Source organism: Heteronotia binoei, chromosome 21 (assembly GCF_032191835.1).
Source record: "Heteronotia binoei isolate CCM8104 ecotype False Entrance Well chromosome 21, APGP_CSIRO_Hbin_v1, whole genome shotgun sequence".
NCBI classification, from domain to species: Eukaryota; Metazoa; Chordata; class Lepidosauria; order Squamata; family Gekkonidae; genus Heteronotia; species Heteronotia binoei.
This window is the reverse complement of record NC_083243.1, coordinates 181235000-181379178: the sequence shown is the minus strand read 5'-3', so window position 1 is coordinate 181379178 and position 144179 is coordinate 181235000.

Sequence of the window (144179 nt, the reverse complement as noted above, 5' to 3'; positions counted from 1 at the left end):
CTGATGACTACCATCTGGAGAAGAGTTGTGATTCTGAGTGATCTCCAGCCCTCACCGGGAGATAGGCAACAGTGGTTCCCCAGGAGGAAATGGCTGGCTTGGAGTGTGGTGTCTATGGCATTGTACCTATCCGAGGTCCTACCCCTTCTCAAACCCCATCCACTCCAGCCTCCACCCCTCAAATCTCCAGGAATTTGCCAACCTGGAGTTGGCAACTGCTAAGTCACAATGACAGTCATAGTGGGGCTGCTGCTGAACAAGAGCAAGCAGCCAGGCCTAGTTAAGTCATGCCAGTCAGAATAATAATTAGGGGGAGTGCAGAGGAGCATGATGACAGTCACACAGACACTGAAGCTCAGCATTCCTTTTTGTTTGCAGTGCATTGTTGCTGCCTTTTCCTGTCATATTCAGCCTTGTGGCATGATCTGTTTTGTTTTGTTTTTGTTAGGCCTGAACTGGTTGTGTTATGATATACCATAGAGTAGGGGAATTGATTTTACTTCAGATTTTTATCTCCTCCCTGCCTGCAGCCTCTACCTAGGAAAAGTACAGTATTTCTCTACAGTGGGGGCCAAAGCAGGAACTCTCCATATGACAGACGCCAGCTCCCCTGAAGGTGGGGGGGGAGTGAATGCCTTCAGTTGAGTCAGTGGGAAGACAGCAAGGAAGCAACCTTGGCAGGGTATAATAACACAGAGTTCACTCTGTCTCCAGGGAAGCTGATCTCTGCAATCTGGAGAGCAGTGGTAATTCTGAGTGATCTCCAGCCCTCACCTGGAGATTGGCAACAATAGTTCCCCAGGAGGAAATGTCTGGCTTGGAGAGTGATGTCAATGGCATTGTACCTGTCCGAGGTCCCATCCCTCCTCAAACTCACCCTCTCCATCCCTCCATCCCTCAAATCTCCAGGAATTTGTCAACCTGGAGTTGGTAACTGCTAAGTCACAGTGACTGTCATAGTAGGGCTGCTGCTGAATAAGAGCAAGCTGCCAGGCCTAGCTAAGTCATGGTAGCAAGGTGGCATCAAGTCACCTAGAGGGTGCTGCTGGGCCTACGGTAGTCAACCTCCAGGTAGAGCCAGAAGATCTCCTGGGAACACAACTGAACTCCAGACAACAAATCTCTCTCCCCATCCTGGAGAAAATAACTGCTTTGGAGGGTGGACTGTATCCCATTCTATTCACCTGAGACCTCTCTCTTTACTGTTGCCTAGCATCAGCCTCTGGCTAGGGGCAAGGCTGAGGGGAGGAGGGAGAGAGGGAGTTACAGGAAAGGCGGCAGCCATGTCTCTGAGGAAACATTCCCAGCATGGCCAGGCCTTGCCACCTAGTCACATTATGGCAGCAGCAGCTCCCTGGCTATTTCTATGGCCTTTGGAGTCTGTGTGTGCTGGGGGGCCATCTAGGGTTGCCAAGTCCAATTAAAGAAAAATCTGGGGGCTTTGGGGGTGGAGCCAGGAGACATTGGGGGTGGAGCCAAGAACAAGGATGTGACAAGCATAATTGAACTCCAAGGGAGTTCTTGCCATCACATTTAAAGAGACAGCACACCTTTTAAAATGCCTTTCTTCCATAGGAAATAATTAAGGATGGGGCACCATATTTTGGGGCTCATAGAATTGGACCCCCTGGTCCAATCGTTTTGAAACTTGGGGGGGGGGGGTATTTTGGGGAGAGGCACTAGATGCTATACTAAAAATTTGGTGCCTCTACCTCAAAAAATAGCCCCCCCAGAGCCCCCAATACCCACGGATCAATTTCCTATTATTCCCTATGGGAATCGTTCTCCATAGGGAATAATAGAGTGCCTAGTAGACATTTCCCTCCCCCCCATGCTTTCTAAAGGGGGGGGAGGGCCTCCAAACTAGGGAATCCCCTGCCCCCTCCCTCTCACACACACACACTTACCAGATCTTCCTCGGACAACTACTTCCTGTGAAAACGAAAGCAAAAGAAAGGGAGGGGCCGTTCTCAGAAGCCCTTTCTGCTTCCTGCCCAGCCTTAAAGGGGCAGACATTTTGCAAACGGCTCAGGAACTCTACAACATGAAGCCTAAAGGTATGTTCTCCCCCCCCTCCACCCCCCACCCCCGCTTCCAGAGTTTTGAAGAGCGGGAGATGAGGCTGCAAACCCAGAAGTCTCCCGCCAGAGCGGGAGGTTTGGGAAGCCTAGGGCCATCTGTGTGGGCCATTGGTGGGGCAACAGAGGTCTATTGCTGGTAACACCTTTCATGAGGCCGGTTGACAGAGAGGACACAGAGAAGAGTTGGAGATGTGGCTGTCTCTGTGGTAAGACTGTTTTGATGGTTTGTTCAACATTCCTGGGGCTGCAGTAGGCAGGGGCAAGGGAGACAGCCAATGGGAGTCCAGAGACACTGAGTATTATGGACCGATAGCTTGTGGAGTAGAATGCACCCCTAAGCCTATGGGAGAGCTCTATTTGGCCAACACCACTAGCAAATTACATATATAAGATAGTTGTGACTTATCTGGGGTAGAATTCTCCAGAACAAGGCTATCTTCACAGTGACTATCATCTGGGATCTGTAGCTCAGATTTCCCTTCCAGGATCCATGTCACTATTTGTGGACGAGTGCCATGGTATCCTGCATGAGAAGAATGCGATCTCCAGCTTTTTTTGCCTATCTGGACTCAAAACAGAGGCATTAAGGCTTAGAAACCTATGTCACTGCTATCCTATTACTTCTCTAATAATATGGAAGCTCTGCAATGAGAAACAGTAACAGAATCCATTGACCCCATGCTTGTGCATCAGCAGGGAGTGAAACAGGGCCATTTGCAGACTCTGCAAACGGGGTTCTGCAGACTCACTGGATTCCATAGTTATGTAAGGAAAAATATCATATAAGAAAAGAATAACATCCATCCCCAACAAAAGTAACAACCTGAAGGCAAGCAATCATGCTCACTGTTTTCCAGGAAGCCTGGAATTGTGAGAGTGGAAAAAAGAGACAGGCTGTCTAGGAGTAAACAAATAAATACTGCAATAAAAGGGAAGTTGTACCCTGTGCTACCTCATAAGTCTCCAATTTATAATAATGTCATATTTATACAAAATATTTAAAGCTTCCAAAGTGCTTCATATGCACAGTCTTGGCAATCCAACCGCGTAAGAAAGGTCAGCATTACCATGCCCACATTACAGAAAGAAATAAAGGAGAATACTTCATTTGAAAAACATATTCTAACTTCACGGTCAGGGTAACATTCGAAATAAGAGATTCGCCAGTACAACATACCCTCCCACTTGCTTAGCTAATACAACTTAATAGCCCGCCCTTTTGCTTTTATGGGTTTTACTTATTATTATGTTACAGGCATATGTTTTAAAGACACCTATACAAGGGGAAAGTAGGACATAAATATTGCAAATAAATCTCATTTGTGTTTTCAGCAAGCCCATACCTCGAATAAACGTTTGTTGGTCTTAAAGGTGCCACTGGATGCAAGCTTTGTTCTACTGCTTCAGACCAGCATGACTGCCCACTTGGATTTATTTTTATCATTGCCAACAATCTTTATTTTACTGACTGCACAGCTGAAGATGACAGAAAGGGATATCTGCTTCATTGTAATGTACTGAGAACCGAGACGGTTTGAAGGCAACATAGTTTATTCCGTAGCACATTACAAGAGAGAGAGCACGCGGGCCGGGCCCCGCTTATATACATTACCCGGAACTGCCCCCTCATCTGACCAGGCCAATCCTGGTCAGTCAAGCTTCCCGCCACAGATCTTGATGGGTGGGGCATCTGGCGAGCTACATCCGGGGACCCAGGGGTCGCCTTCAGTCGCTATCGCCATGCTGCATAACCTCTTATGTTCAATACATAACATTCACTTTGTTCCAATCAGCTTACTCCCTTTTGTAGAAAGGACCTCAAATAATGTTGTTGGAGAGCAGCCAAAATGAAGGAAGAGAGAACCAAACCCAAGAACTGTCTGCTGCTCAATACATTTGCTGCACTGGGCCCCAGCCCATAAAAGCTTTTAGGGGGGTAGCAGTGTTGGTCTGAAGCAGCAGGACAAAGTTTTAATCCAGTGACACCTTTAAGACTAACAAAGCTTTATTCTTTTAGCTGCTCCGTTATAGCTTTGCAGAAAAAAGATGGGGATGTGACACAAGCGGTGATCAAGCGATGGCTCCTCTGAGGGACCACAAGCAGGGGTGGGGGGAAGAGGCCCCTAAAGTGATGAGGTACAGGTGATATATCCCCCCATTTGGTAGGTAGCAACACATGCCCCTAAGTTCTGCCCCAGCCTAGCATACTTTGCCCTGACCAGGTGCTTCATAGGCTGGGTGTGAGAGTGGCTAGTGTAGCGGGGCAGCTCCAAGAGAAGGAAGTGCCCCTTTGGATCCTCAATACCCCTGCTTTGGAGCCCTAATCAGTGGACTCATCCACCTCCTTGCTACCAGCAGCCCCAGGAGCAGGGGAAGATCTGGTAGCAAACTCTGGCAGTAGGCCTGGTCACCCTCTCAGCTCTCCCCCTCCCCTCCTTGCTGCCTGAGCTCGCCTGACTCCTTGCTGCTGCTGGCTCTGGGAGAAGAGGCAGTGGCGATCTTCACCACTCAGAAGAAAGCAAGGCAGATAAAGCAAGGATTCCCAGCCTTCTGCCCTCTCTGTCTGAGGCAGGCAGAACAAAGGTATACTTTGGAGGAACCACAGAACCATCCCTCCCAGGCGCACAGTCTCAGAGCCTGCTAGAGGAGGCAACAGCACTGATATAGGGCCTTCTCACACTTACCGGTGGAAACCAGAAGGGAGTCGGTATTGTGCCGCCTTGCAGTAATCCGAGACAGGGATGGGAGTTTTCAGACACATGTTTTTTTTTTCCCCCGGTAGGGTTTCGTGATTGAAGCAAGCCATTTCACACTGTTCCGCTTTTATCTCGCTTCCACCAGCACTAGCCGTTTTTGCCTGCCAGCTCACGATCTCCAGCTTATTATTTTTTTTGGAACGTCGGGCAAAGATCGCTATAGCGCTATAGCGACATATCACAACAGCACCACCATAGAGATGGCTAGGCTCCATTGAGATAAGTTACCAGGTTTCAGCGGCGGCAATCTCTGGCATCTTAATGGAACCCAGGCATCCCTATGGTGATGCTGTTCAGATACGTCGCTATAGCGCTATACCAATCTTAGCCCAACATCCCCCCCCCAAAAAAAAAAAAGCTGGAGATCACGCGCCGGAGGGTGAAAAAGGGCATGAAAACTGCTCCCGGATTAGATACTGGACATTTCACACAGCGCCCCATACCGATTTCAACCCGGAAGGAGGGGTTGAAAACTGGAAGAAGCTGCTCTTTGTTAGTAACGCCTCAGGCATGCCTCACTACCGGGACAGCCGCGGGACTGTGTGAAAAGGTGACAGTATTCCGGTAGCAGCCAGTTACTGAGTCGGGTCTGTCTGAAATGCCAGCAGAAACCCGTTACTGTTCAGTAACTGACCAGCTTCCATACCAGAACACATAAGCTGTGTGAAAAAGTTCATAATGTCCCTGTTTCATGTTCAGCAAATAAGTCCAAAGTGGCATCGGTGGGGATGTATTAAAAGGAATGACAGGATTGCCGATAAAAAACAATGGGAGAGGCTTGAAGGCCCATTGGAAATAATGGGGGTCAGGAATGCCAATTGACTTGCAAGGGCTCTATTGAAATACATCATTGCACAAGAAGAGTTGGAAAGAAAATGGAAGGAAGGAAGGAAGGAAGGAAGGAAGGAAGGAAGGAAGGAAGGAAGGAAGGAAGGAAGGAAGGAAGGAAGGAAGGAAGGAAGGAAGGAAGGAAGGAAGCCGCCCAGCCTCCTCCCACCCCAGCTTGTTGGCTGACATAGGGGAGGGAAGGGGAAGGGAAGGGAAAGTGGAGATCCCTGATGGCCCTGTTGCACTGCTACCACCACAGGTATTGTGAGAAGTTAATGAAATGCACTTGGGGAACCACATTTCAAACAGCCTCTCTTTGAATCAGTTGAAGTGTAAGGTTAAGCGGGAAACATAGTGCTGTGGATTAAGTGGAAAGTGCATTAAGTGACTGAGAAGGGGGGGGGCGCTCTGCGACGTCTAAGATGGTGGACGTGTGATAGCTCGGTTCCTGTCCTCTCTTCCCCCATCTAGCGCTATATAGAACTTTATTTGGCATTTTGGTTTTTTATACTATGAGCAAATCGTATGCCACTCGCTCAGGATTGCAAAAAAGAAAAAAGAAAAGAAAAAGATCTTTAAAGCTTGCTCCTATGCCAGTTCCCTCTTACTTTTTGTCTTACGATACTTTGCAAGCTCCAGGCCACAGGCCGTCTGAAGAGGAGTGGGAAATGGCACCTAATAATACTGATGCACCTCTCTGCAAGAAAGATCTTATAGCCCTGAAAGAAGACTTTCGAATACTTCTTGCAGAGGAAATGGCCCATCAACTCAGACCAATTGCCTCCCAGATCGCGGAGCTTCAGGTTTCTCAGAAAGACATTGCTGACGCTGCTGAAACAGCTTACCAACTCGGATTAACCCTCCAGGAAGAAAACAAAACTCTACAACTCGAGCACGACTTTACTTTAAACCATTCGATGGATGCAGAAAATAAAATTCGTTATAATTAACTTGAAGCTATGCGGTTTTGGAGAGCCAGTTTGGTGAAGTGGTTAAGTGTGCGGACTCTTATCTGGGAGAACCGGGTTTGATTCCCCACTCCTCCACATGCACCTGCTGGAATGGCTTTGGGTCAGCCATAGCCCTGGCAGAGGTTGTCCTTGAAAGGGCAGCTGCTGTGAGAGCCCTCTCCAGCCCCACCCACCTCACAGGGTGTTTGTTGTGGGGGAGGAAGGTAAAGGAGATTGTGAGCCGCTCTGAGACTCTTCGGAGTGGAGGGCGGGATATAAATCCAATATCTTCTTCTTCTTTTGAAGAATCAGTGGAAGGGTCTTCAGATCTCCTGACTTTTGTTTCTGCGTGGCTAGCCGACATTTTGAATTTGGAAGACTGCATTGCTCCTGTCCTCCTCCAAGCTTATCGCCTGGGGCTTCTCCCCTCAAAGCGTCTGAAATTTCCTCGTGACATCATCATTCAGTTTCAGCATCCTCACTCTAAAGATCGTATCCTGAAGGAAGCTAGATCTAAAGGCTTTCTCTCCTACAATTCTACATAAATCTTTGTATTTCCAGATCTTTCCCCCGCTGCTCTGCAGAAACGTCTTGACCTCAAGTTTGTTACAGAACACCTTATTAAAAACAATGTACATTACCACTGGTCACAAGCATCTAACCTCCTCATGAAGAGGGACCCCTGAATAATTAATGAATACCCCTATAATAATAATAATAATAAATGAAAATATGCTCTTGCCTTTAAAGGCAAAAAGGATGTCTGATGTAATGTTTGAAGAAGTTGCAATATGTTAAAAACAGACAGGCTTTAAGGGTGTGAAGACACAGATGTGGGTTGATAACAGACAGGCGTCTCTGAAGGAGCTTCTTGCTGAAGCTGATAGCAAAGTCACAGTGGAAAAGTACTGGAAAGAAGAGCAAAAGGGGTGGGGGGAAGTTGAATCAGATAATTTGTAAGCACCAGCCTGCAAGCTTGGCTTTGTGCTTAAAAGACGGATGGAGGACCGGAGAAGGGGGGTTCAGTATTTTTGGAGCATTGCTGCTCAAACTGGACCCTGCTACTGGTACCAATAGTAAAATACTCGTTTCATACCAGAAATGTGCGGCCTCATTATTTTCCTGCTACACTCATATATCACAATGGCTCCTTGCTCCAGGCTTCAGACATCGACAGCAGCATGCCTCTTTTGAAATCTCTAAATCTCACCATCACACCTGAGGATCTTCTTAAGCTGAAGGAAGCTGCCGCCAAATGATTTACCTGCCCTGACTCCTGGAAAGTTGCCTGAACTATTAATTCTTCTTGATTCACACTACTTTGGCTGACTGTAATGTATTTACTCAGTTATTATTTTGCCCATTGCATCATTTAAAAAAAAAGCCTCAATATCTCACTCTCTTTGTATGATGGGGGAAGGGGGTTGTCGGGTTCTCTTCCCCACGTTTTGTTTTTTTCCTTCTCAGACAGAGGGGTCTTCTTGCTATCCACTCTCCTTGGGACCCAGTTAGTTCCAAATTCTGAGTTTGGACAAGTGTTCCTAATGTTTGCTATATTATGGTTGTCTACCTTTATTTTTTGTTTTGATTGTTTAATTCTGGATGGCCCTGCACCTGGTGCTAATTCTTCAACTTATTGCTTCTTTACTCACTCTTTCTCCCAATCTACTCTTTCTCATTGGCTTCCTCTTTTACTGACCTTCTACTTTGCTTTAAATTTTCCTATCTTTTTTTTTCTGTCACTCTGCCTGCAATCTTTAATGCTCTTCTCTATCTACTGCTTTTACCCATTGACTTTACACAGTTTCTGCTCTCTTCCTGGTTGTTTCCCTTACTCACTCTGCTCCTATCTACCCTTTCACTCTTGGTTTATTTTTGTGCTCCGTATTTCACTTTGGTAATTTGCCTCCCATTGCCAACTGTTAATAGGACCTTTTGGTGCCCTCTCCTGGTTAAGCGATTATTTATCTATCTATCTATCTATCTATCTATCTATCTATCTATCTATCTATCTATCTATCTATCTATCATCTATCATCTATCTATCTATCTATCTATCTATCTATCTATCTATCTATCTATCTATCTATCATCTATCTATCTATCTATCTATCTATCTATCTATCTATCATCTATCTATCTATCTATCTATCTATCTATCATCTATCTATCTATCTATCTATCTATCTATCTATCTATCTATCATCTATCTATCTATCTATCTATCTATCTATCTATCTATCTATCTATCTATCTATCATCTATCTATCTATCTATCTATCTATCTATCTATCTATCTATCTATCTATCTATCTGAGATTTATATCCCGCCCTTCCCACTAGGTGGCTCAGGGCGGCTTACAACATGTAAAACTAACATAAAATATAAAATTAAGCATTAAATTAACATTTCATAATTTATAGTTAAAAATCTAAACAATAATTATATACATAAACATTAAAATCGTACAGCGGTCTTAAAGCTACACTCGATTCAAATTCGATTTCAAATTCAGTATTTCGGTGTTCAGTGTTCGATGTTCGATGCCGGTTAGCTGTGGGCCATTCTGTATTCATACTTCATCTATGTTTTTAACTTCAAGGTTTATCATTTACATCTTTTTAATCTTAACAGGATCTGATTTAAAGTTCTCATTAATGCATTTGCAATTTTGCACTTGCATTTCGTTGCGTATAAATACGGTTGGTATTTTCTGCATTTTTACTTTAGATGTGTTAAGATTCAGGGCTGTGGTTTTCCAAACTCTTGCTGTTTTCAATAGTTCATTGTTGTTTTGCACTGCTGATAAGACCTTCCTTGGGACCTATTGTACGGTTTTGCCACTGGTTTTATGATCCCCCTTTTGCTGGCTACTGTGTTTGACTTAAACATGATGCAAAGCTCCCTTTGCATGTTTTTAGCCTTAATAGCTGTTGCCTTTGCTCTTCATGAGAGGCTTTTTGCACTTAACTGCTTTGCATTATTTATGACAGTTGGTGCTTTTTTCCTGATGCCTTGCTTGCAGGTATGGCTTCTGCACTGTTTTATAAGGATATACTGGATATTGGTCTCAGATCCCAGTAAGATTGCTGGAGAGCCAGTTTGGTGTAGTGGTGAAGTGTGCGGACTCTTATCTGGGAGAACCGGGTTTGATTCCCCACTCCTCCACTTGCACCTGCTGGAATGGGCTTGGGTCAGCCATAGCCCTGGCAGAGGTTGTCCTTGAAAGGGCAGCTGCTGTGAGAGCCCTCTCCAGCCCCACCCACCTCACAGGGTGTCTGTTGTGGGGGAGGAAGGTAAAGGAGATTGTGAGCTGCTCTGAGACTCTGTCCTTGAAAGGGCAGCTGCTGTGAGAGCCCTCTCCAGCCCCACCCACCTCACAGGGTGTCTGTTGTGGGGGAGGAAGAGAGCCAGTTTGGTGTAGTGGTGAAGTCTGAGGACTCTTATCTGGGAGAACCAGGTTTGATGCCCCACTCTTCCACTTGCACCTGCTGGAATGGCCTTGGGTCAGCCATAGCTCTGGCAGAGGTTGTCCTTGAAAGGGCAGCTGCTGTGAGAGCCCTCTCCAGCCCCACCCACCTCACAGGGTGTCTGTTGTGGGGGAGGAAGGTAAAGGAGATTGTGAGCCACTCTGAGACTCTTCGGAGTGGGAGGGCGGGATATAAATCCAATATCTTCATCTACCTCACAGGGTGTCTGTTGTGGGGGAGGAAGAGAGCCAGTTTGGTGTAGTGGTTAAGTGCACGGACTCTTATCTGGGAGAACCGGGTTTGATTCCCCACTCCTCCACTTGCACCTGCTGGAATGGCCTTGGGTCAGCCATAGCTCTGGCAGAGGTTGTCCTTGAAAGGGCAGCTGCTGTGAGAGCCCTCTCCAGCCCCACCCACCTCACAGGGTGTCTGTTGTGGGGGAGGAAGGGAAAGGAGATTGTGAGCCGCTCTGAGACTCTTTGGAGTGGGAGGGCGGGATATAAATCCAATATCTTCATCTACCTCACAGGGTGTCTGTTGTGGGGGAGGAAGGTAAAGGAGATTGTGAGCCGCTCTGAGACTCTTTGGAGTGGAGGGCGGGATATAAATCCAATATCTTCATCTACCTCACAGGGTGTCTGTTGTGGGGGAGGAAGGGAAAGGAGATTGTGAGCCGCTCTGAGACTCTTTGGAGTGGAGGGCGGGATATAAATCCAATATCTTCTTCTTATTATTATTATTATTGCTTTTAACGGTTTTGATTTCTAGTCTGCTACCTGCCTGTATTTGCTTTGCCAACGTAATGCATGGAGGTTCTCCATCACTTACCAGAAAAGCTTTGCTACTCCCTTTACAGGCTGTGATTGTTAATAAGGTGTTGGACCTGGTATTTTTAATTTTGTTATCTTGAAACCAATACAATTCAGCGTAATTTACTTTTTTCTTAAACAATGCTCATGGCATAAAACACCTAAAACACTGAGGACGCTTTCTTGGAAAGTCAGACAAAAAGTCTCCTCCAACTTTATCGGTCTTATTAAAACCTCTAAAGGCTCCATTACCTCTGATTTGCAAGAAATCCTATCTGCTTTCACTAGTTTTTATTCAGACCTTTATAGCTCATAGACACCAACTTCTGTTTTAATTCACTCTTTTCTTGACTCAGTTCCTACCCTTTGAAAACTCAAACCTGAACACAGAGACATCATGGAAGCCTCAGTCACTCCTCAAGAAATCAGTAATACTATTAAATCTCTCAAATCAGGTAAAATTCCTGGAAATGATGAGCTTCCAGCAGAATTCTATAACCACTTCCTTCCTGCACTAGTTGAACCTCTCACCTCAACCTGTAATCATATTCTATCCTATGGTAACATTCCTCATTCCTGGCTTGAAACTAATATTACTGTTATACCTAAAAAACACAAGGATCCCACTCTCCCCAGTTTCTATTGTCCTATCTCACTCATCAATTAGGATGCAAAAATCTTTACTGCCACTATCGCTAAACGTCTCAACACTTTCATCACCCACTATATCCACAGTGATCAAACAGGTTTTATGCCTTTCCGAGACATATCAGATAACATTTGTAAAACCCTAAACCTTATTCATTACTCTAAGCTACACAAAATAGAATCTCTTATCCTCAGTCTTGATGCAGAAAAAGCTTTTGATTGCTTGTAACCTAACTATCTCTACAACCTGCTAGAACATATGGGCTTTGGCCCTCTCTTTCTTCACATGATTAGGACTCTTTATTCCCACCCTAAAGCTTGTGTTCTTGCCAATGGCCTTTGCTCTTTTCCTCTTGCTCTTTCCTGGGGTACAAGGCAGGCTTGCCCCCTGTCGCCCCTTCTATTCACTATCTCTATAGAACCCCTTGCAGAATTCATACGCCAAAACCCAACTATTAAGGGTCTTATAGTCAATAATCGCACTTTCAAGATCAGTCTATTTGCAGATGACATGGCTCTCTATTTATCTGATCCTGCTTCCTCTCTTCATCATCTTAACATGGTTTTGTTTTCATTTGGGTCAGTCTCAGCTCTTCGAATTAATTTCTCTAAATCAGAAATGTATCCAATTTTTTTATCCTCTTCCTTAACTACCATTTTTAAAAAACTCTTTTTTGTATAGGTAGGTGGACAAATCTTGGAAATACCTAGGGATTAACATTCCCCTCAATCTCTCTGACCTTAAAGCTCTTAATCACTCCTAGCTGGCACACAAGCTTTCCTTCCTTCTTAGAGATCTCAACTCTATATCTCTCTCATGGTGTGAAAGACTTAGCAGACTTAAATCTATTATTTTACTGCAATTTATCTTCCTCTTTCATATGTTGTCCATTACAATCTCCCCCAAGGAGTTGTGGCTGATTTCACACTGTACTGTTATCATGGATCATAATTAGCTTATATACTAAATCATCAATTTCTTTCCAATAACATACCAAAGAATCTTCAATGTAATAATGAAGTTTTACTTTTCTTTCTATTGTGCCCAAGCACACACTTATCGCTTTAAAAAGGAAGAAATTTCAATTCAAGCATTTTGTAATATTCCACCAAAGGCAGTGATGTTAATCAAATTGACAACCAATAATTTTATTCCCCTCAACCTGAATAGCAACAGGCAAAACCAGTTTAATGTCCTGTTTTCCACATCAGCTTTTTCTGGCTCCTGTTAAAATAGATTATGAAACATCAAATTACTTTATTACAATTACACCAGGCACCTGAGAACCCCGTGTTCAAACAAATTCTCCTATAAATTCTTGCCTCTTATTCTCAATCACTTTTTTTAAACAATACTTTATCTTTCATTTTTTGAATTTTGCAAAGAATAACCATATAAAAATAAACAAAAACAAAAAACAAATCTGAGAACTTGAACAGGAATAATATCTGCATGGACAGACACACCAGGTAAGACACAAGCTTACAAGTAATGCAGGTGAAGTCAAAATTTAACAGAGTAAAAAAAAAATTACAGGATTTTGCTAGCGTTAGCATTAAAAGATCAAAACGCAGAATCTTTATAAATAAACTCTAAGAGCAGCTCCCACACAGTATAAAACACAGAGTCAAAATGAGGGTTTGGAATACAATGAATACGATCAGCAAGCCTTTCCATTACAAAAGAATCCCATACAACCTTAAACCAGTTAGAGAGCTTAGGAAATTCTGGAGTCTTCCAAATGCGGGCTATAGTGAGTTTGACTGCAGTTAAAAAGAAAAAAATTAAGTTCTTCCGGCAGGAAGGGATTCTATCATCAGGCCAGTAAAAAAGTAAAATAGTTTCAGATTTGAGTGGGACCACATAGCCTGACATCTTATGAATAAAAGAGACAACTTTCTTCCAGAAATTGTGAATAATAGAGCACCCCCACCAGCAGTGGAAGTAAGAGCCATGGGATCCACATAATTTCCAGCATAATGATGTTGAATCCAGGTGAATGTAAGACAGTTGTTGGGGGGTGGTGTACCAATGAGCTAAAACTTTGAACGAAAGGAATTGGATATTTATACACTTGGAAGTATAATGACTAGCTTTCCAAATGGAGTCCCACGTGGCAGGAGGTAAATCTAAACCAAGGTCCTTATGCCATTTATTTTGATATGAAACAGGGTGATCTAGATCCAGAGATAAGATGAGAGAATAAAGTAGAGAGAGAAGACCTTTATGTTGTAGATGAGTTTGATTAAGCAATACTTCAAAAGGGGTAAGAGATCTATTTAATTTAGAAGACAGTGAAAGCGAGTTGATAAGATGTTTATCCTGGAGATTCTCAAACCATGGGATGATAATATCAGAATTTTGTTGGAGATGTGCTTTATCGAGCAATGAACCATGCTGAGTGACATCAGAGATCCTAGTTTTGTGAAGTAGTCTCCAGAGCTTGAAAGAGTTAGAATCCCAACCTGGGAGGAACCAAGGATTTCCCACCAACTGCTCCGAGTAACCAAGTAGAGTCGCGGCTTTTGCGTCGCTAACGTAAACTGGTTTTTAGCGGTTTCCATTTGCGACGCAAAAGGTAGGGAACTTCCTGGTTCCTCAGAACAGTTGGTGCGAAATCCGCACAGACGCTGCGCGGTGAAGAGGGACGTCGCTCCGGGGTAAGCCCTGTGCGAAAACGCCCTTAGAAGGTTTTTTGTATACCACAGGACTCCTCATCTGAAAGTATGGCTGTGCACACCAGCACTTAGAGCATGTCTAAACAGAAAGTAATGCTCTTCTGAATAACTCTTTAAAAGGTAAAGGTAGTCCCATGTGCAAGCAGCAGTCATTTCTGATTCTGGGGTGACATTGCATCACGTTGTTCTCATGGCAGACTTTTTTATGGGGTGGTTTGCCATTGCCTTCCCCAGTCATCTACATTCTTCCCCCGCCCTCCCCACAGCAAGCTGGGTACTCATTTTACCGACCTTGGAAGGATGAAAGGCTACCTGAACCCAGCTTCTGCCGGAATCAAACTCAGGCTGTAAGCAGCGCTCGGGCTGCAGTACTCCAGTTTATCACGCTGCTCCATGGGGCTCCTTGTATAACTCTTAGAAGTATCTAATTCTGCTGCTTATGTCTCAACACCATTCTTAGCAAGAAAATAATTCAGGAGCCTCCTCTCTATAAATGATAGCGCAGAGTACCTTGCCATATAGCTTTTAGGGAACCAAAAACCTGGAAAACAATCCTGTTGTCCCGCACAGGTCTCAGCATTAATAATCCGCACACAGAGCAGGACAGAAGTCCTCTGTGATGAGATGGAAGGCTGTCATTGTCCCTCTAAGTCTAAGCCTAACCAAGACATGCATACTTGAACATCTAAAATCTTTTGCAGAAGGCACAAGCCCAGCCTGGATGCTGTACACCCGTTCTGCTGCTCTGCACAGTAGAGTTAAAGCAAAGGAAACGCTCTTTCAATTATTTCTGTACTATCTGTGAAAACGTACAGCAGAGAATAACGAATTGGACTAGTCATGGATCAGAGCAGCAAGCCCTGCTCCACAGGGGGTCCTACAGCCCAGAAAAACTCTGTTACCTGAACTGCAGAAGTCGCTACAGCCATTTTCCGGAGACACACTGATGATCATAGACTGTAAACAGATTTGAATGGAGGGGAGATAAATAGGTAGAAGGGGAGATCAAAACCATACTGTGAGACTCCAGGCAGCAGAAGTTAACAGAATTTTGCACCGACCTATGACTGAAAAAAAAAAATCAAACCACAAAAACGGGAAATGTGGGCAAACACACACATAATTATGCTCTGTCCTCTCCATTACAGAGTCCTGTTTTTTCTTAAAAGAAGTGGGGGGGGGGGGTGAATCCTCTGCAAGCTGGCTATCTAGGAGCATTGCTCTCCCGGCCACTTCCCTTCAGTTTTTAATAGCAGAAATGAAATGTGTAAAGAGGACAGAAAACAGCAAACGAATAAAAATAAATGCACTCTCGAAACAAAGCTTTCTGCTGTGGGTTGCACCTGTTGAATAACAAAAGCTCAAGGGAATCAGCTGCGCGTGAGCTCCATTTACAGACTGCTGGGACCCAGTTTACTCTGTGCTGGGCTCAGGGTTGGCTCTAGGGCGAAGAGCACCCTAGGCAGGTGGCCCCCTCAAGCGCCCCCTCCCGGTGCAGCACCCCACCCACCCCAGCACAGCGACCCGTCTGCCCCTGTGCTCTGCTTGCCTGCCCACCACCGCTAAAAGTGGCAGCACTCTGCTCGCTCCCTTTCCCCTGCTCGCCATCGCTGCTAAAAGTAAGTTCAGCCAGCTTCACAGCCCGCGGCTGCATGTTTTGTTAAGAGTCAAAACGTGCAGTGGTGGCAAGCAGGGGAAAGGGAGCAAGTGGAGTGCCACCGCTTTTAGCAGCAGGCGAACGGAGTGGGGGGGCGGCGGGGGGCGGTGCTGGGGGCAGTGGGGGCCCAGAGGGGGATATCGGCAGCCACAGCAGCTGCGGGGGGGAGGCAGGCAAGCTAAGCGCTTGCCTGGGGCACTGGAGGAGGGGTGAGAGCCCAATTTGCCGCCCCCCGCCTCTCGATGCCCTAGGCAACCACCTAGTTTGCCTAGTGGGTGAGCCAGCCCTGGCTGGGCTCAACAGACAAAGCAGGGTCTGGTATTGCCAGCTGTTTCATTTTCTAGTGACAGCTTACCTCTCCAAGAGTGCTAAAATGGCACTGTTCATTTCATTTCTGTTAAATCCACTAACTATCTGAGAACAGTCCTATTCAAACTTTTCAGTCCTATCCAAACTGATAGCCAGTTTGGTGTAATGTTTAAGTGTGGCGACTCTTATCTGGGAGGACTGGGTATGATTCTCCATTCCTCTACTTGTACCCACTGGAATGGCCTTGGATCAGCCGTAGCTTTTGTAGGAGTTAAGTTTTTGAGCCAGCGTGAAACAGTAGTGGTTAAGAGTGGCAGACTCTAATCTGGAGAAATGGGTTTGATTCTTCACTCCTCCACAGGAAGCCTGTGGGTTGGCCTCGGAGTAGCCACAGTTCACACAGAACTCTTCTCAGCCCCATCTACTTCACAAGGTGCCTGTTGTGGGGAGAGAGAAGGAAGGCTGTTGCAAGCCACTTTGAGACTACAGAAGGTAAAGGAAAGCAGGGTATAAAAAACAACTCTTCTTTGCCATTACTTGTTTCTATGCAAGTTAATTTTATACCATGTAATGATGGTAGCTGAATTCATTTCTTATCCAGTGGCTTTCTATACTGGTTCCAGCGTTTAATTAAACGGAGCTTTTTTAAAAGCAATAATGCACTTGCCAGGAAACTAGAGACAAGTCAAGACTAGATTTTAACTGTTTGTTGTGGCGATAACAACCCGGGATACTCCTATATTCAGTTATGTACTTACAGCTTTAATAAAAGTTCAAGGCACTGTGGAGATATTAGAATTAGATTTTGTAGCAATAATTGGAAATGTGATCATTAGAATATGAAACCCTGAAGGCTGAAAAATGAGTCTGACTCCTAAACCCAAATAAAATTTGTCAAGGACCATTTATTTATTTATTTAGTGGACTTATATCCCGCCCTTCTCACCGAAGTGTCTCAGGGCGGGATATAAGTCTCAGAAACAATTATATGGTACTAAAAACAATTATATACATACCTATTGCAATTTTGCTCCAAAAATAAGCAAGATTTCCAACTCCAAAAATTTCCCCCCCAAAAAGCTGTCTCCTCCATAGCAAGGGACTTTTCTCTGTCTATATCCCATTAAGCACCAGCGCTAAAGGGCAACAGTCCAGAGAATAAATGTTTTGGATCATCAAAATACCAGTAGTGCTAAAAGACAACATGAGGGAAAGTCTTGGCCCTTTTGCCCCATGTTGTGGTCCTCCAAGGCAACTGAGAAATGGCTAAATGAAAATGAATACTCTAACCCTAATCAAGTTTTACATAGGCTAAAGTCAGACGAATAGCTTGATCCAATGTCCTTGCTGTTCACTTTTGGATTTAAAGTGCATGATCAGACAGCAACATTTGCCTCCCATTCCCTAATTGCTGACACCCCGTTCTGATCTGTCTTCCAATTGGAGTTATTTGACACTGGGAAAAGTCTGGTCTTTATGGATGTTGGTGCTTTCACCCCACATTTCTGGATGTCTGAACTCCCCTGTTGCAAAGTAATGGCATTTGGGATGCCTTTCATTTTTGCCTCTCTCTCTTTTGTTCAATTAGTTATGTGTGCATAAGCAGATCTTTGCTCCAGAGTTTTGAATCATTGCTTGTGTATTTCTGCACCGAAACATTCTATCAGGATCAGAAGCCCATAGGGGAGTTGTTTTTAAGCAATAAATCCTCCCCCCGCCCGCCCCAAAAAAGAAAAAAACTCCTAACCGTCCCCTGTTTCTTGGGATTGGAAAGCCATGAAAATAGTCCCTAGTTAGGCTCCCGTATTTTTTTTCAGCTTCAGAGTTGCTGTTTGAGAGTTTTTTTGTGATTGACATGAGTAAATATACTAAAGTCAATGGGGTGACTCGATCTGTATGATACCTACACTCCCCCCCCCCCTTTTCTGAGGAAGAGAGGCACAGCAAAGGAGGCTGAGAGGGGACACAGTACTTGGTGGAGGGATCGTGGAGCTGTCAAAAAAGAGCTGGCGCTTTGGCTATGTACTTATTCACGTGTCTGAAAGACAAACCAAAAAAAGGATGCTGTCCACCAGTCCACTCCATGGTTATTGCGCAACAATAATTTGAATGGTTAACCATGGAGTGAGAGTGCAGTGAGGCAGGTTAAGGGTGGTATGTTTGGACTAACCTTCTCCAGAACAAATAGCACCGGCAGCAATAGGCTAGTCCGGTAGTCCTTAACCTTTAATCCATATCTGCTCATCAAATACACAACATCACCAGCTGCTCCTCGAGCTCTAAGAAAAAAACCCAGGACACATCTATGATACATGCATTATTATAATACAGATTTCAGGCATGCATTCACAGCGGGACCGCTGGGCTTGATGGTTACCAGCCACCGCTTCAACGTTGGGCTTGATACCAATCTACCGTGAGACACTAAATGGTGATGGTGGGAAGCAACATAAAGTCACAACTGACTTATGGCACTTCGTGGGGTTTTCAAGGCAAGAGCTGAACAGAAATGATTTGTCGTTGCCTGCCTCTGCATAACAACCGTAGACTTCTTTGGCATTCTCCTGTCAACATACTAACCAGGGTTGACCCTGTTTTGTTCCCAAGATGTGATGAGATGGGCTAGCCTGGGCCATCCCGATCAGAGCCTGACTCTTTTTAGATCGGAGATTGTTTCATCAGGGTTTGTTGGGAGAGCCAGTTTGGTGTAGTGGTGAAGTGTGCGGACTCTTATCTGGGAGAACCGGGTTTGATTTCCCACTCCTCCACCTGCACCTGCTGGAATGGCCTTGGGTCAGCCATAGCTCTGGCAGAGGTTGTCCTTGAAAGGGCAGCTGCTGTGAGAGCCCTCTCCAGCCCCACCCACCTCACAGGGTGTCTGTTGTGGGGGAGGAAGGGAAAGGAGATTGTGAGCCGCTCTGAGACTCTTCGGAGTGGAGGGCGGGATATAAATCCAATATCTTCTTCTTCTTATAAAACAACTCTATTGTTGATTGTTAGAAATGCCCCATTTGCTCCTAAACATTCCGAATGCCCACCAAAATGTGTCCATCAAACCCCAAGGTCACATGAATTTACTGAGACTTTTTTGGGGGGGTAAGTACCGTAGTTTAAATTAATAATAATTCCTGGATCCCATAATTCTGTTCTTGCAGAATTCTGTTCTTGCAGAATTCTGTTCTTGCAATTCTGTTCTTGCAACATAATTCTGTTCTTGCAACATCTGGATGTTCCCATCTGACCTACCTCGTCTTCTTTCAGTAAGCTGAACAATTATTTCAATAATTATCAGAATTTAGGAGCACTATGAACTCATTCAGTCAACAGATCTCGTCAGCGTTGGGTATATAGACTTTTTTTTTATTGCATGGCCTAATGTAATATATGAAAACTGATCTGTAATTTTTCAACCTGAAAAATGACAAGAGACTTTTCTTATGGACCACTTCTATATATAAACCATTTGTTGCTTCAGTCACAGCCCTTTCCAAAGGAAACTTAAAGCATAAATGGCTTTTGAATCTCAGAACAGCAGAGCTGGTTACAGTGACAGCAGTTTTTGCTGGTCTTCAACTGTAATAAATAATTCATTGATTAAATGACAGCAGAGTAAAGGATCATCTGAAGTTTTTATTTTACATACACAGAAAATAATTTTTCTTTCATTGCAAATACTACTTTTTAAATCTTAAAAGTCTTTGAAACCAATCAAGAAAACTGTACAATGAGGATTTCTTCTGTTCTAAGTGCAGTGGTAGTAACGGTAATCCAAAAAGTTCAAATTCAGCTTCACAATAACAGCTAACAAGCAGAACTAGTATACAGTGTCTCATTTCACTGATGCATTTTCCAAGCTTTACAAAGATCAGAAAATTAATTCATAATCAGGACTATTCCTGATCCTGATTGTGAATTGATGGTGGGATGGACAAAGCCGCTTATTCATTTTGAAAGGATATGGATTTCATCCCGATGCCTCTTTGAAAAAGGACTGAAAGAAATGGTTCCAAAGGTTGACAGTTTGCCCACCAAGGTCGGAATAACGAGTCGGACACGATGCATTGGATTTAAATTGGGCCACTTTATTAACTTACAACATGAACAGCAAGGGAACCCCACCAGCGGCCTGGCCAGGGCTAGGGGTCACCGCGACCGCTCCCCTGCCATTAACGGGCGAGGACCCAGCCCCCCTTCCGGAGCTGAGCTGCTCAGCTCCCTCCAGGCAGGCCCAGCAGGGAGGCCCGCACCAGAGGGCCCAAACCCAGACGCACGTCTCGACGGAAAGGCACCCTCTAGCCGAGCCTCCTGGACAGTCTGCATTCTCCAACCCGGGTCTCCGAACCCCAAGGCCGATCATGCCAGACCCCAAAATTTCCCCCAAAGTGGGGGATGCTTCACAGTCCTCCCCTAGCCGCATAGTGTCCTAAACCCCTAAAACCTGCCAACTAAAGTGACCACCTATTTAAAGGCACCTTCCCAGAGCCAATTCCACAATCCACTGCACTGCTATGCAGGGTAGGCGAAAAACACACCCCAGCACCGGCCAATCAGCTGGGGCGTAAAAAATTCCTACCCGGCTCCCCGAATGAGGCAACCAGCAATGCCCACATAGCATACAGGGCGGGTGGGAGGGCCGATCGTCGAGGGACTGGAGAGGGGGACGGGGAGCTAGCCGTTGGCACGGCTAAACCCCGCCCCCTGTAAAGCGCGCTCAAACAGCGCGCGGACCAACTCTCCCGCCCTGGAGGGCAAACAAATCAAAGCAGCCTAGCAGCTACGCTGCAGGCTGCAAGATTACGATTGCCCACCAAGGTCGGAATAACGAGTCGGACACGATGCATTGGATTTAAATTGGGCCACTTTATTAACTTACAACATGAACAGCAAGGGAACCCCACCAGCGGCCTGGCCAGGGCTAGGGGTCACCGCGACCGCTCCCCTGCCATTAACGGGCGAGGACCCAGCCCCCCTTCCGGAGCTGAGCTGCTCAGCTCCCTCCAGGCAGGCCCAGCAGGGAGGCCCGCACCAGAGGGCCCAAACCCAGACGCACGTCTCGACGGAAAGGCACCCTCTAGCCGAGCCTCCTGGACAGTCTGCATTCTCCAACCCGGGTCTCCGAACCCCAAGGCCGATCATGCCAGACCCCAAAATTTCCCCCAAAGTGGGGGATGCTTCACAGTCCTCCCCTAGCCGCATAGTGTCCTAAACCCCTAAAACCTGCCACTAATAAGGCCAAGTCTCTACTTAGGGCTTAGTACCCACCGGGAGGCCCAAAGCCACCCGCAACCCTTGCTGCAAATCTCTCAGAAAAAGCACGTTACCCTTTTCCGAGAGATGCACCCCATCCCCTCTGTAGAGGTCAGGACATCTCGCTGAAATATCCGGATGGGATAAATAGTGGCCCAAACCCTTTTCGAGTAATTTTTTAATTTCTTTATTGGCTTTATACCTAGCTCTTTCTAAGGCTGCAGGGTCCACAGCATGACGCCACACTTGGCGGGGCAGCATGGCTGACCAAACTATCGTGGTCTCCGGCCATCGCTCCCTGATGCGCTGGAAGTCATCCCGGGCTTGCCACACCAAGGCCTTACCCTTCAATAACCCCAGATCATTACCTCCCAGGTGAACCATTAAGACCTGTGGAGGAGGACCCGCTCTATCTTTGAATAACAACGGCAGCAAGCCTGGCCACTGGAGGCCCCGGCGCCCCTGCCATTCGATAACCGCATGCTGGCTGAGTCCCAGCTGAGAGCCGACCGCAGTTCTCCGTGCTTGAAGACCAGCCCAAAAGACGTAGCTATGGCCGCAGATGAGAACTCGGCACCGGCTCCTCTGGCCAGGAACAGCAGCATCTAAAAAGAGAAAAACCGTTAACCACAAACGGAACCAACTCATGCACACAATCCAATGCGCTCATAGCCCATAAAAGGGGCGGATGTATGTCTTATAGGTTGAGGAACGCCAACGCCCCAGCCTCTGAATAGAGGTGGAAGGCAACCCCATAGCAGCCGCTGTCGAGGCCGCCCCAATTCTAAAGGAGTGGGTACCAAACCGCACCCCTGATAACCCTAACTCACCCAGCGCCCTAGACGTAACCGCCCAGAACTGGTGCTTCGTTAACGGCTTACCATCCATGTGTATAAACAAAAATCCGTCCTTGGGCCCGCGCACTGCCAAATAAGCAGCCAACGCATTAACTGGACACAACTCAAGCTCGGAACAACTACCCAGCTCAAGCACAGTACCCCGCTGCATCTGATCCGTCTTCGAGCGACGGACAGTAACAACCGCCTTAGGCCCCAACAACCTCAGGTCCCTGAGCTGCAAAGCCCTACCAGAAACATCGTTCCTAGACTGAGCAACCAGCTCACTCACCCTAAGCGCCCCAAAAAAGGCCAACAAGGACGCGGCATGAAATAAACATGCCTCAAAAGGCGAGGCACACACCACGCCCCATACTCTCTTCAACCCCTGCAGAATCGACGGAGACACCGGATTCCGCGTATCAGCCCTGGGCCCGGCTTCTCTAGCCCACCCCTCCAGCATCTTTCGAAGACGAAAATCTGCTGTATCTTCCCTATAACCGAGTGCCTTACTTGCAAAAGCCAATGCAGAAAGGCGCCCCCTAATAGATCGCACGGCCAACCCCTTACCTCGCAAAGACACACAGTAATGGAGCAATTCCTCCACCGGGAGGGGCCAAACCCTGCGATACCCTACCTCAGCCCGAAAGTCTTCAAACTGCCGCACGGCCCGCTCATAAGACTTCCGAGTGCTGGGTGCAATGGCTAGGCCTATCGCTCTGCAGGCTTCGGCTCTCCAATCTGCCATAGCTCCTGGGGCATTGGCACCGGCTCTCCGTCTGCCTCCGGGGCCAGCTGACGAAACCTCTCCATCTGTTTACGAGATAGAGCATCAGCCACCCCGTTGCTCACCCCGGGAACATGCCTGGCTAAAAACAATATGTTAAGCCGCAAGCAGCGCAGAGTAAAGGCCCTCACCAACCTCATTACCCTCTGCGATTTGGATGAAAGGGAATTAATGACGTGGACTACTGCCATGTTATCACACCAAAAATGGACAGTGTGATTGGCCATATCCTTCCCCCACAGCCAAACCGCAACTAAAATGGGAAAAAACTCGAGAAACGTAAGATCTCGGTTCACCCCTACCTGGGTCCAGGAATCAGGCCAAACATCCGCGCACCAATGTCCGCGAAAGTAAACGCCAAAGCCTAAAGATCCTGCAGCATCAGACATGACCTGTAGTTCAGCCTCAAGCATCAAGTCGTCCCTCCAAAAGGAGACCCCGTTAAACGACTCCAAAAATTCCAGCCAAACCCTCAGATCATCCCTCATGCTGCAGGTAACCATAGTTCTATGCTGGGGCAAGCGTAACCCTGCCATAGCATCACACAGTCTCCTGAGAAAAGCCCTTCCCGGAGCAACTACTTTGCAAGCAAAGTTGAGGTGCCCCACCAACTGCTGCAATTCCAGCAGAGTGACCTTCCTCCTATGAAGAAATGCCTTAATCCTATCCCTCAACTCCCCCAATTTCTGCAAAGGCACCCTAGACAACTGATCAATTGTGTCAATCTCAATTCCCAGGAAGATCAACCTCTGGGTTGGACCTTCCGTTTTTTCCGGTGCCAAGGGTACCCCAAGTTCAGTAGTGAGCTCAGCAAAACCAGCCAGCAGCTGGCCACACTGCCCAGTCCCTACGGGCCCCACAAACAGGTAGTCGTCCAAATAATGAACAACGTCCTGCAACCCCACTTTCTTTCGCACAGCCCATTCTAAAAATGTGCTAAAACGCTCGAAAGCGGAACATGACACAGAGCAGCCCATTGGCAATGCTCTATCCATGTAAAATTGGCCCTCAAAAGAAAATCCTAAGAGATCAAAGTCACCGGGGTGGACGGGCAAAAGGCGGAACGCAGACTTAATATCGCATTTCGCCAACTCAGCCCCCACCCCGCAATGCCTCACCACGGCAATAGCCTGGTCGAAGCTGGTATACCTCACAGAGCATAAATGCTCTGGGATCCCATCATTCACTGACTGCCCCTTAGGAAAAGACAAATGGTGAATCAAACGAAATTCACCAGGCGTCTTTTTGGGCACCACACCTAACGGCGAGACCCTCAAAGTAGGCACTGGAGGCTGTGAGAAAGGACCAAGAATCCTTCCCTCTGCCAACTCCTTAGCGATCTTGTCTCTAACAACCTGTTCCAAACCTTTAACAGACTTAAGATTTCTAGACATAAACGCAACTCGAGGCCCCTGAAAAGGGATCCTAAATCCAAACTTAAAGCCCTCCAACAGGTACAAAGCGTCCGCCCTCCTAGGATACCTAGCCAGCCATCGCTTAAGCGGTCCCACCCTTATCGGGCTGGGGCCCTTTCTTGGCTGGAAAAGCTCCGCCCCCCCCGCCGGGCTTCTTTTGATTCCTGCGCCCCCGGGCTCTAGGGCAGCTGTCAAAGGCGTGGGGTCCACCACACAAGGGGCAGGCGTGCTTGAACTGGCACGCCTTTCTATTACACACCCCCAGGGATCCAAAGTCCCAGCAGAGCAAGCGGGGTTGAACCGCCTGCCCCGCTGTGCCGCGGGGAGAGCTCGACGACGCGGATGAGGAAGCCCTACTCACTAAGTGACCACTATCTGATCGGTCACCCAGGTTAGGCCTAGCCGGAGACATAACCTGCAGCCAAAGCTGCTGGTGAATCCGATCCCACTGGATGGACGGATATAGGGCAGCCCGCATTCTAAATTCCTGGTCGTACTGTAACCAGGCTGATCCACTAAAGGCAGTATAACCTTTATAAATAATGTCCAAATACTGGAATAATGAAGCCGCCCGCCACGGCTGCGCCCTGGCAATTACCCCAGCATAAATGCAGAACCCAGGCAACCAATTAGCCCAAGTTCTGTCAACCTTTCTCTTCCGCAGCTTCTCCTTTTCCTTTTCATCTAATTCTTCCTTGTCTTTCTTTTCCATTTCTCGATACAGAAGGGAAAATATGTCCACATACTCTCCCTTCAAAATCTTCTCCCTTGTAGCAGGAAGCAAATGGTCCCCGAGTGGCAAAGCAACCTCCCCAAAAGGCAAGTCTGTAAAAGGCACCATCCCATACTGCGATGGTGCGCCCAAAATGGGACTAGACCAACTCATCTGCCCTGTACCCGGATGAACACAAGGTGTGCCCTGCCCCCCTGGCCAAGCCCAGTTCTGCACCAGCCCAGCCCCAAAAGGAGTAGGCACACCTAAGCCTGTCCCTGGGGTGCCAAGCCCGGCTACTGTAGCAGGTCCCCATGTTCCCCATGGCCACACCTGCCCAGACCCAACTTGCGAACCATCACCGGACCTACCTCCAAGTCCAGCCGGCACCACCGGCAAACCGAAGCCCGACGTCCGCGCCTCCTCCACCGCACCTGCATCAGGGGCACTGGAACCAGCATCCTTGCCAAGCACGACTCCACCAGACCTGCCCTCAAGAATGGACAACCTGGTGAGAATGTTAGCCTGTCTTGCCTTTTTGGATTGCCTAACCTCGCTCCCTTTACTCAAGGAAGGAACACCCGCCGCCTGCTCTAAGGCCTGCAGTCTACTTAGAATACTATAATCCACCGTCCCTTCACCCTCCTCATCCGAAGAGGATGACGGAGGAGGTGGCCTCCTAGCAGGAGCTTTAGATGGTCTGGGTGCAGGCTTCTTGCCCTTAGACTTGCCTGAACCTTTACCCCCAGACATTTTGTCCACCTGCTTTATAAAAGGGGGACCTAAAATGGCAGCCCAACAGTCTTACCACCCCTTTCTCAAAGAACCTAAAATGGCCGCACAAACTGCCTGGCAACAGCCCCAGCTATCAGCACCTCAAAATGGCCGCCCAACTGTCTTTCTGCCCCTCTCTCAAGGAACCCACAAAATGGCCGCCCAAACTGCCTGGCAACAGCCCCAGCTACCACGGCCTAATGCTACCCCACTATAACCAAGGGTGGTGCGGGGTTTTCGACGGACTCCACCTCCCGTGAAGGCCAATGCAACCTAAAGCCCCTAACCTGGCCCAAGCTTCCACCCAGATCTAACTCCAAATTTTTTGAGTAGCCAAACTGCACACTGCAGCTTTAATATTCTGGGCCACCAAGCCCCTGCAACATACAACTATTGAACAAAAAATGCAGGAGCAAGGCACCCCGCCGACCAACCAAACTCCCCAGGCCAGGCTAACACGTTAAACTCAGTAACTCAGCCTGCTGGGGTCGGCAGCCCCACAATGAAGCCAGGAGCAAGGAACCCAAGCAACCACCCCAACTCCACCAGGATGGGCCAACCCAAATAGACCCACAACTCCACAGGGCTGGGCTAACCCCAATGCCAAGCTGAGCTAACCCCAGTTCCAACCAGGGCCAACCCCTGCCTAACTACTGAGATCTGCCAGGACCAAGCTATCCTGCGCTACCCAATTCAGGGCCCTTGAACCACCCAGCCCCCCAGAACAACTCAGCCTGCCGAGGTCGATCCGCTCCAGAACTCAGCCGCCGCCGCCGCGCCTCCCGAGGAGCACCAAAAGCCGGCTCGCTCGCTCTCTCCCAGCTCAGCCGCCGCCGCGCCACACAAGGAACTCCCGAAGCCGACTAGCCCCTCTCCAGCGACCCACAAAAGCCGCCAACACGACTGCCGACGGAAACGGCCTCCCGAAAAGGCTCCCGCAACACAGAGCCTCCTTAACGCGTTCCCGATCGTCGAGGGACTGGAGAGGGGGACGGGGAGCTAGCCGTTGGCACGGCTAAACCCCGCCCCCTGTAAAGCGCGCTCAAACAGCGCGCGGACCAACTCTCCCGCCCTGGAGGGCAAACAAATCAAAGCAGCCTAGCAGCTACGCTGCAGGCTGCAAGATTACGATTCTGTCAGAGGCTAAGGATCAGTGACTGCATCCATACCACCATCCATGAATTATAAAGATACTAGTGTGAGACCAAGACCCCTAACCCAGTGTTATTAACAGTGTTAAATATCACCTGAGTGCCAGACTTTGTGCAGTGCCCAAAAAGACTTTGTGCCGTTACCTTGAAGTCGTTATATGTCAAGAAACACTCCAAGAAACACACAGGCACCAGGCACACCTTGGAAACAAGTACTCTCAACCGCCATCACATACACAGACTCTGCTGCAGTCATGAGCCACAGACTCTGCTGCAGTCATGACTCATGAGCTGTCCAAAGGCCCCACTTCAATACAGTTTGCCCCGATGGAAACCATCATTCTCCAGCACTGTTGCTGGGCTTCTTCCTGTGTTCATAGGCGCCATGGAAGTGAAGCAAGAACACCACATACACTGGGTGTGACTAAGATGCGCTGAATGAGTTATCAATGTTATCTGAAGACAAATCCAGCCAGCCATTGAGAATGAGAGTTAAGACAAAGACTGTGCCAGACCAGCTGAATGGATCATCCGGAGCTGTGAGCAACACAGTACCTGTCACCTTTGTGTTGTTCTGGGTGTCACTTTAGATAACAATTCGGCCCTAAAGTATCCTTTCAGATAGCATTATTTAGATATCTTAAGACCATCTACACCCTTAATCCTTTTTACACGTCACCATGGAGCCTCCCTCTCTGAGGTCATAGCCCACCAGACCCAGTGTCATAGGTCATCTGACCTCATCCCCTGAGGGTACAGGATCATCCTTAAAAGGCCTGACACATGGTTCCCCAGGTAGGCATCTGACAGTACCCCTTGCTGTTTAGATCCATCTCCAAAACCTGATCAGTTTAGGGTCCATATAGTGAGACACGCTGGCCATGCCTTGCTCCCCTTTCCCCTTTTTGTCACTATTGGACATTTTGCCAGAAGACTATGAGAAGGTAAAGTATCACCTGTCTGCGTTTTACCCTTGTGTTACCCCGATCAATTTCATTCTGTTTTTCCTAGGAAGTGTATGATTGATGAATGTATTGTTCTTATCTTGTGTGCTGAGTGAATTTTCTTAATAAAATATACTTGCAGTTTAACAACAATCTCATTATTTTAAGGGAAATTCTGAGAAGACTGCCTTCTGTATACACAGGTTTTTGATCCTTCTTCAGTTGGTCATCTTTGCCCACCAAACTAATTCCCCTGAACCTCTTTTAAGGGCAATTTGGCTTACACTAGGAATTATAAAGATACTAGGAATAAGGCCCATTGTGAAGAAAAATACAATCGGCTCCAGAAAGAGGCTCTGGGCAACTGCCCACCCACTCTTGCTGTCTTTCCATCCATCCACCCAAGTGAAGGCATTCACTCCCTCCCACCCTTGGTGCCTTCCCACCCATTCCCCATCCCCTCCAACTACCCTCCAACCACTTCTTCCTCTCAACTAACCCCACACCCTTGGCAATCCACTACTCCCCCCACCTTGACATTCACTCACACTCCATCCTTCTTGTCTTCCCCTCACACACCCCAACCCTTGGCCTTCACACACCTCCACCCTTGCTGTCTCCCCATGCATCCCAACCCTTGGCATTCACTCCCTCCCACACTCACTGTCTTCCCACCCACCTGCAACTGAAATGGATGTTAGCCTCCCACTCCCCCCCATATGTGAGTGGGTGTGTCCCCATGTCTGTGGTGGTTCACAGCCTTGAAACAGGCCCAGAATGGAGATAAGGAAGAATAATTGGGGGATGGGCATGCTCATAATCCCTTTTGTTTGCAGTGCATTGTTGCCATCTTTTCATTCATAAGAACATAAGAGAAGCCATGTTGGATCAGACCAATGGCCCATCCAGCCCAACACCCTGTGTCACACAGTGGCCAAAAAAACCAGATGCCATCAGGAGATCCATCAGTGGAGTCAGAACACTAGAAGCCCTCCCAATGTTTTCCCCACCACCACTAAGCACCAAGAATACAGAGAACCACTGCCCCAGACATAGAGTTCCATCAATATGCTGTGGCTAACTTGGACGATTCACTTAGTAGCTGCTGCTGGGCCAAGTTGTGCAGTAGTAAGTCTGCTCCATGTTTATTCAATCCCCTCTTGAAGATGTCTATGCTTGTAGCCACCACCACCTCCTGTGGCAGTGAATTCCATGTGATAATCACCCTTTGGGTGAAGAAGTACTTCCTTTTATCCTAACCTGACTGCTGAGCAATTTCATTGAGTGTCCACGAGTTCTTGTATTGTGAGAAAGGAAGAAAAGTACTTCTTTCTCTACCTTCTCTATCCTGTGCATAATCTTGTAAACCTCTATCATGTCACCCCTCAGTTGACATTTCTCTAAGCTAAAGAGCCCCAAGCGTTTTAACCTTTCTTCATAGGGAAAGTGTTTCAACCCTTTAATCACTTTAGTTGCCCTTTTTTGGACTTTGCCAATGCTATAAATAATGTCATATTCAGCCTTGTGGCATGTAGCATTAATGTGAGCTTGTGGCATGATCTGTGTTTCTGACCTGGCATGGTTGTGTTATGGTATACTATAGAGTATGTGCCTCAAGACAGCCATTTTCTGTAGGGGAATTGATCTGACTTCAGCCTTCCATCTTCTCCCCCCTCCCTGCAAGCTCTACCTAGGAAAAGGACAGTCTTTCTCCACAGTGGGGACCAAAGCAGCTTACATCATTCTCCTCTCCCTGTTTTGATCTGCACAACAACCCTGTGAGGTAGGTTAGGCTGAAAATCTGTAACTGGTCCAAAATCACGCAGTCAGCTTTCATAGCAAGAACTTGGGTCTGGCAGACCCTGGTATGTCACACTGGCTGTCATGGGGGAAGAGGATGCTGCTGAACAGTAGCAAGCAGCCAGACCTATGGTAGCCACCCTCAAGATGGAGCCTGAAGATCTCCTGTTATCACAACTGAACTCCAGACAACAGATCTGTCTCCCCCTGGAGAAAATAACTGCCTTGGAGGGTGGACTCTGTGGCAATATATTCAGCTGAGGCCTCTCCTCCCCATACTCTGGCTTCCTTAGACTCCACCACAAAATCTCCAGGAATTTCCCACCAACATGGAGCTGGCAACTGTAGTCAGGATTGGGCCCAATGAGTTCTCCCTCAAAGGCCAAAAGAGGTCTGGAAAGGGCCTCCTCCCCCTCCCCTCCATATGTTACTGACAGAACTAGGTTTGGTTGACTTTTACTGGCAAAAGCATGCTTGGTTGCACAGCAACAGTCACTGTCTAACAGCTTCCCCAGTGGCCCAGCAGGTGGGAGAGATGAGCAGACTCAACCAATGGGAGGTAAGTACAGTTGAGTGACGGTTGATCTGAATGGCTGATGTGGTATGCTTCACAAGCCAATAGGAGAACCAGAAGTTGCCAGGATATTAGACTTTTATACATATAAGTTAAGAGACTTTTCAAGCACCTTAATGGAACACAGGATCAGCACAAGCGTTTTTTCCCACTGTTATGAGTTGTTGGGAAGGTTATTGGATTTTGACAATAAGCGTGGGCTTCCTTAATGTGGATATTTAATATGTGCATGGAACTGCTCTATGAATGTGGATTATGAGTTATTGAGGAAAAAATGAAACCTGGTGAGACATGCTGTAGTTAATAATTCACAGTGATTATTATTATTGGTTCAACCTTATTTCCATGGATCTCTTTGGCTTTATACCACCTGGAGACGGGCAACTGTAGGTATCACAAAACTAAGTTTTTCGTTTCTCAGAACTATTCATCAGGCTGCATATTTAGTACAAAAAAGCAAAGCAGTCAAGTCATCTTACAGTGTGTTATAAAAAAAGAACTTCTTTGAAATAATACTGGGAAAAAACCTTTACAGAATGGGGTTATATGTCAAATTGCACCTGAACAATAATTTACAGAATATTTGAAGTTTCCTAACAATAGAGAACAATTTTTAATTATCATCGTTTCTCTCTGAGTCTTTGCCCTTCCACAACTAGAAGCGAGTGGTTATACTTTTATAATTAAAAAAGAAATAGAACAGCCTGCCTGGGTTCATGAGAGAGCTCTCACACCGGGGGGATGAAAATGACTGCTCGATATTGAGTAACAAAAAGATTTCCCAGTAAGAAAAAGGCAGCAACCCCTTTAGAGATGACATTTGCTCACAACCCCCACCAGATCCTTTTGACTGAAGTCTTAGCAATAAACTCCAGTGAGTCAGCAGCATAAAGTGTAGATAGTAGTGGTTAGAATGTTGGACTGGTATCTGGAAGACCCAGGTTTGAATCTCTGCTCCGCTATGGAAACTGGCTGGGTGATGTTGGGTCATTTACACCATCTCAGCCTGAACTACCACACAGGGTTGTGTGGTAAAATGGAGAAGAGGAAGAGGAAGTCAGCTGCTTTGGGTCCCACTGGGAGAAAAATGGAGTATAAATGAAGTAAATAAATAAATTAAAGATTAAATGGGAATCACTTCTGAGTAATAGCCGGTTTGGTGTAGTGGTTAAGTGTGCGGACTCTTATCTGGGAGAACCGGGTTTGATTCCCCACTCCTCCACTTGCACCTGCTAGCATGGCCTTGGGTCAGCCATAACTCTGGCAGAGGTTGTCCTTGAAAGGGCAGCTGCTGTGAGAGCCCTCTCCAGCCCCACCCACCTCACAGGGTGTCTGTTGTGGGGGAGGAAGGGAAAGAAGATTGTGAGCTTCTCTGAGACTCTTCGGAGTGGAGGGCAGGATAAATCCAATATCATCATCTTCTTCTTCTAATAGGGATTTTCCCCCTAATGTTTGGAAGACTGGTAGTTGCTGATTTTTTTTTTGTTGTTGTTAATGGTTATTTCTCTTCTGTATCATGCTGTGTGAGGGCATCTTGTTAGTTTGCATCCATGGTAACTCTTTCCATTCTTTGACACCCTACATTTAAGTTGGCTACAAGGGGACTATTTCAAATCATCCATACATCTGATCAACCCACACATATGGGATTCAAAGGCTGATTTTTTATTTATTTTTTACCGTTCAATTCATTCACTGAGTTGACTATTGCCACAGGCCAGTCATTAACAAAAAAGAGCATGTCTCTTGGAGATGGCACTTCATCGTGGCTGCAATGCAAACTATAGGGAAACAATTAAACACATGTACATCTATAAAACTCTTGTTTATAATCTTTTTTTTTTGCTTGTTTTGCATTTTGGACTACCTCTATCCACAGCAGAGCAACAGTTGAGGAGGATTAATGCTCTTAATTTAAACATGCAGTTCAAAAGTCTGGGCCATGGCTTGATTCCTTCACCCCTGGTCCTGGTTTGGCTTTCTAGTCTTGGAGTTCACAGACTTTCCAGGAGGAGAAAGGTCTGCATAGACTCTCTGTCATACCACTCTTCAGACTTTATAGTACAGAACAGACCTCCTTGAACAGTGAGCGTTAAACTCAGCATCTGAAGTTTTCCATCATTCCCCGAGATCTATGTTCTGCCCACGCTAAATTCTTTATTCACGTTCCTAATCCTTGCTTCATTAGTCAATCAATCTGTTTAATATGGTCATCCTTGCTTCATTAAAAATAGGAGGGAATTTATCCTTTTTCAGAGTTTCTCCTTTGACCTTTTCCCTGTGATATCTATTAACTAATCAGGTTGCAGGAGCTCAGCAAATACTTTTTTTTTCTTTCCTGGAAACACTTTTAACTGTGCTGCAGCAATCCTTAAACACCCCATCATAATAGTCAATTGACCTTCAAAGTAAACTGTGTTTTGCATATGGCTGAGAGACTCTTTTAAAAAAAGGTAAAGGTAGTCCCCTGGGTAAGTACCGGTCATTTCCAACTCTGGGGTGATGTTGCATCATTTGCCATTGCCTTTCCCAGTCATCTACACACTTTCCCTCCAGCAAGCAGGGTACTCATTTTTACCAACCTTGGAAGGATGGAAAGCTGAGTCAACCTTGAGCCGGCTACCTGAACCCAGCTTCTGCCGGGATTGAACTCAGGTTGTAAACAGAGCATGGACTGCAGTACTGTAGCTTACCACTCTGCCCCACAGGGCTCCTCAAGATACTCTTATAGCCCCCTAATCCTGTTAGGAACATACATGACCATTTTTAAAGAACTGGATGGTTCAAAGCACAGACAATAAGGGGCTGCAGTTAACTTCATGAGCAATTTTATTTACATCAACGGCAGCAGAACTAATCTGAAACTGGCATTTCTTCATTGACTAGACCCGATTTCTTTGCTAAGGCTGTTAGTCTATTCACCTTCAAGAAATCAATTCACCTTTGGTCTAGCCCTCTGTGTTATTAACACCACAATAATACAGAATATAGATTTCCCATCTGAGTGAAATGTTGATGTCTCTTTTAGTGCCAGGGTTAATGTCACCCAAATAAAAAGAAATACCAGTTTTACTGAGGAACCCATGTAGCTTTTTTAAAAAACAAAACAAAACCCTAGGTTACTCATGTTGAAAGTTCTTCATAGTCAGAAATGTGTTTGTCAACATATATCACTTCTAGCATGTTGGCTTCTTTACAGTTCTTAACCTCGTTCATTCCTTTAAGATAAGCCCTTAGTAGCCACATTTTGTGCATGCAGAACTGAGGGTAATGGTAGCATTCCCCCCGCTGCCACCCAGTTCATCCATTGAATCTGTTTCTCTGATGAACTCATTCTCATACACATAATAGGCATCATGTTTCAACAGACCTCAGATTCAGTGGGAGCTCACAGGAGCACAGCTCCTGCACCTTTCTGAGAGTTCCACCTCCTTGTCCATTGAATAGCAGGTGCAGCTGCATAACAATCCCTGGATGAGCTCCACCACCTATTTTTCTACAAAATGACCGCTGTGTTTCAGGCATATAGAGGTTTCCTAGCCTAAGGGAGCGGGTGTATAAAACGGCAAGGCAGGAACGGACATGAGAGCCCCTATAGAAAACATTAACCAGCCACAGAAAATATATCATCTGACTTCCTTCCCCCATTTTGTATCAATGCTCTACCTTGCAAGAGGTCTCATGATTTTCTTCATTTATCAAAGAACATGATATCCTCACTCTAGGATCAGGCTGCCAGATCTAGATTGGGAAACTTCTGGAGATTTGGGGATGAAACCTGGGGAGGACAAGAACCTTCCTTAGTGGGTTATAATGTCATAAAATCCACCCTCCAAAGCATCCATTTTCTTTAGTATGAATATGAATATGAACTTTTTATTACGGTCATAGACCAATATAAAAATTATAACACATCATGTAAAACCCCGCCTAAAATACATAAAATACAGTAAAATACTTAAAACTTTTCCGCACCTACACAGGTCGGGGATAACTAAAATATAATTTAACCAATTTTAAAATCCAGAATCAGTTCAAATTAATATAAAATCCTTTAAATCCGATTTTCTTTAGTAGAACTGATCTCTGTAGTCTGGATATGAGCTGTAATCCCAGGGGATACCCAGATCCCACCTGGGGACTGGCTAGGGTTACCTCTAGCTCTAGTCTTGCTATGCCCAAAAGACCAAGGGGAATGTACCACATGCTGAATTTCTAACACAATTTTGTGCAGAGTTACTCCAGCCTGGACCTATTGGATTTCAGTAAGCTTAGACTGAAGCAACTCTGTTTAGGATTGCAGTGTAAGGAATCTCTTTAAAGAACTGAGGCACGTATAGGCCATTTCTTGTCACAGCATGTTCACCCTTCGGTTCCCCTAAACACTTTGTTTGCAGGATATGCCTCATATACAACTCGTATTCTTTGCTATTAGAAGCAATGCCATAAACCTAATTTCCTTCACAGCATTTTGTGCCTGCTATCTTATTTCTGCGCTCCATCTCCTGTTGCTGGTTTTCTTCCCTCTTACGTGCCACTCTGCTTTCTACTGCAGCACACCAACCACTGTTTCCTTTCCATTGTGAAGGGGAAAGGGAGTGTTCAGAAATATATATCTCCCTACTGAGGATTTGTCTCAGACTGGATAACAACGGTGTTCTTTACCCTGCAGGAATCAAGACTAGGGTTCTCGTAGTAACTAGACAAATTATAACTGAAGAAGGTGAATCCAAAGCCTTCAAGTTTGCCATTGATCACTCATTCTCCCTTCACATCAGCCCACACTTGTTTTGAATGCTATTAATTACTATCATTTAGATGGCACTGTCACTGTACATTGGAGAGTAAAATAAACAGAAAAAGGTAGATCCCCACCCCAAGGAAGCTTGTACACTGGAGAGTAACTTAAACAGAAAAAGGTAGATCCCTACCCCAAGGAAGCAATGTACACTGTACATTGGAGAGTAACATAAACAGGAAAAGGTAGATCCCCTACCCCAAGGAAGCAATGTACACTGTACACTGGAGAGTAACATAAACAGGAAAAGGTAGATCCCCTACCCCAAGGAAGCAATGTACACTGTACACTGGAGAGTAACATAAACAGGAAAAGGTAGATCCCCTACCCCAAGGAAGCAATGTACACTGTACACTGGAGAGTAACATAAACAGGAAAAGGTAGATCCCCTACCCCAAGGAAGCAATGTACACTGTACACTGGAGAGTAACATAAACAGGAAAAGGTAGATCCCCTACCCCAAGGAAGCAATGTACACTGTACACTGGAGAGTAACATAAACAGAAAAAGGTAGATCCCTACCCCCAAGGAAGCAATGTACACTGTACATTGGAGAGTAACATAAACAGGAAAAGGTAGATCCCCTACCCCAAGGAAGCAATGTACACTGTACACTGGAGAGTAACATAAACAGAAAAAGGTAGATCCCTACCCCAAGGAAGCAATGTACACTGTACACTGGAGAGTAACATAAACAGGAAAAGGTAGATCCCCTACCCCAAGGAAGCAATGTACACTGTACACTGGAGAGTAACATAAACAGGAAAAGGTAGATCCCCTACCCCAAGGAAGCAATGTACACTGTACACTGGAGAGTAACATAAACAGGAAAAGGTAGATCCCCTACCCCAAGGAAGCAATGTACACTGTACACTGGAGAGTAACATAAACAGGAAAAGGTAGATCCCTACCCCCAAGGAAGCAATGTACACTGTACATTGGAGAGTAACATAAACAGGAAAAGGTAGATCCCCTACCCCAAGGAAGCAATGTACACTGTACACTGGAGAGTAACATAAACAGGAAAAGGTAGATCCCCTACCCCAAGGAAGCAATGTACACTGTACACTGGAGAGTAACATAAACAGAAAAAGGTAGATCCCTACCCCCAAGGAAGCAATGTACACTGTACATTGGAGAGTAACATAAACAGGAAAAGGTAGATCCCCTACCCCAAGGAAGCAATGTACACTGTACACTGGAGAGTAACATAAACAGGAAAAGGTAGATCCCCTACCCCAAGGAAGCAATGTACACTGTACACTGGAGAGTAACATAAACAGAAAAAGGTAGATCCCTACCCCCAAGGAAGCAATGTACACTGTACATTGGAGAGTAACATAAACAGGAAAAGGTAGATCCCCTACCCCAAGGAAGCTTGCAATCTAAACTTTGCCAGTGGGGAAGACAACAAAAGAAGAAAGGGATGATGGATATAAGCAAATAGCTGTGTATATTTAGATTTCAGTTGCAGCTGTAGATGAAGGTGGGCTGGGGATATAAAGCCAGAGGCTTCACAGGAGATATGAGCTTCAAAGAATGGTAATATATAAGTAAATCAGATGGTGACTTTGGGTAGTACCTGTGTCAGGAAAACTTACAAAAGAAATCCGACACCTGGACTTTAAAAAGTGTTATGAACTAACATGACATGTCTGTGTAATTATAACTAGAGTGGCATAAGGACAGAAGAGGGGGGAAATGGAGGCAAAGTCAAACCAGCATTTCTTCTTTATTGGACTCCTGCAGCCTGCATGGATAGGCTTTTGTCTCCCTGGAGGGAAGAGACGGCGGTGGCCCGTTTGGGCCGCATTTCAGGGGGCGGGGCCAGGCCATCGATCGGCCCTCCCGCATGCCCTGCTTGCTATGTGAGCGTTTGTTGGTTGCCTCATTTTGGGGGGCCGGGTAGGAATTTTTTACTCCCCACTGATTGGCAGTTGCTAGGGTGTGTTTTTCGCCTACCCTACATAGCAGAGCAGTGGGTTGTGGATTTGGCTATGGGGAGGTGCTGTTAAATAGGTGGTCACTTTAGTTGGCAGGTTTTTAGGGGTTTAGGGTACTATGCGGCTAGGGGAGGACCATGAAGCATCCCCCTTTTGGGGAATTAGGGGTCTGGCATGATCAACCTTGGGGTTTGGTGACCCGGGGTGGGGAGAATGCAGACCGTCCTGGAGGCTCGACTAGAGGGGGCCTTCCATTGAGACGTGCGTCTGGTGGTTGGACCGTCTGGGGCGTGCCTCCCTGCTGGGTCGACCTGGCGGGAGCTGTTTCACACAGCTCTGGCTGGGGGGCTGGGTCTCTCGCTTGTGAATGGCAGGGGAGCGGTCTGTGAGACCCCTAGCCCTGACCAGGCCGCAGTTTGGGTGCTCTTGCCATTTGCTATAATGATTAATAAAGTGGCCCAGTATTTATGCCAATGCTTGGTGTCCGTCTCTTTATTCTGACTTGGGGGCAATAATTTGTGAAGTCTTTAGTGCCGGTAATCCCCTGAGACACATGCAGATTTCTTCAACAGAGTGTTTTAGGTTGGGAAAATGATGAGATTTTGTGCCCCTTGATTTCAGTCTAGATTAGGCACTGAAAACCAAGAAGAACCTGTAACTTATACCTAACTATTACAAAGAGTAGAGACCTTCAGACCCAATCTGTACGCTTCATTTTATGGACCTTGAATATACCACAAGAGATATTGCCTGTATTTTATTCCTTCCTGAGTCTGCCCCACCCCTGGCTGCTGAAGCAAATAGACTTCATGTTTACCTCACAACAAAAGTGTGGAATGGTGATCTACAGAGTTCCAGGAAAGAAGAGGACGGGAGGGACAGTGACATCTGTAGCACTGGGCACTGCTTCCAACCGGCATCCTATATCATGTGCCGTGCAGATCAAAGACCATTTAGCATATGATAAAAGCTCACACTCACTCATACGCCATAAATACACACACATTTGACACAGAAATCTTCTGTGGTATTTTAGTTCTATTTTCTTGTAATCATTTTGGTCATGGAAAACTGCAGTACGGAGGCCAGGGGAAAAAAAACAGGAGGGGAAAGGATGTGCTAAATTACGTACACTATGAGGGATAAAGCTGTTGAGAGGACATCTCAAATGATCCATGTTAATGTTGACTTTAACAGACGAATTAAAGTTCCTGGTGCATCAAGTCTGTTCATGGGGGAGGGGGGAGATTCTTTATCCTTTACGGAAGCATCCAAAAGGAATTGTTTTCTGTGCTGTCCAATTATATTATAATTAAACTGAATTCATATCAGCAAGAGAAGAATTAGGCAGCAAACCATTGAGCAAACCACAGGACATCTTTCTTCAGCCTGAAAAACTGACCCTGGAAGACTGGGAAAGTCTTTGGAAAGCAAAGAATATAATGGATGATGAAGAAGAAGATATTGGATTTATATCCCGCCGTCCCCTCCAAAGAGTCTCAGAGCGGCTCACAATCTTCTTTCCCTTCCTCCCCCACAACAGACACCCTGTGAGGTGGGTGGGGCTGGAGAGGGCTCTCACAGCAGCTGCCCTTTCAAGGACGGAGACTCAGAACAGCTCACAATCTCTTTTCCCTTCCTCCCCCACAACAGACACCCTGTGAGGTGGGTGGGGCTGGAGAGGGCTCTCACAGCAGCTGCCCTTTCAAGGACAACCTCTGCCAGAGCTATGGCTGACCCAAGGCCATGCTAGCAGGTGCAAGTGGAGGAGTGGGGAATCAAACCCGGTTCTCCCAGATAAGAGTCCGCACACTTAACCACTACGCCAAACTGGCTCTCACCAAACCTACCAGCTTCAGAAGTATAGAATATGGTCTGTTTCTTTTCCATCTTTAATTCCCAAAACCTGCTTTGGTAAAGTGATGGTTAAAATAGATGCCAATGAAGAGAAGTCAGCTGGTTAGCCCTTGGGTTCTCCTCACTCATCATATTATACTTATCACATTCCTGACTGGTGAAGTTGGTAAAGTTGTGGTACTTGTAACGTGTGTCGATTGCTCTAGATGATAGCGTACATTATGCAGTGTAAAGGGATGGATTTTTTTAAAAAAAGTTTTCATTGCAAGGTACCCCACCTCCATAGCTCTGAAAGTTTCATAACTCAAGAGTCATTGGTAACTTTCAAATGGGAATATAACAAAGGGTCACACCAATAGGAGCAAAGACATGAAGGAAAAAATAGTGCAGCGGTGGTGGGGGGGGGGAATCCTTTTTCCAAATATCAATACCCCCATGTGTTTCATGACAAACTTCCTCAGGGGTTCTGTGAATGTAAACAAAGCAGTCCTCCTACTAAACCATCAGCGAAAATTTTCTAATGGAACGTGTAGAAACTTTATCCAAAGCCAGTATGGTGAAAGAAAACCTCTCTCACACACACAAGCTAGGAAGTGTCCATTCTTTGAGGCGGTTTGCAAGCAATACACAGTGGTGGGGGAGATATGTCATGCTGCTGAAAACGCAGATTCAAAATGCCATCACATCACATCAGCACAGGCTTCTTGAAACGGATTCCTGAGACTGCAAGCTACCAACTCAGCATGCCAAACTCACATGGAAACATTTACAAATGGACAAATACGTCACATGAAAACGAAGCGGCAAGTGTAGTGCCTCCCTGGGCTTTTCATTGTCCCTTCTATGCCATTCTAGTACACTTTCTTGGTGATCAGCTTCTCAGTCAATCAGGAAAAGGTGATTAGCTATAGAAGCACGTAAAGAGATTCACAGTCCCCTTGCCTGGGGCTGTGATATTTCTACCTATAAGAGCAGTTGGAGGGGACAAACATAATATCATTTGCCTTTGCCTAATCTCTGTGCTGCTAACTGTGGTGGTGTAGTGGTTGAGAGCAGCAGACTCTAATCTGGAGAACTGGGTTTGATCCCACACTCCACCACATGAAGCCAGCTGGGTGCTCTTGGGTCAGTCACAGTTCTCTCAGAACTCCTTCAGCCCCATTTACCTCACAGGGTGTCTGTTGTGGGGAGAGGAAGGGGAGGAGTTTGTAAACTGCTCTGAGACTCCTTTGTGTAGTAAAGAGTGGGGTATAAAACAAGTTCTTCTCCTCCTCCTCCTTCACCAGGGCCTTTCTTTTCTGGTGTACTGCTGCCCGCCTCATCCTTTCATTACCAAAAGCCAGCCACTCCCAAGCACTGTACCTCTGCCTGCTTTCTTGAAGTGCTAAATGCCTCCATCGGCCAAATTGTCATGTTGTTTTTCTTCTGGCAGGGGTGGATGTCAAATTACTGGAGGAGTCAAAAAGCTCGCTGTTCCCATTCTAATGCTGTCTGTGTTCTGTGTGCAAAATGCCTCTGCCCACTCTGGTATAACAGAATCTACTTGGGAGAACACAATTATTTCTGCACATTGCATGGTAACATGATAAGGTTTTATAGGTAACACAGCTTTTTTGTGTGTTGTTAAGATGTACAAGCCTTGGTTTTAATTGTCTTTTAAAGCAGAGACCCTTTCTTCAACCTGTCTTAAATTTGGCAGAGACAATTGCTTGGGTGAGATTTACAGTCTTTGAAAATAGCATCTATATTAAACGCAAAGCAAAGATGTTTTAGGCAGAAATGGGTTTGGATTTGGGTTTGGAGAGGGTGAAATGAAATTGAACACAGACAAATATGAACATAATAACAAAACGGAGCATTTGTCACATTCACACTTAATATTTTTACTAATTGTTTGAAGTAAACAAATAAATATCAATATAAATATGAATATACAACTAATTAATCTTATGGGGAGAAGTTAAAACAAGCACAAATACTTACATACATGTAATAAAATATCATGGAAGGAGTTTAAACTATATAGATGCAACCAGACCCGTTGACCATTTAAAAAGGTTTATCTTTCAATGGAGACAGGTCAAGATTTATACAAAATTAAAATTAAAGCAATGTTTCTGTATCAAGATACAGTCAATCAAAATAAACCTATGTAACTATAAAAGAAGAAAATATTTATAAGGCATTGATATAAGTGTATAACTTCCTAAATATAGTCTATGCTGTCATGAGCCCTGACGAGGAGGAGCTGGAAGGGTTAACAGACCTGGAAGAGTTGCCAGCCAGTTCCTCAGCTGAAAAAACAGCAACTGGCCCATCAATCACTCTCCAGGCACCAGTGTCAGCTGTTGACGATCAGTCTCCTCCAAGCTCTCCTCCTCCCATCTCAAGAGTTTGAGGCAGGCTCCAGAAAGAACTTTCAGAGTGAAGACATGAGGCACGCCGATGCTTCAGCTCTCTCAGCCCTGAGTTCTAGCACAGTCACTGCCACCCAGGGAGCAGGCTAATTGAGACTCCCATATAGCTCCCACCCAGGACCTGGTAACCTTGTGGAAGCAACAGGTCTATTCTCTGGCTTGCATCCACGCTCCTTCCTGATTCTGACCTGCTTGATTTCCTTGGCACCCTGACTTTTTGGCTGTTGGACATTGACTTCTGATTCTGGCTTGTGATTCTGCATTGATGACTTGGCTCCTGCTTGACTTCCTGGACTTTGACCTTGGACTGGCTTTGGACTCCTGCCTGCACCCTGAGAACGTGACATATACGGACTATACAGATTATTCCAAAGTTAATATTAGGTAATTAGTATTAGGTGTGAACCACGACTAGCACAGTAAAAGAAACAAAGGTTAAAAAAAATAAAAATAAAAAGAATGTAATTTGTTATAATAAACAATAAAAGGAAAGCATTTCTCTGTGAATTTTGAGTGTTCATTTTCTGAGTTTGTATGCTGGATATAATCTGTAATTTTTTCTATAATGAGAATGTCCCAGACCTTGGATAGCCAGCTGGAGATTGATGGAACTTGAGGTCATTTCCATTTTGAAGCAATTAGGATTTTTGCTGCTACCAACATGCTTGATATTAGTTCTTGCTAAACTGAGGTACCGTTGGGTCTTGCCAAATGTCCAGGAAAATCAATTGAGGAAGAATAGGAATTTCATATCCCATTATAATTTTGATTTGTTTCAAAATCTCATGCCAGAATGAAGCAATGCTGGGACATCTCCACCAGCAATGCGCAAAGTCATCTACTTCCCCACAATTCTTCCAGCATAACGGAGAGTGTTAAGAAAATATTAAAGATAGCTTTTTAGATGTAAGGTGCCATTGAGCTATTATTTTGTAGGATAGTCATTTTGAGCTGATCCGGTTAGTGAAAAACAGGTTAGATGACCAGATCCAGTTCCATTGATCATCATTGAAAGCTATCCCACAATCATGTTGCCATTTAGATAGGCATGGTGAACGTTGAACACTTTCTAAGGAAATCAATATAACATAGGATTTAGAAATTATGCCTTCAAGATTGATTGTTTAGGAAGTAGTTCAAAATCAGAGTGAGAAGAAGACATAACTTTTTTCGAATTGAAAGTAGAAAAGGTATGCTGAAGCTGTAGATAAAAGAACCAGGGGATCTGTTGTTGCAACTTCCGTTCCAATATATTTTTAGGCAGGAGACCAGAACTATTAGCTATGTCTACTAGTCTTGTTAGACCTGCTTGTCTCCAGATTTCCACAACTTTTATATCATTGCCTGGAGGAAACCAACTCTGAAATAAAAATGATGAGAATCTAGAAATAGTTGGAAGTAGTCATTTCCTGAGGGTGTCCCATACACCAAGTATGGGTTTTAGAAAGGTCCTATGACTTACTGAGGGAGGACGTGATTTTGATGCTGACCAAATAGTTTCATTAATAGAGGCTGGAGATGTATACATTGACAATGAGGTATTCCTGTTCTGTTTTCCGAAGAAGCTTAATTATTGTTGCTAGTATTATAGATTTATAGTATGTAGACAAGTCTGGTAAATGTAAGCCTCCTTGAGAAGTCTGTCTTTTAAGAATCTTAAAGCTAGTTCTTGGTTTTCTACAACACCATAAAAAATTCATTTAGTGTTTTTTGCCAAGATTTAAGTAGAGTAGCAGGTAAATGGACTGGAAGTATACGAAATAAGAAGAGCCATTTTGGAAAGTGAAAAGATTTAGCAAGCTGCAGTCTATCAGAGAAAGATGTATTAAGTTTGTTCCATTTGCTTACAGTTTGATGGATCTCTTGGGAAATGTGTAAGTGGCTGAATTTAAGTATATTGTTGCATTTACAAGGAATCTGAACTCCAAGATAAGTAAGTGATTTTGATGACCATTGATATCTGTAGTGTTGGCAAATATACAGTTCTGTATCTGAGGTAAGTTGAAATGGTAGAATAGATTATCTAGACTGGTTAATGCATAAGTCAGAGATAATGCTAAAATGCTTGAGAGTAAATTCCAGATTCTGCAATGATATTTTAGGATTAAATATGACAGCATATCATCTGCAAATTAAACTAATTTTGGATGTGTGAGAGCCAAGTTCTACTCCATAATCTCAGGGTCATTACATATTGCTGATGCCAGTGGTTCCAAAGCCAAAGCGAAAAGGGCTGGAGAAAGAGGACAGCCTTTGGGAGGGACGGTGGCTCAGTGGTAGAACATCTGCTTGGGAAGCAGAAGGTCTCAGGTTCAATCCCTGGCATCTCCAAAAATGGCAAATAGGTGTGACAAACCTCAGCTTGAGACCCTGGAGAGCCGCTGCCAGTCTGAGAAGACAATACTGAATTTGATGGACCAAAGGTCTGATTCAGTATAAGGCAGCTTCATATGTTCATAAAAATCATATATGTTCATATGTTCCTGGTACCATAATATAACTTGAATGTTTCTGATGCAAAACCATTTCTGTGGACTTGTGCTGAAGGTGTGGAATAAATAGTTTTAATAGTTCTCAAAAAACTCTCACCAAAGTTCATGTGTTGGAGAAGCTTCAAAAGGTACATTGTTTCGAGAGAATCAAAGGCCTTTTCTACATGGACAGTAGAAGAACTTCCAAACATTAATGATTACAGGTAGAAATAACATTTAAGATTTTATGTATATCAGTTGTTAAATCTCTTCCCGGCATAAAATCCGCTTGGTCAGGGTGAATATGTTGTGTAACAAAGGAATTAAGTCTCTTGGCAATTACAGCTGTAAAAATTTTATAGTCTTGATTTAAAAGGGAGATTGGTCAACAAGAAGCCGGGTTAGTTGAGTCTTTACCTTGTTTGGGAAGAACGATAATTAAGGCAGAGTTCCAGGATGGTGGTAGTTTGCCTTTGAAGAGGATTTCATTGCAAGCTTTGGTAAGTAGTGAGACTAGTAAGTGTGCAAATTTCTTATAAAACTCCTCTGACGGAAAACCATCTTGTCCAGCAGATTTGTTGGTTTTTTTAAAATTTTTGATGGCAGCAATGACTTTTTGAGGGTTAGATTGTTGTACCATAATTGAGCAATGTTGCTCCTCAAGTTTCTTGATGTCAGGATGTGATTTGAGATAGTTGTTGATGGCATCAGTTGAAGGATTTTTTGAAGAATAGAGATTATGGTAGAATTGAGTAAGTATTTTGCTGATTGTTCTAGAGTTGTGATGAAGAGTTCCAGTTTGGTCTCGATCAAATCAATTTTCTTTCATTGACTTTCCAGGAGAGAAGCTTCAAGGTTTTTGGAGATTTTACCCAATATTTCTGTTTGACAAATAGAAGTTTCTTCCTAATGTGAGAGCTTTCAATAGTTTCCAGCAACTTCAATTCAGAAACAAGTTCTTTATATTTGAGAGGGCATCCAGTCTTTGTGTAATTTTTCAAGAGAAGCAATTCTGTTCTTCAGCTCTAGACAAAAAGCTTCCCTTTACATTTGAGTTGTGTTGTCAGAGAGGTGATTTGTCCTCAAAGGATGGCTTTGAGAGTGTTCCAAGTATTTGAAGCTGAAACATCCTCAGTACAATTTGTTTCCAAATATTATTTAATATCTGACTCAGTTTCTGTAATACAGTCATAATTTTAAAGGATTGATTTATTTAGAGTCCAGTGAAATTGTGTAGGACAGTCAGAAGAAGGTATCAAAGTGCAACTCACCCAGAAATGATCAGACCACAAGGCAGGACCAATATCAGCAGAAGTCACTGGGGACAACAAGGGCTTGGATAAAAGTATAAAATCAATTCTTGTATGGATGTTGTGTTTTGGAGAAAAATATGTGTAGTCCTTTTCCTCCCTATGTGTGGTTCTCCAGACATCGACGTTGTGAGTCCTCAAATAATGAGGATAATCTTGTAGGGCCATAGTTTTTCTTAGAAGATTTGGAGGGATTATAAAAGCGACCAAGGTCAAAGTTAGCAATGTGATTTAGATCACCTCTTAAAATTACATCATCTTCATGGAAATCTCTTGGAATGTGTAATTTCCTCCAGAAATATTAGTTGGTTTTCATTAGGCGAGTAGATAGATCCAATTGTAACTAGTTTTTCATCAAGGAGACCCGTAATGAAGATGTAAAGGCATTTGGGGTCAATTTTTGATTAATGATGCTGGAATCTGATGTTTTTAGATAATAAAATCGAGACCCCTCAGGACCTGGAATTTCAATTTGCATGAAACTGGTGTTGAATCCAGGGAGTTCTGAGAATAGGTTGTGAAGGAGAATGTAGATGAGTTTCTTGTAGTAGAGCAATGTCAGTCTGAAGCTTTTTAAAGTTTGTTAAAATGTATTTCCTCTTAACAACATTGTTAAGAGCATGGACATTCAGAGATATTACTTTCCAGATGGGAGGCATTACAAAAAGATGTGTGATTATATAGAATTTAACTATATAAATAAAAGAAACTAAGAGAAAAAGAGAAAAAAAGGTGATTGAGAAAAAGAGAGAGAAAAACACTGTGCTAATCATGGTCTTACCTTTATTGAAGATGTTGTTGTTACGTATCTGCACTAAAATGGCAATGGCAGTTGAGCACCAATTTAAAAGGAGTATTACTCTTAACTGTAGATAAAAATATAAAGAGTGACTAATTAATAATATTGATAATACAATATTGCAGCTAATGGTAAAGCGGTTGATGTCACTTAGGTTAAAATGTTAATTATTAGAAGCAAATATGAAAATAATAAATAGATAAATTTAAATAATTAATTTAAAGCTAAATTAAAATAATCTCAATGAAGATAAGGAATTAATTACAATAATAGATGTTATAAAAAGATAATCAGTGAATAATAATTGATTGACACTATAAATAGTTAAAATGTCTTATAATATGATGTATAATTTATCTTATGTACAATCAAGAGTTAAACTAATTTACTGAACTCCCCCCTCCACCAACCCTCTATTAATTATTAAACAAATAAGAAAATCAATATTATTGTGATTGGGTAAACAAAAAAAGTTAATTGATTCTTTAAGTAAATAACTATAGCAACAGATATCTACTATTTCAAGAATATATATGAAAGTCGAGATCAATTAATTCAGAATATTAAGTAGATGAGTAACAATTAATTATTTTAACCACTCCCCCCCTTTTACTCTTAAACAGTTAAAGTTACTTAAGTGTCTGAACAGTGTAATAGTCTCCCTTAACTGCACCATAGGAAACTAGATGCAGTCAATGGAGAATTCTCCAATACTAAAAGACTGTAAACAGAGACAAGGCTAAGAGAAATCCCCCTCCCCCCTGCCCCCAACTCATCAATTAAGCATAAACAAAGTGTGCTATATTAAGCACAAACCAGCCATTATATAATGCTTTTTGAGAATATGAAACTCATATAACTGAATTTGAAACAGCAGGCAAAGACATTAGAATATTGGAGTCATCTAATGTTCAGTTTGGGGTCTTTCACCGGCGATGATGGCAATTTCCGTTTGTGTGAGGGCTTAGAGGAATCCGACGATACTGAAACATGAATTGAATGAAGTAGTGCATAACTAGTTTCTAAACTCTCAGCATAGTATAGTCTGTCTTTATAGGTGACTTTATAGCTTGTTATAATGAAGCCATTTATAACAAATTTTAGCCATGCAGAGGGCTTCTGTAATGGGTTTCATCTTGTGTCTCCAGATCAATACATCCTGAGGTAAATCCAGATATACTTGAAAAGAGTCATTTTTATAAGAGAGGCCACCTCGACTCCTTGCCAGATGAAGACCCTCTTATCTGAGATGGTTGCTAATATGTCTCTTGAGCCCCTTTGTGCTACTTGGGAGGGAAAACCGAGATGGTAGGTGGCAGAAATGTACGGAGCAATATCGTCTTCCAGATCTAATTCACTCGCTAGCCATTCAGCAATAAAGTTTGGGAGATCTTTTGTATTATTTGAGTCCTCTTTAAAACCTCTAAATTTCAGGTTAGAACACGAGAGGAGAATTCTAGGGAGAGCACTTTCTCTTTAAGAATGATATTTTCAGCCTTCAGGGTTTTAACGTCCTCTTGTAAAGCCAGCTCGATTTCCCTTGCACTTCCCGTGGTTTTGCTTACATTTTCAAGCATGATTTGAAAAGTAGCAAATTGATCAGACAAAGGTTTGATTATCGCTGACATATTATCTGTTATTTTCTTTTCAAAATTGTTAAACATTTCTAGGGCTGCCTCATTAGGAGTGGGGGAGGGAGGGAAAGCAGTTGCCCCTTCAGTCACCATTTCATCTTTGCTTGTCAGGTTCATGTTCTGAGATGACATTGGAAGTTTTGGTGTAAAGAAGTCTTTGATTATTTGATCCCATTAGAATTTGTAGGGGCTGATGTGGATTTCCCTATTGATGTTTTGCCCATATTTGTATGTGTTAAAAACACTGGTTTGTGTAGACTAGATGAGTCGAGGAAGAAGGAAGGATCAGAGTAAGAACTCTAGGCATCCATATTGGAAGGCTCCTATGCCATGCCCCCCCAACTGAGCATTTGTAATGACAAATACAATAAAAGAAAGCTTTTAATGAAAATGGGAGAAACTGCGCATTCTTATGACTGATCTGAATATCATTTGCTCTAGGGAACTTCTATTTGTATTAGCTCTTTGCAGCTCTTTAATATGGAGTTTGTTGATTCTACATCCAGATTTACTGGAATAGGAATAGGAACCTGACGTAGTTGATCCCAGCATACCTAATCCCAATGAGGAGATACTTGTATAGTAGTGGTCTGCTGTACTTTTAAGAGAGGCAGAAATATTTTTGACTGTATGGTAGGAGAACTGATCAGGAAAGGAAATGCAGGGTTTTGTTTTCAACATAAATGTAATTTCCAACAACTTGAGATTCTGATGAAGAATTGATATCTTCATAGCCCTTTCCATTCATGGAAGATAAAGTCTCATAATGCCATTAATGGTAACTAATTTCTTTTGCATCTGAAGTGTTAAAGTAACTTCATTTAGCTGACAAAGAGCAAGAGAGGAGTCCCAGGTCTGAACTGGCCTCTTCCCCTCATGCCCTCCATACCAGGCCTTTTAAATAAAAGGCTTTAAGCAAAAAGAATCTTTCTTCATGCCTTCTAGTTTTAGAGTTAGCCAAATAATTACCAGGTTTTTCTTTTACCTGATCACCCATTCATAAACACCTTGCAACAAAAACATCAAACTTGCCATATAATTAAATAGCAGAAGCTAAAGATGTGTTCCTTATTGGTTCACCCAAAGGAGTCTATACTGTTGACTGAGCTTTCTCCACACACAGAGGAGCCTTCTAGTTGTTAGATAACAAGGAAGCAGCAATGTCAATAATGTGAGACTAATCATGCTTCCCTTGGTCTACATATGCCTCCTCACTTCAGAATACAGCCAGCTTCTTGGTGGCTAGGCATACTGATGACTGAGTTCCCATCAACCTGCCATTTCTCTAAATCTGCATTTGCTTTGGTTTGTACCTTTTGCACGTTTCGAAGGGAAAAAAAACTGTTGTTTGTGCTGCCAAAACAATGTAAGAAAAGTTATAGCATTTTGTCTTTGATACCAACATGAGCATTTTGTTATTTGTATTAAATCTTGTCTCTAAAACATTTGCTGTCAATTTCATTTGAATTGCCTTGGCCCCAAAATGACACAGGATACAGCTTATGGGTCTAAAATGAACTGCAAAAGAGTTGATTAGCAAGTATGACTTGCTGATCATCACTTTTTCAGTTTACCTTAAGATCCGCAAACAACCTACTTTGAAATCTCAGTCCAAAAGGATCTCAGATGAAAATACTTTTTTTTTTACAGGCATAATTAAATATGCAATTGTTGTAACAGAACAATAAGACTTGGTAGTAGAGCATAGGCAGAAGGTCTCAAGTTCAACCCTCTGGGTCTCCAGTTAAAGGATCTTGGGTAGCGGAGGAAAGCAAAAGTCCTTTCTGTGTTTGAGACCTCAGAGGCCTCCTGCCAATCTGAGCAGAAAGAACTAACCTAGATGGCCCACTGATCTGACTTGATTTAAGGCCTCATTTAAATGGGATGCTATCTAGACAAAGTCACTCATGGGGCTTGGCACTGTCAAGCATGGGATTTCAAGATAACCAGTCCTTGGATTTTGAAACTAAGTTTGGTTTATTGATAATCCATGTGGCTCAGCCGAGCTAGGAATTGGAACTGATACATAGTAACAACAGACTACAAGCTTTAACGTGGCACATCAAAGACTCTAACAACAATTCTACATTCTCGTGTGAAATTCACACCCTAGAATCCTTATTTGAATTATGGCTAGTGCTTCCTGGGTCCAGGCCTGGCTGTGCCTGAGAACCAGTCCCAGGAGGTCTTATCTTCAAAGAGGACATTCCTGCATTTGTTAGTAAAAGTGAAAGAAGCAAGGGGGGGGGGGGTTTACTACTTTGATGTGTTTGAGGTTACTTTATGGTTAGTAACAATTCTATCGTCTAAATACTTCAATAGAAAATAAAGATACAATGCTTGACAGGCATTTGCACAGAATCTTGTTTCATCTGGACTGCTACCTATGCAAAGCACATACTTAATTACCATGCCAGAGGTCTGTAGCCTGGGTGGGCATTGTATTGGCATGCTAATTAAGTAGTGTAGCTGCTTTGCATAGATAGCAGTTCAGATTAAATAAGATTCTGTGCAAGTGCCAAGTCCCATGGGTAAGGGATTTTGCCTCACCAGCTTCCCATTTATATCAGACCTCAAGACAATAACATTTACAAACAGCTATTGAAATAATTAGTCCCCTCCTTTTGTGTGTGACATTCTTTTGCACACAATACTGATTTTTTTTTTTAAAAAAAAAGGAAGTAGTTACTCCAAATCAATAAGGAGCATAGAATCAGTTAACCCTTGCTACAGGAGAGAAAGTCAAAAAACTGTAAAAACTATTATGGGTTGTGAAACAGTATTCAGTAGAGATTGGTCTCAACTAAAGTTGAAGTTGTATAGAAGATGTGCTGCAAAAGATGTTGCCCAAGGTAGGTATTAGGGATGGGCAGGAGCTGGGAAATGCAATTAGTTTGTGGCTGAACCATGAACCCAACCCTAAACCAAACTGGGAGGTTCATATACAAACCAAACTGATTTGTGCAGCTGATGGCCCAGCAAACCTCATTGAAAGGGACTGTAAACCCCTTTCAACAGGGTTTACAGAAAGCTAAAAAAAAAACCAGCTCAGCTCTTTTCAGTCTGTCTTGTGCAGTCCCTTTAAACTTTAAAAGGATTGCAGAAGACAACCTAAAAAACAGCAGCTGGGAGAAAGGGAGGGGGGGATCTCCCGGGAAGGGACTTCCCTTCCAACTTTCTTGGAGAAAGGGGAGATCCCCCAGGAAAGGACTTCCTTTCCACCTTTCTCCTGGCCAGGGTGAGCCATGGCCAGCAGAAAGATTTCTCTTCCACCTTTCTCCTTGCTGTGGTGAGTTGTGGCCAGCAGAAAGGGGGGGAATCTCCTGGGAAGGGACCTCCCTTCTACCTTTCTATTGGCTGCAACTAGCCACAGTCAGCAGAAAGGTGGGGTGAAGTGGCCCCAGGAAGACACTTTACTCCCTCCATTTAAACCCTCCTTTCTGCTCCCCATGGATTTTCATGGTGTCTAGAAAGTAATTCCTAGTATCCAATGTCTAAGTATTTGTGTTGGTCATTCACATGTTCTAAGTGTTGTAAGAACTTGTACCCGTTAAAGTGTGCTTTGGCAGAAGCCAATTATCTCATTTTGTTCAAAGTTGATCAGTCTCACCTGTAACACATGACAATAGATCCTCAGGATCTAAGCTTTGACAGCTAGAAACCTAGAAGAAATTGCTGTGACAGCCTTAATTAGATCATGTACAGGATTGGCTACCTAATTAAGCTAGTTAGTACTAACACCCAGGATATAGCCAGGTCAAAGGCTATGCAAAAGAGATCCTTCATCATCCAGAGAAAGAGGTGAAGCTAGTTGAAGGTGTTTCTGACCAAGAGATATTCCAACGTGCAGAGACTCAGGGTGAGTGACGTTGTCTGTGGTGGAAGTATTTTGCTTCGCTTTTATCAGACTTTAATATTGCACCTGTGAGCTGGAAGGATGAGCAAGGGCTGGACACTTTGCTAAAGAACTCCAACAAGGCAACAAGTTGTGTTCCTTTAACAGAGGGTTTTGCAAAGTGTTTTTGCCCTCCCCAGTCGGAAGAAAGAGGCTGACACAGAATATTGGGAAATGGGCCACTTTATTGAAATAACAAAACCAGCACAGCAAGGGCTACCTGCAGTTGGACAAGCCCTGGGGTCATCCTCCGACCCCGCCTTGTCCAAGAATGGGCGAGCCACCCTGCCCCCAGCATGAGTCATATTAATATGGCTAATGCCAGGCCGGCTAGGCCAAAACGACCCTCCCCCACAACTCCAGCCCCGATCACCAGAAGGAGGCGAATTTTGGGGGAGGCATAAATACGTTCCGCATTAAGCAGCATTGAGCCATGAAGCCCATCTGCCATTCCTGCAGATCAACTGCACTAAACAGGTGCAGAGGCCTGGGTGCTCACCTGCAAGGTAGTAACCCCTTGCTCCTTCTGCCACCGCCAATGCCAAGCCTCTGCTTAGGCATTTGCGCCCCCAGGTGGCCTAGTGCCTCCCGAAGCCTTCCCACAGGTCACTCAAAAAGGCCCGATTACCTACGTCCGACAGATGGATTCCATCTGGCCGGTACAGCTCTCCCATAGCCACCCTAATTCCAGGGTGAGGAAGGACGGTGCCCAGACCCCCTTCTAAGGCCTTCTGCAGGGCCCAATTTGCCTTTTCTTCTGGCCCGCTCAATACCCGCTGGGTCCCAGGCAGCCCGCCAAACTCTTCGCAGTAGGATGGCAGACCAAATTAGGTGGACTCCGGGCCACCTCCTCATGATGGCATGAAGATCTGCCAATGCCTGCAAGGCCCGTGTCATTCCCACCAAGGTAGATGACGAGTATGTGAGACGGAGGAACAGCCCTTCCCGAAAACAATAGTGGCAGGAGCCCTGGCCACCTTAGCCCCCGGCGCCCCTGCCATTCGACAACAGCCCACTCGCTCAGTCCCAACTGGGAACCAAATGGAGATCTCCTGGCATAATGGGCGGCCCAGAATGCCATACCGTGCCCACAGATGAGGATCCGCAGCCTCTCCTGACGAGACACAGCACCTGGAAGGAGAAAACAGTCAACCACAACTGAACTTGCAAACTGGACACAACACTAACAAACATTGTATTTGTTTCCCTAGCCTCATCAGGGAAACACCAGTGGGTGCACATAGGCTTGGTAAGCTGCCGAATGCCAACGGCCCACCCATTAGATGGCCGGACCAGGATAGCCCATTGCTGCAGCTGTTGACATGGCACCAATCCGAAAGGAGTGGATACCAAACTTAAACCTCCCCAACCCCAACTTGTCTAGTGCCTGTGTCATAACAGCCCAAAACTGATACTTAGTAAGTGAGGACCACCCTTATGGCAGAATAGCGGCCCCTGGGCATTCCCCCTGACTGCCACGTACTGTTGCAAAGCTTGCACAGGACATAAACCGCCTTCCTCACAGGGTCCAAGTGTAACCATGGTGCCCTTGCACCCTTGGTCCATTTTGGACCGACGCACTTGCAACACCATGTGGTCACCCTCAAATTTGACATCGCTACTTTGCAATGCCCAATCAGATTGGTCCTTCCATGACAGCCACACCAGCTCACTGGCCCTTAAGGCCCCCAAAAATGCCATCAGTGCTGCTGCATGGAACAGTAATCCTAACTACACACCTCAGGCCAAACGCGGCCCAGCCCCCTAAGCATGGAAAAGGATATGGGTTGATGGGCATCTGCCTGCATCCCGCGTTCCCGTGACCATCCTTCGAGCATCTTTTTCAATCTGAAATCCCCAACAGCTGCAGGAAACCCCTGCGCCTTGCTAATAAAAGCTAAGGCTGCCAACTGTCCCCGAAAAGATTTAATCGTTAGCCCCCTAGCCTTCTAGTGCATGCAAAACTGCATCAGGTGGGGAACTGGGATAGGCCAGTTATCCCCCAATTCCGCTGTATTTCTAAATATCCTAAACTGTACAGCTGCTCGCTCATATGCTTTCCATGTACTCGGGGCCCATGCTAACAGAATTGCCCTACCGGCTTCATCTGGCCAAGCTGCCACAGATCCTGGGGCATCCGCACCGGCTGTGGATCAGCCTCTGGGGCCAACTGGCGAAAGCGCTCCATCTGTCGGCGAGACAGAGCATCTGCCACCCTGTTACTAACTCCAGGAATGTGCTTTGCTAAAAACAACATGTTTAATTGAAGGCAGCGTAGCGTAAAAGCCCTTACCAGGACAAGGAGTTGATGACGTGAACCACTGCCAAGTTGTAAACCAGGAACTGTGTGAGGCAAGCATCTTGAGACAACTAATACAGTAGAAAGTGTAGGAGTTCTTCAGTTCATGAACTCTGATTTGTGAACCCCAAAAACGCCAAAATCTGTCTCCATCCCTACTCAATATATTAGGATACTCCTGACCTGGAAGGTCCCAGCTAGCCTGATCTCATCAGATCTCAGAAGCTAAACAAGGTCAGCCATCATTAGTATTTGGATGGAATACCATAAGAACATAAGAGAACCCATTTTGGATCAGACCAATGGCCCATCTAGTCCAATACTCTGTGTCACACAGTAGCCAAAAAACTAGGTGCCATCAGGAGATCCATCAATGGAGCCAAGACACTAGAGGCCCTCCCAGTGCCCCCCCCCTTCAAGCATACAGAGAACTACTGCCCCAGACAGAGAGTTCCAACAATATGCTGTGGCTAATAGCCACTGATGGACCTCTACTTCATATGTTTATCCAATCCCCAGGGCCGGTGCTAAGGGTTCTGCCGCTAGAGGCAGACCCCCGCGCTGTGCCGCACCCCCCCCCCCAGCTCCTGATGTGCGTGTTCTTTTGTGCGCGCATAGCGCTTGTGCTACGATGACGTCACTAAAAGTGATGTCATCATGAGGGGGACTTGGAAACGACAGGCAGTGCACGAGGGTACTGCCGCTCCACCGCTTCCCCCCTGCACTACTCTCTTTGGAGGCTTCCAACGAAGCCTCCGAAGAGCATAGTTTCTAAAAGGCAGCCGGCAGCTTTTGGATTGAAAGCAGTCGGACGCCTTTAAAACACTGCGCTTTTCGGAGAGTGCTGTGTTTTAAAGACGCCCGACCGCCTTCAAGCCGAAAGCGGATGGACGCCTTTAAAACATTGAGCTCTCCGAAGAGTGCTGTGTTTTAGACACCCGACTGCCTTCAAGCGAAAGCAGATGGACGCCTTTAAAACATTGTGCTCTCCAAAGAGCGCTGTGTTTTAAAGATGCCCGACCGGCTTCAAGCCAAAAGCGGACGGGTGCCTTTAAAACATTGTGCTCTCTGAAGAGGTGGCAGGCAAATGCAGGGAGGCGACGGGCGAGCGCAGGAAGGCGGTGGGCAAGTGTGGGGAGGTGGCAGCAGGCATGAGGAGGCGATGGGCAAGCGCGGGGAGGCAGCGGGCAAGTGCGGGGAGGTGGCGGTGGGCACGAGGAGGCAGCGAGCACAGGGGGAGGGGGCACCTCATGGCAAACAATAGGCCGAGTGGTGCCCAAGGCAGCCGCCTACTTAGCCGACTCCCACGTGCTGGGCCTGCCAATCCCCTCTTGAAGCTGGCTATGCTTGTAGCTGCCACCACCTCCTGTGGCAGTGAATTCCATGTGTTAATCACCCTTTGAGTGAAGAAGTACTTCTTTTTATCTGTTATAAGCCAACTTCTTTTTATCTGTTCTAAGCCCAAAGGGTGATTAACATGTGGAATTCACTGCCACAGGAGGTGGCGGCGGCCACAAGTATGGCCACCTGCAAGAGGGGTTTAGATAGAAATATGGAGCAGAGGTCCATCGGTGGCTATTAGCCACAGTGTATGTGTGTATATAAAATTTTTTGCCACTGTGTGACACAGAGTGTTGGACTTGATGGGCCGTTGGCCTGATCCAACATGGCTTCTCTTATGTTCTCTTAACTGCTGAGCAATTTCATTGAGTGTCCAGGAGTTCTTGTTTTGTGAGAAAGGGAGAAGAGTACTTCTTTCTCTACCTCCTCTATCCCGTGCATAATCTTGTAACCCTGCTTCTCCAAGCTAATTTTAAAATTTCATGTGCAATAACATCCATGTAGTTTGGCCATGAGGCAGAAAGAAAACTGTAACTGTCGCGAGACCATGTACAAACCATGCATTTGCAAACTGTTGTACATCCAGAGTGACAGCCATTCGCATGGCTGACATAGGAACGTCAAATGGTAAACCGCAGATTTCCTCTCCAAAAAAATTTATTTCAATTTCTATATTAGTATATTCTTTTTCAAAAGCAGTTGCTAGAGGCAGGGGAAATGACTTCACAGATACATGTCACTTTTGCTATGGATGCACCAGAAGTTAGCCTTCCCTAGGTTCCAGATAGTCCAGGGCCAACCCCGTTTGCAGGTAATCTGAGTTATAGATTGACTGAGGAGCTTTATGACCACCACATGTGATTGTGATGCAAGCTCAAAAAGGCATGAAAATACCAAACCTATGTTTAGATATACAGACACATCTGTACATTGGGGACGGACGGTGGCTCAGAGGTAGAACATCTGCTTGGGAAGCAGAAGGTCCCAGGTTCAATCCCTGGCATCTCCAAAAATGGCAAATAGGTGTGAAAAACCTCCGCTTGAGACCCTGGAGAGCCGCTGCCAGTCTGAGAAGACAATACTGACTTTGATGGACCAAAGGTCTGATTCAGTATAAGGCAGCTTCATATGTTCATACGTTCATGCAATTTCATTTAGTGTGGTATATTTTGAATGCGCACAGAAGTGTTGCAAAGAACTGCAGCTTCATCGCAATCCGCTGACACTTGGAAGTGTGTCCGAAAATGTTGTAACGTACCGTTAGCGCTTCTTGCCATTGCAGCATTCCTAACTGTTGTTAATTGCCTGGCATAATGTTACAGATTATGAGGAAGCCAGGAAGCCCAGGCTTCCCAGATCCAGAGGTTTCCCAGAGGGGTGGTAGTTTGATTATGCAGGAGTCTCCCATCAGGTTCCGCATTTCTATACATCAGCGTGTTACAGCAGATGCCAACTCTGCAGTAGCTGATGGGAGGCATAAATTGTCATGTCAGGCTGCATATTCAACCCTATCACCCTTTCCACATCCCAGATGCAGCTTTTTCTTACTTCCCCCAACAGAGAAGAAATGAAAAATCCCTGAAGAAAATTGCCATCAGGGTTTACAGATGTAGTTTCATTTCCGCAAATCATCCCCCACCTCCTTCCAGCTGCCAAAATGGGAAAAGCAATTCTGCATATCTCTTTCTGGCTCCTATCTAAGCTGACACCCACTGATATTATGTTGCTATGTCATCTCCTCTAAGGCAATAGTTTACAGATTTGTGCAAAAAAAAAAAAAAAGGCTGGGCTTCTGTCATCGTGCGTATTGCTATCACATTGTCATTTCTGCTTCATATAGTTATTAAAACATTTATTTAAAAAATTATATATTTTCTTGCGGCCAAAGGCAGTTTACAATAACAGTTAAAACATTTTCCAGTTAAAAACAAAAATATAACAGCAAGCCCAAATATCTCCCCCTCTCTCTTTAAGAGATTACTGCTGTACAAACCCCCTCAAAAACCTTGTAGGCTCTTCTGAAGATCTCCAAGGAGGGGGCCTCTCACTTTTTTAGGGAGTCCATTCCTATATTTGCCAGCCCCCAGGTGGGGGTGGGAGATCCTTGCCTCCAATAGCCATCACCCAGCGTGACATCCACAGCACTATGATGTCATGCAGAAGTGACATCATCCTATCAGGGAAGTCACATGGGGATACCCGAAATACCATGGTGACGCCCCAAATACCAGAGCACCACCACATGATGTCCCTTGCATGATGACATCACTTCCTCATGATATCATTATGTTGGGGACATCGCACATAGTAATGTCATCCACGTCCTCTCACCCCTGGAAAGCTCCCTCCTCCTCCACCAGCAAGAGAGGATGACCTGGCAACCAAACCCATTCCACAGAGCTGAAGTTATGATGGAAAAGCCCTCGGCTCTGGCTGATGCCAGACAGGTCTCCCTAAGTGATAGAAGAGCCAACAGATGTCTACCTGTCTACTATAGCTGGTGCATAGGACATACGGGGAAAGACAGTCCTTCAAATATGTGGGTCTCAGGTTGTAAAGGACTTTAAAGATCATAATCAGTTCCTTGGACTGATCTCAGAAACAGACTGGCAGCCCATGAAGCTCTTTTAAAATGGGCAACAAATATTTCTGTTAGCCCAAATTGGGCTGCCGCATTCTGAACCAGTTGTAGTTTCTGTGTTGTCTTCAAGGGCAGCCCCATGTAGCACACTTCACAGTAATCCAGTATAGTAGGAGAACACACAGGGGTCTCCAGACTGTGAAGAAATGTCCTTTTTCCTGCTACTTGCCACCCTCCACTTGGCCTTTTTAAATTGTTTTTTTTTTTTCCTGTTCTCTGGGAAGGAGGAAGTCCATCAATGGCTCACCTTCATAGAAATGCTAATGGGACTAGCTAGTAGCAATGGACCGCTCAAATTCTCCCCTTCTCTCTCCCCTCCCACCCCCGCTTTCAGGCAGAGAGCAGAGGTTGGAGGTGTAAAACGCTAGATAGTCTTCAGGAAGCAGATTTCATACATGTATTCATGTATGTCTTACAGAAATCGAGTCATGGGAAGTTGAGCGGAATTATCCCTTTGGAAGGAGAATATGGTTCCGAAAGATGTTGGATATCCAGAATATACTTTATTACATCATTGGAATCCATACCATTCTGGAAGACCGTCTTCATTCAATTGTACTCAGGGCCAGCCCACCCACTAGGCATCTGCCTAGGGTGCCAGCAGGGCAGGAGCACCGAATTCAGCCCTTGACCCTACCCCGCCCCCAAGGCAGACCCCCGGGCTCTTTAAAGGCTGCCCCTCGCCCATCAGCTGATTGTGAGTACGCCTGAGGGCCGGCATAGGAGCCGCTGGCCTCTGTCATGGTTTTACCCGCCGATCAACTGATCTGTGGGGGGGTGGCCTTTAAAGAGCCTGGGGAGCGTGGCGCTTCATCGCGCATTTCCAGACACTAAAATTGTGAGGAAGAGAGGGAGGAGAAGAAGGTGCCACAGGGAGGGGGGGGGCGCGGCGGGCACTGAGGCTGCCTGCGGTACCATGGACCATAGGGCCGGCCCTGATTGTACCAATAGTAGTGGCTATTCAATAGTCCTTCATGATCACAGGTTTTTGCTTTGATTACTGATGTCTAAAAAGGACTATATTTTAATAGGAAGCTTTCATTGGTGCATTGGCTATTTGCCTTCTCCAATGATAGATTATCTTCAGTGGTGAAGTATTCCTTAAAACATAGCAGTCAGACTATCTGTCCAGATCTTTTTTTCAGACTGTTCCCCTCCTTTTTATAATCAAAGCCTCTTTCCCTTCCCTCCCCACAAATACTAATGACAGAATAAGCAAAATCACAGAAATGAAACATTTAAAAAGATATTCACACAGGCTGTTTTTTGTTTTGTTTTGTTTTGTTTTTTTTGGGGGGGGGGGGATTTGCCAGTCCAAAGAATATACTTTGAAAGAACTAATCATCTTTCTCTGTGGCTGGTCCCCATAATAAACTCAGGAGGGGCTCCCTTCTTCATATCTAATTGCCATTCAATTTTTCTTCTTTAATTATACTCTTTCAATGCACTGTTCGGTGCCATCAAATACTGGAACAAAAAGTTGGATTCTCTCCCAGCACATACTGGCTAAATCTAGACTTTCAGTTTTTATAAAGAAAGAAGGGAAGTAAACTCTACAATTTCAAAGCACTTTATTTTATTTTTTTTAATTCCTCATTTGCCAGTGAAGGTTTGCACAACAGGCAATTGCTTTATGGCATGTTGTGCGTGTCATGAGAACGGTTGTGAATCCTTAATATTTTGGATTGCTATGTAGACCATGCAAAAACTGGTTTACTATGCCTAAAAAGCTTTTTGATTGGTTTGGAATGGTAACAGTTTTAATTAGATTGCAATGAAAATTGTAACAATATTGGGGGGGGGGGGCGGGTTGCTGCCATGTTCCTTGGGCTGAAATAATGAGTGATAATAGTCCTGTGTAGCAAAGGGCTGTTGATTGTACAGAGGCATGGAATCACTGCCTGAAGTCAGAGTCCATGTTCTTTTTTGCCTGCATGGGGAATTCTGCCAGCCTACTGAAGGACAATCCTTGAGACACTGATGGATTCTTTGTGCTTAATATAGTGGTAGCAGTAGGGGAACAGGGTAGCATGATGAAATCGTGGTATTGGCAAGAAGTTGTCCATAGAGACCAACTAACAAGAAGGAAGACAGAGAAAGGAAGGCAGTTCATTGAGAAATGGATTGGGGCTTGCTGGGTACAAAAGAAAGGTTACGAGCCTCTTGAAAACATTGGCTGCCAATGCATATGTGAGCAGGAAGGATGGCTTTTTAGAGGGCCACAGAGTTAAGGTCTTCCTTCTTTCACACACGCCCCACTCCCCAGCTTTCGTTTTTGAAAATGCAGCCTGGCTATTTAATCCAAATTGTTTCTTCCTGTGCAGCCTCCCCTCACATTCTTCAGGTGCATTTTCTACTTCTTCTCTTCACATTTCTGGTCCATTTGTCTAATGGAACATTGATAGGGCTTAGAGGGGGGGGGGGAGTGAACTTTTTTAACACCTTGAATTCTGACTGGGCAAAGGTGAAAGTTGACTTTGTGAAGGATGGCCTATCTGTGCTGTGTACAGCTGCATTCTGAAAAGGGGCAGCTTTGCGGGGAACAAGAGATTTAGCTATATACGCTGAGGGTGGTCCTTACCTGAAAATGATGTGTGTAATAACTGACACAAGATCCAGCCAAACCACTCGGGGTGCGCATTCAGTAAAACAGAGCCAAACCCCTCCCCCCCAAAAAAATAATCTAATCAGTATTTTTCAGATGTTTTTTTCAACCAAATATAGAGCTTGGTATTTTTCCAGCTATCCAAAATGGGAAAGCCCAAAAAATCCAGACAGTAGCCAGGATTTTTCCGGACTGCCGAATACCTAAAGTTAAAGGGCTCTGCACAGCACAGCACCTCCTAGGTCTCACTTTCTCCCACAGCCTAGTTAAACCAGACGGCAGGAGAAAGCAAGCCAAGCTAGTATTTCCTGTGTTATTGTAATGTACTGAGAAGTGAGACGGTTCGAAGGCAACATGCTTTATTCAGTGGTACATTACAAGAGAGGGAACACGCGGGCCGGGTCCCGCTTATATACATTCCCCGGAACTGCCCCCTAGTCTGACCAGTCCAATCCCGACCAGTCAAACTTCCCGCCACAGATCTTGATGGGCGGGGCGTCTAGCGAGCTACATCCGGGGACCCGTGGGGTCGCCTCTGTAGCGATCGCCATGCGGTACATCGGCTTATGTTTCAATACATAACAGTTATACAGAGCAATGTGCTCTATGCAGCATGGTAGCTTCTGGGGTTCCCGTAGCCTGCAGCCTTGCTTAAACCAGACTGCAGGAGAAAGCAAGCCAAGCCAGTATTTCCTGTGCTGGACTGAGCAATGTGCTCTGCATGGCACAGCAGCTCCTGGGGCTCACTTTCTCCTACAGGCATCCAAAAGGATTGCAGTCCCTTCAAACACCCTCTTCAAGCAGCAAATTCACTCACTGCTTGGAGAAGTTGTCTAAAAGATTGCAGCCCCCTAAACACCCTCCCCAAGCATCAAGTTCACTTACCACTTGGAGAAATCTAAAAGGATTGCAGTCCCCTTAAACACCCTCCCCAAGCAACAAGTCTGCTTGCCACTGGGAGAAGATGTCCAAAAGGATTGCAGTCCCTCTAAATGCCTTATCCAGTCTGGATAAGACTCACCACCTGGAAATGGCATCTAAAAGGATTGTGGTCCCTTCAAAAACCTTCTCCAAGTGGTGAGTTCACTCACTATCTGGAGAAGGCATCCAAAGGGATTGCAGTCCCTCTAAACATCTTCTCCAAGTGGCAAGTGAACTCACCACCTAGAAAAGATTCCCGAAAGAATTGGTGTCCCTTCAGACATCCTCTCCAAGGTCGTTTTCGCACTCACCTTAATCAGCAGCGACGACCCTCTTCACCGCGCAGGATCTGCACGGATTTCGCACTAATTGCCGCGGAGCACCCAGAAGAGCCGGAAAGTCCCGGCGCTTTTGCGGCGCAAACGGAAACCGCCAAAAACCAGTTTCCGTTTGCGCCGCAAAAGCGCCGGGACCTTCCGGCTCTTCTGGGTGCTCCACGGCAATTAGTGCGAAATCCGCGCAGATCCTGCGCGGTGAAGAGGGTCGTCGCTGCTGATTAAGGTGAGTGCGAAAACGCCCCCAGTGATGAGTTCACTTACCACTTGGAGAAGGTGTCCAAAGGGAGCCATCTTTTTAAACACCTTTTTCCAATTGGCAAATTAACTTGCTGCCTGGAGAATGTGTCCAAGTAGCCAAAATATTTGGTAATCCTGATCATTTCCTGAATCCCAATACCATATGAATATTGGGTTCAGGGACATACCAATATTTTTGGGATTCAATATACCCAAACCCCAGAAATACTGATTTTTTTTTGTGCACACCCCAATTAACTATTCAAATCTTGCTGCTGTACAAAGTCCAACCCTGAGAAAAAGCCCATGTGTCACATTTGTAGTAAGCATAATTCTATAGCCAGCTCACTGCTAAAGCTGTGTATGCTTTTGTTTTCCCTAATGAAGGTTGGGCCTCATTAGAACGTGATTAGCAAAGAATTCAGATGCTCTTTAATTAGTCCATCGGGGATAAAAAAAAAATTTGGCTGCAATCCTGACTACTCTTTCCTAGGAATATCCTCATCAAATGGCATGGGCTTACTTCTGGGTTAACCTACTTAATACTACTCCCATAGACCCCAGCCATACCTTCTAGTTTGTTCCAGATCTAAAATGGATATATACTGTAAATAGAGCTGAAACAGATTTCATATCTTGGGTGTTTTCCCCCCAAAGAACAGCTGCTCAGTGCTTGCCAAAAGTTTTAATATTAGCAGTGATGGAACTTTTGTTTTAATATGACTTGCAAAAATATAGAGATAATGGGGAGAAAATGTGACGTTTCTCTGCTTTTAACCCTGGACCTATGCTTATCAAAGGAGGAACTGATAACTTCATTTCCTGCTGCTTATAAAAATTGGCATTTAAAGCAATTTCTGCCAAAAGGCTTAATTAAAAGATTCCCCCCCCCCCACAGAACATGAAATATTCTTTCTGACCTGTGAGATTACCATATTCTGGACTGATAAATTCCCTGTAAAATAATGGAATTTACAAACGAATCTAGGAAAGGAAAGGAATTCCTCATTCTTAATATCAGACTGTTCTGAATATCTAGGTATCAACAGGAATACCTTATATCTACAGAAGTCTGGCAAAAATTCTAGGTACTAGTTTTAACCTAAAAAGTATTTATGGTGAAGACAGATATAACATTTTAAGAGCAGTGGGATTGGTTTGAAAATTACCTTACCATGTTTGGTACATGCATAACATTGCCTACTCCAGACAAACTTAAGAAATCAGTGTAATTAAATATGAACTGGAAAAGAGCTAGGTGAAAGGATACCTATAGGTTTATGTTCATGGCACCTTTATAGATCCCGACCTTCCTAATTCTTGACCTAAACAAAAAATATAAAAGTACATGTGATGTTTTAAATATAGACACAGATGGATAGAAAGACAGACAGACAGACAGACAGACACCTTGAAAACCCTATGGGATTGCCATAAATCAGATGGGATGATGACAAAAAAAAATCCTTATGGAAGTCTAAGGAGGAATAGTATGACAGATGATCTGATCTATATGCATTATATGTGTACTGAATCATCTGAAAGTGGAAGACCCATTGTGATATTGTGATATCCACATTTAACTTTAAATGTGTCATGGCCAGCATACCAGGGGTCTCGAACTCATTTGTTATGAGGACTGGATCTGACATAAATGAGACCTTGTCAACCCGGACCAGGCTATGTTGGGCTGGGCCATGTTTGTACCTAGTTAAGATTAGGTAGCAGAGATATAAACTTTTTAAAGGACATGGACAAACACGACTATTTTTTAAAAAACAACAACCTTAAAACATGCTTAAAACATTAGCACATGTTGGTCTTAAAGGTGCTTTCTTTGTATTTCTCTCATGGGATCCAGGGAACTGGGCAAAGGAAGCTCTGGCTCTTTCCTTACTTCCTCAGGGGACCAGGAGGGGGAGGAGCCTCAGCCAATAGAAGGAAGAGAGGCTTGGATCAGTAGCTCTGCTGTGCAACTGTCAAGCATTGGATTCCAAAATAACCAGTCCTTGGATTTTGAAACAAAGTTTGGTTTATTGATAATCCATGTGGCTCAGCCGAGCTAGGTATTGGAACTGATACATTGTAATAACAGAGTACAGGCTTTAAGATGGCACATCAAAGGTTCTATAAACAATTCTACTTTCACGTGTGAAATTCACACACTAAACTTCTTTATCTTTATTGCGGCTGGCGTATCCTGGGTATAGGCCTGGCAAGGGAACAGGTCCCAGGAGGTCTTATCTTCAAAGAGGACATTCCTGCATTTGTTAGTAAAAGCGAAAGGAGCGAAGGAGAAGGGAGGAGGTCTACTACTTTGATGTGCCTGAATTCAGTTCATAGTTAGTAACAATTCTATAATCAGACAATTACAATAAAGAGTAAATATTCAATGCTTGACAGCAACTGAGAGAGCCTGGTAAAGCAAGTTCTCCCTCACCCTCCCCAAGAGAGGAGCCTCAATCAATGGAGCGATGTCTGCATAACAGGCACAAGTGAGATTGCCACTGACTACCCTATAGCTGTGGAGATGCGTTTCCCTGGAGACTTGTGGGCAGTTTTCGTGAGCAGGTTTTCTAACTCAGAATGTAATTATTTAGGCAGGGCTGTACTAGCGTTTAATGTACTATCCTTATGCCCCAAATACAACCTATTAAAGACCATGGTTTGTTTTCTCGGAGGAAATGTCTACAAAGTAGGTTACATACCATATTGAGAAGAAGTTGGCACAGTTATAACAAAGAGGGTGGTTCTGGAGAGTATTGGTTACAATCAGCAAGATCTGACCAGTGAGAAAAGCATTTTTTAAAAGACCTTCAATGTGCAGCAGACTTTATTGATAGTGACTATGTTTATTGGTCCAGAGAAAGAAAAGCTTTTAAAAGCCTTTAAAATCACAGTTTTCTTTGCACTCTACATAGTAAAGTCTAGACAAGGGGGAAAGAGTCCCACAGAGTAATTGGGAGCTTCCACTGTACAATTCTTTGTTTTTGTTCGCAGAGGATGATTTTACAGAACTTGTTTATATGTCTTATTGATTCTTCATTTGGACTTCAGAGTCCTTTAACTGGAATCTCCTTTCTGACTGTTCTGTAATTTTCAAAGGGTAGCTTAAAATGGAAGGTCTGGAAATGGCTTCTTTAGAAGGATTATCTATCTGAAGCTGGTGATAAAAGCGGCCTTTAATCCTCACCATCAGGGTACTGGCTGGCATACTCAAGTTATAGCTCTGTCTTTGTGCCTCTTCCATCCTTCTCCACTGAAAGGAAAGCTTCATGTGTTTTCTTCATCTCCATGTTTCCATTAACACACCTCTATCACAAAGTCCTTATTTCCTAGTACATTGTTTTCTTATCAGCATACTTCCTAAGCTTTGCACTTTTGACCCTGTTTGCTGACTGTGCCCATCTGTTTTTTCTGTTATGATTTTTGGCCAGCACATCGAAAACAACCTCTAAAAATAATTCCACACCAAGTTTGTTTGTATGTTGCCAGGTGTGCAGCATTTTAGATATTGCTTACTTTGCTGGGAACCGACTGAGGATCGATGAGCACAGTACAAGCAATGTTAGCATACCATGAATGTACCTTGCATGGACAAGTGCTGAGTTCCCTCTCCCTAGTAACAGTGGAGGAACCTCTATATTGCTATGTTGTATTCACATATATAGGTGTGGCCTGCAGAAACCACTGGGTAGCAGCCAGTCATGGTAGACATAGGAGAGGATTATAGAAGCAGACACTATTTGATAGAACTTTGGAATCTTTGAACAGAATGGTCTCATTCCTTAACAGCTATTACTTTGGAGCACCAGGAAGCTTAAGGCAATACGGGATCCCTGAGCAGGGGAGCAATGCATCTGAGTACAAACCATGCATCTCTGTTTCTTTATAGTGGCTGAGATGCCCCCCTCCCTTCAGCCATGATGTACAAACCTGCAATTTAAAAAGCTATTAATTAAAAAATTTAAAAGCAATTGGTACATTGGAAATCAGTGATTTATCTGGGTTGGGGCTGAGATAAGCCTGGTGATTATGGAAAGCCCAGAACTTCTTAGAGAATAGTACATTGCCCCCCCAGGCGGAATAAAGAGACATACACCAGATTGGATTGAAGGGCCACTTTATTAAACACAACGGCAAGGGGAAAACATGGGGAACAGGTAAAGCCAGGGGTCAACGGGACCACCTCCTAGACCTGGACCTGGGCGAGCCCCCTGAGCCCCGGGTATGAGCCAACTAAACGGCTCAGACCCGGCCGGCCCGGCAACATGGTCCCGCACCCGAGCTCCGCCATCCCCACAGCCTTGCAGCCTAGGATGCGAACGCTCACAGCGTGCCGGGATCCCAAGACCTCCTGGAGCAACCTTGGGCCGTACAGCTTGCAGTTCCCCAGGGAAGCCGTGCACCAAAACGGCGCGATGCAACGGGAGCTCACAAATCCCCAAAACATAACCCAACACAAACTGCCAGTGACCAACCTATACAGCTCCGCCATTCCAATTGCCAGCACCGGACATCAGCAGTACAAGGTAGGCAAAAACACCCCCAGACAAAGCCAATACGTCTGAGGGCGAAAAATTCCTACCCGGCCCCCTAAAACGAGCGACCAGCCTCTGCCTGTACTGCTTGACGGGTGGGCGGGCGGGCCGACAACCAAAAAGAACTGCGTGTTTGGGGGCGGGAGCAGCCTTATAAGGCCGCTCCTCGCCCCCACCTTTGGAACAAACCATTGCCTCTCCATCCGCACGGGGAGGCAATGGGCGGCCCCCAGCCTCAGCGGTCTATGGACCGCCCGGCAGGGAAAGGGCCGGATTACATGAAGCAAAGTCCAGAAACCACATCCCTTACCAGTACCAGGTCACTGTATATTTGGAGAGCCATGCTGGAGAGTATCATAAATTAGCAGTAGGATTGAGGGAGGGCCCAGTAGCTTTTCCAGCAAATATAGGGTTGATTCAACAATTATGCAATCCAAGTGGCAGACACGTGAAATGGAATTCCATGCTGGGCTAGAGGAGGAGGAGAAGATCGAGCAGTCTCCTTCCCTTCCTCTCCCTACAACAGACACCCTGTGATGTAGGTGGGGCTGAGAGAGCTGAGAGAACAGCTCTAAAGCTTACCCAAGGTCAAGGGGAATGAAACCTGGTTCACCTGGATTAGAGTCCCCGCTCTTAACCACTACACCAAACTGGCTTTACGAGTATGCAGGAGTCAAGTTTCATCTTCAAAGAATCATAGTCACCCCACAAGTTTCAAGTTTTTCAAGTTTATTTCAATTTATATCCCGCCCTTCCCACCGAAGTGGCTCAGGGCGGCTCACAGCACATAAAATCTAACATAAAATCATTGGATTTAAAACATCTTACACAGTTAAAACAGTAAAACATGGGATCTATCTAAGCATGGAGCTGACCCCTGCTTCAACAGTACATTCTTAGATGACAGCCTTGTTCCTCCTGGTTTGGTGGAGGGCACCTTTGTAGTAACAAGAATTGTTATATGATTGTTTCTTATGTTTTTGTAGAAACTAGCTACACCATTTGACCTCAAGGCCTCTCCTTTTTTCTTCTTATTGCCATGGGGTTGGCCTCTCTCATGTTTGGGTGTTTTCATGGATATATGCTATTAATTGAGTTCCATGGATTTGTTTTCCACAAGAGGCATAATCAGCATCAAGTAAATTGGTGACGGTGAGGTTGGGGGTAAAGAAGAGCTAAAGAGAAACATTTTTTTGAAGTGGTAGAGTTAATTAGATTATGTTTGTGCTGTAGTGAAGCCGGGAGATTCCACAAAAGCCTATAATAGAGGCTAATGAGAATTTTATCATGCTTGTTAAATGGGACGTTTAATTGTGCAAAGGGGGATGTTGAGTGTAATGTAAAAAAAAACGATTAATAAAAGGAAATCTTAATTGCATATTCAGCTCTGCAACATCTAAACTGTCCGGCGAACAGAAGAGCCTCAGGCCGCAGCAGTCAAACGCTTTCTTCATTTTGTGCTGGTGAACATGTAATGCGATTAGGACACTTAATTTCCTCTGGCAGGCATGAAAATTAATGCAGCATGGATGATTTACGCTGAGGGGATTTTGCAATTATTCCAGTTGATACTGGCGGAAGTTAATAGCTGTTGTTTTTGTTGGGAAGGTAACAATACAACCAGCCTGGTTCTCCCAGGTCATGGGCAGGACTCTCTCTCTCTCTCTCTCTCTCTCGGCTTGGCTTCGCGAACGAAGATTTAAGAAGGGTGCAATAGTCCACGTTTGCTGCAGGCTCGCTGGTGGCTGACAAGACCAACAGGCAGCTCCAAGAGAAGTGCAGGGAACAGAACAAGGCTCTGTATGTGACTTTTGGGCAGGACTACAGAAGACCAAAAATCACACGTGCATTTTAAACAGCAGCAAGGCTGTCGGCCTTCTTGCATAACCATTGATCAATTTAGAAACAATCTGGGATGGGCATATTTAAAAATGCTTTTCTTCTGGTTTTCATACTTGCGATACAAATAGTGGAAGAGGATCTGAAAAGGACTTTGCAGTGTGTTCCTAAGCAGATGTCCATCCTTAAGAACATAAGATCAGGGCCAGATCTTGCGGGGGGGCAGAGGGGGGTACTTGCCCTGGGCGCTGATGGAGAGGGGATGCCAAATTGGGTATGGAGTCCATTGTATTCTAGGGGACCATAAGACAGAATGGCCCATAAGGGGGCACATTTTTTTTAATTTTGCCCCCCCCTCAAAAAACATGTAGATCCGGTCCTGCATAAGAGAAGCCATCTTGAATCAGGCCAATGGCCCATCCAGTCCAACACTCTGCGTCACACAGTGGCAAACCAAAAAAAAAAGTGCCACCAGGAGGTTCACAAGTGGGTCTAGAAGCCCTTCTACTTTGCGCCCCCCCCCCCCCAGCACCAAGAATACAGAGCATCACTGCCCCAGACAGTTCCAGTAATACACTGTGGCTAATAGCCACTGATGGACCTCTGCTCCATATTTTTATCCAATCCCCTCTTGAAGCTGGCTATGCTTAAAGCCGCCACCACCTCCTGTGGCAGTGAATTCCACATGTTAATCACCCTGTGGGTGAAGAAATACTTCCTTTTAACTGTTTTAACCCGACTGCTCAGCGATTTCATTGAATGCCCATGACTTCTTGTATTGTGAGAAAGGGGAAAAAGCTTTATCTACTTTCTCTATCCCATGCATAATCTTGTAAACTTCTATCATGTCACCCCGCAGTCAACGTTTCTCGAAGCTAAAGAGCCCCAAGCGTTTTAACCTTTCTTCATAGGGAAAGTGTTCCAAACCTTTAATCATTCTAGTTACCCTTTTCTGCACTTTTTCCATTGCTATAATATCTTTTTTGAGGTGCAGTGACCAAAATTTTACACAGTATTCCAAATGAGACCACACCATCGATTTATACAGGGGCATTATGATACTGGCTGATTTGTTTTCAATTCCCTTCCTTTATAAAAAAGGCGTTGGCCTTTTTTATTGCAATCGCACACTGTCTTGACATTTTCAGAGAGTTATCTATCATGACCCCAAGATCTCTGTCTTGGTCAGTCTCTTCCGGTTCACACCCCATCATCTGCAAACTTGGCCACTTCACTGCTTACTCCCAACTCCAAATCATTAATGAACAAGTTAAAGAACATGGGACCCAGTACTGAGCCCTGTGGCACCCCACTGCTTACCATCCTCCACTGCGAAGACTGCCCATTTATACACACTCTCTGCTTCCTATTAATTAGCCAGTTTTTGATCCACAAGAGAACCTGTCCTTTTACTCCTTTTAATTTTTCTAAGCCCATTGGCCATAGCAGTCAGTGGATTTGGAAAAGTATAAGAAGAAGATGAAGTTATTGGATTTATATCCCGCCCTCCACTCCGAAGAGTCTCAGAGCGGCTCACAATCTCCTTTACCTTCCTCCCCCACAACAGACACCCCGTGAGGTGGGTGAGGCTGGAGAGGGCTTTCACAGCAGCTGACCTTTCAAGGACAACCTCTGCCAGAGCTATGGCTGACCCAAGGCCACGCTAGCAGTTGCAAGTGGAGGAGTGGGGAATCAAACCCGGTTCTCCCAGATAAGAGTCCACACACTTAAGCACTACTCCAAACTGGCTCTCTAACTTCTTAGCAATGAACTGGTAGAGGCCTTCATAGAGAACAGAGAGGCAGAGGCCTTGGGCGTGATTATGATGGCCAAGCCCTTGTGACTTGTTCTCATGATGCCATACAGATAAATTGCCTTTGAAGGTTATGCTTGCTAATCACTCTCAAAAAAATTTGTTGGATGTGGATCTGCCAAACTTGGGGCCATCTCCACTTGTTCTGTCAATGGTCCACAAGCTTAATTATGTGCTATTCCCACCTCCTTCTGTTTATACATTGCCTTCATAATTGCAAAAGATATACAAATATAAATACAAGTAGCATACAACCATGCATAGGCACTTAAAGGGTTTTGACTAATCAATCAAGGCAACCAAAGTAAATTATCAAGAAATTAAAATAAAAATAAAATATTATCATGTATTTTGAATCTATTATTATTATTACTGTAATTGTTGCTAATTATTTACTACATAAGTCCATGCTAATAGTATGCACTTCTGTTAATAAACTTTTATTAGCATAAAATGAGTGTTTCCTTCCCTAAGTTGCTTGGGGGTTGACAAAAGAGGAAAAGGAGGGAAAGGCATGAGAGAGAGAGATAGATAGATAGATAGATAGATAGATAGATAGATAGATAGATAGACAGACAGACAGACAGACAGACAGACAGACAGACAGACAGACAGACAGACTTGCATTTGATTACACAATTTCTCATTAAACTAATAAAATACTTCATATTTATTAATAATTAATATTTATGAATACTTCTACATAGTATCGAAAGCACTGGATACAAGTTATCTCTGCAATTCTCACAAAAACTGTACAAATTATGTCAACATTATTATCCCTATTCTGATGCTGTGAGAAAGAGGCTTGCCTAAAACCGGGGGGGGGGGGGTTCGTAGGTGGAACTCCTTTGCATATTAGGTTATACCACCCTGATATAGCCAATCCTCCAAGAGCTTACAGGTCTCTTCTTACAGATCCTACTGTAAGCTCTTAGAGGATTGGCTACATCAGGGGTATGTGGCCTAATATGCAAAGGAGTTCCTGCTACAAAAAAAGCCCTGCCTAAAATTATATATTAAGTTTATGGTGGAGATTAAATTTGAATATTGGGTGTAATTGGCGGGGGGGACCCAAGCCTTCTGTGACAAGGTGACTGTCTTATTAGTCACCTCTATAAAATGATCACCCTGTTGTCGCTTCAGTTTACCAAAATTCCCCTGCAGAAATGGCACTAGGTATGCTTAGAGATTTAAACAGTGTTTAGGTTTATTTTAACAAACTGGCAGGGAAAGGAATTAATATTTGCACAGTGTTTAGAATTTGGAATTGGTAGACAGAAAGTTACATATAATCACAGAAATGCATCTTCTGTTGCTGATTAAACAAGAGACATTTTTAGATTTAGGATTGTTTGGCTTTCACTGAAGGTATAACAGATGTTCTAGATTACCTTCTGAACTTCACACTGATTAATCACATAGTCTTAAGAATGTACTCAGTTTTATCCCTCTGTTTAAGATGAGGGTTTTTCAACTAGACCCTTTTCTCTGGCAAAACCATTATTACTTTCTCTTTAAGATCTATTACCTAGGCTTCCAGACTGACAGTTTTTTCCCACTGGATGTTAAGCTTAAAACTGGAAAACTGGTTTTCCTCTCAAGTTGTGTTACTTCGTTTCACAGAGAGAGACTGTTTATACTATTGGAACAGTCTCCCCCAGAGTCTATTCCTTGTCCAAAGCCACATCACACTGGCTCTGAAGCAGACTCTACTTTTGGACTGTTCTCACACGACAGAGTTTCTCAAAAAACCACTCTCTCTTCTTCATCCACTTTCCAATTCTCCAACTGCCTGTCACCCTCTTCCTGACAGTTAGGTGCAATTCTCCAATCAGAATGAGATCCATGGGCTGTCAATCAGATCAGCTAACTCACTCTCATCCAAGCAGCACTGCCAATAACATGCCTCTGCTTACTGTCTATTACACCTTCCGAAGTGTAAATCAGTGCTCCTGGTTTCTTCTGGCTTGGCTACCTGAGCATATACCAGATATGATCAGAGCAGACATTCCTCTATAATTATCTTCTTCTGGTCACATGTAGTCTTACAATTCTTTCCCACTAGCTACAGTCCAGGACATCCTCATGATTCATCACTTGATGGTTTGTATGCTTTTTTTAAAAATCAGCAAGAAGTAGCTGACACTACTCCAAATATATAACCATCTGTCTGAAGCTGGCAACTCATCAGCTCTGACTACTACTGTCGGAAAAGGTGATATCTGGTGTACAAAGAAGAAGAGAAGACCATGAAGGGGGCAGCCAGAAGACAGTTAGGATAGTGAGATCAGCACCTTCTCTCCTGTTGTGTCATTACTTATATGTCTCCAGATCAGGCCCGTAGCCACGGGGGTGAGGGGGCTGTGGGAGTCCTGCCCCTGACTTCCGGGCAGAGCCCTTGACTCCCAAAGGGCCCTCCAGGGTGCAGCCTGCTTCTAAGAACATAAGAACATAAGAGAAGCCATGTTGGATCAGGCCAACGGCCCATCAAGTCCAACACTCTGTGTCACATAAGAACATAAGAGAAGCCATGTTGGATCAGGCCAATGGCCCATCCAGTCCGACACTCTGTGTCACATAAGAACATAAGAGAAGCCATGTTGGATCAGGCCAATGGCCCATCCAGTCCGACACTCTGTGTCACATAAGAACATAAGAGAAGCCATGTTGGATCAGGCCAATGGCCCATCCAGTCCAACACTCTGTGTCACATAAGAACATAAGAGAAGCCATGTTGGATCAGGCCAACGGCCCATCAAGTCCAACACTCTGTGTCACACAGTGGCAAAAAATTTTATATACACACATACACTGTGGCTAATAGCCACTGATGGACCTGTGCTCCATATTTTTATCTAAACCCTTCTTGAAGGTGGCTATACTTGTGGCCGCCGCCACCTCCTGTGGCAGTGAATTCCACATGTCAATCACCCTTTGGGTGAAGAAGTACCTCCTTTTATCCGTTTTAACCTGTCTGCTCAGCAATTTCATCGAATGCCCACGAGTTCTTGTATGGTGAGAAAGGGAGAAAAGGACTTCTTTCTCTACTTTCTCCATCCCATGCATTATCTTGTAAACCTACTTCTACTTCTTCTTCTTGCCACGGCTGAGCCAGCAGAGCAGCAGCGGCAGGCCGAGCTGAAAAACCTGAGCAGGGCACAGAGCAGAAGTTCAGAAAATCTCAAATTGGATCTGAGAAATCAGAGGCTTTGAATATAAGTAACAGAAGTGAAAAAAAGAAAGAAAAAGTTCCTCTGTGGAAAGTGAGAGGACACATTATGAGGAATTATTCTAACACTAACCAGAGAAACTCCTATTCCAAGGAAAGATGGTGGAAATGGGCTGTGATCGAAGTTAAAGAGCAGCCCATAAAGAAATATTTTATATTATCACCAGGAGCACAAAAACGGTCCATTGGTACCAAAAATGGTACATTGACAGTGGCTGCACACAACGTATGTGCGTTCACAAAGATTTCTTTGAAACATTAGATGAGCAAAAGCAAAAGAAATTAAGTGTTGCAGGTGGATACCCCATAACGGCTGAAGGCATTGGTTCTGGGCAATAAAATGCAAGCTCCTAAATGGAGAACCCAAGAGGTCCTCGTTACAAATGATCTTTATATCCCAAAACTAGCAAAACTAGCAAATGATCTTATCTCTGTAAAAGCACTGGCAAATCAAGGAATGATAGAATCTTTTGGGGAAAGGTATTTTATCAGACAGAGAAGAATTAATTTGCAACTGGAATTGGGAATCAGGATTTGTACACTCTTGAAGCTTATACACAGGAAGCAAACCTTGTGAAGCAATTTTTTTTTTTAATTTATATCCCGCCCTACCCCACCGAAGCGGGCTCAGGGTGGCTTACAATACAAAGATTCTGACATAAAATTCAAATTTTAAATATAATAACAATATACATAATTAAAAAATTAAAAACATTAAAAAACATTAAAACAGCGCATCAGTCCAACAGCATACAATCTATACACTTCCTTCAATATTTTGGTAGTTTGGTGGTTTGATGCCGGTCAGTTATAGGCCAACCGGAAGAGGACTGTCTTACAGGCCCTGCGGAATTGTCCAATTCAAACACTAAGGCTGCTCCAGACTATGGCACAGGTGATTGGGACAAAGGGACAATTATTTAATTAGTCAACTTGAAAGCCAGAATTGAAGTCAAGGTGTGCAAATTAGCAGACATTCTTCTGAAGAGAAGTATGTGTACTGTGTGAGAGGGAGCTTTAACAAGCAGCATGGCAAGAACCAAACGCAGTGACCCCCTAGAACTGCTACAAGGTGATATTTGTGGGTCAATGAAAAACTCAAACCCCTAGTGGAAATAAATATGTGCTAACTTTTGTTGCCCTCTCATGGATTGCTGCCTTGACATGGCGAGAGGGATTGTGCAGCTCAGTGAGGCTGTGGGCTATGTCAGGCAGGGCCACCCATGATGGACAGGCCACAGCTGAGAACCCAGACAAAATGTGATCCACTGGAGAAGGAAACGGCAACCCACTCCAGTATCCTTGCCAAGAAAACCCAATGGACAGTAACAAAAGGCTAAAAGATATGGCACTGGAAGACAAGCCCCTCAGGTCAGAAGGTGCCCAATATGCTACTGGGGAAGAGCGGAGGGCAAGTACAAGTAACCACAAAAAAGAGTGAAGTGGCTGGGCCGAAGCCGAAAGGATGCTCAGCTGTGGATGTGTCTGATGGTGAAAGAACAGTCCGATGCTGCAAAGAACAATACTGCATTGGAACGTGGAATGTAAGATCTATGAATCAAGGTAAGCTGGATGTAGTCAAACAAGAGATGGCAAGACTGAACATTGACATCTTGGGAACCAGTGAACTAAAATGGATGGGAATGGGTGAATTTAACTCAGAGGATCACTACATCTATTATTGTGGCCAAGAGTCCCATAGAAGAAATGGTATGGCCTTTATAGTTAACAAGAGAGTGAGGAAGGCAGTAATGGGATACAATCTCAAAAATGATAGAATGATCTCGGTCCGTATCCAAGGCAAACCATTCAATATTACAGTAATCCAAGTCTATGCCCCAGCCACTGATGCAGAAGAGGCTGAAGTGGACCAGTTCTATGAAGACCTACAACACCTTCTAGAATTAACACAAAAAAAGATGTCTTCCTCATCATAGAGGACTGGAATGCCAAAGTAGGAAGCCAAAAGGTGACCAGAACAACTGACAAGTTTGGCCTTGGAGAACAAAATGAAGCCGGGCAAAGGCTAATAGAGTTTTGTCAAGAGAACACGCTGGTCATAGCGAACACCCTCTTCCGACAACCTAAAAGGAGACTCTACACATGGGCATCACCTGATGGGCAACACAGTCAGTCCTAAGGAAAATCAACCCAGACTGTTCCCTGGAAGGTCAGATGCTGACGCTGAAGCTCAAATACTTTGGCCACCAAATGAGAAGGGAGCCCTCACTGGAGAAGACTCTTGAGAGTCCCTTGGACTGCAAGAAGATCAAACCAGTCAGTCCTAAGGGAAATCAACCCAGACTGTTCCCTGGAAGGTCAGATGCTGATGCGGAAGCTCAAATACTTTGGCCACCAAATGAGAAGGGAGCACTCATGGAGAAGATCCTGATGCTGGGAAAGACAGAAGGCAAAAGAAGAAGGGAACGGCAAAAGATGAGATGGCTGGACAGCGTTACTGATGTGACAAACACGAATTTGAGCAGACTTGGGAGGATGGTGGAAGACAGGAGGGCCTGGCATGACTTTGTCCATGGGGTCGCAAAGAGTCGGACTTGGCTATGCGACTGAACAACAACAAAACTTTTGTTGATGACTACTCAAAATATGCTGTGACCTACCTAATTAAAGAGAAAAGTTAAGGGCTGAAAAAAAATTAAAGCAATGGTCAGTAACGGATTTCAAAGAAAGTCCCTAGCAATCCTCATGGATAATGGAGAGAAATATGGGGGACATGAGATGGGAAATTATTTGGCTGAACAAGGACTAGAGCATCAGCTTACAGTCTCATAAACTCCAGAGCAGAATGGTGTAATCAGAAAAGAAAAATTGGTCTCCAACAGAAATGTCTAGATGTATGCTCCTTGAGGCAGAGCTACCTGACAAATACTAGAGAGAAGTAATCAACACCTCTGCCTACCTACAAAACAGATTACCTACAAAAAGGTGCAAGTAGTACACCATTGGAACGATGGTATGAGCACAACCCCAACCTGAATAACCTAAAAGTGTTTAGCTTAAAGGCCTACGATTGCATTCCCAAAGAAAAGTGGACCATGATGGCTCTTCGAGAAGAAGGAATTTTTGTAGGCTATGCAATAGGGTGCAAAGAACCAGAAACAGTCAAGATCTGCAATGTGGTCTCAGTGGATATACACCAATAGTACAGGATACTGTACTAAATTAACATGACACGCAAGACAATTTTTACATTCTGAATCTCATGTTTTGAACTAGAAAAGTGGTAAAGTTGCCAGGACCCTGACAGAAGCAGGGGATCCCCCACCTTGGGTCTTGTTTCCTACCACTGCTGAACGGCAGTGGGAGAAAAAAAATTAAAATGGCTATAAGGCCAACAATATGATGTCTCTTCCAGGGAAAACATGGATGTGACACCAGTCTAATCTAGGAATTGCTGGAAACTCTGTGGTCTAACATAGAATGTCCAACAATCCCTACAGAAATGTGGCATGACATTTCCAGGATGTGATATCATACCATCACCAACAGCTCCCCATCTCCTTCTTGGTCTCCTGCCAGGCCATGCAGCCCTAGGAAGTAATTGAGGAAGTGGTCATTATTCTGCACTGCACTCTGAGGCGTTCCCCCCCTGCAATGCTCTTTGCAATTTGATACATTCTCGTAGCCATGGCTGCGATCAAGCCAATCAGTGCAAGCTGTTCCCAACTTCCAGGCTAACTGCCTGAGTCCATTACAAATATTAAAACCAGTAACAATAATAAATATAGAACACAACTTAAAGTCAATGATATAAAACTCCTATATAAAAACATAGCAGAATTCAACAACCTAACAGTACAATGATCCAGTGGAAACAAGAATTGTAAGACAATGACAAACTAAAGGCCAGCTGGCAGAGTTGTTTTGTAAGCCCTGCTGCAGTTAACAGGGGCCCACAAGGCATACGTATCCTTCTGACAGAGCATTCCACCAGGACGGGGCCACCACAGAGAAGGCCCTCGTCTTGGTGGAAGAGAAGCAAGCCACTCAAGGGCCAGGCACTACTGTGTGATGCATTGCATTTGTAGAACATAGGGCCATGTGCAGTGACACATAAGGCTGGCTGCATGTATGTGGATGTTAGTGGGTGGGGATAGTAGGTGTATTTCTGATCCACATTAGGTGCATAGAGGCATATACTATACATGCTTTTGATCATCGGCACATTCATGCAGCCACTGCATGTACAACAAACATGTACTGAACAAGTCCACTGGAAAGGACTAATGTTTTTTTTTTCCAGTCAAGAGGAGTAAGGTTGGACTGTCTTTTTGCAAAGTAGTAAGATGTAGCTTCCTTGGACACATGAAACTACAATGTGTGCATCAGCAATTAAAGTGAAGTTTCTGGATGATTGGCCATTATCCTCATTTCTGTGTATAAGGAAACAGAAGCACATGACTTTCCCTTGCCTCCTTTTATCTTTGCATTATATGTGATCTGGCATATGATCTCCTGGCATAGACAGTGCATATTAGCATAGACTGATGTGTTTGGGGGAAATGTGTCGTTTGGTGGTATTTAATTTAAACAGCTGAACAACAATCTTTGTTAACTGACAGGTGATGAATTGCCTGAAGAAATAACAGCAGCCCTGAATAGATTAAGGAAAAAGTGACATCAGGGCAAGGTGCTATAGTGACTGGATGTCAAAGGAGTGCTCCATTCAATCATGTCAGTTTATTAATCCACAAAGAGCTGGAGATCACTACAAATCAAATAAAGACAAAGGCATGAAAAATGTATCAATAAAGCTGTGGACACAGCTTGCCTTAATTATTTTTTAAACTTGCCTTAATTATTTTTTAAACTTGCCTTAATTATTTTTTAAAATATCAGCAGAATTGCCTCTACTTGCTCTGCTTTGCAAGCTTACAACACATCGTATCTGCTGGATACGCAACTAATGGTAGGTAGGTTGGAGGGGGTGGACTAATATGCAAATGAGTTCCCGCTGGACTTTTTCTACAGATAGTCGGAAATTTAGATGCATGGTTTGGGAACATAGCAAAACAAACGTCTCTTCCACTTAGGGTTGCCAAGTTCTCTTCAAGTCCCAGCCTATTGTACCATAGAGTTTTACCTCCCAAATGGCTAGAGTGTCCAAGAAAACCATAGAGTTTTCCCGGAAACGCCTAAAGCGGCCTGCGTGCGCACCGCCATTTTGATGACATCACTTCCAGGTGATGTCATCGTGCCAGCGACACAGGGGACGATTCCCCCCATCAGCCCAATGTGGGCCGGTGGGTTGGGAAGCTCCCAGGCGGGGGATTCCCCACCTGGACCGGGGGCTTGGCAGCCCTACTTCCACCCAACCCTGTAGCTAGCAAGGGACCTGCCTACCTAGCAGTTTTTATAGGCCCCCTCTGCAGCCTCAGTTCCCTCAGCCCCCTCTGCGCCCCTTATTTTTATCACCTGTTGGTGCTAAACAGACTGAATGCTGGATTAACTTGGACTGGGACAGGCTACAGGGAGGATGACAAATCAGGAAGAAGGAGGAGCAGAGCCTTAGTCCCTTACACACTGCCTCACACCTTCAAACAGGCAGTTTGCTCCTCCCTTTGTTCCTACTAACCGAAGTGCCCACTGATACTTTGTGTAAGGAGCCCACCCTTACCTATGTGAAAGAAACAAACATAGCGCAGAGAAGCATGCAGCTACAGAATTTGGGATCAGGCAAAGGAAACCAAACAAACCCTATTTTCTCTGGAAAGCAAAGGGCATTTAAAGGTTACTTGTTTGTTGTGCTTGAAACTTAAGTTCCCTCCTGGCTCTGCTCTCCATTTCTCAATGATCATTCTTAAAGGAAACAAGAATCAGAAACCCAGGCATTTTCCTGAGAACAGTGTGTGTGTGGGGGGGGGAGTTTGAGAAGTAGACGGGCTATGCTGGCTGGGAGAGGAAGATTCAGGGTAGGGCTCCGTTATAACAACCACTCATGATGAGGAAGGTGACCCCCCCTCCACCTATTTTCCTCCTGGATCTATCCCAGATAGATAGATAGATAGATAGATAGATAGATAGATAGATAGATAGATAGATAGATAGATAGATAGATAGATAATTTTATTTGTATCCCACCCTCCCCGCCAGAGCAGGCTCAGGGTGGCTAACAGCATCATTTAAATTCCAACTATACAAAGAAAGGCAAAGAAAACAAATTACATTTAAACATTAAAATTCTGATTAAGTTTAAAAATTAATTAATTAAATTAGTAAAAGTGCTAATGCTATTTGTTCTTTTATGATGGCGGTTATCATTAGCAATTTCTTTCTTCGTCAGCGAAAGCCAGTCGGAAGAGGAAGGTCTTGCAGGCCCTGCGGAATTGTTCAAGATCCCGCAGGGCCCGCATTTCCTCTGGAAGTTGGTTCCATAGGTTTGGGGCTACAGAGGAGAAGGCCCGGTTACGGGTGCATTGCAGCTTCACCTCTCTCGGTCCGGGAGTAGTCAACCAGTTTTTTCCGGCTGACCTCAGTGCTCTCTGGGGTTCATATGGGGAGAGACGGTCCCTAAGGTAGACAGGTCCTCGACCATATAGGGCTTTAAAGGTAATGACCAGCACTTTGTAACGAACCCGGTATATAACTGGCAGCCAGTGCAGCTCGCGCAGTCCAGGCTGTATGTGCTCCCATTTAGGAAGCCCCAGCAACAGTCTAGCCGCTGCATTCTGCACCAGCTGCAGCTTCCGGGTTCGGTACAGAGGCAGCCCCATGTAGAGGGCATTGCAGTAATCCAATCTCGAGGTGACCATTGCGTGAAGTACCGTTGCCAGATCTTGGTGCTCTAGGAAGGGAGGCAACTGCCTTGCCCGCCTTAGATGGAAAAATGCTGACTTGGCAGTGGCTGCAATCTGGGCCTCCATTGATAATGAAGGCTCCAGTGAAACTCCCAGACTCCTAACCCGGTGCGCCACTTTCAGCGGCGCCCCGTCGAAGACCGGAAGAGGTATTTCCCCTTCCCGAGCGCCCCGACCCAGACAAAGGACTTCTGTCTTTGCTGGATTCAGTTTCAGCCCGCTCCTCCTCAACCAAGTTGCCATATCCTGCAAGGCCCGGTCTAAGGACGCAGTCAGGCCGGCCGTCCATCAGCAGATAGAGTTGGGTGTCATCTGCATATTGATGGCACCCAAGTCCATATCTCCTGGCAATCTGGGCAAGAGGGTGCATATAGATATTGAATAACATTGGTGAGAGAACTGCCCCCAGGGGCACTCCACAATCCAGTGTGCGCCTCCAGGACCGCTCGCCCCCAATTGCCACCCTTTGTCCCCGATCCTCGAGGAAGGAGGAGAGCCATTGTAAGGCAGACCCCCTCACCCCTATATCGGCGAGGCGGCGGGTCAGTAGCCGATGGTCGACCGTGTTGGTGTAAAGTGCTGTCATAGTGCATCAGGCTCTCAATTGGGCAGTTATAAGAGTAGGCGGGCTCTTCACAACACCACTAGTTACAAACATTTTACTAGCAGTAGTGAGAGCATTGCAGCCTGGTTGAGCCTCTCTTATTCACCGGCAGTAGAGCCTGTTCCACATTTTCAGTGCTCCTATTCTTCTGTGTGCAGCCTGCAGTAAGCCTCTGTGGACTCCAGGTAAGAGTGTGAGAGCAGGGGGTGGGGGTGTCTTGTGGAAGTTGTTGTGGAGGTCACTATAGTTGTCTGGGCTTGTGGTGGGGCTTGCTGCTGTCTGGCCTGGTTCTTGTTTGCTTCTGGCAGGCACCATATTGGCACATTTTATGATGTTATGCTCCCCCCCCCCCTTTTATTGTTGGGGTTGGTGAGTGTAGTAGCCTGGTGATCTGCTGTTGGCTGCTGCCTACCCCAGTCTAGACCATTCCCAGTTCTACTCCTGGTTTAGTGTGTTGCCTGGCCTATTTCCTATTTCTCCTCTGGGCCACCTGCATCAGGACTTGGAAGGAGAAAGGACATTAAGGCCCTGTGTTTCTGGGACGGATGGGATGATTTTTTACTGATCCCCGCCCCCCCTCCCCCCCCCGCGCTTGTGTTTCACTGTGGTCTGGGCCTTGTGGGGCCTATATGGCATGATTCCTGCCTCAGCTCTGGGTCATCTGCGGCAAGACTTGGAAGCAGAAAGGACGTAAAGGCCATGTGCTTTTTGAAGAGATGGAATGGGATTTTTCTGACTGATCCTCCCTCCTTCTGCTTATATGCAGTGGTGGATATCACAAAAATTATGCATGGACCTTTTTTAGCTCAACATCAGCTATTGTTAGTGTTTGTGTATTTTATGTGCAGCCCAGGACAATTCTTCTTCTAATGTGGCCCAGGGAAGCCAGAAGGTTGGACACCCCTGTTCTACAATTAAGGTTTAAATCTAGATCTGGAAAAAGGTTGGGGCCAAAACAAGTTTTGAGAACAGCGGGGCAAAAGCAAGTTGGAAGTGGTGTTGCCCAAGGCAAATGTAGATGCTAGAAGAAACTGTGAGGCAAGACATTGCCTGAAGGTGGCAGGTAAGGTAGAAGGTGGCTTTGAAATGTGCACAAAGAGAGGATCAAAAGGTTAATGTAGAAAGGGCCTCTTTCTCCCTTGTTCTCTTTTTAGTTTCCCCCATGCCAGGTTCCAGGCCAGTTTGCTTTAATGCCAACCAATCTTCCCAAAAGGCATCCTCAGTTAAACACTAAGAAGTGAACAATACATGTAGGATCCTTTGCTACTGTATATAATGCAGTTCTGGAAACACGTTTAAGAAGAAGAAGAAGATATTGGATTTATATCCCGCCCTCCACTCCGAAGAGTCTCAGAGCGGCTCACAATCTCCTTTACCTTCCTCCCCACAACAGACACCCTGTGAGGTGGGTGGGGCTGGAGAGGGCTCTCACAGCAGCTGCCCTTTCAAGGACAACCCCTGCCAGAGCTATGGCGGACCCAAGGCGATTCCAGCAGGTGCAAGTGGAGGAGTGGGGAATCAAGCCCGGTTCTCCCAGATAAGAGTCCGCACACTTAACCACTACACCAAACTGGCTCTAATGGGGGCATAAAGTGAGCCTCTGCCTGTGTGAGTTCTATGAGGCTAAATGAGGAACAAAACTTGCAAGACAATGTTCACTGAATCAGTTTTTTTTAATGTCCAAACCCTCCAAGAGACAGAACAATAAATCAAGGTTTTTATAACTATCTAAACACATGTGTAACTGAGAACAGAAACTTGTCTGTTAATTAGTTAAGCAACTGGTTCTTGCTTGCAACACCATTGTGGAGAGCCAAGTCTAATCTACCTTCTAAGGTTGTTGTGAGGATAAAATGGAGGAGAGGGAAACAATGTAATCCAATTTGAACATCCACTGGAAAGGTGGAGTATAAAGAAAGTAAAATAAAATACATCTGACTTTTTCAGGCCATCTAATGCCATTAGGGTTGCCAAGTCCAATTCAAGAAATATCTGGGGATTTTGGGGGTGGAGACAGGAGACTTTGGGGGTGGAGCCAGGAGCAAGAGTGTGACAAGCATAATTGAACTCCAAGGAAGTTTTGGCCATCGTATTTAAAGGGACAACAAATCTTTTAAAATGCCTTTCTTCCATAGGAAATAATGAAGAATAGGGGCACCTTCTTTTGGGGCTCATAGAATTGGACCCCCTGGTCCAATCGTTTTGAAACTTGGGGGGGGGGGGTACTTTGGGGAGAAACACTAGATGCTATACTGAAAATTTTGTGCCTCTAACTCAAAAAAACAGCTCCCCAAGAGCCCCCGATACCCGCAGATCAAAATTATTATTATTAAAATTATTATTAGATCAATTTCCCATTATTCCCTATGGGAATCGTTCATCATAGGGAATAATTGCCCAGTAGACATTTCCCTCCCTCGCCCACCACTTTCTGATGATCCTAAAGGTGGGGGAGGGCCTCCAAACCTGGGGATTGGCAACCCTCTCTCTCTCACACACACACACACACACTTACTGGGCCTGGTTCCTCCACAACAACATCTGAAAAGAACAGGGGCTATACTGCTCTCTCTCTCTCTCACATACATACACACACACACACACACACTGAAACGAAAGCAAAACAAACAGAGGGACTGTGTTGCTGACCCTTCCCATGAAGTACTTCCTGCTCAGCTTTAAAGGCACACACACACACATTTTGAAACGGACCTGTTTGCAGGTTTCTAAACCTCCCCAAGATCTAGAGCTGCATGGTAGCTGTGGGGGTGGGGCTTCCCCTGCCAGCCAGCTGGCTGAGGGAAGCCTGTAACACCGGGGGATTCTCCCACTGGGACCTGGGGATTGGGAAGCCTAAGTGCCATCGTCTTTCGGTGCAAAAAGGGACTGGTCATCACAAAAACTAGGCTACAGTCGGCAACTTGAAAAAACAATATGATTCCAGTAATGCCAATCATACTACTTAGCAATAAACGCACATATTTTTCAGTTACCTGGTAACCTCCATTCACTGAGTCTGTCCCTCCCAGGCTAAGCCAAGTAGTTGCCTGAGGTTACCTTAGCAGAGCCGCAGAGTTCCCTCAACTCAGGCTGAGGGCATGGTGTTGATGGCAATAGACAGATGAACATATGAAGCTGCCTTATACTGAATCAGACCCTTGGTCCATCAAAGTCAGTATTGTCTACTCAGACTGGCAGTGGCTCTCCAGGGTCTCAAGCGGAGGTTTTTCACACCTATTTGCCTGGACCCTTTTTTGGAGATGCCGGGGATTGAACCTGGGATCTTCTGCTTCCCAAGCAGATGCTCTACCACTGAGCCACCGTCATTATTGTCACTATGACTCATATCTAAGCTTGAGAGCAACTGAGGCAGTGGCGGGCTGAGTCCAAAAATATCGGTTGCCAGGAGACCTAGGGGGCCCACCCACAACTATAAGGCTATCATTTAATTTGTATAAGGAATAAATTTAAATTTCCAAAAATATGTAAGTGGGAAAAAAGATACAATTAAAACTTTTGCAAAATAAATGTGTGTGTGTGTGTGTGTGTGTATATATATATATATATATTAGTAATTACAGTATACATATATTGTACATATTATTGGCAGTATACAGTAGATACTAAATGTAAATAAAGATTTGCATTTTCTCCAGGGGAGCTGATACTGCCAACTGGAGATCAGTTGTAAAAGCAGGAGATTCCGTGACCCCACCTGGAGGCTGGCAACCCTAAATACAGTGTACATTTTAGCTGCATTACTGTAATAATATTGCAATGCCTGTTATATTTTCAAGCTACTAAAAGGTCATTAACATTTTTAACATAATGTCTAAAGTTTAGGGGGGGGCACTTCATCAGGGGCTGACTTGCCATTGGGCAATCTGACACCCTGACCGGTTCGCCACTGCACTGCGGGGGCCACTTGGCTGTTCTTGCTCCTGATCCCTGGTAGCCCTCCTGGGCAGCAGCCCTTGAGAAACTTCCCTAGTAAAGTAAACCACCAGTGTACCCCGTTGCATAAAGTCTACCGGCAGCAGTGAAGCCAGAATCTTCCCTGAAATAGATTCATGCAGACTCTATTCCTGGCACTGTCTTTGCAGTTACACAGACTGCATTTGAGTAAAATGGGAACTTCAGGACCACTGAATTGTAAGAAGAAGAAAAAAGAAATATGATTAAAGCTAAATGTACTACTTCCAGCTAGTGAGAAAAAGGTATAGTGTCCCTTCACTGAGGCAGAACTACAACCGCCATCCATTCACCCCATTTGAGAAGTTAGATGTGCCAGTAAATTAGGCAGAAGAAATAACAAAGGCCGAGGAAGAGAGGCAATCCTGAACTCTTCCTCGGGGCTTCTTCAAGTAGCGAAGTACATTTTTACAAGCAGATTCCAGTTTTATAAAGCACTTCAAATAATGTGACAAGAAATATGATAAAGTTTTGACATTCTGATGAAAATACCATCAAGGAATACTGGGAAAGTAACCCATTCATCATAGCATTTGCCATTAAAATATTTTTAAATGCCATGAATACCTGCACAGTTCATAGCTTCATGAAATCATTTTATTAGCTTGAGGTGGCCTACCATGAAACTGGAATGTTGTCAATAACTCCAGAGGGGTAACTGGAGAGCCAACTTGGTGTAGTGGTTAAGTGTGCGGACTCTGACCTGGGAGAAACTGGTTTGATTCCCCGCTCCTCCACTTGCACCTGCTGGAATGGCCTTGGGTCAGCCATAGCTCTGGCAGAGGTTGTCCTTGAAAGGGCAGCTGCTGTGACAGCCCTCTCAGCCCCACCCACTCACAGGGTGTCTGTTGTGGGGGAGGAAGGTAAAGGAGATTGTGAGCCACTCTGAGACTCTTCGGAGTGGAGGGCGGGATATAAATTCAATATCTTCTTCTTCTTCTAACCATAACATATAAACAGATTGGCAGCTCCTTAAAGACTAAGAATAAGCTTTTTTGGACTAGCACCCACCTCTTCATATGCAATGAGTGGATCCTCACAAGTCAGATTTTGTATGTAGGAGGCATGAAAAAAACATTAATAGCAGGGTCAAGGGGCCAGGAAATTCAAGAAGTGCAGACTGGGAAGTAATTATGCAAAATTCAAATTAGCCCAGACTAGTTTTACTGAGCTACAACACATTTAAAGGGTGTAGGTTTTGCACCCTGTCTGCTCCATTCCTGTCAAACAGCTGTGCACAAAGGATTACGTGCTTGGAAGTTAGTTTCAGGCATATGCGAGCTCTTCAGCATCATGCTGGGTTGCCAGATCTGGGTTGGGAAATTCCTGGAGTTTTGAGGAATGGAGCCAGGGGAGGCTGGAGTTTGGGGGCAAGAGGGTATAATAACATACAATTCACCTTCCATAACAGCCATTTTCTCCAGGGGAATTTCAGGACATCTCCAGCTACTACCCAGAGGTTGGCCACACTATCAGCATATGGACAGAGGGGCCTTCCCTCTTTGCGCCATTTCCCTGACTTGAACCATCCCTGGGGAGTTGCTATTTGGCCCACTGGCAAAAGTTATATAGGTTACACAAAATTTTCCCCAATGGGACAAATATAAACTCCCAAGGGCCATTTCATTTTGGAAAAATGGCATTGCGGGGGGGTGGGGAAGGGAGATTAAACTTCCTCTTTCCATGGTCCCAATCTGAGTTGGGCCTGTGAACTCCAAGTACAGAAATCCCTGTGCTTGTCTGGTTGACATGACTGGAGCAGACTGTTAAGCATCAATATTTTGCAATAATCAAGCTTTTGTTCTTTAATCAAAGACTTGTTTTATTGAAAACTCCATGACTTGCTCCAAGGACAGATTCCTTGGAAGTAATGGCTTACATAGTATTGAATAGTTCTTATAGATAAACTTCAAAAGGAAGGGTTACAGATAACTTCAAAAGAATAACATAAAGATGCAAATTGAGTTGAAGATTCAAAGGCTACTCTCTAGTATCTCTTTTATGGCTACGGAATGTTAACATCTCCATTTCTCACACATTCTCTGCTAGCTGATAAGGCTTGGCTGTGTGAATCTGTGGGAGAGGCATTCTACACCGTTAATACAAGGTTACACTAAACATCCTGGATCCAGATGGTTTTATTATGCATCCACAGGGGGGAAGGAGAGAAGGGGGGGGGGAGAAGAAAGGTATGGATAGAATCAACGCTTAGAAATAGCGTGCTTGACACAGACATGAGAGGACATTAGGTCAGTTAAGCTTCAAGACCATTAACACCTGTTAGGAATCCCAAATGTATATTCAACCCGAAAGGGGAAATAGTGTGAAACCTCTTAATGAATTCTCATTTGGAAGTTTAATGCTGCATTCTCCCCTTGAAGTTCTTTTGTGGGATAAATGACTTTTATATCAGCAGTAGAATATTTGAGGAGCCTCAGGGCAGGCACGTGTGGGTCTGTGGCATTGTGTTTGCTGCTATATGCAGGGGGAAATGTAGCTCTAGGAATTGCTGGAAACTTTTACAGTGGAGGTGCAGGGTGGGGTGGGGGTGAGGAAGGCAAGTACCACTTTCCTAACGGGGGATGGCTTGGGTACGCCAGTCACCCTTGCCTATGGTGTCCCAGATCTTCAAATCAGGCCCCGTGGTGCTTGGGAACTAAGTTCCCTGCAGCAGTCATGTGGCTGCAGGGAAAACAAGCTGGATGAGGTTAAAAATATATCCTGTAGTCTGGCCATTAATTCCACCTCCTTTTCCCCCATGCACGCACATTAGCACTGTAGATGCATTCAATCAGGAGCACCCCAACTTGTCGATCCTGTGGGCACTTCTGGAATTCTGAGAAAGGGTAGTGGGAGCTATCAGAGTCCAGCTGTCATAGGAGGTTTGAGTTAATCACAACATGGCTGCCAGAGGGGCACGACTGGCTTTCGGTTTTGGAGAGAGAGAGTTTTATTTTTGTTCCCAAAGAAGGGGAAGGATTTATTTGAGAGCAAGTGAGGTGTAATGATCGGAGTGCTGGGCTACAAACTAGAAGAACTGAGTTCGAATTGCCACTGCAGCATGGAAGTTTGTTGGTTGACCTTTGGCCAGTGACATACTCTTGGCATAACATACCACATAGGTTTGTAGTGAGGCTATAATGGAGTAGTGAAGAATAATGCCAACTGCTTTGGATCCCCACTGAGAATAAATGACGTAAATAAACAAATGCATCTCAGAACAGTATATGTGCACATTGAGGTGATCCAGCCATCCTCCAAACAGACTTCCTCTTATGCAAGGCAAGTGCCTCAGATTTAAGGGACTCTTCCATAAAAGAAAGAGCTGCAATCCCAATTGAGGTGCCATCATTTTGACTTTCCAATTCAAGTGTAAAAACATAGGCCAACACTGTCTCCAAGGGAGAAAAAAGCCTTTGATTTTTCTCTTTGCTTTTCCACCATAAGGATGCCTCTGAATTTTCAGCCTTATCAAGCCAATTTGTATGTGTTAGGAAAACTGACTTGCTTTATGAGCAGTTTTGAAACATTTTAGCCTTGAATGAGCCTGGTTGCTCTGGATGCTCTCATGCAAGAGCCTTTTTGGAAATATGGATCAGTCTGAAAGTTAGAGAAGAAACGGCACATTATATATGACAGTGAAGTATGTAACATTGACCTTGGCAAGGGGCTGGAGAGGTTACTTATCTATAGCATGTAGGAAAAAAATGGTAAAAGGATGGGAAGCTGCTCTGATACTCTGCTCACTCCAGTTTTTTTCCCTCCCTCTATACAATAGTGATGTATTTTTGCAACTTTTTCAGGGTTAGTATATATTTTTGTGCCCCTCTTACAGAAAGCCAAGCTTCAAAAGAAGACCTTTGATGCGGAATACATTTTTTCTGCACAAAGCAATTTAGGCTGTTTAAACTAAGTGAAGAACTAGTATTTTTTAGAAATGGGTCATTTTGTAGAAAAATAGGTGATGGAGCTCATCCAGGGATTGATATGCAGCTGCACATACTATTCAATGGACAAGGAGGTGGAACTCTCAGAAAGGTTCCGGAGCTGTGCTCCTGTGAGCTCCCACTGAATCTGAGGCCTGATTTGAATGGTCATATAGTTCCCTGAAACATGACTGTTTATGAGTAAGAACTCGATTAGCTTGTTGTAACATGAACACAGCTGTATTTAATAAAACTACTTACAATGCAAATCTAAAGCATGTATACTCAGAAGTAAGTCCCCTTGAGTTCAACAGGACTTAGTCCCAACCTGGTAAACATGCTTGGGATTGCAGCCGTAGTTGTTTCCCCTAGCTTCTAAATCTCTGTTCCTTCTCTTCTGAGGTCAGAAAACAGATAACATTCATTTCTGTGATCATTTCTAAACCCCCTTTTTTCCTGTTGTTCCAATGCCAACTCTAGGGCTGCTTTCTTTCTTTTGCCAAGGAGGAGGACAGTGTGGGGTAAAAGGAGCTCTTTAACCCATTCATCCCTTGCCAATGAAAACACCACCCTTGCACTTGCACACTATCTAAGGAAAACACACAGCCTAGGAATGGCATTTTGCAACGGGAAAACAACTGAAGAGGAAAGATTTGAAGAACCCCTTTCACCCTATGCTGTTAATCAGTTCCCCAAAAACAGCACCAGCCACTCCAGTCATCTTCAGGGGCCCTGATTCAGGTCCTGCCACCATCTGAGGCTAGATGGGAGGCTGAGAAAGGACCTTCTCAGTCAGGGCAATGAAACTGTAGAACTCCCTCTTCAGGAAGATTCATCTCTCTTTTTCTCTGTATTGTTGTCGTCTGCCAGCAGGGGAAGTTGTTGGTTTGGCATTCCCTCACTAACTCTTATTAGCCCTTATCCCTGTTTGTGTGTTTTTGTTAATTGTTTTAAATGTTTTATTGTAAATTTGTATTTTAGATGTTTTTAATGTCTCAAATGTTTTAACATTAGCCACCTTGGGGACCCTGGATTGGGTGGAAAGGCAGCATAGAAATGTTTTAAATAAAATAATAAATCAATAAATATTATTACAGTGTAAAGTAAGCCCAAGGCCTAAATGAGTGTTGTTTCATAGATCTTTGGGGAAATCTCCTGGAGCAGGCTTTGGGCCTCCAGAAAGCAGCTGACAACACTGGAAGATAGAAGCAATCTGTGTTTTGTCAACCTGTGTCATCCTATTACAAGCAATACAGTGGACTCCGCTAATGAGCTGTCAAAATGGGGAATTTATGGTTTAAGTTTCTGAACAGAGAAAATAACTTGGCAGAATGCCCTTTCTTTAAAGTTAATCACCAAAGGGTGAATTGAAGTTTAAAGTTCCAAAATGTTGCTTATAGCCCATAATATATTAATATTAGCTAAGAAGCTAATATTACACAGCAGACATATGCTGATTCAAGTCATTAAGAAACAGATTAAAAGAGATAAGGGGCAAGAACACAGCCCTGTTTTACTCTTTTAGTAATTGGGAAGCTGGAAGAGAGTTGACCATCAGGGGATACTTTAATAACACCTGAGGTAGTATCATGTAGTTTCTTGATTAAGAAAAGTAGGCGTGGAAAATCCATATAAAAGTTCAATTTTTCTAAGAAATGGCTGATGTGGTGTTATTATCAGTTGTTTTCATATATTTTGTAAGAATGATTAATAAGCGTTATTATATGTCTTTATGTATGTAGGAGCAAGATTATAGCAATATAAAGTTAAGTTTTACTTGTGATATGAATTTAAAGTTGTAAGTTCATGAGAGATGAAAAATCTGGGAAAATAGTCAATTGGAGGTAACAGGAAGGTCTGTGTCTAGAAAGATGTCACATTTCATTTTTAATGAGGAAGTTTTGACAACACACCTGTGGATGAGAAGGTCAGCAAAGTTGAAAATAAGCCAGGAACATCTTGTTTGTCAAATGTAAGATTAATGAATGTTAGAGACAAAGAAAATCTAAGAGCGCATACCTGATAATGTCAGATTAATGATGTAAAGGGAAAGAGTGTTGAAAAGTATAAAAGTTTGAACACAACTGGAGCTCAGTGAACAACTGAGCTGAACCTTTGGCTGTATGTTGTTCCTTATTCGAATAAAACTGTTGTTACCTCTTTTTGCTGTCTGAATTTTGTCTCACTGTGTGACTTTAATTGGCTAGCCACACAAGTCAAAGAACCTTGTTGCCCTGAGGACGTTGCTTTCAACAGGATGAAAATAGATTCATGTGAGTAGCTGTGTTGGTCGGAAACAGCAGAACAAAGTTTGAGTCCCGTGGCACCTTAAGGACCAATCAAGTTTACTTCTGGGTATAAGCGTTCACATCTAGGCACACTTCCTCAGATACATTGAAACAGTTTTCCTCAAGCCTTACATACATGGGGGGGGATGTTTAGTTACCATGAAGTTAGAGTCAAGATGCATAAGTAACTAGGTGATAAGTATAGCTGTGATTGGATTATTAAAGCAGTTGATAGGACCTGTGAATGACAGCAAATCAGCATATAAATACAAGAGTTAATCAAGGGAACTAAATTTGAGACTGATTCCCTACTAGCCTTGTCCTGGTCTCATGCTCCTCTTCTGTGCAGCACTTTTGTCTGATTTCACACAAGCTGTCGCAGTGGACTGCGACTCGCCCTGCCTCTTTTCCGTGGCAAACAGAAACCAGTTTTCAAAGGATCTTGCTTGCCAAGGGAAAGAGGCAGGGTGAGTTGCAGCCTTGAGGCAGCTTGTGCAAAATCACACGGAAGCTTCATGAAGAAGAGACCAGGACAAAGCTAGTGGGTAATCAGCCTTGAATCCAGCGACATCCATTCTAAGAACTTTCTCTTCTTAAATGCTCCATTCAGATATCATAATAAAACATTAAGTCATAAATGTCCAACTTGGTTTGCAGGTGTTCCTTGCACTCCCTTTTCTCCCAGATGCCGAAGAAAGAGCCCTCATTAGAACTAATTCCTGTTACTTATGAGACACAAATGCAGACTGTGGTGGGTGGCCGCGTTGGTCTGAAGCAGCAGGACAAAGTTTGAGTTCAGTGACACCTTTAAGACTAAAAAAAAATATTCAAGGTATAAGCTTTCCTATGCAAGCACACTCAACAGTTTGTACCTTGAGTGAAATTTTGTTGGACTCAAACTTTATTCTACAAATACAGATGTACAGTTTAACTGGAGTTAGGGTATATCAATACGGTACAATGAACACACATTCCATTGGGAGTCTCAATCACATGATCACAGGTCACATGGAGTCCAAGAAAGAGGCAAACTGGCTGCCCCCCCGCCCCCCCGTTTACACAAATTCCCACTTGTATAAACGGCATAGAATGGAACCCTGAGGCCCCACTCCTGAGAGCTGCATTGAGTGGCAGACTGTTTTGTAAAGGTGAGTACCCCAATGCTCGTATAATTATGAGTCATGTCAGGGACCCCACCCCAACATGACTTGGACACATTGTAGCATATGTCTAAGCCTTGCCCCCACCCCACCCCCACAAGCCAGGATTCTACACCATGGCTGAATCCAGGCTTGGAATCTTGGTTGGTGTTTTCAGGGAACTGATTAAGCCATGTGCCAGCATTTGCTTTAATTTGGGTTAATTTCTGATTAGGATTCTGCAGAAGAAAGGAAAGAAGAAGAAGATATTGGATTTATATCCCGCCCTCCACTCCGAAGAGTCTCAGAGCGGCTCACAATCTCCTTTCCCTTCCTCCCCCACAACAGTCACCCTGTGAGGTGGGTGGGGCTGGAGAGGGCTCTCACAGCAGCTGCCCTTTCAAGGACAGAGTCTCAGAGCGGCTCACAATCTCCTTTCCCTTCCTCCCCCACAACAGACACCCTGTGAGGTGGGTGGGGCTGGAGAGGGCTCTCACAGCAGCTGCCCTTTCAAGGACAACCTCTGCCAGAGCTATGGCTGACCCAAGGCCATTCCAGCAGGTGCAAGTGGAGGAGTGGGGAATCAAACCCGGTTCTCCCAGATAAGAGTCCGCACACTTAACCACTACACCAAACTGGCTCTCTACTTGTGTCTTATAAGTAACAGGAATTAGTTCTAATAAGGGCTCTTTCTTCGGCATCTGGGAGAAAGGGGAGTGCAAGGAACACCTGCAAACCAAGATGGACATTTATGACTTAATGTTTTATTGTAATATCTGAATGGAGCATTTAAGAAGAGGAAGCTCTTAGAACAGGGGGAAGGAGCAAGGTATGCATGTGAGCATGGTAACAGGCCTGGTTCATGTACTTAGGTTAACAGTAGCTTCTTGTTATATTGGAATATCATGCCCCTCAAGTGACTATCCCTAATTTCTGCATAGGTCATCATACCTGGTTTGCCTTTTATTCCCTAGGCAACTTTTGGTGAATGACTGGGATAGGCAAATTAAGTGTAAGGTCAGACTGTGAACTGCTGTATTACTGTGATCTGCTGTCACTGAGAAATGCATTGCTTCAGATATGAAGATGAAGAGGCCAATAATCTCCAACAGTGAGTGGTAAAGAAGTTGACATATGAAAGTGGGAGGCGAGGGCTGGAATACTTACATATTAAATGGGAGGAAGGAAGAGTGGGGAAGCAGTGGATACAAATGAAAGGGGGTAATAACACAAACAAATATTTCCAAATGAACCAAAAATGAAAAAAAAAAATGTTTCTGCCCTGGAACAGAACTGATACTGCTCTAGAATAAACTCTGCCCACTTTACCTGAACGTTTGTACGTAAATAACTATCTCCCCAAATTCCTCCTCCAGTGCATTCTTCACAAAAAGAACCTGTGCCCTAGGACTTCCTTCTGGTAATATTGCTCAACATGAAAAGTGCAAAACAGGAAGAAAGGTGTCTGGTTACTGCAAGCTTGTACAATTTTGAAAGCATTCAGGGTTCTGTTGTGATTTATAATAATGTTTTAGCAAAAGAGGTACTAAAACCAGGAAGGATTTTCCCATTGAGGTATGTTTATTTCCCTTGAAGCATCAGGATCACAGAATTAAAAGCATAACAGATCACAGAGTTAAAAACATAAGAGAAGCTATGTTGGACCTGGCCAATGACCCATCCGGTCCAACCCTCTATTACCGTTTTCGCACACAGCTTACCTCGCAGTCACAATCCTGTTCCCTCCGCAGCATCCAGTCGGATTCCCCACCATCTGCACCGGAGTTACAGGAAGTGCCGCAGCTTCTGTGTAGCAAACGTAAACTGGGTTTTAGAGGTTTACGTTTGCTACGCAAAAGCCGCGGCACTTCCTGTAACTCTGGCGCAGATGGTGGGAAATCCGACCGGATGCTGCGGAGGGAACAGGATTGTGACTGTGAGGTAAGCTGTGTGCGAAAACGGTATATGTCACACATTGGCAAAAAAAACCAAAAAACCAAAACAGGTGCCGGGTTCTTCTTACAGCTTCATTTGTCCTATATGTGTTTCCTGCCTTGAGACAATGATGAACTATAGAGTTCTTCTAGCATCCCTTACTGATCTTGAAGATTTTTCTGTTCCCCCTAATGTGTCTTGCCTATCTTTTCTGTGCCTTTCCAGTATTCACTTCCATCTTAGAGTCCTCCAGTTTGTTCTATCTTTGGGTTCAGTGTGTTTTAATAGTGCCACTCTGAATTTGCATGACCAACTGAACTGTTTTATTCCAGAAGTGTCTTCCCTGGTTTGTTCTTTGATTAAAAACCTGTCAATCAGAAATCCTGGCCTTTGAGTCCTTGTTATTGTTCTGGGCAGAGGTCATTTTGTAGAAAAATAGGTGATGGAGCTTATTAGCATAACTCATTAGCATATACTGCCCCCACCCAGCCAAAAGCAACCTGATGCAAGAAAGGAGAGCCCTGGGCAAGTGGGGCTTGCTTAGACTGGCTAGAGATCCAGCCAGCTCAAGCAGGCCTCGCTCATCCGGGGCTCTCCTGGGCTGCCCACCCCCCCAGTCAAAAGGCCAGCAAGCCACTCACCACCCAAAATCACATAAGAAGTGGAGAAAGGGTGACGCAGGCTTCTCCAGGGGTTAATGAGGACTGCTGGGGGTGTGGCAAAGCCCCTAGCTGCCCACTCCTAATCCAGGGATTGTTATGCAGCTGCACCAATGGACTATTCAATGGACAAGGTAGTTGGGGAGGAAGAGGGGTAACCGTCAGAAAGGTTCAGGAGCTGTGCTCCTGTGAGCTCCTGCTGAATCTGAAGCCTGGTTCTGGGTCTTGATTCTGAAGACAGAGCTGCCTCAGACGCTTCCTTACATATCAGTGCAATTCACTAAACTGACTGTGTGTGGGCTGCTCACTATAATTAGCTTCTTATCTGAAAAGCTGGCTGCACCGCTCTGAGGGCCAAGCTGTGCAATGTTCCCAACACGTGCCAAGTCATGGGTGTGTGACCAGACTCACAGTCAGATGTACATGGGGGCATTCACCTTAAAAGGGACTTGTTCTCTCAGCACTGGAAGGTAGCACTGCAAAGCCGGAGAAGAAGCTACCAGTTTTCCTCTCACCCCACATTCACCAGCAGAAATTGCAGCTGGGAAGTTTCACCCCTTTTCTCTGACTTCTCATGGCTCATTAAGGACATGTGAAGCCAGAGAAAAGGGGTGGAAAGCCCCTCTGCTTCCTCTTCTGCTGGCTAAAGTGGGGTTGGAAGGGAATGGGAGATTCCTCCCCACTCATGGTGTCAAGCGAATGACTGCTTTTTAGGTGAATTCTTCCCAAGCCTAACTGCAAGTCTTGTCACTCACTCATGACCTGGCAAATGTTGAGTATATTATGTAGTTATGCCTTGACAAAAAAGGTGTTTGGTTGATGATACTGCCCTTTATTCCTCCCACTCCTATAACAATTGGTGGTTACCCATTTCTTGGGAATCAAATAATGTCATTACAGTCCAATGTCTTCCTTTGCAGTAGATTCTTGTTTTTCTGTGACTAGCAAATCATAAAAATCTGCAAAAGAAAAACCCTTAAGCTGAAGAAACAGATCTCCGTACTTTAATTTTATGCCTTCAGTTTTGATTTTTAATAATTCTTTCTTTTACCTGCCTCTGATGTGCATGAAATAGTCAAACCAAGTCCTATTCCTGTCATGAGTGAGGCTGTTATCTGCTGCCTCATTAAGAAGGATATAGATGCCTGCCCTACATTTTTTTTCTCTCAGCTAAAACTTTCAAAGGATTTTTAGTTCAATTTTGTTTTAATTAGTATCAGTCTTGACAAACAACCAGGACTTTCTTCCTTGCAGCAGAATAGAGAAGTCAGTGAAGGATGCTCTGAAATAATTTGCCTTTTGCTAGACACCATGAACTAGGGTTGCCAACTCTTGACTGAAGATTTTGAAGTTGGAGCTTGGTAAGGTTGCCATGTCCTTACCTGTTGCCTTTGGGGGTGGTGGGAAGGAGCTCTCCAGGGGTGTGCAGAGTGGGGCAATGTCACAGTGTGCAACTGGTGTTATATGGAAGTGACTTCATCACATCAGGGATGTTCCATGGACTCGTGTCAAACAACTCCTCACCCACAACAATACAACATCTCATTTGAACATAGACACTGGTACCAGAGCTTGCAATAAACCCAAGTGCCAACTTTGCTGCCAGATACACCTAGACAACACAATCACTGGACCTAATAGCATTAACTACACCATCTCAAGGCTTATTCTGTTGTTCATCACAGGATATATGCCATTAAATGCCAACAATGCCATTTGGTTCTCCACATAGGGCAAACAAGACAAACCCTATTCAAAAGGATAAATTGACACAAATCTGACATCAGGAATCACAAAACTGAGAAACCTGTAGGAGAAAACTTTAACCTTCCAGAACATTCAATGGGTTACCTCAAACTAGCCATTTTACTGAAAAGGAACTTCAAGAACAGAGGGAAATTGCTGAATTACAAATTATTATGAAACTTGGAACAAACACCTCCCCGGGACTGAACAGGGATATTGGTTTTTTTATCTCATTACATATGCTGAACTCACATTATAGTTATATATCTACAGTATTCCAATGTATTTCTCTTTTAGAATAGCGTATCAGAATAATATTTTTTTGTATTGACATACTCAAATAAGGGGCATTGGCTGTTTATCTCATTAGTCATTACATATACTAAACCCATCTTCCACTGTATTTTAATGTATTCTTTTTTTCTTTTTTTTAATTTTAAAAAGTTTTATTAGTTTCAGAAAGAAAAAAGTAGGGGCAGGGAATAGGGGGAATAGAAAACAGAATACATATTAACCTTGTTCTGCATAAAGTTACTTTCAAAAAAATACAAGCCTACATCTGCAATACTGTCTTAAAATACATAAATTGTCACATATTATTACCTCTAAGCTAAATATCATCAACATTTTGATATTTTATATTATGAATCTTTTCGTTAAGATATCTATTAAGTTTGACAATTCTAATAAAGGTAATTTTGTAATATGAAATATAGGAAAAAAGGAGAAGTAAGTTCACACCAAAGAGTCTTAAGAATCTTGAGTGCCTAACCAGGCATAGAATTTCATCCAATATTTTCTTGCTTCAGCCTTAGATTTCCAAGCCAACAGCTGGGATAAAAAATCCAGCTCTGCTGTTTCCAGAATTTTTCCCACCTAGTCCGTTTTCGTGAGAATTTCCTGCAATTTCCATCTCTGCGCCAAGAGAATCCTGGCTGCTGTGTTGAAATGCGCCAACAAATGTCTCTTTCTTTGGAGTAGTTAATTTAACATTGAACTTCCACAGTTTCTCCCATTCTTCTAAAGTAATGTTGTGGCCAAAGTTTTTCGCCCATTGAACCATACAATCTTTTACAACTTCATCTTGTGTCTTCATCTGAAGTAGATATGCATATAATTTGGAGACTGACTTTTCCTGTGGGCCTAAAAGTGTTTTATCAAATGGGTATTGTTCAACGCACGCATAGCTGGTCTTGAGGACAAAAGAAGATTGAGGAAGAATCGTACTGCTACAGCACCAACCCCAAATCAGACTTTTCCCTGCAGCCACTGTGGCCGGACCTGCCTGTCCCGCATTGGTCTTGTCAGCCACCAGCGAGCCTGTAGCAGACGTGGACTACTGCACCTTTCTTAAATCTTCGTTCGCGAAGTCAAGCCGAGAGAGATTGTTTTGTATTGAAGCCTGTCATCTTGGCATACCTAGATTCGATTTGCATTCTCAATCACCAATTCATTTTAATATCCGTATTTTCCAGCTCCTCTCTAGTTTTCAGCTGATTATCTTTTCCCAACAAGTCATCATATCATACCAGTCTGGAAGGCCCATACCTGCTCTTAATTTGGAATCTTGCAATGTCCTCAGTTTGATTCTAAGTTTTTTGTCTTGCTAAACATATTTGGAGACCAACTTGTTCAATTCTTGAAAAAAGCCACTATTTAAAAATACTGGAATAGTTGGAAACAAAAATAATAGCCTTGGAAGGATATTCATCTTTATTAAGGCTATCCTTCCCATTAAAGATAGGTTCAAGTCATGCCATTTTTCCAAGTCTTTTTAAATTTCTTTAAGTAGCTTATCATAATTTTTTTAAATTGCTGTTTTTAAATTGCTACACTTATTTGAAATAAGAACACCTAGGTATTTGATTCTTTTCTTTTACAAAAACCCTGATTTTTGCTGAAGAGATTGGATTTGTTCCATAGTCATATACTTTGTCAGAAATTTTGTTTTGTGATAATTAATCTTCATTCCTGCCCAGTAGCCAAATTGTGTGACAATTTATAAGACAGTCTATTGAGTCTATTGGTTGCTCTAATATAAAAACTAGATCATCTGCAAAGGCTCTCAGTTTATATTGTTCACCTTTTATCACAGCTCCCTTGATACTTGTATCTTCCCTTATTTGATTATTCAGTATCTCTAGAGATAGAATAAAAAGTAGAGGTGACAGTGGACAGCCTTGTCTTGTACCTTTTTTGAATAGTAATTGCATCTGTCAGTTTGCCGTTCACTGTCACCCTTGTACTTTGAAAAGAATATATTGCTTCTACTGCTTTCAAAAAGTTTTCACCACATTCCATACTTTTCAATTGCTGTAGCATAAATTGCCAATGAACATTATCTCAGCATCCAATCTTAGAGCCAATTGTTTCTCTGGATGAAATAATATTTCATAATATTCCAAGATATTACAAACTGTTCTGACATTATCTTTCAGGTATCTTCTAGGAAGGAATCCTGCTTGATCATAATGTATTGTAGACTGTAAAACTTTCTTCAAACGTTGTGCCAGTATCGCAGCAAAAATTTTGTAATCCGCATTTAAAAGGGAAATTGGACGATAGTTTTTACTATCTTTCAGATCAGTATCTTCTTTTGAAACTGGTATTTGGCCTTCCTCTTGAATCTTTTCAATGAGACATTTAAACGGTAATAATAAAGACTCCTCTTAGGCTTGATAGGATTCAGCAGGCAGTCCATCTGGACCCGGAGCTTTGTCATTCTTTTGGGATGCCATTACGTCTCCAAATTCTCTTATTATTATTGGCTCATTTAAATTTTTTTGCTGTTCCTCTGTAAATTTACTAAGGTTGTTTTGTTTAATATAATCTTCTAGATCTATTTTGTGAATTTGCTTGTCTTCATATAATTTTTTATAAAACTTTTCCACGATTTGACATATCTCTTGCTTTTGAGTTTTATCTTTATTATTCTCATCTTTCAGGGTCAAAATTTTTCTTTTGGTCTTTGCCAGGCTGGTTGGCATGTTCAAAAAATTTTTGTCTTGCATACCACAATTTTATCTCCGTCTCCTCCATAAGTAACAGGTTCAATTGGTGTTGTATTTCTTTTGCCTTATTTTGAAATTCATGTTTTGTTGGTTGTTTTTTAAGCTTCTTTTCAGCTTCTCCAGCTTGTGACATTAATTTTTGAAAATTTTCCCTTTCTTTTTCTTGATACTGTATCTAATTGCAAGGCCCCTGAAATAAGCTTTTGCAGTGTCCCAAACTACTTGCATCTTTACATCTTGTGTTATGTTCTGTTTAAAAAAGGATTCCATTTCAACCTTAGATTAAATTGAGATATTTAACCTCCATGATCTTCTCATTCGTGTACCTTTGAGCTTTATCATTACAGGACTATGGTCTGAAATAACTTTTGTCTGAATTTCTGTCTCAACTAGATCTTTGATCAGACTTGTAGAAAGCCAACACATATCAATTCTTGACCATGTCTGATGGCTAGAAGAATAGTAGGTGAAATCTTTAGAATTTGGATATCTTGTTCTCCATACATCAACCAAATCCAGTTCTTCTGCTAATTTCCAAAAACTTATTGGCAATTGAAGACTTTTGCTTTTAGTCTGTTTATGCGGTTTTTTGTCCAGTTGTCTGTCAGAAACTGCGTTGAAATTTCCTATTAGACAATATTCTACATATTCCAGATTTGATAATTTAAGATGCAGGTCTTGAAAGAATTTCTCTTGTTCATCATTTGGAGCATAGATATTTGCCAGTAAAAAATTTTTATTGTCCACTGTAATTCCCACTAGTAGAATTCTTCCATCTTCTGATGCATACTGCAATTGTGGGTTAAATTTATCCATAATATGTATTGCCACTCCCTTTTTCTTCTTGTTCATGTCTGTTGCTGTGAATAGATTACCAAGTTTTTTATTTTTCAAAAGATGTTGCTCTTTAATTAAAATATGAGTTTCTTGCAAACAAATTATGTCCATTTCCATTTTTATCAAATATCTAAAAGTCTTCCTCCTTTTGGCACCGAATTGTTCCAACAGGCCTTCGATATCTGAGACAGAGCTGCCACTGGACATCATATAGAGCACCATGTAGAGTACTGGTGGTCACCACCGAATTTTCAGACCCACCTATATTGTATTGTATTAATAAAGCACCATGAAATGGTTTTAAATAATTTAATATGCAATTATGTTTTATATGTTTTATTAGTATTCTCTCTTTTGTCTCACTGGCCAAGGTACCTCTCTTAGAATTTTCACCATATTTCCAGCTATCATCATAGGTCTGTCTCTTGCTTGCTTCAAAATGTCATCTCTAGTCCTCTTTCTTGTGAGCATCAAATGAACTTCACTAGGTAATTTATTTCATCTTGTATAACTTGATGGCACCCGTCTAACTTGATCAAACTCTTCTTCCATCCTTTGAGGAGTCACCTGCAAAATTTCAGCCAAGGTTTCCCTTAAAATTTTCTGTAAGTTTCAGTTTTCTCTTCTGGTATGTTTTGAAACCTCAACATATAGGCAGCTCTGTCTACTTCCAACTGCAAAAAGTCTAGAATCATGTATATTATGTTCTTTTTCCAGATGTTCCATCTTTTGGGTATTCTCTGTCACCTGGCCATCTAATACTTTTGTTAGTCTCTGCTGTTTTCCAAAAGCTCTTGTTTAATCTCTGCCATCTATTCGCCAATATTGACTACTTTACTAGTCAGCTGTGCTATAGCAGTCAGTAAGGTGCTTTGCATTTCTTTCAGATCTCCCTGCATGGTTGTAAATTTCCCTGGCCCAGATGGAGCACTAGGTGAAGAAATTGGTGGTTTTCCTTCTCGGTTTTCTTCTTCTTCTTTTTTTTACCGTTTCTTTGAAACCAATCCCAACTTTATTTTTCATTCTTATTAGAATAAGCACACTCACAGCCACAAATCTAATGATGCCTCTTCAGAGTTTGTTTTGGAACTCTATGTTCCTGTTTATAACAGATAAGCTAATCTCCACCAAGCAATGCCCTTATTATGAAATAGTTTTAAAAAGAAAACAATCTTCTAGCAACAATTTGTCGTACCCAAAACAATAGTAGGAATAATAATAAACAAGATTTTTTAGCAAAACATGCTTAATAGTTCATAGGCAAAACAATTCACTATTACAAGTCCTCTAGCAATGATAGTTCAATTAAAATCCAAGTCACTTTGGAATCTTTCAACAACTTCAAAGTATAAATTTGTAATCCAGGGCTGAATGCCCTATTTATAATCCAAGAGTGAAATCAAGAATTAAAAATTAAACAATCCAAGAAAAAAATGAAACCAGGCACTCCTAAAGAGAAAAGCAAAAAATAAGAAAAAATAAGAAAAAAATCCATATTTGATAATCCAAAAAAGAAAGGGTGAGGGGGGGGGGAGGAATCCAGAGCCAAAAATATTTAAACCATGTCAAAAATATTCCAACCATGGGTAGAAAGAGAAAAAAAGTGAAAACAAAATTAAAGGGTTACATCTATAACATCCAACAAGAAGAAGTGAGAATCCACTTCGTAAATTTGCACAGATGTTCTTCCAACCAGAGATCCTGCTATGTCTTATAAGTCAATATAAAATACCCACCAGCATTTAAAAGCCAAGTTGGAGCTCTTATAAATTCATTCAGAGCACTTCAATTTAAGCTTCAAAGTACTTTTAAGCCAGCTGTCCTTCACATCCATATAAACTTGCAAGCAACTTTCCCAAAATCCAAAACTTTTCCCCCTAGAGGGGGTTTAAAAGAAGTCAATTAAATTCAGTTATCAAGTCTCTTCTATAACTAAAGATTGCTATGATTCTCCTCATGCAGGTATTGTAAATGTTACCAAGGTAGGCAGAAACTTTTAAAAGCCTTGAAAAAGAAGGCAAGAGAGTCCCCCCCCCACACACACACTTCTTAGTCTTTTGCCTCCACTTAAAGTCCGCTTCAGCCCTGGTTATCCATTTCCCTGCTTGTCAGAAATAATACCATACACGTCACTAATATGAAGAAAGAACACTTACAGTGATGATGAGATAGATGCAGCTTGTCTTAATATTGCAGAGTTTTTTAAAATCCAGAGTGCAGAAAGAAAAAGAAAAGCCAGCAGTCGACCCTCATGCCATTTAAAAATGGCGATCGGAGTGATGAGGCTAGGAGCAAGCGGGATCGGGGGGCAGCCACCTCCACTGATACCTCCGTTCCACTGCTCGAGCACCCTGCCTTCTGGGATCCTTCCTGGGCCCCAGAGTCGAGTCGCCCTTCGTGGGCGACCCTCAAATGGTCCGATTTACAAACCGGTCCGAGCCGCTTCTAATCGTGCATCGCCAAAACCGGAAGTCCTGCATTCTTTTTTCTAATGGCAAACTAGAATGATGTTTATAATGTATGTTACATATTAAAAAGTAAATTAGGTGGGCAGGAGCACCTCTGGGAAAGGCATGTCCTCAGTTGAACCCAAACTTGCAAGAAATAGAGCAATTAACAGACAGCATTTATTGCCTCATTCTCCCATTCTGACATGTTACAGTTTTATTGGTTTCCCACACAAATGCTATCGAGACCAAATGTTCTTTCCATTTGTTAATTTCACTATTTTGCCATTGGATTCTAACATCGTACCACTTTACATTCTTAATCACTGCCCACCAGCTATATGTAGCTCTGCTCACTGTACCCCATTCCTTTGTCTGGTGAAATATACATGCACACAAAAGCTTACATTCTGAATAAAACTTTGTTGGTCTTAAAGGTGCCACCCGACTCCTACTTTGTTCAATTGGAAACACAGTTTACAGATCTTCTTAATGGACGTGACAGAGTGAAGAATACTGCTGAATTGATGAACTTTTGAACGGGATGAACTTTTGTATGGACTTTACTGCATGTGACTTTTGATACACGTTGTATTTCTATTACTAGAGTTCATAATTGCATTCGTTCACTGCTTAGTTACGTGTCACGGCTGTTGTTTGTTTTTACCTACTACATATTCAGCAGGCTGCATTTGGCTTGGTTGGTCACCGCTGATACGTTGTGCAGGCCTTGTTTCGAATCTTTGGGCATGCTAATGAACCTCCTTTGGTTCCAAGGTGACCAAAGCTGGGCAATAATGGCGTTCTCTTTAATAGGCTCTATCTCCCATTGCTACACATTTAAAAATCCCTCATCCACCTCTGGAGTTCTCACTCCGTGGCATCAGACAGTGAAATGTTTAACCTTCTGTTGAAGGCTAATATTTATTGGTCCAGTGAAGCATTTTACATTGCCTGCCAGTAATGAGCTATCCTGTCATCAATAGTCAATTAACTCTCTGAGACTGTAAATCCACCAGAGTAACCTGGGGATTACAACTTGCATTTCCCAAGCAAGCACTTGAGGCAAAAGGCTGAGATTGGAACTAACTAGATGTAGAATAAATGAGAACAATTAGGAGGGTGTTTTCTTTCTTCCTTAAAAAAAAAAAAACAACTGTATTATCCCAATGGAATGCTGCATTGAAGAGTTTAAAGTTTAATTATTCTCTTTGCTTTTGGTACATTGGATAATTAGTCACCTATGAAGTAAAGTGTTTAAGAAGGCTTTGTACTCATTTAAAAAAAAATTCCAAAGCACAGATTGCTGAAGCAGACAAAGTGTTTTGTTGAGCTCCAGAATTGCAAGATGGAATTAATTCTTTGTTCAGCAAATATTTTATATATATAATGCATGTGACAAGGATGTAAATGAAGGAAGAAGGCCTACCTCTTTCCAAAACTGAACTTGTTTAAAAGGGACACTCATTACCCAGCTCACATATTGCAATTTCCTTGAGTTCCCCATAAACCTGACCTGGGTTCTCTCTACAGTTGCCAGCTCGCTAGGCTTCCCAGGTCCCTGTCAGGGGTAGGAGATCCCCAGGCCCCCTCCCTAGTCCAATCAGCTGGCCAGTGGGGGACTTAAGGACAGCTAAAGAAGATGATGAAGAAGAAGATATTGGATTTATATCCCGCCCTCCACTCCGAAGAGTCTCAGAGCGGCTCACAATCTCCTTTACCTTCCTCCCCCACAACAGACACCCTGTGAGGTGGGTGGGGCTGGAGAGGGCTCTCACAGCAGCTGCCCTTTCAAGGACAACCTCTGCCAGAGCTATGGCTGACCCAAGGCCATTCCAGCAGGTGCAAGTGGAGGAGTGGGGAATCAAACCCGGTTCTCCCAGATAAGAGTCCACAGACTTAACCACTACACCAAACTGGCTCTCCAAAGGAGAGCCAAGGTCTGTCTTGCCAACAATGCAGGGCACCAGAAGTGATATCATCATGTCACTGGCACTTTGAGGATGCTCTGGTATTTGGGCAAAAAAAATCTATGGTAAAAATGACTTCTACCATAGAGGGTCTTGTCCAAATACTAGAGCATCCCTGGTGACATAGGGTTGCCAGCTCTGGGTTGGGAAATACCTGGAAATTTTATGGGTGGAGCCTGTGCAGGCCAGGTTTGGGAAGGGGAGGGATCTCAGCAGGGCATAATGGCATACAGTCAACTCTCCAGAGCAGCCATTTTCTCCAGGGGAGCTGATCTTAGTCATCTGTAGATCCCTTGTAATAGTTGGAGATCTCCAAGTGTCACTTGGAGGTTGGCAACCCTGGCTGGAAGTGATGTCATCACATTGTCAGTGATGCTGGCCTAAACCTCTCTTTGCTACTGGTAAGCCCCCCACCCTCCACTGGTTTCCAGGGGGTACCTACAGACAACAGCTGGCAACCAGTGGGAGTCTAGAGAGGCATGAATGTGAACTGGGGTGGGTGCTGTCAGTGACACCATTATATTTTTTTATCATACCCTTTCTGGGAATTCCTAGAGAAGTGTGGCATCACTTCTCAGGTTTCTCCAGGTTTATATCTCTCCAGCTGGCTGACTGAGCAGCAGTGGGCTGCAAGGACTACTGCCGAGAGCTCTCCCATCCTAGTGAGAGGCCTGGCAACCCTAGTTCTGTTGACAGTCATGCTCTTGAGACTTGCATGGTTTGAATTTAATTCCCAGATGCTTGCAAGCCCAATTCATACTGGGATGATATTACAAGAGAAGTGGGGCTAGGGCCTTTCCTACACATGCTGCTTTTCAACCTGAAATGTGTTTCTGCTATTCTGTCCATTAGGAAAATAGCTCCTTAGGACCATTTCAGGTCAGGAAAACAGCACTGGAGAGGAAGCTTAATTCCCAGGTAGGCCCAGTTCAGATCACTTACTTCAGGTATAAAATTGAACAGGTTTTCATTCTGTTGTCCAGTGTAAAGGATTTGGCCATAGATATGGAGAGACAGCATTCTATAGAGATCATCTGGGGATTCGCACTGAGGTCACCAATATGCAGAGTGATACAGAAACTGTGCGCTGGCCAGAAGCCCTTACAGGTGGCAACATTTGGGCATTTGCCTAAGGTACTGGGCCAGGAGGGACCAATTTGGCGCCCTCCCCAGCCTGGCACCCTAGGCAAATGCTTAATTTGCCTAGTAAGAGGGCCAGCCCTGTATGCAGATAATCCCAGCTCTGTTCCTCTGCCAGCCAAAAACCCTCCCACTTCTTATTTTACCTGTGGCACCGCAATGCGGTGGCGTGCTCCAAAAACCATTGCTGTCCTAGTAAAGAAGCAGCAGGCGAAACACCTGGTGCAAGAAGCTGTCTATTTGTATCCCAGATATTTAGGGAAAGTGATAAAAAAGGATTAGAAACAATATTAGGAGGCCTATCTTTAGGTAAGTTCCGTATAGCTTTGTGCAGTAAGTCTGGAGAAAGATAAGATTGTTCTATTCTCACCCAAGCCGTTTTGTTTGCTGTGGAAGCATGGAAAACTAAATATCTTAATTGTGCAGCAAGATAATATTTTTTTTCTAAATTTGGCTAAGCCTCCCAAACGTAAAGGTTTTGTAAGAGAGTTAAAAGCAATCCTATGTTTTTTATAACTCCAAATATAGTCTAAAATAAGATTTTGCCACAGTTCAAATTCTTTATGTGGAATAGGAATGGGCAGGTTTTGAAAAAGGAACAGGAATTTAGGCATAATAAAAACTTTAAGTTGTGCTATTTTTTCCAAGTAAAAATAAATGTAGTTAAATTGGAATAAAAGTATTATACCTATCAATATGCAGGTGTGCCGAATTCTAGTGAATGGTTCCTTATTGGGAAAAATTGAGATGGCCAAACTCTACAAGGATGCTCAGTATTACTGCTACTATTTATTCTAGCAATGGAAATAATAGCCAATAAAATCAGACAACGTAAAAGGATCACTGGAATAAAAGAAGACGAGGAAGAATATAAGATGAAAAGTTATGCAGATGGTGTTATAACAGTGACAAGACCTCATACCTCTTTGAAATATATAATAGAACAAATAACCAGCTTTGGAATTCATTCTGGATATAAACTGAACAAAAAGAACAGCAAGATAATCTTATTAAATGCAACCAAAGAAGAACAAAAAAAAATACAGAAACTGACTAGATGCCTTGTCACCAAAAAATCAATAAGATGTATGGGCACTAGCAACAGAACAAAATAAAAATCTATATAAAGATAATTATCAAAAAGTATGGACAAGTATAATTGAAGATCTGCAAAGATGGGATAAACTGAAAATCTCATGGCTAGGCAGAATCTCTGCCATCAAAATGAATGCTTTACCAAAACTGACTTTTGTTCCAAATGCTGCCAATCGAAATAGGGGGGGGAAGGGATTTTTTTTTAAAATGGTAGAGAACTACAACTTCATATAGAATGGAAAAAAGCCAAGAGTAAGTTTTAGAATAATGCAAGATGAGAAAAAGAGAGAAGGTTTGGAAGTATTGAATATTAGGCTATATCAAAAGGCAGCAGACAGAGCCAGCGTGCCCATTAGGTGACCTTGGCACCCCCCCCCCCCGGAGGGTGGAGACTGCCCCCTCCTTCCCAGGTGATTTAAATTATTTTGAGAGGGCCCCAGGAGCAGCTGCTGCCCTTCCACACCAGTGAAGGGTCCCTGCCAATCAACTGATTGGTGGGACCTTTTGCTGGCACAGGGAGTGCCAGCAGAAGCAGCCAACCAGCCTCCCTCTCCATTTAAAGAGCCTGTCAACCAGCTGGTCACTGGGGTCTTTAAATCACACAGGGAGGTATGCAGCTGCTTCTGCTGCCTCTCCCACATGATTTGGATCACTGGCGGGAGCAGGCCCACCAATGATTCAAATCATGCAGGAGGACTGGCGGAAGCAGCTGCAACCTCCCCATGCAATTGAAAGAGTCAGCCGACCAGCCTCTTTCAATCATGCAGAGAGGCATGCAGTTGCTCTTGCTACTCTTCCTGTGTAATTTGAATTGCTGGCGGGGGCGGCCTAAGTTTGAAGGCCGCAACCATGCCTAGTGGTGATTCAGATTGCACGAGAAGAGTAGCAGGAGCAACTGCACATCTCCCTATGCAATCTAAAGACCCCACCGACTAGCCGGTTGGCAGACTGTTTAAATGGGAGGGGAGGCCAGCTGGCTGCTTCTGATCACAGGTGATCTAAAACATCTATTAGGGAAATATACAAAATGCTATTACAATACGAAACAGAAACAAAACAAGTGAAGGACTGTATGAATAAATGGCTGAAGAACTTTGGAGAGAATATTACTATGAGTCAGTGGGAAAACTTATGGACAAAAGAAATCAAATTCACTGAATCCCAAACACTATAGTAATAAAATGTTCTTCAGATGGTACATCACACCTAAAGAAATTGCAAAAGCAAATAAGAGTCGCAATACCAGAAGCTGGAAATGCAAGAGTACACATTCAGTCTTCTATCATATATGGTGGTCCTACAACAAAGCCAAAAAAATTGGATAAAGATCCATGAAGAAATGCAAAAAATATTAAAACTTAACTTCCCAATGAATAAAAAAAAATGCTATTAAATATATTACTGTCTAATGTACCAAAACTATAACAAACTATTTAAATACATGGTGACGGCAGGAAGAGTGGTATTTGCATCTAAATGGAAAGCTGAAATATGCCCAGGATTGCTTGATTGCTTGCTTGCTTGATTGATTGATTGGAAAAACAAATTAACTAAATATATGACAATGACAAAGCTAACATCTTACTTGCATAACAGACAAGAATCTGAGTTTCAAGAAAAATTGAATGTATTTTTTTGCATATAGGCTGGAAAGCTTTAAAGACTAAAATAAGAATAAAATGATAAAGTCCAAAAGGATTAAGAGCCAGAACTGAGTAACATATGTTTATAATGTTTTTGTTTATAATGATCCAAGATCAGAAATGATAGAAATATTAGGAATGAAAGCACAATTATATGTAGACTAGACCAAAACAAAAGTATATAAATAATTTATATTTAAGAACATAAGATCTATTTAACAATAGAAAAATGTTATTAGTCACAATTCATTAGACAATACTGATGATTATAAATGATGGTTTCTTTCACTTATTGATTTTTGCACTCCTGTTGACCAAAATATGACTGTTTATGTATAAATGAAAAAGTGTGGTATTTCTATTTTATCTTATCTTTTTTTTAAAAAGCTGCCATTTTCTGTAGGCAAATTGATCTTTCAACTTTCCATCTCTTCCCTTCCTCCCTGCAGCCTCTACCTAGGAAAATTACAGTCTTTCTCCACAATGTGGGCCAAAGCAGGAGGAAAGTCACCTCAGCACGCTATAATGACACACAGTCCACCCTGCAAAGCAGCCATTTTCTCCAGGGGAAACATCTGCAACAATAATCACTGGTAAACAATAACACCTTCACAAATTAAGTGCATGCACGTGTTCTTGTTAGTGCAATATAATACTGAAAACAAAATAATATACACTGGAACATAGGATGCTTTTTTCTTCCCCAAACAATAATTACAAAAGTTCCATAAGGCAACTGCCTCTCAAAAATCAATAGTGTGATTTCAAGTGGAGTCCTTTAGTGTTCTGCTCATGAATTTCTGATGGAGAGAATAAGGAACCATATCCCCAGGATTCTTAACAGTTTCATTTGTTCGGTCCTTTCTCAGCCTTTTCTCTCAATGTTATCACTTCATGGAGCCACAATAAATTTGTTTCAAACACAGATCAATGCATGCTCTAGCTTTCTGTTGCCGGTTGGGTTCAGGTAGCTGGCTCAAGGTTGACTCAGCCTTCCATCCTTCCGAGGTGGGTAAAATGAGTACTCAGCTTGCTGGGGGTAAAGTGTAGATGACTGGGGAATGCAATAGCAAACCACTCCATAAAAAGTCTGCCATGAAAATGTCATGATGCAATGTCACCCCAGAGTCAGAAATGACTGATACTTGTACAGGGAACTACCTTTACCATTTCCACCCCCCCCCCCCCCACTGTAAGAATCCAAAATCTGAGTGTCAGGATAAACTGAAGTCTGCTTTATACAGACACCAGCACTGGAAGAGAGATTTGGCAAGAATGATTGGGGTAGTGTGTGGACACTCCCTTTCAAGCCAAAAAGGAACAGGATTAATTCTTCTGAGGAGAAGAATAATCCCTACCCAGTGTCTCTGAGGGTGTAGCTCTAAGGAGGACCCTAATCTGTTGTAAGGGAAAATGGTTTTAAACAACTCAGAAACAGAAATAAACGAATTTAACCAAGGTGTGTGTTAAGTTCACAAAGTCTGTGACCAACTCCATGAAAACTGAAACTGGAAACTCTCTGATGAAACATTGTTGCTGTAATTAAAATACGAAGAAAAGCATCTCAAAAAGGTGAATTTCACATTAACAACTTTTACCTCAGCATTCCCAATCCCCGACTCACCTATTCACTCCCTGCCTGTTAAATAAACTTGTTCTTTTGTTTTACTGTTAAACCATCTCCAGTGCCATTTCAGAAAGGCACTGAAATGCCTTTCTGAAATGCCTTTCTGAAATGCCTTTCTAAAATGCCTTTTTTTTTTCAGAAAAAAAGCAACATATGCCTTTATTCCTGTGTAGAATGCCCTTCCCTTGCAGCATATTGGAGACGCCAAACTTACAGAGGATCTCTAGCTGATTCTCCTCTTCCTCCAAGTTTGGTAAGGATTAGTTTTATGGGGTCTGAGTTACAGCTCACCAAAGAATGTGTCCCATCCTTCATTTTTTCCGTTAGAGGGGAGAAGCAAAAAAAAGTAAAGGCAATAGAAGCTCAGCAGAACAGAATAAAAAAAAAAATACCTTCGTTGTCTTGTTTTTCCAGAAATTTCCCCTAAAATTTCATTCTACACTTTGAGCAAGCTCACTGTAACAGCAGCCTTTATAAAAGCTGCTGAACCAGCAAAGATTCCAAATATCTGCAGGTTTGTATAAGAGGCTAGAATCCCTGCTGAAACTGAGCCAGCACCTTGTAGCTCTGAAGCAGTAAACAAGTCCTCAGAAACCATTTCCAGCTCACCTAGATCACCAACATCCTTTCAGTGCTGATGCTGTCAGAGATGCTCAGAGTTGCAAGAGAGAAAAAGAAGTGCTAGACTCATGGCCTATCATCAGCTGTCAGTTGAAGATATGAGTGAGTAGTTTCAGGATGACTGCCAAGGAATTGGCTGGGTGTTTAGCTCATTAAGACTTGGCTATACATTCAGCCACGGGAAGCAGCAGTTTGTGGATGCAACAAGTACGCTTTACTACTGAGCCACCAACCTTGCTGCTACTGGACCTCTGCGACCTTGAATTGAACCTGACAACTGGCTTTTCTGGAACCCCTGGACTGGACTTGCTGCCTGGAAGGCCTTAACTCTAGACTGGACTTTGGTAAGCCTGCTTTCTGGAATCCCCAACTTTTGGACTGGACTTTGGTTATTCTCTGCAATCTTGTATCTGGCCTGCCTAGCTGAACTCCAGCCTTTGCCTCCCGGGGAAGCTGTACCAGTACAGGCTGGTTAAAGTTCTAATTCCTGTCAAGAACTAATACACCTCATCTCCGTCATGGAAGACGCTTAAGAATAAGCATGAACTGGGAAAATGTGGTTCAGTTCATGGTAGACCCATGAATCAAACCATGATCTGTCACAAACTAAGAAGACTTCATACCAACGGAACTGGTCCATGAAGTTTGTGATGCAGTAGATTGCTCCCCCTGGTCTTCTACCAAACTCACAGGGGATCTCCAGCTGACCCTCCTCTACCTGCCCTCCAAATTTGGTGCAAACTGGATTTATAAGGTATGAGTTACAGAAAGTGCCCCCAGGAAAGTGCTTTCTGTGGAAATGACAGGCACAGGTTCAGGTGTGTGTAGAATGCCCTCCCCTTGCAGCATATTGGAGACACCAAACTTACAGAGGATCTCCAGATTCTCCTCTTCCTCCAAGTTTGGTAAGGATTAGTTTCACGGGGTCTGAGTTACAGCTCACCAAAGAATGTGTCCCATCCTTCATTGTTTCCATTAGAGGAGAGAAGCAAAAAAAGTAAGGGCAATAGAAGCTCAGCAGAACAGAATCAAAGTCCCCAATAATCTCTGCAGTAGAATCTGAAGATGGAGGGGCATTTTTGCCAGCTCAGGAAAACTGGTGCAATGTGCCTTGAGACCCAAACCAGCACGTAACAATATATATAGATGTGGTGACTCAAAGCCCTGAGACCACTCAAGACCCAAATCTGAAAGTGTGAAACAATGCATGTAGGTGTGGTGGCTTGAAGCCCTGAGATGTATGTAGTCATGATGGCTCGAAGCCCTGAGTCCACCCCTGACACCCCAAACCCCAAAGGATGCAATGGCATATGTAGATGTGGTGGCTTAAAGCCCTGAGAAGGTTTGGCCATGCACAGCAATCATCTCCTCAATTAGGCAAGTGAGAGACTGCTTCCCTCCCCCTAGTCTTTTTGGATAGCACTGTCATGTTGGTGTCCCCAAGGGAATAGCATCTTGGAAGGTGGCCTGGAAAGGGTAGCCCTAAGTCCACCAGAAACCCAAAACCAAAAGCGCCCCCACATTGCTCACAGCCCCCTCCCCCGGGCTGAAACACACAGCCAGTATTTCAAGTACAACCAGATGGGCAGACACCCCCAGAGTTTTGACTTGGGTTCCCCAAAGTTCCCCTAGAGATCTGCAGTGAAGTGGATGATTCAGCCTTGCAGTCTGGAGAGCTCACCCTTGACCAGTATCACTGTGGAGTAATGCATGGTGCTCAAGATTCGCCAGCTCATGGTCCTCTGTGAGGGGACACAGTATCAGGGAACCAGGTGGTGCAGCAGCTGGCAAAAGGTTACATCCTCCATGAGGGAGAAGGGTTCACCGTCCAGTGCAATCACCTCACCCATGAGGCAAGTGAATGCTTCCTGAGGCCCCCCACCCACCCTTTTGGATGGCACTGCTGGTGTTCCTGGGAGTATGATCTCCATTAGGGTGACCTGCATCGGGCTCCCAACCACGGCACCCAGAGCACAGGGAACCTTTCTTAGAGGGCCTCCTGTTCCCCCTCTGCTTGTCCCTGCTGTCCTCCCACTGCCCATCACTCCTTCCAGTGACAACAAAGTGGGGTGCACCCTTCGCAGGTGACTGTGAAGAATGGAGGAAGACAAGTATGTTTATGTGGCACATCTGGCACTCAATCACACAGGGGTCATTGGGGAGGGTGCAGAAATGTTTCTACAGGGTGGCCTAAAAATGGGGACCCATGATTGAAGCAGGTGGCACAGGAATTGGCTGGGTGTTTAGCTCATTAAGACTTGGCTATACATTCAGCCAGGGGAAGCAGCAGTTTGTGGATGCAACAAGTACACTTTACCGCTGAGCCACCAACCTTGCTGCGACTGGACCTCTGCGACCTTGAATTGAACCTGACAACTGGCTTTTCTGGAACCCCTGGACTGGACTTGCTGCCTGGAAGGCCTTAACTCTAGACTGGACTTTGGTAAGCCTGCTTTCTGGAATCCCCAACTTTTGGACTGGACTTTGGTTATTCTCTGCAATCTTGTATCTGGCCTGCCTAGCTGAACTCCAGCCTTTGCCTCCCGGGGAAGCTGTACCAGTACAGGCTGGTTAAAGTTCTAATTCCTGTCAAGAAGTTCTAATTCCTGTCAAGGTGGCACAGCTTCTTTCTGGCACTGGGAGGGGTGCACTTGGGGCAGAAGGAACAGCAGGGAGTTGGGAAAGGGAGGATATCTCCCTGCCATTTTCTGATCCACCACTATTGGACTCCTCTCCAAAGGATTTCAGCAACTGCTGGCATCAGTACATTGCTAAAATCTCTGAGGACAGTGGAGGGGAAGAAGGCTCTGAGACCCCTGGTGATGCCCTGCTGGAATGGGACTTCTGGATGTCAGACGTGCAACTTACTGGAACTGAACTGTAGAACAGAAATGCTTGACATGGCTAACGCCATGATGTGCTTTGATATGACCTCTGCTTTACTAACCCTGAGAAATGCAGCAAGTGCCTTTTCCCCAAGCATACTGTAACCGCAAGGAGTCAAATCTCACACCCGGCCGAGAAGCCATCTGCGGCTTTGAAGTCAACAATATCCAAGGTCTCTTTCGCTGAGAAAGAGATAAGACCCTGGGAAGACCCGACCGTCTCCGGGGTGTGTGAAAAGGGCTGTATCGTTCCCTGCTTTTGAAATGTAGAAAAGGCTGGCTTCAGCCTTGGGCCAGTATCAAGCTCAACCTGCCTTTCTGATGACTGTTTGTTCTCGAATAAATGGATTAATATTTGCAACATTGTGATCCGTCTCTATTTGGAGTTCCACGTCTTGACACTGGAGGGGAGGGGGGTAGCAGGCTGGGTTTGGTGCTCAAGGACAAGGGCCTCTGGTACGTGGGGGAGTAACAAGCAGTCAGGAGGGGTGGATATAAATGTGGGCCCTCATCAAAGGCACCCACCAACCAGCTAAGTCCCTGTGCTTGACTAGAGTAGAGACTATGGGGCTCATATCCCTAAGTCCCAGCAGCAGTAGAGATTAGATCACAAGCAGGAGATATGGGGATGTACATGTGTGGGTCCTTTGGGGAGGCACTCAGTAGCTAAGCCCCAGTGCTCAGCATGAGCACAGAGACTGAGTGGCTCAGAGCCCTGAATGCACTCCACACCCAAACCCCAACAGCAGTGAGCAGATCACAAGCTGGAGGGGTGGGGTATATAAAGGACTGGGTCCTCTGGGGAGGCACTCAGTAGCTAAGCCCCAGTGTTCAGCATGAGCCCAGGGACTGGGTGGCTCAGAGCCCTGAGACCCCCTCCCTGTTCCCAAACACCAGCAGCAGAGAGCAGATCACATGTAAGAGGAGTGGGGGATATATAGATGCGGGTCCTCTGAGGAGGTACCCAAGCTAAGCTCCAGTGCTCAGCATGAGCACAGGGGCTGTGGCTCAGAGACCCGAGTCCACTCTACACCCAAACCCCAACAGCAGGGAACAGATCACAAGCAGGAAGCGATGTGATTAACATGTGGAATTAACATGTGGAAGGGTGATTAACATGTGGAATTCACTGCCACAGGAGGTGGTGGTGGCCACAAGCATAGCCACCTTCAAGAGGGGTTTAGATAAAAATATGGAGCACAGGTCCATCAGTGGCTATTAGCCACAGTGTGTGTGTATATATAAAAAAATTTTGGCCACTGTGTGACACAGTGTTGGACTGGATGGGCCGTTGGCCGGATCCAACATGGCTTCTCTTATGTTCTTATGATGAATCCCAGCAACGGAGAGCAGATCACAAGCAGAAAGCAAAGCAGTTACTCTGCTCTGCTAACTCCGTCTTCTCTCTCGATTCACTAGACCACAAAGTAGAGGATGAGAGCAGAACTGACCCACATCATTCGGAGCCCATACAGCAGAACGGGAGCTCTGTGACTGGCAGCCAGCAGTTCCTGTTGAGGTAAGGTGGGCTCCTACTGGTGCTTCCAAGGCTGAGAATTCCACCACCCCCGTTGTTGCCTTGAAGTTTTGCAAAAAGCTTAATTGATCTGAGTCGCAGGACAGCTCTCAGGTTAAGACAAAGAGAGGCATCCCATTCAAGGAGATAACCCCTACACACACTTAAAGTCGTGTAGCATCTGCTAATGTCGAGGACTGCTGATTCACTCACTCCGACACAGATGACTTATTTTGGTTGGCTTAAAAGTTCATCCCTTGATGCTATTAGCCGTTTGCTTGCTTTAGGTTGAATCGCATGCTATGTGAGCTCACAGGCTGGCTTTCTCCTCCTTCCGATGAAGCTATAGCCCTGGAAAAGTTGCTTTAGATAATCAGAAGAACTTCATGAAAGAGTTGGATGCAGCATCGAGGCTATAGCACAAAGAGGCCAGTAGCTCTGTTTTTGGAAGAGTTTGTGCAAGATGGGAGTGGGGACTGCTGCCAGCTCTGCATCTCATTCTGTTCCTGAAGGTCCCCTCATCCTCAAAAGCAATGTTTTGAGGACTTCAGAGGACTGCAAGGGAAAGGAAGAGGGGCAAAGCCATGCTATGAGCCCATTCCATTCATGGTTCGGTGGATCCTACACTTTGGATAGTAACCCTTCATTTCTTTCAGAAATTCCTTTGAATAGAACAGACCAATTCACAAATCCAAAATCAAGATGTGCTTACTGAAGTTGTGTTCAGTTAGTTGCTCAAAACCTAAGCATCTGTAGGGAGTCAGGAGCATGTTAGGGTTTGTGACACAAATGCAGACTCCATTACATCATATGAACATATGAAGCTGCCTTATACTGAATCAGACCCTTGGTCCATCAAAGTAAGTATTGTCTTCTCAGACTGGCAGCGGCTCTCCAGGGTCTCAAGCTGAGGTTTTTCACACCTATTTGCCTGGACCCTTTTTTGGAGATGCCGGGGATTGAGCCTGGGACCATCTGCTTCCCAAGCAGATGCTCTACCACTGAGCCACCGTCCCTCCCCAAACATCATGTGGCTGATGCTGCTGACATAAACCCTATGACAACCAGAGGCTCTTGTGTGGTGAGATCTAGCAGCTACTGTGATCCTCATCTCAGAAAGCAGCTGAAATCTACTAGATTCTGCAAAACTGTTATTATTATTATTATTATTATTATTATTATTATTATTATTATTATTATTATTATTATTTAACACCACGCCCCATCCCGTGAGTGGGCTCAGACCAACTTACAACATAAAACCCATCAAGCAATAAAAACAATAAAACCATGAATGGCACGCTAGACAGTGATTCACTGAAACCAGACGGTAACATTGTCGCTAGGAAAACCTAGGTAAAACACACGATGGGAGAAGAGCGACATCACTGCCCCCATAGTTCATACAACTGAGCAAATATATGTTCAATCACGTATGTACTAGAATTTATATATCCACAAGCATTTGCACCATTCTGAGTGACCTGAGTTCTTTTTAGCCTGTCCTTGGCAGACACAATAGAACCAAACCGCAATCTCTTCTCCATAGGAAGTTTTTTCACTCACCTTGATAATGTGTGATTGGCACCCAGCAATGCCACCCTAAACGGGACTACTCCGCGTCTTACTGAAGTCTACTCAATAGGGTTTACTCCCAGGAATGTATTCTTCAGGTTACATCTCTGATTATTTACAAAGACTGACAATTTTATTTGTCTTAATTTGTAGCCTAATAATACCCCCAGAGTTCAGGTCTGTAATTTCCTGTCATAAACTGGACTGAAAGCACCCCAAGGAATCAAGTCTATCAGGATGGGAAGATCAGCCGATGGAGAAAGAGGGAGAGAAAATATGAAAGAGGGAGAGAAATTATGAATTGTCTTCCAGTTAAATGAATCAAATGTACCCCCTCCCTCTTCCCTTAGCCCTTACGTGCCATAACTCATGCTCAGCCATCCTTCTTTACTTGTGACCCTACACAAAGATGAATAGCAGCTCTTTTGCTATCCACGTTTTCCTGTTACTGCTTTTCTATGCGATAGGGTAGTCTTATTGTGAAATCTGATGGTTTGAAATGTTTTAAACTTTGCTCTTAACTCTCCCTTCTAAACTGATTTTTATTTCTCATTGTAGCAATTCTTTTGAACGGTGTAATGATCCCAATGATATATTGAGTACATTCTGGAAGCATAATGTATAAAATATATTTCCTTGGCCTGTGTGCTTGCATTAAAGCGTTATTCCTGTCACATTATAAATAAGAGTGATTAGGCAAGGTCGCCATTTGTGTTGCAGAGATCATTGTGAGGTATTAATGTAGAACTCAGAATTGAAATTATATATATAACCTAAGAAAGCATAATAAATTTGAGCGAACCACATTATAATTGAAATGAGTAAGAGATCTGATCAGAGTTAAACATTTTAATTTTAGAGCTATATAACTGAATATTATTTTTTTCAGTGAAGATGTTAGAAATTTGTTTCAGATATTTGGCAGAACACTGTTACCTGTCAGGGCCTCTAACGTAAACAAGATCAAATTCTAGTAAAGTATTTGCTAGTTGAAAATCATTTATTTGGCATTTTATAATTGTGCTAAGTGCTTTAGAAGTGCTAAGTGCTTCCATTCACAGCAGTTTCTGGAAATTGGTTGTTACAATTCCAGGTTTGGAATGGCTATGGAATGGAGACTGAAAGAAAACAGTTTATCCAAAGCAATCCATCATGATGATGATGATATTGGATTTATATCCCACCCTCCACTCCGAAGAGTCTCAGAGCGGCTCACAATCTCCTTTCCCTTCCTCCCCCACAACAGACACCCTGTGAGGTAGATGAAGATTTTGGATTTATATCCCGCCCTCCACTCCGAAGAGTCTCAGAGCGGCTCACAATCTCCATTACCTTTCCCCCCTCCACAACAGACACCCTGTGAGGTAGATGAAGATATTGGATTTATATCCCGCCCTCCACGCCAAAGAGTCTCAGAGCAGCTCACAATCTCCTTTACCTTCCTCCCCCACAACAGAAACTCTGTGAGGTAGATGAAGATATTGGATTTATATCCCGCCCTCCACTCCAAAGAGTCTCAGAGTGGCTCACAATCTCCTTTACCTTCCTCCCCCACAACAGAAACCCTGTGAGGTAGATGAAGATATTGGATTTATATCCCGCCCTCCACTCCAAAGAGTCTCAGAGTGGCTCACAATCTCCTTTACCTTCCTCCCCCACAACAGATACCCTGTGAGATGGGTGGGGCTGAGAGGGCTCTCACAGCAGCTGCCCTTTCAAGGACAACCTCTGCCAGGGCTATGGCTGGCCCAAGGCCATGCTAGCAGGTGCAAGTGAAGGAGTGGGGAATCAAACCCATTTCTCCCAGATAAGAGTCCGCACACTTCACCACTACCCCAAACTGGCTCTCCACTCCTATATGTTATGTCATTCTGGACCACACAGACCATAGCAACTGCTCCCCGTATTTTCATGCAGTGCAATCTGTGACCATTCAGAATGTACACAGAGAATTGCATGACTGAACATTCCCCACTCCATAAAAATCCCTCCTCTGGAGAGCTGCCATCCCAGAAAAAATAGTTGTAGCTGAGCTTTCTCCATGATGCACTAGGACATAAGGAGTATTTTATCATATAGAAGACATTCCAGCATACATTCATCCCCCTGTATTCTGAAGTGAGAGTTCATGGAGGTCTATACTGTATATTTTGAATGCCTCAGTGCACTCCCTCCCTTTTTTGTGGCCATTGTGCATTAATACTACACCATGCTTGGAGCCGCTATAAGATCTTTCAAAATTATTGCAGTTTTTTAGCACAAACCAATGTGCTTCCATTGCTCAGTCATGTCAACAGACCCAAACATCTTTCTTAAATGTTGCATAGCTAGCTGAAGTTCTGGAAGGGTAACTATTAATTCAGTATAGTTTTGTGGGAGACGTCTGGTTAGGGGATTCCAGTGCTCCTGGGGAGAGGAAAGTATAGTGGTGGGAACAGGCAGAGTTGGAATGGGAGGAGACTGAGAAATAGGAAGGCTCGCCTCCTTCCAGCCTGTGTCCCATCCCAGGAATAGCAGGTATGGGGCCAAGTGGAAACACTCGCCTCCATCCTTGGTGTTGTGCATGCCAGGTCCATAAATAATACCTCAGTCCTGCAAGATTTCCTAATTAGGCAGGACATGGACCTGGCTTGCGTGATGGAGACCTGGGTGTGAGACAGAGAAATGGTAACTCTTCCCCAAGTACCTCCTCTCTGGGTTCTTCACCAAGCATGGACTAGCTGGTGGGGGGGAGGTTTTTTCATATGGGAGGCTTACTCCTTTCGGGTGCTCCCACCTCCAAAGATCACTGGCATAGGGTATGCCGGTTTGATGTGGGATGTTGGGGAGAGTTTGGCAATCTGGCTGGAGTACCATCCGCCTAACACACCAGCCAGTGCCTTACCATCCCTGATCGAGGCTGTAGCTGGCTGGGCACTGGAGCACCTTCGACTTATAGTCTTGGGTGACTTCAATGTCCATGCCGAGGATGTGGCCTCTACTCGGGTGACAGACCTAGTGTTTTCCATGGCAGCACTAGGACTTTTCCAATATCTAACAATGCCCACACATCAGGCTGAACGCATGCTAGACTTGATCTTTGCGATGGAAGTTGTAGTGGATCAGATATCTGCTGATGCAGTGCCATGATCTGACCACTATGCCCTGAAGGCTCATGTGGATATTTCACCTCTACCCCATTTAGGTGGTGAGCAAGTTTTGGCTTGCTTGCAAAGTCAGATGGACCCTATATGGTTTCAAATGGCTTTGTAGGATCCCTGGCCCTCTGGTGGCTCATTGGATGAACTTGAGGAGATCTGTAATAACCAGCTTTCTGCAGCCATCGACAAGATTGCTCCTCAATGTCCTCTTTGTCCCTGCTCATGATCCGGGCCGTGGTATACCCCAGAGCTGCAATCAATGAAACGATGATTAAGATGACTAGAGAGACAGTGGTGACATACTCATGATGAAGCAATGAGAATATCTTATAGGTCGTTTATGCAGACCTATGAGATGGCAGTCCAAGCCACAAAGAAGGCTTACTTTGCGACCCAGATTGTGTCTGCAACCTTGCGCCCACCACAATTATTTAGTATAATTCAGTCACTGACAACCTTACCACATGGTAAACCAAATGTTAGGGAATTGGAAATCGGCTGTGAGGCTTCTGTGATCTTTTTTGTAGATAAGGTCTCGACGCTCCAACATGACCTCCCTGCCACAATTGATACAGTGAAAGAACTCAAGGTACCAAGCACATCTTCTGGTCTGTTTCTGGATTTTTTCACTCCCCTCAGCCTGGAGGAGGTTGACAGGATCCTTTTTGTTGTGCGCCTTACCACCCATGGGTTGGATCCGTGCCCGTCTTGGCTTATAAAAGCTAGCCAGGCAATGCTACGTGAACCACTGCAGGCTATTGTCAACAGATCCCTCTTAGAAGGGATCTTTTCCACACCTCTTAAAGAGGCTGTGGTCCATCTGTTACTGAGAGGCGCTGCCTGATAATATGGAGTACCCCAGTGCAAATAAAGAGAGAGGGTCTCCTACTTCTGTTAAACAAAATGGAGTCCAACCAAAGACAGATCAAGACAACACTCCATCTAAACAGGTGGAGTGGACCCAGTAGATAGCTTGTTTTGGTTGGCGCCTGCAGTCTGTTTCTCAGCGTAATCTCACCCATTCCCCCTCTAGCACTTCCACCCAAATGGGATGCATAATAACATGGGAACTGCGGGTAAGTATAACTCGCACTCCGATCTTCTGTTACTTGCCAATTGTCCCTTCCTCCAGTCTATCACCTCTACCTTGCTAAATCCAATCAAATGCATAACTTGATTGATCCTACCCTTAAAAGTCTTTTGATCCCTTTTCCAAGTGTCAGACAAAACAAATTATGCAGTCCCACCAAGCTTATCATCCTAGCGAAATGTGCAAAGTTTCCCAACATAGCAATTCAAGATTGCCATCAATGGAACATCAAAGCCCCTTTGGTAACTACAGACCCCCCATCCATCAAACCCCTATATAGTGTGGGTCAGAAACCCACCTCGGAGTGCATTCTGTAGGGCGCCATTTGCACTGTACCACCCGTTACTCCTGTAATTGGGTCTATAGGGCTCGTTACGCTGGTCGCTCACATCCTCTCCATGTACTTCTCATTGGACGGACGTCTCATCTTCTGGATCAGGTGAATATTACCCGCTTCAACAACCCTCGAATTCCTCTATCGATAACTCCTATTTTCTTAGGCTCTTGTTTGCTTGTACAAAAATATGTGTGTGTATAAATCCTCTTGCTACACATTTTAAATAAACACTATAAAAAGACACAATTGCTTGGACTATTCTTGGCTGAAAAACCCGAACTCCGTATCATTGAAAGAAGATCTTCACTCCTAATTCGCTCTACCAGGTCTCTTAGCTAATTTCCCCACTAAAATAAGAGACATCCCCTCTTGAAAAAACCATCTGCAGACTCAGCTGCATTGGCAAAATATCGGCCAGTGTTGAACCTACCCCTTTTTGGGTAAGGTCATAGAGCAGGTGGTGGCGACTCAGCTACAGGGATTCCTGGATGACACTTCCTCACTGGATCCATTCCAGTCCAGCTTTCGGCCAGGTAACAGGACAGAGACAGTTTTGGTTGCCCTCATGGATGACCTCTTGCGACATCTGGATCGGGGCAGCTCAGCAGTGCTGTTATTATTAGATCTGTCAGCCATGTTTGATATGGTTGACCATCAGCTACTGCCTAGCCACCTTGCTGACGTGGAGATCCAGGGGTCCGCCTTGCAATGGCTGGCCTCTTTTCTCCATGCTCAGTGACAAAGGATGGTGATAGGGGAAGAATTATCCTAGAGGCACTCACATATATGTAGTGTGCCACAAGGCACAGTTCTGTCCCTGATGTTATTTAACATCTATATGCATCCCTTTGCCCAGATTGTCAGGAGGTATGGGCTGGGATGCCATCAATATGCAGAAGACACCCAGCTCTATCTATTGATGGGTGGTGACTGTACCCCAAACAATCTGGACCTGGCTGAGTTGGCTGAAGTTGAATCCAAAGAAGATGGAGATTCTCTATCTGAGTCGGGATGACCCAGGAAGGGAGATCCCTTTGCCAGCTCTTGATGGGGTACCACTAAGTCAAGAGCTTGGGAGTGCTCCTGGAGTCCTCTTTGGCTATGGAGGCCCAAGTAGCAGCCACTACCAAATTCGTCTTTTTTTCATCTTCAGTGGGTACAGCAGCTGGCCCCTTTTCTGGAGCATGATGACTTAGCAATGGTGATCCACGTTATGATCACCTTGAGAATAGACCACTGTAATGCTCTGTACATGGGGCTACCCTTGACCCTGACTCAGAAACTACAGCTAGTGAAGAATACTGTAGCACGGCTGTTAATAGGGCTCCCTCAATAGGGGCACATTCAGCCAGTGCTGAAAGAGCTACACTGGCTACCTATTGTGTTCCAAATTTGCTTTAAGGTGCTGGTACTGACCTTTAAAGCCCTATATGGTTGAGAGCCTGCCTATCTACGATACTGCCTTTGTCCGCATGTTCCCCAGAGAGCAATGCGTTCAGGGACACAAAGCCTATTGTCCATCCCCAGACCAAAGGAAGCCAGGCTGTGTTAAAAATATTTAATTGTGTTTGTCTGTGTCTACTACCTGGCATTACATTTCATGTCACATATGGCCTGGCCCAATAAGGTCTCATTTATGTCAGATCCCAGCCCTCATAGCAAATGAGCTTTATACCCCTGACTAAACCCTCACTGGCTGTCTCCTAATAGTAAAAGTTCATACCTCTGATAATCTTCCACATCCCAGTTCTGAACGTTTTTGAGGAGTGCTGCCAGACGTTCGTTAGTTTGGTTTTGGTATTCATGGCCCATTTGTATTCATTTATTCTTAATTTGTTTCTTAAATTGCCATCATTAGACACTTTCTTGAGATGCTGAATCAAGTCATTGACATTATACAGTCTTTTTCTAGCCCTCTTTTAATCTCACTTTTGTCTGTTTTTGTATTCTAATAAGATTGGGTTATTACACAGTGTTTGTGCCAATCATGAATTCCAGGAGATCCAAATGTGTCAAAATAGGTTGTGGCATTAGGTGCCATCTAATGCTTTCCAGTTGACAGAACATAAATATACAACGTTCTTATTTCAGCAGATTCTTTCGAATACTGAAGTTCAGCTTTATGATGGCATTTAACATGCCCTTTCCACATAAGAAGCCATTGTGTTGTTTCTCATCAATCATTGTTTGGTGTGGGGGGAAGGGGGGCTGACTTCTGTGCTTTCTGCAAACTTTAGCGATTATAATCTTTGTTCTGTTCTTTGTGTAAGTGCTAAGCATAAAATGTTTCCAGCTAAACTTTTACAAAATGTATATCCAAGGGGCAGCTGAGCTCCGATGAGAAGTTCTACTCCAGCTCAGTGCCCTACCTCTTACGAAACTTAAGTGCACTGGAATTAAAAAAAAAATAAAGGATATACGGATCCTATCTGTTGGGGGGGGGGCATTTTGAAGAGCTGTTAAAGCTCCAAATTTATTTGAAAGAGGTTTCGATGTGTAGGTTATTATTTATATGGTTATTGAAAGGCAGTTGCTTAGTTCACAATCCGTTACATATATGTATCCAGTGTCATGTAAATATAATAAACAATTTATCAATTTATCGGTTCTGAAACTAGCCTTCAGTGTAGATCTAGAACCTATGTGTTGTCCCTCCTCAGTGAGGGGCTCCTCATTGCAGGTCTTTGCCCATTCAAATACCTCTTGGAGTCTCATTTGAAGGTGCATGATCTAGATCGCACATTGATTTTTGTTTCGGTTCTTTCGATCCTATAATCTCCAGCACAGCGTTCAGGCTATTTAAACAGTTCTTTCAATTTCATTTTAACTTTCTCACCTCATTCAAAGGAGCATTTAGTACCAAACTCCTGAAAGGTGAGAAGAAGAGCAGCCAGTGACCTTCCAGAATTGATTGAAATATATCCCTTCTGCTGTGATTCAAACTTTTTCTTCCCCACTTGCCTCTCATCACTGCATTTCCTTTGAGGTTTCTCCACACTGGGTCTTTGGCTGAGCAGCAGTTTAGCAAGGTCAGGGGTACACCGTTGAGGAACGGAGTAACATTCATCCATACAGAAAAAGGATCAAAGGATCAGAGCTTAGCTTCCTGCTTGGACTTCATTAGCTTTGTAGGTACAGATGCTTCTTGCTGGCATGGGGGGGGGAAGAGCAAGGAGAAAGCTTCAAAATTAACTAGCTACTGGAATGTAGATAATCCATCATATTTTGGTTTGATGTGTTTTTTAAAAAAAAAAAATGACTTGCGCAGGATGGACTTCTGGATGAGTATAATGCAACAGGCTATAAAGAACTTATCTACAATGGCAAATGCCTGGTTGGAAGTCTACATATCATGCTGAAAGTGCGAGAATATGCTTCCCCCAGCCAATTGTGCAGGCTCTTGTCTAGGCAGACTCCGCTTTCAACGCGGCCTTCCCAGTAGTGGCGCCGCATCTCTGGAACTCTTTTCCCCATGGATTCCGCCACTGACTCTTCTGTCTTTACTGAGGTGCCAGGTGTAAATATTATAGTTTTGCTCTGATTTAGATTTACTGCTGCATTTTGAGTGTGACCTCACTTTACTCTGGGAAGCTTGATTGCTTCCTGAAGGTTTTTGCCTTTGCCGCTGCTGCCATGCTGCCTTGGACTTAAGATCTAAATGTTCATTATTGTGTCTTCTGTGCAGTCTCACATGGGACTGCCTGAGGGCACGCCTGCCACAGAGAAGTTTCCAAAAGCTTTCAGAACTCCATAACGATGTGCTCCCCCTCCTCTTGGCAAGAGGAGTGCCTGTTTTTCCTGCTCAAATGATCACATAATGAGGGGAGGGGAAATGCTCTTCTGCCAAAGGAGAAGGTTCCTTTCTGCTTCATTCTTCGATCAGGACCCTGAAAAAACTTAAAGTAATTTTTTTCTTTCTCCTATTTTTATTTCCTTGTGTGTATTTTTACTTACCTTCATTGTGTATCATCTGAATTTTTCCTTCGGAATGGCCTTATTTAAAAAGTGCATAGACTGTGGTACTAAAACGGTCACTAATGATGATCACACCCAATGCTTACTATGCCTGGGAGAGGGCCATAAACCGGCTGCTTGTAAAGCCTGCACTTTATTTACTCCCAAGGCAAGAGTAAGTAAAGCCTTAAAGCTGGGAGAAATCTCTTGGGGTTCCAAACACGGATTCCCCTCAGAAACAGCCTTATACCTCTATGCTTGAGGTGGCCCAAGTTGGAACATTGAGGAACACTGAGATTGGTGACACATGCCCAATGCCTCCTATCATCTGCTTATCATCATAAGGCATTAACTTAAAAAGTTAAACATAAGTCAAATGGCTCAAGTCTGACAAGTCGACCCTGCAAGGCAATACAATTGCCTTCACTGTTGACTGATCTGATTCTGGAGACTCGCCATCAACAACTCACAGTCCCTTGCTGATCAGTTCCCAGGCTCCTTGCCATCATCTCACAGTTGACATGATCAATCATTGTCAACCCCCTTTGAAGCTGACACTCCACTTCAACTATTCAGCGTGCCACAGCAGCAGAATTATGTTCACAATTCCCTTGATGCAGGGGCAATCATCCACCCTGTGACCTTTCAGTGTCAAAGGACAATGAGACCTTTACATAGCCTTCCATGACTTCACCATTGCCACATCAAAGTGATTGACATTCATCTGACAATGATGTCATAGATCTCAGCTTGATGTCGAGTGAATTGATGTTGTACTGCATTCCAGGTTCCTCCCACTTTCTTTGTCAGGCACCTGATTGGTCCTACACACCTACGTAATTGCAACCAGATGCCACCATGGTTTATTCTTCCATTGGTCAACTGGCAAAGGTCAAGAAAGGACTCATGTTCACCTCCACAGAAGAGATACAGGTCCCATATGAGATCAGCTTCTAGAGACAGCAGGCACACCTCTGCTGAATCACCACCTCCTTTAATACAACCAAAGGCTCCACAAGATGGCAGGTTGGGTATGGCATCTGCTCCTTCACAGATGACCCAGCAGGAGTTCCAATGCCTGTATCCCCTACTGAAGACCTCAACTTTGATTTGGGACAAGTTGTAAGATTGGTCAAAGCCCTGAAGATTTCCTACATGCCTTCAGAACAAAACAAAAAAAAAGACCATGCCATGGACATACTCTGTTCTTCTGATTATGGACCCATTGCTATCCCAATGGTGAAGGGAATATAGGGCATTATACAGAACACTTGGGCTAAACCAGTGACTGTTAAACCCTCCTCAAAGAAAGTGGAGAACTTTTATAAGATACAGGAATCTGGTTGTGAATATTTGTACCACCATCCTCTGCCTAATTCATTGATAGCCATTGTTTTGCCTCCCAATGGACAAAGAGGGTCGCACACTTGACCTGCTGGGCAGGAAGTTATATACTTCAGCTGCACTAGGGTTATGGGCAATACTCCAAGATGTGGAGTCTTGTGAGCAAAAATTCTATTTTGTGAGCTACTGGCATTAAAGCTATTTTGTGAGCTACTGCATACATTAGTTTGCTTTGGGGGCATTTTTCCTGAGCTAAGACAAAAATGTGTGAGCCAGAGTCTAAAAAACTGTGAGCTAGCTCACACTAACTCAATTTAGTGCGAACACTGGTTATGGGTAGCCAATTTCAAGGCCATAATGGCATTTCATTTCATTTATTGGATTTGTATCCCGCCTTCCCCGCAAGCAGGCATGCTATCAAGTCCATATTTGGCAAGAAATGACCCAATGCATAGAGACGATGCTTGAAAATGAGAAAACCCAGGCACTTTCCCTGCAGACTGAAGGGATCAAGGTTGCTAAGCAAGAGCTGAATGCCTCACGGCATACTGCAGATGCCAATGCATGTTCAGTAACCCTCCAGCACTATACATGGTTGTGGGCTTCAGCCCTACCCTTAGAAACTAGAGAGCGAGTGAAATACCTCTCCTCTGAGAAGAAGGTTCTTTTGAATTCCTGAGAAAATTAGAAAATAGAAGCTCACAGCAAAATCTTTCAAAGTCACAACTCAGCAGCAATTGACCTTCAAACTGAGGTACTTTCCTCATTGTTCTCAGCAGGCTTCTTGGGTTAGAGGTTACAAATCCCAACCTGCCCCCCACAACTTATTGTACCTCATACAACCAGCAGTTTCAACCTAGGAAGCAACAATGTTAAGCCAAAGGGTAATTTGGGAACCATGTACCTAAGACTTCCCCAACCAATGATTCCCAACAGCAACATCAATGACTATTTCTCACATTGTTCGGGGATAGGCTTTCATCTTTTGCTCACCATTGGGCTACTATAACTGATGTTAATAGGGTATTAAAAATTGCTACTGATGTTTATTGCTTGGAATTTGCTGCCAGACCTCCATTTTCTGTTTTGTCACCTGTTCAATTTAATTCTGATTCTCTGCTACGATGTTGTTGAAAAAAGGGGCAATCAAAGAAGTGTTTCCTGACAATGGGGATACTGGGTTCTTTTCTATTTTCTCATTAAAAAAAATAAATCCAGTGGACTATATTGAATTTTAGATTTGAGGGAATTTATATGTTCAAGTTCCATATGATCACTCTGGAGGAAATTTTGCTGTGTTAATGTGCCCCAACAAATGTCTCATCTCTTCGGAATAGTCACTAGGATATATGTTCAATAAAATTAGTTCTGGTTTAAATTGAATCTGGGTGTTTTCGCACTTACCTTACGCCGGAGCGACGTCCCTCTTCACCGCGCAGCGCCTGCGCGGATTTCGCACTAATTGCTCCGCAGAACCTGGAAGAGCCGCAAAGTCCCGCGGCTTTTGCGTCGCAAATGTAAACCGCCAAAAACCAGTTTACATTTGCGACGCAAAAGCCGCGGGACTTTGCGGCTCTTCTGGGTTCTGTGGAGCAATTAGTGCGAAATCCGCGCTGACGCTGCGCGGTGAAGAGGGACGTCGCTCCGGCGTAAGGTAAGTGCGAAAACGCCCTCTGTGTCTTCAGAATTTTCTGTAATAGTTCATGAACCATCTTTCGATAGTCTTTCACCACCCCGCAGGTCCACCACATATGGTAGAAGGACCCAACATGTTTAGTACATTTCCAAGATTTGTTAGACATGTTAGTATACATCTTACACAGTTTCTGTGTAGTCATGTACCATCTATAAAACATCTTGTACAGATTTTCTTTAAAAGTTACTGACTTAGTTTGATATTGAATTTCCACAGCATCTCCCATTCTTCTAACATAATATTACGCCCCAGATTTTTCACCCAGTGGACTATACAGTCTTTTACAACCTCATCTTGCATCTTCATCTGTAATAAGTATGAATATAGCCTGGAAATTAGTTTTTCTTGAGGACCTAAAAATTTTTTGTCAAATGGATATTGTTCTGTATTAAAGTCTGTTGTCTTGTCTTTGGCATATCTAGATTCAACTTGGGTTCTCAACCACCAACTCATTTTAATGTCCATATTTTCTAGCTCTTCCCTGGTTTTCAGTTGGTTATCATTTTTCAACAGTTCTTCATATCTATAACACTGGTTAGGTTTCAAAAGATTTGGAGGAGTGAATGTTTTCTTAAGTGGTTTCACCATAATGAAGATATGACCTTGCCATTTTCCCCAAAAACCTTCAAAGTCCAGCAGAAAGAGCCACTCACACTTTGGATGTCCGTAGGGTTTTATTGTTTTATTTAGATAGAACTGTAAGTTGCAGGCAAGACACAAAACGGTTTGTATGTTTCAAGAGTTCCAACAAGGCTGTCTCTATGCAGACCATTTCTAGATGGGTTATATCTGCGCTTAAACATTCTTTTGATCTGCAAACTGTGAATGTCCATTCCCCTTGACTGCTCACTCTGCCAGGGCTCAGGGCTCATCAGCAGCCTTCAGAGGATCGGTTGACATAGCCAACATCTGTGGAACTGCCATGTGGTCCAGTCCATTGACCTTCATCAAACATTACATGGCTTATGTAGGGAAAGAAGTGCTACGATCATTATTTTGTTGAACAGCTCACACCCTTCTCCTAGCATAAGTCAGCTTGTTATCCTCCCATGTGGGAGTGCCCAGAAGACCTTTCTGCCCAAACTCTGTATTGTGCTCACCAGAGAACAGGCACTTGGAGTCACAGCCTTTCCACTAGATCTCAGCTGTCCTGTGCCCAGATCTTAGAGGTATTTAAAGGTCAAGACCAGCACTTGGAATTGTGCTAGAAGTAAACTGGCAGCCATTTATGCCACTTTTAATCTGGAATATGATTGCTGCAGTGAACACATCCCATTAATACTCTACTGAAGCATTTTGGACTAGTCAGAAACTCAGATACACCAGAAGACTTCCACAAGCACAGGGTCCTTGTGCAAGCAGACATGGGGAAAACCCCACATGTAGGCCCTTTGTACTAAGTCAAACATTAGCCCATTATGCACACACATCTTACTGCAGATTCTCCAAGCAATAAACCTTAAAGCTTGACTTCAGATTCTGTCTCTGCCATACACACCCTCCTTTTTCCTCTGGTTTATTTATTCTGCAGTTATAATTTTAAAAAGCACTTTTCTAAATTGGGGTAGAACATCACTTGTAACGGCGGGGGGGGGGGGGGTGTTGTGCAAAGGTTTTTTTTTTTTAATTTATGCAATTGCCCTATTGCAGCTGCGCAGTAGCATCCAGCAAGCGGCTTTCGTTTAAATGCTGGTGGTTTGGGGTTTAAGCATTAGTTCACTGAATTAAAGGGAACAAAAAGGAACACAGGCAAAGAGGGAAAGCTCTCTGTTGAAATCTATAAGCAGCTGCAGGGCCCTGTTTTCCATACTGCTGAGCATTAGGGGATTCTCTGCTGTGTCATCAGCCACTGTGAACAATGGGAGAGTCCCATAATTTCACAATATGGGGGAGCTTGTTGCATGAACGGAATGCATGGTTAGAACCCACTGACACTGACATTGCAAGCTGAGATTGTTGGCAACATGTGTGTGTGTCTGCTCCAGCAGGGCTTCTTGGTGGGGGCACTCGCTTCTCCCACGTCTTTGCCCTCCTGAGGGGTGGCGGTATCATCTTCTTCCCCTCCACCTCCTCCTTCTTCCACTTCCATGCCTCCTCATCCTCCAAAGGCTGCTGCTGTTCCTTAGCCAGCTCTGCTTCTTCTTCCCTTACAATCTCCTCTGTCTCGGCAGCAGTGACTTCATCAGCATGTCCAGCTTCACCTTCTGCCTTGCTACTGGTTGAGGTGGTGGTGCTGGGGATTAAGGAGGAAGGCGGTGGCTCCTCTCCAAAAAGGTCCTCAAAACTTGACCAACAGAGCTCCAGGAAGTGGCAATAGCTTCACTCCTCAATGCTAGGGGTGCCCACAGACATCACTTCACATTCCCACCACCGGCAGAGCAAGGAAGAAGAGCAAGAGCAAGCAAACATCATCTCTCCTCAGCACCCACCTGCCTGCCCTCTCACCTCATAGCTTCCTTCCCTCCTCAAGTCAGTTTCATTCCACACTGACAATTTTATTTTTTTGTTTGCAAGCATCACTGAAATCCTTTTTTTTTGCACTGGGGACATTACCATTTGCCTCCTCTCCAATCCCCCTTTCAAGTCATTGCCAGCAGGGGACTAAACCTTGTGCAGCTTCTTTTAAACTCACCCACCTTGTTTCAATTTTTTAATTCAGCGATCCAAGTCTAGCAATGTGCTGCTTGCAAAAAAAAAAAAAATTCTAAAACAAGGGGGAAATGGAACATGTACACTGATGAAGGGGGGAGTATTGTGGAAGGCACAGAATGGAAGGAACAACCTCAATTTGGGTAGTAGAGTGGCCTTCAAGGGGCAGGAAAAGGGTGGAGGGGAATCAGAAGGAATCTGCATGCTTCTGAATTACGCTTCGTTTGGAAATGAAGCAAGGGGAAAGCCAGCACAAAAGCACTTTAAAAAAACCCAGGGGAAACAGTGACTGAAAAGCAAACTGAGAACTGAAGGGAAGCAAATCAATGCAGAATGAAAAAGAAAACTCAATGGACACACATGGTGAAAGCAAGGCAAAACACCCATGCATAATAGTCCATAGAGCAGGGGTGTCGAACTCATTTGTTAGGAAGGCCGGATCTGACATAAATGAGACATAAATGAGACCATGTCGGGTTGGGCCATGTCAGGTCAGGCCATGTGTGTACCTATTTAAGATTAGGTTGCAGAGACAGAAACTTTATACAGGACACACATAAACACAATTAAATATTTTTTAAAAAAAAAAAACTTTTAAAATGCTTTAAATGTTAGCACTCATTGGTCTTAAAGGTGCTTTCTTTGTATTTCTCCCATGGGATCCAGGGAACTGGGCAAAGAAAGCTCTGGCTCTTTCCTTCCTTCCCCTGCCAATAGGAGGGAATTAGTCTTGACTCATTAGCTCTGCTGTGCGATTGAGAGAGCCTGGAAAAATAAGCTCTGCCTTCCCCCCTTCCTCCTCAAAGCAGGGGCCTCAGCCAATGGAGACAATAGAGGTTTTGCTCTGTAACTCCTGTGCGATTGAGCAAGCTTCGCAAAGAAAACCGTTATGCAGAAGAAAGCAAGAGAGAGGGAGAAGGAAGCAGATGACAGTCAGTTGCCCGGGGGCCTGATAAAAGCTTTCCATGGGCCTGATTCGGTCCCCAGGCTGCATGTTTGACACCCCTGTGGGCATAGAGTATCTTGTGCTGGTTTTTCATTCAAACGATGTGGAAGTAATTTGGGGGTACTGTAAAATATAGAAAGGCAAGTGCAAGGTGTTGCAAAAGATCTTGTGCATGCCTTATTTATGTTTCTTCCCACACATTGTTGGATATCTAAACTAAAGTTTCTGAGCTCTTCAGAGTCCCAGACACAGCAGTCAAGTCTTAAGGTGACCAAACCCTGATGTTCCTTTCTGCAGACCACAGTTAACACTGAAGAGATCCTATCAAGAAATTTCTTTACATGCTTTCAGCTGCACGGACATTGCATGCGCAGTTGTGGAAGCAAACTAAAATTCCAGAAAAATGGGACTGGGTTATGAAAACTATGCGCTGGAGTGAAATGGACACATTAACAAGAACTCTAAAGGAACTTGATATGGAAAAATTTAATAATGAATGGCGAAAGTTTCAGAACTATGTGGAAGAACATTGCGGAGTGAAAGGACGCTTGGTGATATTTGATAATGGATAACTTGTTTATTAGCTATTTTTTTAATTTACTGAGACAAGGATGAGAGTTAAAATGAGAGTATGAGAAAATCTGGTGAGGTTAGGCTAGCCTGAGCTATCCAGATCAGGACTTTTAATAGGTTATTTTTCCCCAACAGGACAAAAAGCTATTCTTCATTAAGTGCTCTGTCCCTCCATGCCACAGTTTTAATCCAGATCAGCCATACACATACCTAGCAATATTAGTGCCAAACATGGAATTTCTAGAACAGATCTGATCAACCGGACTGGGTTGGGGCAGACATATTGGGGAAACAAGGACTTTGTAACATGTGAACTGGCCTCCACTCAACCAATCCACTCTACAAGTTAGTGGTATGCAGTGGCGTCAAATGAATTAGTTACGCTAAATTAACAGTGCAATCCTATGCAGAATTACTCCAGTCTAAATCCATTGAAATTAGCTTAGACTGGGGTAACTCCAGGGCTTTTTTAAAAAAAGCAGGAACACACAGGAATGCAGTTCCAGCCTGCTTGGCATCAGGGGGTGTGGCCTTATATGCAAATGAGTTCCTGCTGGGCTTTTTTTCTCCCCCGAAAAAGCCCTGGGTAAATCCAAATAAGATTGCAATGAAAGTATCCAGTTCTCTGTATCACTTATAACAGGAGTCCCTGACCTTTTTTGACGCTATGAGCAGCTCTGGAATTCTGAGACAGGGCAGTGGGCACGACCACAAAATGTCAGGGAGGGAGGTCATGTATAACTCTAATAGGCACTCTTCAACATTTCAGACAAGCCTTTAAAACGAACATATCATTTAAACAATATTTTCCTCCTCACCTGGCCCTGCCCGCTTTCTAAAAACACTTGACAGACGCCAGATTCGCAGGTGCTGTGGTGCTAAATCGGCATCCTCTGTCCTATAACGACGTCCTCCCTCTTTTGATGCCCTTAACCGCTGAGCGATGTTTGCACACTCACAGAGCGTTCCAACTCTCACTCTCTGACTCTTTTAGCTTTCCTAAAAGCAATTCCTCTTGGGCCAGACAGCGGGAAACCCTGCTGTGCTGTTTGTATGCTATATCAGATCCCATTAACATTTGCTCCCCAAATCAAATCATTTTGAATCTTTGATCCAATTTGTCTAGGGCAAATGCATGGAAGTTATTTTTTTTTTCCTATCTATCCAAGCTATGTGAAGTCATTAAAATTCATTCCAGTTAATTGGGCTGTGGATTAAACTAAACCCCGCACCTGCAAATAAAGGATGGAAGTGGCAATAAGAATAATGTAAACAGTTCACCCTTCTGAAATTTTGCAAAAAAAAGGTTAATGACCCCACCACAGTTCCCAGGTTAAAATACTACCGAGAAAACTGGGATATTAATATTTAATATATGAATATATTTAACCTTTGCAAAACCAGAAATTTTAATATTTGTATTTACTTAAAATATATATTAACATATGAAACTGTGTAAGACAGAGTCAGACCATCTAGCACAGTTCTTCCCAAGATCCTTTAACTGGAGATGCCAGAATGGATACAATTTTCTCTTTGGGACTGTCTGTACAATAAGCATTATTAAAGATTTCAGGTTTTCACGGCTGGTAACATCATTAGGGTTTGTAGAATCTTTCGGGCTCAAGTGCCGTGTTCTACTGGAGAAAGTTTTTCTTCCAGATGTTTCGTTCTCGGCTACGGAGAACATCCTCAGTGGCGTTGCAGCCGGAGCAGGCGCTCTGACCTTCTTGGCTGCTGTGCATTGAGACAGCATTGAACACGGCACTTGAGCCCGAAAGATTCTACAAACCCTAATGATGTTACCAGCCGTGAAAACCTGAAATCTTTAATAAGCATTTTGGCTACCAATGTGCCAAGTTGAGTTTTTTCCCACTTTTAATCTAGTCAAAAACATCATGTAACTATGCTGTAAGAATGATCAGTAAATTGCCTTGATTATTCTACTCTGTTACTGTTCTGTTTGTAACATTTTAACTAGATATTGCCTGCTTGTAAGCTGGCAGAGGATCTAAGGTATTGCTAAGATCTGCAAGGGCTAAGATGTGAAACTTTAGCAAACTTTCAGCTAGTTAATTATGTTCTGTAAGATCCACACAACCACGTCCATATCATCCACTCTGACTATAACACCTGTTGTAAATGTTCAACCCCTACATCTTAAGTTCCAATGTGTACATTTGAAAGGTCTCAAACTGAAAGGTTTTCCTGTCTCTTTCCTTTGAACTCTGTCTGAGTTTTCCTCTCAGAAGCACCTGGATAGGTAAACGTTCGCTTTCAATATTAATTATTTATTTTTAGAATGATGTTCTACCCCAGACGCCAGGAAGCTAACCGTGGAACACCAGGTTGGAAGGATACAAAACATAACAATTCAATTAATGTTAAAGATGCCAAGAATAAAACACAGAGAATTTTTAAATACACAAACTGTGGATTGAGAAGCACAAAGGATTGCAAATATTCAGACAAGTATACCCATACAATTAAAAATACACAGAATTAAAATGCTCATAATGAAAACACACAAAGATTAAAAATATACAGGTTTTTTTTTTTAATATAGCCAAATCTGCTGAAACTTTATTCTTCATGAAACAGCCTCTGGAATCAGAGAAAGAGAGAGCATAAACATGCCTTCCACACACATTCTGGGTGGCTGTTCCAAAGGAATACCAAAGGAATACCACCTTCCACAGAAAAATGGCATGAGCTAGTCGTTGTCATGCAGATTGCCCTTAGCGAGGACACCATAAAGAGAAGGCTGTGTGAAGAAGGCAGCTAGATGTAAGTACAATTCTTATAATGCTGTCCTAGAATAACCTTTGTAGGCATATGTGTGCAAATTTTTTGCAGAGGTTTCAAAAAGACAGTGTCCTAGAGATGCCAGCCTCCAGATGGGATCTGGGTATCACCCAGAATTCTAGCTCATCTCCAGACTACAGAGATCAATTCCCCTGTAGAAAATGGGTGCTTTGGCAGGTGGACTCTATGGTGTTGTAGCCCACTGAGATCCCTATCCTCTCAAAACTCCACCCCCAAAGCTCCAGGAGTTTCTCAACCAGGATCTGGCAACCCTACACCCCCTGTCCCCCACTGGTAGCCAGGGGTGGAGATCTGGCACCCCTACAGTCTCCCCTTTCCACCTTTGCCAGATTTGCGAGATCACTTTATATTCAAAATAATGTTTCCCTAGATAATAATGAATTCACTCTAGTTGCATTTCTCCATTTCACCATAGTATGTTCAAATGGCGAATGTTCTGAACCAATGTCTGGATTTTGGATGAGGATTATTAAGATCCATCCAGAAAGACAAAGATGCTGTTGATTCTGTACCAAAATCAGGGCTTGAGGTTTCAGTCTGTTCGGTCAGTAGATTGCCATGATTATTCTCAAGGCTTATTTTGAGCAGGAACGCAGTTCCGGCTGGCTTGGTGTCAGGAGGTGTGGCCTCATATCCAAATGAGCACCTGCTGGGCTTTTTCTACAAAAAAACCCCCTTTGTGAAACAATGGTGATGTCGGGGGAGGGGGTCTAATATGGAAATGAGTTCTGGCTGGGCTTTTTCTACCAAAAAAGCCCTGATTATTCTACTCTGTTACTGTTCTGTTTGTAACATTTTAACTAAACATTGCCTGCTTGTAAGCTGGCAGAGGATCTAAGGTATTGCTAAGATACCTTAGATACTCTCCCCATGAAAGAATAGGTTCCCAGTCTGAAGATGCTTAGAACTCTAAGTGCAGTTATCCTCTGTGGCAGCTTTGTTTGGATCACCAGCTTCCTTGAATAGGTGATTTGGGCCACACTCCGATGCACCCTTACCTGGAAGTAAATTCCAGTGAAGTACAGTGGGACTTGTGAGACAACACGCATCGGATTGCACTGTTGGCTGCATTTATCCATACTCTGATCACATCCAAGACATGCCTTTTGCTGTACGGGGTTGCTTTTAAAAACAACCCACACATTTTCACTAGTTCAAAATGCAGAAGCCAACTAAGATCTGATATAAATTCCAAAACATACATTTCACCTGAACAAAAGGAGGTACTTAGGCTACCAATTCTCTTCGAAACCCAATTGAAAATGATAGTTATGTCCTTTAAAATCAACATGTTTGGGGTCCAGGGTATTCAAAGGACTCGTATTTGCTGAGTTACTGCAATTCTGTACTGTGTGTACCGCCATAATCTGAAATATGATGGGTTGCCATATAAGAAAGGTGGTGGCATCTCAGTTATAGAATACCATCCTCACAGCTGGACCTGAGTGTACTCAATTTCTGGGGTCATCTAGAAATGTTTGCTTGGTCTTTCTCATAATTATTTTTCTGTTTATTATTAAGTGTGATTTTAATATGCTAGAGGCATGAGATAGAAATTATTAAAATAAGCAAACACTACTTATAGCAATGTCTGCAAAAATTGGCAAAATCAGGGGCAGGGTTTCTACTCTGTGAAACTAGAGTTTGAAACCTTTATCAAGATATTAATTCTGGTTTAAATTAAAACAGTTCATGGCATGAAGAGAATCCAAATATTTTAAAAACCAGATTTCTGATGAAAATGAAATCAGAGACAATGCTATTTGCAAACTTGCCAGACAAGGTAGAACTTCACAAGATTGACTTAAATATAGATTGACAACTGCCAGAGTAACATTCACAATGAAATGGAAGACAGAAGACTGTCCTACAATAGAGATCTGGAAAAGAAAACTAGCTGAAAATGAAACAACATCAAAACTAACTAATTATATAAATAGAAGACCACTGAAAAGATTTCAGCAGAAATGGCAGGCCTACTACTCATACTATGGGAATAGCTAAATATCTTGATTCTTGAAACTATTTGTACATTGTATCAGAGGGGATGAAGACATTGATTATAATTATAACTTTTTATTATTTTGTATTTCACAAGCATTTAAATATTTTGTAAGAATAAGACTTAGAAACTGTTAAATAATTAAGATAATATCTAGGTCTTCGTGGTGGTTTATGTTGGAAATTTTGTGAGGGAAATTATTTAAACTTTCCCAGAACAGACCTCTGGATCACAAGAGAGATCTTTAATATTGAAAAATCAATTTGGAACTCACCACGAATCGGCTATTTTAGGCACGAATCTCAATTCAGGCTTCAATTCATGCCCATCCCCATTCCACATGAAGTGGTGTAATAATGCCTTACCAATCTCTTTCCAGTTCTTCCCCATGTTTTCAGCAAGATCAGCCTGATCCCCAGACTTCACTTCCTTAGCAGAGGTAAATGAACTTCCAGAGTGCATTTAGCATTCAGTGCTTTTTTTGCCTTAGTGGACTAACTGACTTTATGCAAAAGCTGCACAATTTCCCATCTGACTTTTCATTCCCTAGTAGAAGGTGCCAAGTCAACCTGAACTGAAAGTAATTAAAGATAGTTTGGACAAAGTGGGTGGTGGGGAGGATGAGCTTTTCTCTTCTAGCTCATAATGGGGTGGGAAATAGCCCAAAATGCAAATACAAGACGTGATGCTGTGATCAGCAACTTTTCCCACCACCTTTAAGATTGCAATTACCAAAGGCCAAAATTTGTAAAGTGCAATCAGTTCACCAAATAACATCCTCATTTTCCAAAGAAACTTTGAGCTGTTTGTCTAATGGGATCAATTGTTTTCCAAAGAACCTTCTGGTTGTTTGTCTAATGGGATTAAAGTTACTTTACCAACCCAGCCAGAATAGAGGTATGAAATTTACACTCCAGTTTTTGAGGCTGCCATGTTTCAAAAGACCCCCTTTTTACTATTCAGACCAATCAATAAAAGGGAAGTATCTACATGGACTGTACTGTCAACTGAACTCCTTTGAAGAGAAAAGCAAAGACTAGTTGGCAAAAGAACCTACCATAGAGCTTTCCTACCATCTGATCACAGTTCAGACTTGTGCATGTTGTCCTGGGTTTCCCCACCAACTTCTTACCAGTGTTAAACTTTTATTGACGGGGCCAGAATTGGTGGTAACTTATCTGGAAAGAGTCCTTGGTGTCATGTAAACACATAAAGTTTTTATTTATTTCCTTGCTTCATTCATACCCACCTTTCTCCCAAAGGGGGATTGCAAGCTGCTTCCATAATTCTCCTCTCCTCCATTCTATCCTCACAAAAACCCTGTACGATAGGTTAGGCTGCGTGTGTGTGACTGACCCAAGGGCAGCCAGCGAGCTTCCATGGCATGAATGGGGATTTGAACTGAGTCTCCCAGATATGGGTGTGACACTCTTAAACAGCAAGAACTCATTTACATATTAGGCAACACCCCCTGACATCGCCATTGTTTTGCACAGGGTTTTTTTTTTTTGGTAGAAAAAGCTCAGCAGGAACTCATAAGCATATTAGGCCACTCACCCTGACACCAAGCCGGAACTGCATTCCTGCTCAAAAAAAGCCCTGCTCTTAACCACTACACCACACTGGCTCTCTCAGTATAAATTGCCTTATACGGAGTCAGATCATAAGACTACTGAGAACAATATTGTCTGACTTACAGCAGCCTCCAGAGTGTGAGGCAGAAGTCTTTCACATCATCTATTGTTGTATCCTTTTAATTGGAGAAGCTGAGGAAGGAATGAACCTGAGTCCTTCTACATACAAAGCAGATGCTCCACCATTGAGCCATAACCCTACGCTTGATACACTGTCATGGAGCATAGCTCAGTGAAAATGACAGCTTAGTGTGCAGTAACAGTGGAAAAGGCAAATTCTGTACCATGGATTATTAGGAAAGAGATCGGAAATAAAATGGCCGGTATCATATTGTCTTTGTATAGGGGTGCTACATTTAGAATACTTGCTCTTGGCTGCCATAACTTTGTAAATCACATTGTAGATCTGGAAAAAAGAGTGGTAAAGGGTGACCAAAATGATCAAGTAATTGCCTTACCACAAGACAATAACTATTTTTACATTTTCACTCTCCTTTTATCTTCAATTAGCATGTATTTTACCTATCTAAAAATAGCCCAGACTGATTTTTGGCAACACAAGTTCAGGTAGCGTCAATGCAGGAACAACCCAACAAACTTATATAGGATAACCGAAGATAAAAGGAGAGTGGAAATGTGAAAATAGTTATATTGACTTGTGATAAGGCAACTGGGCTATTGGACAGTCAAATAAGGGATACATGAGTTGGTGGATCTATTCAGGGGTCTGAAATCAGTGACCAAAGAAATGTACAGCTACGTGTGATAACTCTGATTTAAAAACTACCCCTTTTTGTTTTCAAAAGTATTGACCAGACCAGGAAGGAGTAACAGCATTTTGCCATACTAAATATATGCCAAAGTTTAATAAAACCGATCTAACTGAAAAGGATGGCACAATTAAAGATTAGAAGCTACAGAAAATAAGACCATAGGAAAAGCATCAGCAAAAGTGCCAGTCAGGGAAAACCAGCTTTTTTTGTAAATATTCAAAAACATGAAGATGCCAGCCTTAGTCTTGATGGTCATTCTCTGTCACACAAGCACAAGTGTACATGCACATAAACAGAAATCACTGCATCCAGAAGGTGACATAGATATGTTTAAGCAAAAAGATAGATCTTAACATAAGAACATAAGAGAAGCCATGTTGGATCAGGCCAACAGCCCATCCAGTCCAACACTCTGTGTCACACAGTGGCCAAAAATTTTTATATATACACACACACTGTGGCTAATAGCCACTGATGGACCTGTGTTCCATATTTTTATCTAAACCCCTCTTGAAGGTGGCCATGCTTGTGGCCGCCACCACCTCCTGTGGCAGTGAATTCCACATGTTAATCACCCTTTGGGTGAAGAAGTACTTCCTTTTATCTGTTTTAACCTGTCTGCTCAGCAATTTCATCGAATGCCCACGAGTTCTTGTATTGTGAGAAAGGGAGAAAAGTACTTCTTTCTCTACTTTCTCCATCCCATACATTATCTTGTAAACCTCTATCATGTCACCCCGCAGTCGACGTTTCTCCAAGCTAAAGAGTCCCAAGTGTTTCAACCTTTCTTCATAGGGAAAGTGCTCCAGCCCTTTAATCATTCTAGTTGCCCTTTTCTGGACTTTCTCCAATGCTATAATATCCTTTTTGAGGTGCGGCGACCAGAACTGCACACAGTACTCCAAATGAGACCGCACCATCGTTTTATACAGGGGCATTATGATACTGGCTGATTTGTTTTCAATTTCCTTCCTAATAATTCCCAGCATGGCGTTGGCCTTTTTTATTGCAAACGCACACTGTCTTGACATTTTCAGTGAGTTATCTACCACGACCCCAAGATCTCTCTCTTGGTCAGTCTCTGCCAGTTCACACCCCATCAACTTGTATTTGTAGCTGGGATTCTTGGCCCCAATGTGCATTACTTTGCACTTGGCCACATTGAACCACATCTGCCACGTCGACGCCCACTCACCGAGCCTCAACAGATCCCTTTGGAGTTCCTCACAATTCTCTCTCGTTCTCACCACCCTGAACAATTTAGTGTCATCCGCAATCAATGACCTTTTAAAGGTACCCATTTTGATAAGAGCTATACAGAGCAACAGCTTTGAGACAGATCTGCCAACTCCAAGTTAGGGAATTCCTGGAGATTTGGGGAATGGAACCTTGAGCCTATGGGCTTTGGGGAGGGAAAGTACAATGCCATACGGTCTAACCTTCAAAACAGCCATTTTCTCTAGGGGAATTGATCATTTTAGTTGGGCAATCAGTTGTACTTCCTGCAGATCCCCAAGCCCCCAAGGTCTTTGCCGAGTTATAAATATGATCAGTAATTGGACCTGATCATGTTTAATCAGCTCCTCTTTAGCTAATAATATTTCTAGGTGGTATCTGTGTTATCTGCTTATAAAATCTGAATATAGTCACAGGTGAGGGGCCTTAATCCCAAACAAAACAAGTTTCTACTCCACCACACTCCTTCCAATTACAATCTGAGAATGCCCATTTTCTCCCTTTTTTGGTGCTTATCTGTTCAGAAAGTGACAGCTGAACCATGTTAAGTACCAACCATTTTGCACTTGTTCTTCCCCACCTCTTCCCTTGCAACACAGCCCCGTAGCCAGGATTTGAAGAATTGGGGGGCCCTGATTTTTTTCAGGGGACACATAGTGGCCCCAACCTCCATGGCCTTCTCTCCTACCACCGCTGAGGAGGAAAGTTGCCAGCTTGCTGCCATACAGCCTCCCCCCTCCCCACGGTTGCCCCAAGGTGATCCCTTTCCACCCCTCTTCCAGCAGCTCTGGTGGGGAGCCACTCAGAGGTTTAGATACGTGCCGCAAGGTCTCCTGCCCTTACCTGTAGCATGATCCAGCTAGGCAAGCCCGGCGGGACAAGGGGGTGTGTGTGTGGAAGGCACCACCAAGTCGCAACTGACTTCTGGGGCTACAAGACCTCCAATTCAGATTTTTTCATGTCAGAGGGCAAGCCAAGGCTGCCCAAGTGCAGCTCCCACCCTTGCTCGGATGGCCGGCAAGACCAGGCCAGAAAACCCCTGCAGGCAAACATCACCTCTCCACTGATCCCCAGCCCCGGCCTGCAGCTGGGACCTCCACTTGTGTGCACCAGCCTCCCCTACCCTGCCCTGCCTGCAATGGAGCCATCCACCCCCTACCCCCACCTCCCCACCTGAGGGCCAGAATGGCCTCTTCTTGCAGGTGCCCTCTAGCCCAACGTCAGCCCAATGTGGAGCTTAACTTTCAGTCCTGGGTGCTGAAAGTGCCCCGTTGTTTATGCTTGCTGGGGGGTCAGAGATTTCTTCCAGCCCCTAAGGAAGCAGAAGCAACACGGAGCTTAACTTTCAGTCCTGGGTGCTGAAAGTGCCCCGTTGTTTATGCTTGCTGAGGGGTCAGAGATTTCTTCCAGCCCCTAAGCAAGCAGAAGCAATAGTGTATGACAATGGCAGAATGAAGAAGGATGCAGCCCAGGCACTGGAGGCTGGTTAGGGGCCCCAAGTCAGGGGGCCCTGCCTAGCAGTCCTGCCTAGCTACGGGCCTGTTGCGACATCATTAGCCTTGCACCATCTTGACATAAGATAGAAAAAGTAGTGGTATTCAACTGAAGAGGGACTTCCAGAAGTAATCACCTATGGACTCTCTCTATATGCTCCCTTTTACAAATGCATATTAGCTAATTAAACACAGAACTTTAGATATTGAATTGCAAAAACTATTTAATGCTGTGAACGAATCTTTCTCCCCTTTGAATTTTGGAATTTACCAAACTATTGGCCACTTGCCTTCTTATTTATCAACTCTCCGGCTGATTACAGACCGGCACTTTGGGTTGACTCAGAGTAGCCTTCCCAAGCCTCCCGCCCTGGCGGGAGAATACTGGATTTTCAGCCTCTTTTCCCGCTTTCCATAACTCTGGAAGCGGGGGGAGGAGGGGGGAATGGCGCCAAGGAGCATTTGCGTCGTCCGGGGAGGAGGTGCTGAGCCTGGCAAGGGAAATCTTGAGAAGGGAGGCTGGCTCGCCAGCGAGCGGGTGGAGGTGGCTGCCGAACGCAGGCGGGTCTTGACGGACTCCAATGCCCGATGCTTCTCCTCCTCCCTTCCCTTCCCACCCAGCCCCGTTGCAGCAGCCGTTCTTCCTTTTCGCAAGCTGCTTCCCGCGCCCAGTCAGCTGGCTGGGGGGGGGGGGGGAGGAGAGAAGCCCCGCCTGCAAAGGACCATGTGCCTTTGCACCTCCGGAGGCTTGATTGCAAGGCTCCACTTTGGGATGGTGTGACTGCTGCTGTAAAGAAGCTGGCAGCAACTCGTGAGTAGAAAGGCCAGTCCCTCGCTTCAGTTGCCAGAAAGGGGGGGGGGGGGGAGGGAGGAGGAGAGGGAAACGTCTTCATTATTCCCTATGTGGAGATCAATTCTCATAGGGTATAATGGGGAATTAATCTGGAGGTTTTGGGGGCTCTGGGGGAGCTGTTTTTTGAGGTAGAGGCACCAAATTTTCAATATAGTATCTAGTGCCTCTCCCCAAAGTACCCTCCAAGTTTCAAAACGATTGGACCAGGGGGTCCAATTCTATGAGCCCCAAAAGAAGGTGCCCCTATTCTTTGTTATTTCCTATAGAAGGAAGACATTTTAAAAAGTGTGCTGTCCCTTTAAATGTGATGGCCAGAACTCTCTTGGAGTTCAATTATGCTTGTCACACCCTTGTTCTTGGCTCCGCCCCAATGTCTCCTGGCTCCACCCCCAAAGTCTCCTGGCTCCTCCCCCAAAGTCCCCAGATATTTCTTGAATTGGACTTGGCAACCCTAACTCAGAGACACCTCTGAAGTCGACCCAAAAAACCCCTCCAGACAGCAACATCTGCCGCCCGCCCCTGCCCCGTATTCACCCCGTCCTCTGGGCCGATCCATCAGGCTCAAAAATGCACCACTTCAAAAGTGGTGCCTTCTCACTGTGGAGGCTCCAAGGCAGCTCCCGGTTGTCTGGAAGGCTGGAGAGCACCTGAAGAGCGCCCAGGGAGCCACGACCCGCCCCTTTCCTCAAGTGCCGTCCGGAAGCTCCGGGGTGCTCTATTTCCGGCTGGTTCTTTTTGGGACGGCTGCAAGCCGCTCCAAACTGGCCGTCTGGTTTCAGCCTCCATGTTCCAAGGGTAAAGAGCATTTACCCTCGCCAGA